Source organism: Sinohyriopsis cumingii, chromosome 15, assembly GCF_028554795.1.
Source record: "Sinohyriopsis cumingii isolate HCF-2022 chromosome 15, ASM2855479v2, whole genome shotgun sequence".
NCBI classification, from domain to species: domain Eukaryota; kingdom Metazoa; phylum Mollusca; class Bivalvia; order Unionida; family Unionidae; genus Sinohyriopsis; species Sinohyriopsis cumingii.
The window spans coordinates 23,544,207-23,688,385 of NC_142975.1; the positions used below are offsets into that span (position 1 = coordinate 23,544,207).

At 37.4% G+C, this 144,179-nt stretch overlaps 1 protein-coding gene across 1 annotated transcript; it reads left to right on the plus strand.

Annotated features, from left to right (window-relative positions):
• Window positions 1–20,687: 20,687 nt before the first annotated feature.
• LOC149781407 (cholecystokinin receptor type A-like) lies at window positions 20,688–114,462 on the plus strand. The gene is made up of 2 exons (XM_089934706.1): window positions 20,688–20,750; window positions 111,220–114,462. Exon 2 carries the CDS (start codon window positions 111,230–111,232, stop codon window positions 112,508–112,510), a length of 1,281 nt encoding a protein of 426 aa, XP_089790832.1. The 5' UTR covers window positions 20,688–20,750; window positions 111,220–111,229; the 3' UTR covers window positions 112,511–114,462.
• The last annotated feature ends 29,717 nt before the right edge of the window (window positions 114,463–144,179 follow it).

Below are 144,179 nucleotides of genomic sequence, written 5' to 3' on the forward strand. Positions count from 1 at the left end.
TGAATATGGGAACGAATTGATCAATCTTCACCACTGAATTCTGGGCAATCACTGAAGCGCTCAGATGGATAAAAGATAATAATATACCAAATACGGTCATAATATGCGACTCTCTTAGTGAATCACATCAATCAAAAATCGCCACACTTCGACCAGAGAGCATTTCCTTGACAGAGCCTTCGTAATGCTCAAAGAACTATTCACAGTAAATCAGATAGTTGACTTCATGTGGATACCATCGCATATAGGGATCCCTGGAAACGAACAACCCGACAAAATCGCAAAAACCAAATTAGGAGACCCCAGCCCTATCCCATTAAAATATAGCACAACCGAAGCACAGAGCTTCGCTGTGAACTATATAAACCAAAAATGGCAGGAACATTGGAATACCTCCACCAAAGGAAGGACACTATACACTCTCCTACCAGAAGTTGACCGATCAAATAGACCACCTAAGGGCTCCAGTGTAGACCAAAAACTCATTATGGCAGGAAAAACTAGGCTAGCAGGGAGCTTTGGCAAATATATCAGCCCCAAACCAGCAAACATAAACTGTCATAACTGTCATACTGTAGAAGATCTAAACCATATATGCAGTGATTGCACAAAATACAGGAAAGCAAGGAACAACTACCAGAAAGCTCAAAAGGAAATCAGATCCCCCTATAAATATCCAGACTTCCTACATTCATCTAATCCAAATAAGCATTTAACTACTCAAAATATAATAAGATTTCTAGGAATAACAGGACTAAAAAATAAGATATAATCAATAATCAACAACTTACTTAAATAATCACTCAAAACCCATATCAAACTCAGGTAAATAATTATGACGGCCAACTAGGTCTCGAGGGTTCACAAACCGATACAGCCGTTCACATCACATGGACACGGCTCTTCACATGGGTTCATTGAAGAGCACTCCACTTCACCTGGGTTCATTGAAATCGCCCACTCAAAACAATCTAGTAAAAACCCACCAAAAATAATATTCAAATTTAGGAATAAAAATAAAAATAAAAAATTAAAAATAATAATAATTTTTTTCTCTCTAATTCACACTCTCTTAACCCAATTATATATCTCTCCTTCTAATTATTAATATAAAAACAGCACAGGAGCTTAACCTTTTCATCTTTGGCAACAGTAAGTATCTAAATTCAAAATTCGGCGCAACCGTCAACCTCGATCCAGTGGACACCACCAAGGACAGCAGATGATAGCCTCCCTGCGCGTTTCCTCCCTTGCCACGCCAGGACACCAAAACTAAATTTTCCGATATAATAACATAAAACTGAGTGAGTGCAGCTAAATTCCCACTCAACCAAACAGGTAAACAGAAATATTTTATTAGTATCATGAGTGCGTGGGTCATGAATCAGCCCTTGAGGTCAAGCCGCAATGGGTCCAAAAAAAAAAGGTCCGGCGGCTGGAGGCTGAAATTATCAGTGCACCGTGTGCACATAAACGCCTGGGGGATGAGGCTCTCATTCCTTCTCCCATGATAAATTATCAGGTCGCCGTGCGATCAGAAACCAGTGGCACATGCACATATGTGAGAAAGCCACTTAAATCCAATCTAAATAAGTAAGAAATAGTCTAAAGTCCTACTTTAGCTTCCAAACTAATAGTACCAGCTGGAAAGAATAAACTACAGCAGCCGGATAGACCACCACTACCAGCAATTAACAGCAACAAGGGATAGGACTAAATCTAAGGCTGCCCAGGCGAAAAAGGACCACGCTCCAGCCCCGCAGAAAAGAAATAAAAATAAAATAAAATGAAAAGAGACATTTGCCAACATTGTCTCTAAGCCTCCACCACCACAACCACAACCACCTCCGCCAGTGAAGAGCATGACCACTCCTAGAACAAGCACAAAATCTAGCTGATATCAGAGAAATCATGCTATCATCACAGATCACATCACACCACCGGACAAAACCTTAAAAGTCACCGTACAGGAACCAGAGGTAGCAACAACACAGGATGAAAGCGACCCAAACATAAGGCGACTAAATGCACTGGGACTTCAAACGGCTCCAGCTAACATCAGGTTAGCGCACGATTTTATGAAAGCATCTATATTTATAGGCTGGAGGTCAATTAAGGACAGAAAACCCACGTCTAAGGGGACCAGTTTGGCTTGGTTTCCCAGTTCGATAAAACCACACAAAACTGACTTGATCGTTTCGGTTGCCTGCAACAAATTTAAACCTAATTACCCAACAGTGAATAAACTTTTATTTGTCGCTTAGACAATTAGAAAAGCAAAATTGTTAGGGAATCTCACTATGTACACTATGCACTAGTACTATCTCAATTGTTAGGAGTTAGGAACATTATCAGACTCATTTGAATTTGACTCAATTGCACAATTTCCACCCGCCTAAAATTGGTGTCCCAGTGTGACGTTATTGTCACCAACCAATTGCGACTGACGTTACAACTGCATTGGTCGACACCACAGTGATTGGTAAACAGAAAAATTATTTTAGTATCACGAGTGCGTGGGTCCATTCCCACTCATGAAACAGCTCTCCAATCAGACCGCAATGGGAACCAAAAGGACCCGCTGCTGAAGGCTATAATTACCAGTGTACCTTGTACACACAAACGCCTGGGGGATGAGGCTCTTTTTCCTTCCCCCAGGATCAATTAACCGGTCGCTGTGCGACCATTAACAGTGGTACATGCACAACGTGCGTACACCACTATAATCCTACTAATCAATCAACCAGCTGGTTACCGAACTCACCACCCAGACAAAATACAAAAACAAGAACATAGATTTCTTGTTTATACAAGACGAACTACATCTGCGGATAGAGATATCCGCCGTTGCACCTGTCTTCAGATGCATGTATTATGCATGTATCGAGTCTCTCAACAACCAAATAAATAATTTGATCAATTAAAAACCAACAATAACTGATTGATATCATATAAGGGGAGGTCGCTTAATGACATCCTAAGGGACCCCAGTATGAATTTATCCGCTATCCTTTCAACTCTCATTACAATAATGACATGATTTCAAATCCAAATTATTCACCACAAATCTAAAATAACTTTTCGCTATATATCATGAGCTAAATGACCACTTGTTATGGTTAAAAAACTCTAGTGGCGGGATTACATGTATGGGGAGGTCACCTTGTGACATCCGAAGGGACCTCAGCATGAACCTCTCCACTAACTTTATCCAACCTATTATTAAATTTTACCTTGTCTATCAATCAAATAGTGGCGGAGCAGGAAAAGGCAAACTCATACACTGACACCTACAGAGGACCCAAACCCTGCCTCTCCATTATGTAATAAATCCCTCTCCATTATGTAATAAATCTTTCTTAATACACAGAATCAAACATATGTATGGATACTAAGGTATCATACAGGCCTGAAAGCTATACACCTACCCACAAAAATTAACTTTCAACTTTTATTACTACAATTTGATAAAAATTACACACGTGTACATGATATCAGACATCTTCATCTGTTACTCCCACCCTCTGGCGGACAGAAGATATAATCCTGGTGTGGAGCCACCGATTTTCCTCCATGGACATATGCACCCCGTCACCGCCCAAATAAAGTTGTCGGAAACCCCTACAACGGCTTCCGAACTTTGGAAAACCCTGGCGAGTTCTCGGTTTATCCAGCGTGCCAACCTTGAATACTGTCCGGTGCTCAAACCACGTGGCTGAGTGCGGGGCAACATAGCACCCTCACAGATGCAGCTAACTCCAGCTTGTATTAGAAGGTCACGAAGTCTGATCAGAGCAACAATCTGGTTAGGGGGAACTAACCCAATTTCATTCTCCCCAATTTTCATGAAAGCCACACCAGGCACTGGGTTTCAATTTGGCAAATTCATGAGAAAATTATTTATATCGGCTCCTGATCTACCCCTTAATTGAACTGTCATGTCCGCAGGGACATATTGATGAATCAACCACGGCATCCGACTTAAACGTGTAACCAAAGCTATGTCTCAAGATGAGGAGGTACATTCTTCAAGAAGGCTCTAAAGCAATGAATGTAGAAGAAGAGAAAAAACTATATTAGATACACTCACCTAATTAGGATGTTTTCACGTCCGCGTGATAGAAAATTTCAATCCCTCTAGGTAGCAGCATGATGCTACAAATAGGTAAACCACACAGGTTACAAAATCAAAGGATGTTTTCCATCATGTCCGCGTGATGGAAGATTTCAATCCGTTTATTATACTAATGTCAATCAACCACATATTGTAACAACCAAAACCATAAAGTGGCACGTGCACAACTCAACAACAACAACCAAAACCTACAACCAATAAAAAACTAAGCCCTAACACAAATACATAAAGTGCTAAGGCACAACACAAACACTACATAAACACTTGTAATAATAACTCCATTATTATGGATACTCGCAAATAACAAGATCTTGGCGCCAAGGCACCAACATTCTAACAAACAAAATATCAACATCAACAATAATTTGATAAAGCTACCGTGTGCTGAGGCACAATCCAATAAAACCAAAACATTTGGATGTTCTCCACCTTATCTATAATGATGGAGATCTCCAATACCATGATTGTGAATACAATATGTGCTTTGGCACAGTCAACTTAAAACTTAAAACAAATAGGATGTTTTCAATCCCTTTTCCACAACATGAGTATCCAAAGCCCCTTCCCATATGCTAAGGCATATAATATCTACAGACACACAACACACACGCATATACAAAACAAGCATTATTTTAATAAAGGTATTCTTTTGATGAGGATAAAAAAAGGACTAAAACTTTACAAATTTGACCTAAAAGGCTGTCCAAACATAAACATATACAACAACAACAAAAGCACCAAATATTTACACACATGGACATATGACTCTGGCAAAGTCACTAAATACAACAACTACTAGGGAAAGAGAAGGAAATTATTCCATAGCCTTACCTAGCTCATGGTGTATAGTACAACCCTAAACCTAAGCTACTATGATGGAAATCAGGCTCAATGTAAGTACTGACATAGGGAAGTTAGTACACCAGATAGCTACTTACACACAAACGGGAGGAGATAGAAACAACTTTTTGAAAAACAGGATGTCACTTCTAAGTTCTAACCAGCCATATATGATGGGATGGTGCTAAGAGGTGTCAACAAAACCATTGCAGAGCCAACCGCCACTAGCACAGATACACAGAGCCGCTGTTCCCCAGATTGAAGATTATGATGAGAAGTTGAAGAGACAGCGGCAAGATTGGGAAACACATCGTCCCCAACATCTACAGACACGAAGAAGACTAAGGAGGGAGAGTCTTTAGAATCTCTCAAAAAGAAGATTGGAAGTATGAAGGTACTCAAGCTCCCTCAGTTCTCTCAACTTTAAGAGTTGATTGAAATAATAATTGGAGTCGAAGATGTGTAAGGTGCTTGGCATGGGCGGGGTGGGCATTAACCAGGTGCACAGGAACAAAAACAATATTTTTTTCAGGGCTAACCATATCTCTAGAAAAGAGAGACTGATAAAAATGCCACAAGAAGCGTGTAAGGATGTGATTGTGTGTGTGTGTGTGTGTGTGTGTGTGTTTATATGGGTGTTTGTAAAAACTTGAAAAGAGAGGGTATTTTATGTCCATGCTACTATATTTTGTGGTTGCTTGGTATGTAATACGTATAGTAGATGTGAGGGTATGTTTTCCTTCATGACCGCGCTTCAGACATGAAGTGGTGCTTTTGTCAGTCTGGCTACCCATCGCTGACATGTCAGCCAGAAAGAAATGAGTTGCACAGATGATTGGAGAGATGCTTGGGATGGTATGGTGGAGTAGTAGAGAAGATAGAAATTGATTGTAGATCTATGTTGTGAGAAAGAAAATAAGATAAAATGATTATTTCCCTATGAACACTGCACTGTAGGTGCATTGAAAAAAGACTTGGACTTGGACTTGAATGTGACGACTAAGGATTTCTTCTAGAAAATGTAGAGACCTGTGTGAATTGGCCTTATCCACCATTGATAATAATAATAATAATAATAATAATAATAATAATAATAATAATGACTTTGCATAGCGCCTAATCTTTAGAAGCTTTAAGCGCTTAACAACATTAGACAAGACCTGTAACATAAAAAACATATAATGATATGATTACAAAAAACAAACACATGAAATTAGAAAACATAAAAACATGCTGAAAATATTTAAGGTAGGGAACATTATTAGGTCCTTAAGTTTGTTCTTGCAGTCGAAATAAGTGAGCTTTAAGAGCACCCTTGAATGGGATCACTGTGTATTTGTGTCTAATTTCAGTGGACAACTCATTCCACGTTGATGGGCCTTGGTATGCAAAAGAACGTTGTCCATATGACTTCGTTTTCATAGTAGGAATAATGAGTATACGATTTGCCAGAAGAAGAGCTTAAGTATCTTGCTTATGTGTACACTTGGGTGAGGTCGGATAGGTATGTTGGAGTCCGTCAGTGAAATGTAGCACAGAGAACAAATTTTGTGTTTGATTCTGGATCGAATGGATAGCCAGTTTAGGGTATAGAGCAGCGGGGAGGTGTGCTCTGATCGTTGTACTCCCAGTATGATCCCAGCACCTGTGTTTTGAACTTTTTGAAGTTTCTGGAGTAGATATTGAGATGAACCAGATATAACTGAGTTACAATAGTCCAGTCTTGAAAGTACTAATGAACGCACAAGTGTTTTAGTGACATCAACTGAAAGATATTTGCGAATGGAGCTGATGCGTCTAAGTTACGCAAAATAGGGATCCACTGCCTTAACATATTCTGAGAGCCTACTAAGAAGTATCATGATGAAACAAGCGGAAAAGATCAAGACCAGGAAAGAAATAAGAAAGGAAATAGAAAGAAAAGCAGACTTAAGCTAGATGAAAATTGGATAAAGGTGCAGAAACCCTACTGAAGACCGTACTAACCTCTCCCATCCAATTTCTCTCGCTGAGTTAGTTGCTAATGTAACAGATTAAACAAGCAATAAACATAGGGATAGGCTATGAATAAATGCCTACATGGTAAGTCTGTTTCTCTCTCTCTCTGGACCATCGTAAAAGAATACTAGCGAAAATCCGCGGAATCCGGAGAAAAAACGAGTGTGGCTGATTTTAGCCTGCGTCATGTGATGGTGATGGCAAAATAAAGTCACAAATCAACGGCGTATAGTCCTATTCAAAGAAAGATAGAAGCTGTGAAATTCTCATTATAGGGAAAGGATCTTCTTGAAATTTCCATGTTCTTCGAATGTGCCACAGATGCTATTCGTTACCAAAATACTCAAACCTCCAAATGTATACGTGGATAAATACAGTCATTTGCATAAGAACATAAATCTCTGTTAAAAGTTACTTATGCGATTGATATGCAAAACTCTTTAGATGGGCCAATTCTGGTCTCAAGAAGATAGTTTAATCATTTTGAAGAGTTAAGATGCATAGTGAAATAGACAATCACATACATAAAAACATACAGACGTTTACGACTGAGAGAGAGAGAGAGAGAGAGAGAGGTGGTCTGCTTAGAGGCTCATGATTCTTAAGGGATCAACATTTTAATAAAACGATCGTTTTATTTCTGTGTTTTTAGATAAGCAATGAGAAGTAAAATTCGACTAATTCATGATTCGTATTTCGGTTTAGAGCTTTAGGTGACTTATATGCGATAGCTTTCTTTATGGAATAACTCATTCCTCAAGGAAAGTGTTTATTCATTTGAAAATCAACGGTGCGCACAAATAAAAATATACATGAAGGCTACTATGCATCAAATGGAAAGTAGCAACTGAAAACAACATCGCGTGACAACTTCAATTTGCTGTCTGGCACATATTTTTCATACGCAATCAAGAAATACTGTTCGCTTTGCGTGCAAAGATATAAAGTCAATGATAATGAACTTTTCATGTAACATATTTGCTATCTTATCATGATTGTAATATAATTTTGTCAAACGGCTATGATGCCACATTTGTGTGCTATAATTTTAGTTAATTAGGAAGAGAAAGGAATGAAGTGATAATAAACACGAAACTCGCTTTCTTTGAATATTAGTTCAGTTTCCCGCAGTACAAGTGGAAAAACATGAAAAAGATTGTTAAATTAATGATTTCTACCATGATGTTCATAATGTCCTCAACTACCTCTCAATCACATTTCATAATAGCTAGTGTGTACTGTTTGTTTATACCACCTAAAATTTTAAAACCTACATGTCTTTGGAAATGATATTTTAAGTACTGTAGATTTCTGTTCACTTTTAGAAGGCTGTGAGAAGAGTTAACTTTAAACTAGATGAAGATGACTAATAAAGACTAAACCCAAACCATGACCATTATTAGACAGCTTCGTTTAGTTGAATACTGCAAGTCATTATCCGTCCACTGTTCATAAGATATAATTATACGGCAAATCGTGTATTTGTATATGATTTCAAACCAGCTATTCCATATCTATCTATATATATATATATATATATATATATATATATATATATATATATATATATATATATATATATATATATATATATATATATATATATATATATATATATATATATATATATATATATATATATATATATATATATATATATATATATATATATATATATATATATATATATATATATATATATATATATATATATATATATATATATATATATATATATATATATATATATATATATGTGTGTGTGTGTGTGTGTGTGTGTGTGTAATTAATCACATCTCAGATCAGATAACTAAATTTTATAATTTGTATGTAAAAACATGTGCAGCGATGGACAGCCAATATTAATTCCCATTTCAATGTACAATTTCAGAAGTTAATATTATCTTCACTTGATACAATTATCTCTCTTTTACAATGAAAATATAATATCTTTCAATTAAAATAAGTACCAACAAAGTCGGATCACAGCCTCCTTTAAAAAAAATATTTTATGTATTAAACTTATAGCATACTAAAATTGCTTTCATCACAAAAAACAATTTAAACTAATACGACCAGAGTATTCTTTATATAGCTTATAAATATTTAAACCAATTCTCTTTTAGGACTAAAATCCACTCACAACGTCTAGTCCAGATTTTTTAACTTCTAGTATACCGGGATAGTGTGAATTAAAAAATATTATCATATACACTTAGTGACGTGGACAAAGCCTCGTTTGTAAAAATGCAGAGATTTTAGTCTATTGTGTTTCATTTGATTGGGTTTAATATACTTGTTGAGATAGATGCTTATTTAGACCGGACAAAATTCATCTGGTAGTGACATCAAGACGAGAGCACGGAGTATAGACTTTACTTACCTAACCTTCAGTTAATTACAGATGGGCATATTCAACGCTAACCATTTCGCAGGTTTGATTATATATTGTGATATGGGTGCAAAATAGACCACGTACAACAACCCATCCACTGTTATCAAATGTCATCTCGACTGCATGACGAGATCCATATTCGAGCCTCCATATTCCACCTAAGGTTTGCAGTACACATAATTGCGTACGTTTCCAAATTATCGGAACACGATCTTTGCATTTCCTGCTGCAACTTCAGTTTGTCCTTAATGGGCATCGGTAACTAACACGATATGTGATCATTTTCATATGATATCTATAAAGGCAAGATAGCGAGTTGATTTAAGTCATCAGTGTATGATTGTCCAGCGGAAATTAAAGTGGTGGAGCATTTATTGAAGTCCCTTGATATTGCTGTACCTTTTACCAAGATTTTGATTTTGCATTGGGAGAGCATGTTTCACATTTGATGATGAAAGGATTCGGAATAACATATCAAGGACTTTCATTCATAATCGCTTCCTGACGCAAATGGTCTCCATTATGGAAAATTACACACAGCACGTGATTGTAAGGTACCTTACAGAGTACTGACAGGCGAGGAACAAGTGACGTGTTATAGAGCAGTATCTTGAATAAAGTGAGAATCACACTTGCAAGCGCTCAGAAAGGCTTAAGAATGCTGACTTATCGGCTCATACATTATTTGTGTAACACTCTCATTTCATTGGGGAGATGAAGTAGTTCATCGCAGAGGCAGATCTGGTAAAGCACCTAACTTGGAAGATGAAATAAATTATCACCGGATCTGCCCCAATGTAACAAAGGAATTAAATTTTTATTCACCAAAAAGGTAAGTAACTTTCATGCCATCCAAATTTTCTGGTTTGATCTATTTAGAATAGGAAGAATGTTAAAGTTTAAAATTATATAAGACACGATATTTGGTATCAGTTAGTATATTACATTAATTCAGTCCAATATGTATTTCATAACTGTGTTATTGATGAGTATGTTCAAAATCTGTTGTTCAATTTAAGTGTCTTCTCGAAAATGTGTTGTTTCGTTTTTTCTGTTGTTTGTTCATTTGTTTTATTTCAAAATAAGCACAAGTTGTATTGATTAATGTGCATCATTTATAACGATGCCGCAAAAGCAGATTAAAAAAAACATTATTTTCAAACACTTCAACATCAACCATGTTGCTAACTGAAGTAAGCGATTTTGGAAAAAAACAAAGCAATTGCTTACATGCTTCACCTAAATCCATCTTCTCTCGCAAACCATGTTACAATAATATAGGAGCACAACCGAAGGACAATGCTGGAAAACGATTGCAATAAGAGTAGATGAAACATATATGCGTTGAACTTGTATTAATGTCATACAGGCTAATATGTACAATTAATGTGTAAGAGAATATAGGTAATCAATAACACATTCTGCAAAATGTGTTGGAGAATTATATAAGTATGTTAGTTTCATAACAGTTACTGAAATACCGTAGGAATAAAATCACGAAGAAAGCTGATGAAATAGTATATGTTGAAGCTGCGTCAATAGACATATATTTAATCCCAAATTTACTGAATATTAAATTGTTTACATGCACTTTAAAAATGTCTTAATTTCACCCATTTGTAAGCTGTGGTTTCCTTATGTAAGATGTTCGCAAAGTCAGATCGTTAGAAATAAAAATTGTCTTTTCTTAGATTTCAGCATATGTTTGACAATCAAGTAAGAAATGTTCAGTGCTCTATAATATTCATCAGGTGCACAAAGGAGAGTCTATCATATGTATGGTGAAATGATGTCCAAGCTAAATACACTGTGGTCTTAATAGCGGAAATCATTTGATCATTTTCTTTTCAATCCAGGAAATTAATAGAAACGGATGGCATAATTCTATTTCGGCATCCTTTGAAATTTTAAATCTAGCGATCGTTCCTAATATATCTTTCCAGTCTGTTATTATTGCTTAAGACATGATAATCTATATAGTTTTGTTTTACGCATTAGATATGGTGTGTTTACATTGTTGTGGAGAACATATTTATTAAGTTACCTCAGAGAACTGTCCCATTCAACTTCTTGAAGAAATACTGTTCTATTTTCACGTCTATTTTCAAGTTTGTACCAATCTTATTCCGTACATAACTGTTAGCTAACCTAACTTTTAACTGTTACTGTCACACTTTCTGCGGTCTAAGTTAACGTTTTCAATTTCTTGTCTTTCGTAAAGTACGCATTTACCCCAAACAACCTCTGCATATTTAAGAATTGCAGTTGGTTTTATCAGTAAAGTGACACTTCGTTTCCAATAGTGATCGTTTTATTTATTGTACAGTCTAGAAGTGAAATACATTTGTTAATTATAATTATCAAGAATGAATTGCAAAAATTATTAAGTTCCTTTTCAATGGGAATTAAGTGCTTTTTTATACCGAGCATTACAACAAGTATCTTCTTAAATGGTGATTGTTCTTTACAGAGGTTTGTTGAAATCCTATGGATTAGGTGATTGGTTTGCCACATTGACTGAAAACGTTTAGGTTTCGCACCTGGTAGTCGATACTTTAATTACCATGGGTGTGCACACAAATTTACGTAAAAACATTTATTACCCTGACGTACGGCATATGTTGGTAACTTTTAGCCCATCGTGGCTCACTAATATTCGGAAAATGTCGCTCACTAATGGTACAATTGGCCCAGTAATGCCCCAAGGTTCTTTAAGAAATGTAAAGTAAGAACAATAAAGCTGTAATCACATCATCAACCATGTGATAACATAACTGTGTACCTATCGTTTGGGCATATTTAAATTTTAAAACATTTCTACTTTTTATTTATGATATGCCCTAAAACACTTGTCTGATAAATTTCATTGACATAGATCCCAATCCGAACAGTAAAATATGCGTATTAATACAGAATCCCTCAATGGAAAAATGAAAAACTAAAACAATATTTTCTAGGTTGAATCCTCTCATTTTCTTTAGCAAACATCAATCAATATAATTTTCCGCAAAGTACTGAAATGTGCAGATTGTAACATCGTACATTAAAGCAAATGCAGTGACATATTTAGTGTGCAGAACGGTATAAAAAGTGCAAATATATATTCATAACAGAAATTGCTTTTATTCTGCTAAAATATATTTGTAATAATAATCCAATGTTCAGTAGCTAGCATTATTTAAATCTTGGTATAATCTTTTAATGATAATATTTTAAAGGAAGCTTTTTTTATCATTAGAAAAATTATTTCCTGAAATTCGGATAAATACTAATGCTATTAGGTGTATTTGTTCTTAAATTAAACTGGAACATGACCTGTTGCATCAGATATTAGTTTCTCAGATATATTCAATACAATAGACAATATTCAATATTAGAATTTTGTTGGTCGTCGTTTTGCTTTCTTCTCTCCTTTTTTTCTATGTACATGATTCCGTTTTGAAATAAACATACACACTGATGTGTACCCATCTCTCTCTCTCTTTGTCTCTCTCTCTGCGTGCATCAACCCTACTTAGCTTTTAAATACTCATCCAAGATTTTAAACATCTTAATAGCTGACCAGTTATATTTTAATACATACATACATACATACATACATACATACATACATACATACATACATACATACATACATACATACATACATACATACATACATACATACATACATACATACATATTAAAAGGATGACAGTTACTGAGACACCTGTAGATAGATCGTTTTGCTACAGAAATGAGTTATTCAGTGGTGTCTTACATACCACCACATTAGAGACCAGTTAGTTTTGCAATCTTAACTCAAGTTTACACGATTCACAGTAATAAGCTCAACAAAACTGATAAATCGAATCATATGTAAATTAAACCTTCTGCATCTTCAGAATTTAACAAGAATCACATATGTGTACGTATTTGTTTTACAAAATCCTTAGCATAGTACATGCATATGCGAGTATGTTCAGACGACTGATCAATATTAATGTGTCTCTCGGCTTATGAGCGGCTGCTCTGAGAAGTTGATAGCGCTGTGCGGTTTAATATTAATAAAACACGTTTCGAAGTCATTAATCTTCATTTCATGACCTACTTAAAAATTGTCAAGAAAAAGAAGCAAAGGAAAATAAGCAAAGAAGACTGGGAATCATCAACTGAATAAAATATACAGCATACTCGGAAAACACAAGTACTGGTTCGAACTGCAAGTATCAAGCAATTAAATGTCATATATTTGTATTTCTCATGAATGTATTATATAGTATGCCTAAACGAGTTTTACCTTTAATTCGGTTTGCATTGGCGTTACCTTCAGGGATAAGTATGTCGAAGTGCTTTATCATGGAAATAAGCAGCTCCCTACTGGACATAGAACACAACTAATTTTACTATATGTACTCTACTTTTGTTTCTCAGTACTGACCTTCCCACTGTGTGACAATCAATACAAATCATATGTTATTCTAAGATACCTTCAAAGATGACTTCACGGTGAAGTTATTGTCAATGGTTGACCTGCTCTTTTTTGAGATGCTGGACTGTCAACAGGTTAAATATCTTCTGTCTCACTCCATATATTTCCATGCATGTTTTCCTTATAAAGGGAGATATAATATGCAGCATATTAAAAGGTGAATATGGATATTATTTCATAATTTGATTTATTATTGACGGTAATTCATCTTTTTAGAAGGACATTGTAGAATCAACTGTATACACTGAGAACTATAACTATTAGGTTGCATGTTTTAGTTGTGGCGACCATAGCGCTTTATTCTTAAAAGGTTTTGAATCGGCTTCGTGCGGTCAGCGAATATTTTCCTTAGCTGATCTACATTACCAAGAATTGTATTCGCCGAGACACACTTCTGAGGAGATTATTGTCTCGGAGGCCAGTAGGTAATTACTGTGCACATCGTGGACTTCCTCTGCATGCTCTGGGTTTACCTCGAATATGTCAAGTCAGTTCTAGGCTATGTTTGTTGTCGTGAACAACCCAATGAAACTTGCTGGCTGCCAGACTCTGTATCATGATCTAATCATGTGGTCTGTTTGTTTAAGGTTACATAATCCAGCTGTTTGCTGTGGTCGTGGCCTGCACATTACAGATTGTTCGCCTATCGATAAACAAGTGTTGATTTATGTATGTAAGCAGATCTAATTTGATACATGTTGCGTCTCGACTCATGCATAGCGATCTGTATTAATCGGACGGTGTCCAAGCCATAGTTTGCATTTGAGGTGTCGCGGAAGACTTCACGTGCTCCTCTTCGAAACGATTCCAGCTAGAAAAGTACTCATATGGGTATACACCCATTTAGGTTAGAAGGTCGATTTCATGCTCAGCGTAACATCTTGTCGTTTGGAGGTTGGCGGCCAGCTTATCCGTGCTGCTTGAAGGAACTGAAGGCTGTCAATAAACTGTCAATAAACTGCAGATGTCACAGGGAAACGCCATGATATCCTCCATAATAGGGTGGCCGTTGTAGCCGGACAAGTTGTGGGGCACGACCGGTACCTTGGTTTTCTACGAGATCACATGAAGCCAGAGGTTGTGTATATTATGATCTGCTCCACGGTGCTTTCCTGTGATGTGTAAGTGTGTCCGCTCCCAGTCTTTCTCCAGGTGTTTCTCTGGGTGTTTGCTGCAGATATGACGATTCCAGCTTGACCAGGTACGGAAACCCTGTGCGAATGTTCCACATTTGTCTCACACGGCTAAGGCTAAGGATTTAGGTAGAGACCACCTCTTTGCCTCGGCACATTAATTGCTCTTTTGGTGGCCCCGTCTTAAAGAGCAATTGTGTAGCAAAAGCCGTACAAGGCCGCCACGTCACTTTTTCTGTGGTACCTTTGTCGGTGTTTCTTTTGTTGGGGCCTTCCATCTGGAAGTTCTGTTAGCATTTTTCCCTCTTGTCTGGGCAATGTTGACAGCAATGTTTGTATTTCTTTGTTATGGATATATTATTATTTGTTCCTTTCATTATAACATAAATATGTTTTATTTCATATATGGACTTGTGTGCTCCCCAATTGCATATGTATATTCTAACTGTAGGTTTCATGAATGTTCGGGTGGTTTGTTTGTGTGTGTTGGATTTTAAACGTAGCATTAATAAATTTTCAGTCATATCGCTACCATGTCTGCACTGTGGCAGTTGATAGCGATGTCTATCACTGGGCCATCATTGCACAGTCATATGTCATTATTTCCCACCAAGTCACATTATCCTGACACCAGGCTGATCAGTCCTAACAATGACCTCTTAATGCTGAGCGCAAAGGAAGGCAGATACTAGTACCAAGTTTATAAGTCTTTGGTATGGCTTGGCCTAGGCTCAAACCCGTGACCTCCCGCTTCCGATGCGGACGCTCTAACCACTTAGGCCACCGGAGCTGTCCATGGTGCTTTTTGTAATATATAATTATAACTGCATCAATTAACAAATGTATAAAAGATTTCCATCGGTCAGAGCATAACCATGTTGCGTTTATTTCTGTATAAAATGTACTGAGAACTACTTTATACTCCTTCTTTAAATCGAATCAGATGCAAAGTAACTAATGTAAACACTAAATCGGAAGGCACACACAATGTATGACTATAAAATCGTAATAAAAACGGTGGATTTATATTGTATTTAAAACATTTAATACATTAATTAGACAGAATCAAACAACAAATCTTTGTAATCTTTCTGAAGATAAATCACTCATTCTTTGATTAGATTTGAAAAAGCTGGAAAACTTAAAATCTGAAAAGAAGTACACAGGGTCTATGTAGTACATAATTTTTACGGTGGCTGTTTACATCTGAATTTAAGACCATAAGTAAATAGATAAAGAGATGGGTTTTGGTTGGTTGGTTTCAAAGACTAAAATTATAACAATTGGATTAAAAGACCTCCAATGTAAAAAGCTGGCCTTGATAGTTACGATGTGGAAGTGGGTGGGTAAAAATCTCGCAAAAATATCGTAACTGTCTTGGTTGATGTCTTGTACAGTTTGACCTTTGGACAACCAACATTATATCAATTTATCGATAGTCTTTTGTAAGTAGTCCCTGACGGTAGCATAAACTGTTAATTAATACGAAAATAGATTTAAAGGATCGAAAATTGGTCACTCGCATGTCTGGACAATAACGATTCTGCCAGGTCATAATGAACTCATGATATCATCAAATTCAAGAGTCATTCGTATGTAAAACTAAACGACACATCCTTTGCTTTGAATATTGAACTTCTACTCAGAACACGTATGCCAATTTAGATAAAAGATCAAGACCCTGCTGTGTAACCTTCAAAACGCGGGAGATTGCGGGTTCGAACCAAGTCAGAGCCATAACAAAGACCTAAAGATGGTACTAAAAACTGCCTTTCTAGGTGCTCAGCTTTAAGAGGTTAGATCGGCCTGTTGTCAGGATAATGTGACTGGGTGGGACATCATCCCACATGTCTGCGGCATGATGCGGCTAGACATCGCTATAAACTGCCACACCGCAGATATCGTAGCGATATGACTGAAACATTGTTAAAGCTATGTCAAAAATCCAAATCTCTCTCTCTCTCTCTCTCTCTCTCTCTCTCTCTCACACACACACACACACACACACATTGCATACCATTGCAAGAATTATTTGTTTCATGTTGACGTAACTATTACGTTGCAAATGAAGTATCCTCTGTTCTATAAATAGTTACGTAGCAGATGCCCTCAGCAAGAATTCATAAGCTTAAATAAGGCCCAAAACCTTATAGGAAATATCTTTAAAAATAACAATATATAATAAATAAAGTTACAAAGGATTGCCATTATAAGAGTTTAATGTTGTTTTCTTCTGAGTTTATCGTGGTATAAACTGTCAGTGGACGACTCATAGCTTACTATTCATTGCTGTGTACTAGGCAACTGAAAGTTTATACCATGATAAACGCAGAATAAACAACAGCAAACTTTTATATACACCTTTCTAATCACAACAAGTATCGGATATCATCATTTATTCACACCTTTGCATATGTATATGCCTTATATTTAAATTGTCAAAATATTGTGTTTCGGATTTATATCAAAACAATATCATCATACAGAAAATCAATAAACTTGCATTTACTCATCATACAGAAAATCAATAAACTTGCATTTACTCATCATACAGAAAATCAATAAACTTGCAACTACTCAGTATAAGATTATGCAGCTGAACTTACAGAAGTACGCCAATATGAAATCAGGATAGAAGGATTTTCTTTTTCAGTTTTCTGATTTGTGTTCGTTTTATTGTTTTATTACGCTTGGAAGGAAAGTATGATATAACCTATGGATAGTTATGTCTCATTTGTTTTTCCTAGGAGATCTGGTTGCATCGGGGGTAGATGTGGTAGATCAAGCTAAATTGTGCTTAACCTCGGGGTAGTTGAATTAACTCAGTACAAATAAATCACATATGTTACGCTGTTTGCTACTTAAAATAAGAAAAGCGCTTAATTTCCGTTCTCAGCTGAGTCGAAACAATCTGATTGCTAAACATTGTATCAAATGAATGTGCTCGCTTTTCAGAAAAAACAAGCAACTGACAAAACCAATTTACATTCTCATAGAAACTGCACCAACTACTCACACTAGAAAAAGCACGTAAATTTCGAATTTTCTTTCAAAGCAGCTACAATACTGTATTGTAAAAAAAAGCGTTCGATTCATTATATTCCCTTAATATATCTGTTAATAAATAAAAGTACTAACACAACTTTAATATAAGGTCAAAAAGTGAGAGATGGTATGGAGGCTCAATATGTCTTTCTTGGTTCGCATCGTTAGTTAGGCATACTAAAATAATAGTGCTTCCCGCCACAATGTGTACATCGCTGTCAGAATAACTATTCAAAGTCCCGTGCAATTTTCAGGCAGCCGCTTCCTAGGTAGTTTCTTTTTTAACGTATTATACACAAATTCATTGATAGGAAAACTTCCATTATAATTAATTAAAATAAAGCGATTATAAATATGATGTACCTTGGTCTTTGTTTTGTTTCACTAAACAATCATGGTAAGCGTCCTAGACGTTTTACAGCACTACTTTCTATAGCAGGGGGACTTTTTACATTTCACCTAATATATGACTTGTTCTGAAACGAGACACACTCCATTGGTGGTCTATTAGCGTCATTAGTTTACTTACCCAAAGTCCGATGGATTGCTGGTAATTCAGACATGGATGAGCCTTTTCAAATTTCTTTGTTTTATCTTGTTTCCAATGCGGAACATTGCTTTCAAATTCATCCCGTTCTTCAGGATTACTACACATTGCATAGGGTTATCACACATCCCTTAGTAGTCTTTATTTAGACCTTAAGCAAAGATAGGAAATGCATGATAACATCGCACGAATTTAAATGTGTAGAAATGGAAACGAAATAGAAACTTTACAGAAAACATAAATATACATGATGTTTGAACCTCTCTGTATGGATTTCGTACGTACAATCCTGATGAAGAAGTGCACCAAAGTCACGTGAACTTGATCCAATTCCAACATCATTCCTGCTTGAGTGCTTAGATCCAGTATTGCCTTCACTAACTGATGTTATTAATACCTCTTTCTCATCCGGGGAATTCCCATCATTTTTCAAAACTGTCATCATAAAGCCTCTGCTGAAGAAACCAACACTAGACCATAACGATTTAAAGAACTACCGCCCAGTTTCTAATCTCCCATTCATATAAAAAATCTTAGAAAAGGTTGTTCTATCCCAGCTTGTATCTCATTAATTCAAACAGTCTTTTTAGCAATGTACAATCTGCATATCGCCCTTGCCACAGTACTGAAACTACTTTTCTAAAAGTAGTTAATGACATTCTCTCTGCGTTGGATAGCGGAAAGATTACAGTCCTCACCCTCCTTGATTTGTCTGCAGCATTTGACACAATAGACCATGATATATTACTTCACTGTCTCCAGCATGTATTTGGCATTCATGATACAGCCTTACTGTGGTTCAAGTCCTACTTGGTCAACAGGACACAAATTGTATCTGCAAATGGAATACACTCCAGCCCAGTTGATTTATGTTGTGGTGTTCCACAGGGTTCAGGTCTTGGACCTGTTCTCTTCATTCTATACACTCAGTCGCTCTCAAGTGTCATAGATCATCATCCAGTGTCTTACCAGTTGTACGCTGATGACACCCAAATATACAAATCTAGCCACCCAAATGAAGTTGATGCTACCATCCAAGGTGTAGAGAGGTGCATTTATGATGTGAAATCATGGATAACATGTAACAAGCTGCAGATGAACGATGATAAACGGAGGCCAATCTGATCACAACAAAAAGACTTTCTCATTCACATCCTTTACCTCAAACAATAAATATCAGCAACACCAACATTAAATTCACACAATCAGTACAAAACCTACGTGTTACTCTGGACAGTAATCTCACATTGCACCAACATGTCATGAACATATGCAAGGCTGCATATCTTGAGCTGTGACGCATCAGCTCAGTTCGCAAATATCTTTCAGTTGATGCCACTAAAAGACTTGTGTGTTCATTAGTACTTTCAAGACTGGGCTATTGTAACTCAATTCTGTCTGGTTCATCTTAATATCTGCTCCAGAAACTTCAAAAATTCAAAACACAGCTGCTCGGATCATACTTAGAGTACGACGATCAGAGCACCCCCCCCCCCCCCGTTGCTCTGTACCCTATACTGGCTATCCGTTCGATCCAGAATCAAACACAAAATTTGTTCTCTGTGCTACGTTTCACTGTCGGACTCTAGTCCAACATACCTATCCGATCTCACCCATGTGTATATACCAGCAAGATACTTATGCTCCTCTTCTGACAATCGTATACTCATTATTCCCACTATGAAAACAAAGTGATATGGACAGCATTCTTTTGCATACCAGGGCCCAGCAACGTGGAATGAATTAATCACTGAACTTAGACACAAAGACACAGTGATCACATTCAAGAGGGCTCTCAAAACTCACTTATTTCGGCTGCAAGAACAAACATAAAGACCTAATAATGTTTCCTACCTTAAATATTTCTAGCATGTTTTTTTAATGTTTTCTAATTTCATGGTGTTTGCTTTTGTAATCATATCATTATATGTTTTTTATCTTATAGGTGTTGTCTAATGTTGTAAAGCGCTTAGAGCTTCTAAAGATTAGGCGCTATAGAAAGTCCTCAGTATTATTATTATTATTATTATTATTATTATTATTATTTATTCCAAAAAAAAACGGATACCTATTAGGAATCATCACATTCACAGCACTGCGTGTTTTTTTCTCTTTTCAGTTTAAGCATCCTCAGAGAAAAATCGATTTATTGGCTGAAAGTTCGCTGTACAAGACTTAAGCACAAGGTATGTTGTGATACTCTTCTGAAATTATTCACAATTGATTATTCGCCATGAGAAAACCTGAACTAAGATTATTTTTCTTTAAATCTCATATCTTTCCGTACGAGTGACATAAATTTCTCAGTGTATCTATATATTATATCAGTTGTTCTTTACATAATAATTTTGACAATTTTTAAAAAATGCACAGATTATAATTTTCTCGACGTATGCCAGTCCAGGATTAAAGCATGTTTTATTATTTTGATACGGGAGGATAACTAGTGAATCGTGATTTATTTTGTGACATCTTTTCGAATGCAAGTATTTGGACATCCTAAAAAAGTATTTTACTGCAGGTTTCTCTCAATTTTTTCTCTTAAAGTGCTGAAATCGATTTGAGGTATTCATTAAGATAAGTTAATATCTTAACATCGTTAGCCTACGTGTTGAAACAAAGAAAGAAATTCCTAACAAGATTGTGAGAATAAAAGCATGGTTTTCGAGTTACCTAACTTTAATGACCAAAAGATGGTGCAATGATAGTTACTTCTGAGACGTTTGGAAACAGACTTATGAGTAAAATATAATGCAGTTTAATATTCAGGGAATAAAATGGAAAATCCAATGGAGTTCTCAGCATGAAGAATAACAATATTTATTCTATGACTTTATAGATCATTAATACCTTTAATCTGCCGAATTAATCAAAAGGTACTAGACATAAAGTCCTTACGTTGCTGACACCAATATTGATATTATAATATAATTCTTTTGTGAAATATAACAGCATTTAATTTCTAAGATAATCATATACTTCATGTACATATGATTCAATCTCATCAGTATTATACCTTATTCAAAGTATTATTAATTGCGATTGTTTGTTCGTGTTGATATTAAATGTCGCAGGAATCTATACAGCCAATTGATAACATATGAAAGTGAGTAAAACGTTAGTAGGTTATGTTTGTTTGAAGAATGCAAGTCACCTATTTTGTTTTCCTATTTATTAATGCAGCTGAAGGTAAAAGTATTTGTCTAAATGTGCTCACAGTGTACATGGGATGGGTCCATTAACTAACACAGCCAAATTTGAACCTCGAAGAGATCTATAAATCTTGCATAATTTAATGTTTTCACTGGGATGGGACTTTGGGTGGCCAGTTGGTTGTTAATTCATTACAGATCATTTACAAATGACCTCCCCTCCGAATGGGTTTGAGCTTCGGCTATACCAAAGTGAGTATGTGAGAAAGTTTGCCGGTAGCTTCCTGTTGATCGGTGGCTATCCCCAGGGTCTTCGACAGGGACTGGCCCGGGCGTGTTTCGAACCCGCAACCTTGGATTTCGAATCTACCAGATGAGCTACTGCAGTTTCCTCTCCTCCTCCCTACCTTTAGCTATATATGTAAACATATATGTAAATACATACGTCTGCAAGCTTTCATGCATGATAACTAACATGTATGCACACATACGTTGCCGGTCATTTTTCAATGTTTTACATATCATTTGCCGTATGTAACAGAGTCTTGGATCTTCAGGCATAATATACCCAAAAATTTCCTATAGCATCAACGTTGTTTGAATCGTATCACTTAAGGCAAACAAGAAATGACACCTTCGTGTAATAACACACGACAGGAAAGCAATATCTTTCATACCGTAACTTTCCCTTTTTCTTGCATGCGCATTTTCAGTTAACTGTATCTTCTTTGTGCGCTGATGGGACAATAAACTATTGCAACATAGTGAGAAAATGAGCATGATCACTGTTCCTCTAGCAATGTACTATAGCTAATTAGCCACAAAACCTGTTGGATGGTCGTGTAAACGTCACGAATGTGTGATATAATGGCATGGACAATAGTGCACATAAGGGATGAAATAAACTGTAGTACTTAATGCACTAGTAGTGCTTAAATGTAATAATCATATTTGTTTTGAGAGCAGTAGAAATATGAGCCACTTGAGTGGTTTACGGGAAATTCTGTGTTAAAATTTTAGTTTAACATGTGCGAGATACTTTTGGAGTCTACGGATATTTAGTATTGATGATAGATTGTAACTGTTTTTAGTCGTTAACCTCAAACGTGATTATATCGTTCCAATGTTAGAAGCCATTGACTTATATGCTTGAACAGTTTTTATAGTTAATGTGGAATTAACGTCCTAGATTTAACATGTGGAAAAAGTTTCCAACACCGACTTTCTGAGTACTATCCAACACCCATCTTTCGATTATTATCCAATACCCACTTTTTGATTATTACTGAGCACCTCATACTATCCAGAACTGAAAACCCCACATATACTATCCAATTAAAAGGGTATGATGTAAATGAAAGGGGATGAAATCACACAAATATCCATTCACAAAGCAAACCAATTTTTTAAAAAAGGAAAACATCCCCCTGTTCTATAAGCGGATTTGAAAGAAAATATGATGATAGAAAGATTGACAGAGAAAATATGAAGGAAAATGTTTAAAAATAAAATTGAATACTAAACACAACGCAAGAAGATTTTTTTCTGAATCAACATTTGTTTTTCTCACAAGTAACATCAGCCACGAAATGAAGGTTAGGGTATAAATTCCTCTTTATATACAAAACACCAACAAAATAAAACTTTAAAAATGAACGTACTTGCACACCGTTTATGAATACCAAAAAAGATTTTCAATGTTCTAATACACTATCAATCTGACACCACTCCAGTGGCCAAATGGTTCGAGCGTCCGCCTTGGAAGTCAAATGTTGTGGATTCAATCCCTGGGCCGAATCATAACAAAGACTTACAGGACACACGGTACAAATGGTATGGAAGAATGGGTACCAGTCTGGAAATGGGTGAACGTAAAATAGAGTATATATGGGTTTGGCTGACCAGGATTGGTTAATAATGTAAGTTATGTTGTAGGACAAATAATCTTTTTTGAGAGCTTATCCTAGTTGTAAGTGAAAAAAAAATAGATACATTGTTTTATTGATGGAATTTCATGCCTTTAACAGTCTTGAGTTTGGAACACTCATTACTAAAATTAGCACCTTAATCTTTGGTGCGGAATTGAAAGCACATGTTTCAGACACATGCAGATCCAGAAAATGCCGCGGTTCATATCCTTTCCTCAACACAGAAGCTGACATCCAGGTTTCATCTAGGTTACTGAACTTTTAATATCATGGTGTTTGCATAGGTTTACTATGGGAACTAAATTAGTACCGCGAGTCCTACAAAATGGTACTGACAGCTGTCTTGCTAGGCGCTCAGCATTAAGAGGTTAATGTTTGGACTGGTCAGCCTGGTGTTAGGATAATGTGACCAGGTGGGACAATTGCTACATGTCTGATCCATGATGCCCCAGTGCTAGACATCACTATAAACTAACACACTGCAGACATCGTAGCGATATGAATGAAATATTTTAAAGCTCCTCATCACACACACGGACACACACACGCTATCATTTTGACCTAGCTTTACATTACATTTCTGAGCTAAAGAAAACAGTCGTATGTTTTCATTTTTTTTTTCTTTCTAGTATTCACCTACAGAGCAAGTCACTCAATGTTCTATATTGTTCCCACATAATGGAATCTAATAACTGGAATCATTCATTATTTAATTTTTCTTAGAAAGTCAGTGAGGTCATCTTCCAGATAAAGTAATCCATTAGAATAAAATATATTTCACACTTCTGTCGCTGGGAAAGTGGACGGCTATTAAATGTATTCCTTGTGGATGATTGTTGCCTGCGATGATAAAATAGGCTTGAACATTTCAAGGTTTTCCACTTGAATGTTCATCATTAGGATACATCAGTATTTCTGAGTCAGAGGGTAAGGAAGTTCCCATTTATCCCTGGTCCTTCCTCCACCAAATATACTAAATATACTGGCAACCTGTCATGGTGTGAAGATGTCTTTAAAACACACACACAAAAAAAGAAAAGAAAATATTAAACGGCAACAAACTGTAAACAAGATGACCGGGTAGGATTTTGGATTTACAAAGAACACTTTTGACAAATACAATGTTTGATGATGAATGACTTGAATGGGAAATGAATTATGATTAATACGTACGTTATAAGATCCAAAGATTGGACAAATTAACATAATCCGCACGAACCTAATAATGCAACAAATGAAAATACAAATAAACGACCTTACACGGTACAAGGACAAAGGTGGTTGATTCACAATGATTTCACACGACGAAAAGAATGATGTGTTTTACTCAAATAGCAAAATTGTGGTATTGACATCAATAGTAAAAAATAGAAAAAATGTGGTAGTGAAATGTATTCACTCAAATAGTGAATAATGAGTATTTTACTCAAATAGCAAAGTGGCGTTAAACCCCAAACAAATAGCAAAAGCACTATTTCGTTATTATTCCCATAAGTCGATGGTTTCACAGGTAATGATAATTAGCAGTTCACATTCGAGTTTTTCTTTAAAAATATATGTAATGTAAGTCGATGAATGGGCAATGTTAGCGCTCTGTTTCGTGTACAGAGAAGTCAAGAGAGATAAAGGATCATGACGCAAACCTTTCTGCCACTTTTTCTGAATCTTCTCTTGAGACTAGGACCCCTGTATCTTCCACGTACATTGTCTCTAACTTTGATGATTGATCCCACAATCATGACAATGCTCTTTGGCTAGGCATGTAATATTTGTAGCCAATTTAGAAGCAGAACAGGAGACTACAATTTTTTTCGTTCTGTCCATCCGTGCATCATGGTTGTATGCTTGTCTTTTTCCACGTGTATTCTGTTGCTGCTGAAGATTTAAACACAAACTTCGTTGTTTCTATTATTTAGTGTTCAACCTTTTTTTTTTTCGACTTCAGGATCACGTTTCTCAGATGATTTCTAGAATATTGTCAAATCATGCATGCAAGTTGACGTTCACTGTTTACTAGAACTTGAGCAAACTGTAGTTCCACACGAAGTTGGCCGATTTTATAGGATGGACATGTCCCTCGTCAGTAGTTAATTGAGGCGAAATAAGGACATACTATTGAAAAAAGTGATATTGAAAAGAGCGACAAGGATATTTTATAGGGACACACATTTTATAGGGACAGTGGGAAATTAACATGGTGGGATAGTATAGTTACAAGAGAAAATGAACAGGGTGACATCGCGGTAATGGACTTACGGGAAAAAATGGCAACAGGGTTGCATGTGGCTAACCTCAGTCAGGTAGGTAATTGAAGTATTTTTATAGGGACAAGCATACACATACATACATACATACATACATACATACATACATACATACATACATACATACATACATACAAAGATAAATAATACTAAAAATACATATACGAACAACCCACACTTATACAACATAAGTACACAAATATTTCGGTAATGGACTAAATCTTTTAGAGGCAGTGGAGAGGCGCAGAAAAGTTTTCATGTTTTATTTTCTCCACTTCTTTCACCACGTTCTTACTTTTTGAAGGAAATTCATCTTCTTCTTTTCTTCATCTCCTTGTGCCAGGTGGCCTTGATCTTTTTTGACATTCCTCACCGGTCTGTCAGCACTAATTAAAGGATATAATCCCCATCTTAACATGTTTAGGGTTGTGTAATAGCATTCGACAGGGGTATTGTTTTTAAAGAAATGACTCGTCCCTTCTATTCAATGTAGTCTTCACCAATTTTCCCAATCTACAATGTAGAAAATGAAACACCTCTTTCATCTTCATTTCTTCATCCACCCATACTTGCAAAAGTTGATTTGCTCTCTTCAGTGCTATTTACTACGTTTATAACAACTTAGGCGGGTGATGACACTGCGGGTATATTGCCATATATAGAGGGTTAACATGTTGAGATGTTGCGGACTAGAGCCTCTTTAAAAGGCTCAAAGAATGAGACCGCAGAAATAATGAATACATTAATTTTATGACTGACTTGTTCTTGGGTCGCATCATAATCAATTAGCGGGTGATAATATTCAATTACTTAATCCTCCAAGGAAAACTAGAAGGACACAGTGGCCGAGTGGTCTCAAGCACTCTCCGTTTTGGATCACTGCCATCTCATCTCTGTCTGCGTGGGTTCGAGTCCAGGATTCGGCCAATGTGGTTATGTGAGAAAGCTTGTCAGTAGTTTATCGTGGGTCGGTGGTTCTTCCCGGGGTTTTCCCGGGTTCTTCATCCACCATTAATACTGGCCGCCATGCATAGCCTATCGTGTGCTGACAAATGGTGTTACACCCAACAACAACAACGCCAGAATGACACATATGGAGAAGTGACGAATCATTGGTAATAGCTATAGAACTCGAGGCTTTGACAATGACTGCATTTGTCACAATGCCATTTGAGGCAATGTTTAATGTGTCAAAATTTGATTATGAATCTCTTATCCTATATAAGCCTCAAAACATTCTAAATTTTGTAAAACGTTTTAAAATAAGTTATATGGCAATACCATAGACTTCGGAATCAATAATCTATGGCTATTAAAGTCTGATTTATTATTTGCCGTTATAAGAATCACGAATACATATTATAATGATTTTATTTCAAAAACGGTAGGTTATTTATTTGCTAATCAAAAAATCTCTTTGAAAGATAATGCGACTTGACAGTCTAGTCTGTTTTATAGGCTTTAAGCTTCTCATCACTTGTAGCTTGCCGGAGGAAAATCTACATGATATGTAACGGTAAACTGGGAGTAAAACAGCATGAGAGAGTACCAGTACCATCTAACATTTGAAATCTAATTAATCTTCAGTATACTAAATTTTGAATTGCGTACACTTCTACATATTTTTTCCTCATATCAAAATGTCATCACTTCTTTCACACACACAGACAGATGTGTGTGTGTCTCTCTCTCTCTCTCTCTCTCTCTCTCTCTCTCTCTCTCTCTCTCTCTCTCTCTCTCTCTCTCTCTATATATATATATATATATATATATATATATATATATATATATATATATATATATATATATATATATATATATATATATATATATATATATATATATATATATATATATATATATATATATATATATATATATATATATATATATATATATATATATATATATATATATATATATATATATATATATATATATATATATATATATATATATATATATATATATATATATATATATATATATAACGCGTTCTGATTATTGGAAACTTTTGGAATCAGTAGAACATTTAGGACTTTCGGAGTCGTTAGTGTAAATCCTTTCACTTTATATTGTTAGGGAAATAAATTTTTCTTCTCAATTATAACAAAAATTTGATGGGTTTTCTCTATCAGGTCGCTTGTTTTATGACCATATAGTTTTAAATATATCCATCTATCTATCTATCTATCTATCTATCTATCTATCTATCTATCTCTGTCTGTTGTCTGTCTGTATGTCTGTCCGTCCGTCTGTATATCTTTATGTCTGTCCGTCCGTATGTCTCTGTCTCTCCATGTCTCTGCATAAATGTATATATTTACATAGATACATAGATAGATAATAGATAGATACATAGATAGATAGATAGATAGATAGATAAATACATAGATACATATATAGATACGATACATAGATATATATGCGCATACATACCTCCATGCATGTATATACATGGAGTATGATGCCAGTACATCAGAAAATGCTTGCTTATAAATCACATGCGTGAGTTCCAAATTTATTTCGTGTTGGTATAATGAGGACAGAATAAATGAAATATGATTGGTAATGATTGTATTGAACAATAAATGGAGATAAAAATAACAATACATTTATAATAATAATAATAATAATAATAATAATGATAAATAAATAAATAAATAAATAAATAAATAAATAAATAAATAAATAATAAATAACGAACTAATTAAAACATGTCATTTTGGTAATTTCTAAGTATCAGTCGTTAGTAGTGAAGTGGGGCACTATAGGGACAATGGGACTTACCATTAAAAACACCCCTGGGTCACTATAGGGACTATGTAAATTTAACATGGGGAAAATTGCTGGGTCACTATAGGGACAAGGGAATTTAACATGGGAATAGATTTTGGGTTTGTCTAGGGACAAGGGGAATTTAACATGGAAAAAAAAACTACTTTAGGGACAATGGGAATTGAACATGGGAGAAAAAAATAGCAATTCTAGGGACAAGGGGAATTTAACATGGGACTTTTTAAAATTTTTTTTAAAAATAAAAAATAAAAAAGGGGTAGGCAATTGAAAGTCTATCTCTTTTCGAGAGATGTGAGTGGCCCTGAAAAGGGCCTTTGGTTTTCTTCATCTTCTAATTTCTTCTATTTCTCCACCAGCTTCTTATTTTCTGTCCTACACTTTTTTCTTCTTTTCTTTCTTTTCTTCCTTCCTTTTTTCTTCTTTCTTCTTCTCCTCCTCTTCTTTCTTCCTCTTCTCATTTTCTTCTTCTTTTTCAATTTTTTCTTTCCATGCTCTCATCCTTATCCTTTCCTTTTCATCCTCCTTCTCCTCCTTTATTTCTTTCAACAGATCACTGATCATTTCCTTTACTTTTCGTAAGTTGTTAATCTCCATCTTCACTCGATGGGGGCTATAAGAATAGTGATCCTCGTTTAAGTTAACTAACATTTGCTCCATCATACCCAAATTGTCCAGCACGTCTTGCAATGTTTTCATTTTATCAAGCTGGTTCGAAGCCATCTTCTTTTTTATTCTTTGCAGAATGGTGTGAATGACGAACGTTGTGGGTTCTTATACGAAAAGCGCGTACGTGAAGGAAAACATCCCCCCAAGACACAAAATGTTAGTTAGTTAGTTAGTTGGATTATAGTGGTTTTCGTTCTTTTGAACATGTACCACTTTTTTATTCACGCACTGCGTGATTTTTAATTACTCCTGGGGGAAGGAAAAGGAGCCTCATCCCCCAGGCTTTTATGTACTCAAAGAGTACTTTTTAATTTAGCCACTCAGGTGTAGGACTAACTAGTCCTTAACAACCTGACTGAAAGGCTAATAGACATGAGTGGGAATAGTCACACCACACACTCGTGTTTCTTAGTTGGATTGAAATGCCCCAGGTGTCAAACCAAGCAGTATGTGACTCCCGCCACGATTGGTCGGCAGCGATGACGTCACATTAGGACACCCGGTCTTGTGGCATTGACGAAGTGGCCCGCTTTTTTGATATCATCAATTGCCTTTCCCAGTCCGATATTCCGGTAGACAGAGCCTTCCTTTTTTCCACTCTGTTTAGGTGGTGCAGGTTCATCATCTTCATCGCCGCTGGATGATGATACTTCCAGGGCCGCTGCCAGCGTGGAAGTTTCAAATTCTTCAGTGTCGTCTGCCAACATTGCCTGGATTTGGCTGAGTATGTTAGTAGAAATAGCTGTGGAAGCTTGATTTAAAAGTTCAGCCAGATGTTGTTTAAGAGACAAGGAGACGGTTAGGAGTATTTTTTTTTTTTTTTTTTTCTTTTTCTTTTTTTTTTTATTCATGAATTCCTTATTTATTTTGATTCCCTATCTTATTGGTTTGGAATGAAAACTTGTTTTATGGTTGTTTGTATGTTATTATGGAGTCCTGTTTTAATTAATTCCTATTTTCCTATTTTAATTTTTTGTGGCCTTAATTGGTTTTTATTATTCGGGGTATGAACGGCTGTGTCAGTTTGTGAACCTACGAGACCTAGCAGGCCGTCATAATTCCCAAACAGTGATTTTGTAATATTCGTCCTTAACTGGTTTTTATTATTCGGGCTATGAACGGCTGTGTCAGTCTGTGAACCCACGAGACCGAGCCGGCCGTCATAATTCCCAAACAGTGATTTGTTATATTTTTAACTGGTCTTTGATTTACTTTCTTAGATTTTTTTGAGTAGATTGGATTCGTGTATAAAACTTATGATATTTTTGAATGTTAGATTAATATTGGGGTTTGTGTTCATCAAGAATTCTGGGTATGTTGTAGGGGATCCAATTTTATGCTGTTTAACTTTAAACTTAGCCCTTTCTTTTTCAAGTGTATGGCAGTTGTTAAAAATATGCCCTATGTCTTCTGGGACCCTGCAGTGGTAGCAGTTAGGGTTATGTGGTTGTGGTCCTATGTACTGTCTGAAGCTGTTAGCCAGCTTGGTTTTGCCCGTGAGTATTCTATTTATGAATTTTTGTTCACTGCCTTTTGTTTTGGGTGGTTTCCTATTTCTACATACTTCTTTAATGATGGTTTTTAGTTTCCTGCCTTGAGTGCTTGTGTTCCATAATTCCTGCCATTTATTATCAATGAGGGTTTTAGATATGCTATTGAGTTCGCATATGCTATAATCTAGGTTGATGTGAGTGGTTTCGTTTAGTTTTTGTTTAGCTGTTATATCTGCCATATCGTTACCTGGTATGTTAATATGGGATGGTATCCACATAAATTCTACTTGTAAGTTATTATTGTTCAGTATTTTTAACAATAAATTGGTTTGCCTAAGATAGTTTTCTCTTGATTTGGTGTTGTTATTAAGTATTGAGTTTATGACGCTTAGCGAGTCACTTATTATTACCGCTTGGGGTATTTTGTTCTCTTTGATCCATTTGAGTGCTTCAAGTATGGCCCAGAATTCAGCTGTGTATATAGAGCAGAGGTTAGGTAGTCTTCGTCCTACTTTAATGTTAAGTTCGGGAATTACGTAAGCTGCTGCTGTTCTGGGTGGTTCTGTAATTTTGGATCCACCAGTGTAAATCTTAATGTAGTTGCAATATTTTGAGTTGATTTCTTCTGTACAGATTGTGTTTAGTTTGAGTTCCTGTTCGTTTTTATTGCCATATTTCGTAATGAGGGTGTTAACTGTGGGGTTGATATTTATCCATGGTTCTTTGTCATAGTGATTTGCAATTTCTGCTTGGAGTTTGTCTATAGGAAGTTGTTCAACTAATTGATGGACTAATTTCCCTGCTGGTATGTTTTGTGATAATTTAGTTCTAAAAGGTATGTTGCATTTATTTATAGCTAGCCGGGTGGGGTGTGTGTCGGGGTGTGTTGTTAGCCTGGCTGCATATCTGAGGGTGAGTTCTTGTCTTCTAAGGTGGAGCGGCAGTTCTCCAGTTAAGATTTGAAGTTCCACTAGTGATGTGGATGGTAGTGCACCAGTGCAAATAATTAGGGCCTTTCTTTGTATGCTATCTAGTTTTTTGAGGTTATTTTGCGGTGCCGAGTTGTAAATTTGGCATCCGTAATCTAGTTTAGATCTAATTAACGATTTATATAATGCTAGTAAGGTTTCTTGATTGGATCCCCAGGTGGTTCCTTTAAGGGTTGTAAGGAGATTAAGGTCTTTATTGCACCTTTTGACTAGTTCGTTTATGTGGTGTCCCCAGTTTAGCTTGGAGTCATAATGCATTCCTAAAAATCGTGCTACATTTACGAATTTAATTTCTTGATTTTGGATGGTGAGTTTGGGAAACTGATTTTGTAATTTACGTTTGGTGGTGAATAATACTGCTATAGTTTTTTCATGGGATAATTTGAAACCCCATTTATCAGCCCATTTCCCTATTTTGTTTAAACTTGTTAAACAAAATGTATATTACCTAGATCATGACCAAACAACGCGCGGACGTGAAGGAAAACATCCCCTACTTTTCTCATTTTATATTATCTACTATCCACATACGTGAAGGAGCAATAAACAAACCCCAAATCTACTATCTATACACGCAAAGCTTTAAAATGAAACCCAAATCTACTATCCACACAATCCAACTTAAACACTTACAAAAACCAATAATCTACTATCCACACAAACGTACGTGAGCGCTTACACTCACATACACATACACTCACACTAGGAAAAAAAAGAGTCAGTGTTTATATTCACACTACTCTACATACACACATTGGCAAATCTATTACTATTTCTTTTCTAGAGTATTGGGTAGCCCTGAAAAGGGCTGTTTGTTTTTTGAACTCCATGACACCTGGTTAATGATGGCACCTTCCAAGCCTGGTACCACACACACATCTTCTTCCCCAGTTTCCTTTCACTCTTTTTGGGGGGAGAGCAGAGGTGGGATAAGTGGCTTCAGAATCCCAATCTTCTGTCTCTGGGATTCTGAAATTTCCTCTCTCTTTTTCCTCCTCTTCTTTTTTCTTCTTTCCTCCTCTTTCATCCTTCCCTCTTCGACAATGGCCTCCGCGGCCAGTTCATTTAGTATGCGCCTGGCATATTCCATCTGCATCTGGAGTTCTAGAAGCTTTACAATTCTGGTATTCATTGTCTTGTTAACGAATGAACAGGGTAGCTAGACTTTTGTTGTTGTTGTTGAGTTGGATTATAGTGGTGTGCGCTCGCAATGAGCATGTACCACTGGTTTGTGGTGCCACAGGCACCTTTTTGATTGCTCCTGGGGGAAGGAATGGTGCCACTTCCTCCAGGCATTTATGTGTTCACAGAACACTTTTTGATTGGGCCGTCAGGTCGAAGTACTTTTGTGTACATATCAACCTGATTGTAAGGCCTATTATTTGTTTGTGTTTGTAAGAGTGGGATTGGACCCAGCACGCACTCTGTCATTCATTTGCATTGATGAGCGACCAGTGGGATTGGACCCGATCTAGTTCGCGTTTTAATTTATGATGCGTGCACTGCACGTATGGGTTTTGATGTCTGTCCGTGGTAAGGGGTGAAAGTGGTCGGGCTCGGGCGGAGTTGTCTTGCCACAGGTTAGCAGGGTTTTTCCGATCCAGGATATTTGTTCTAAATTTCCGTCTTTTGGAATTTGAATAAAAAACTGTGCTGTTTTTAAGAGAGGTAGAGTTTATCGAGGTAGATGTTAGCTAATAGGTGACAGCAATTTGATTGGTTTGTTTTGCAGCATTGTGCTGCTGGCCCTGGATGGAATTGGTGTTTTTTTCCATCTTATTGAGTAATTATTTAGGGTCCTATTTTCTAGTTATAAGTTTTGGTTGCAGCCTTGTGCTGCTGGCCCTGATAGTCATTGGGTTTTTTGACTACCTTATGCTTGTAATGTTTTGGGGTATTGTTCTATGTTATTGTTATATTTGCAGCATTGTGCCGCCGGCCCTGATAGTCGTTGGGTTTTTCGACTACCTCATATGTGTAAGTTTTGGGGTCTTAATAAGGGTATCCCTGATGGTCTATTCTTGCGACCACCTTATGCGTTCTATTTTTGGGATTACATAGTTATATCTAGGTTTATCTTGGCTGTCACCTATGTATAGAGAAAAGAGTTTTTGTAGCTGTTGGTTAGGATGTTAGGAGAAGGATAGGTAAGGAGGAGTGGAGTAGGATTTTATTTTCACCACCTACCCCCCTGTACTTTTCTTCCTGGTTTTTGTACTAGTTTTTTTTTTTTTTTAATGGTTGGTGTTTTTTATTTTATTCTTGTTATTTGTAAAGTTTTATCAGCCAGTGGATTTGTTTTGATTATAATTGTTTGGATTTGTCCTTAGTTTGTTTTAGTTTATCAGGTCCCTGAACGGTCGTGTTAGTCTGTGAACCCACCAGATCTATCCGACCGTCCCAGTTCCTAATTAATTGTATTTAAATTTTTGTATAAAGTTCGTTTTTTTTTAAAAAAATAATTCCTTAGTTTGTTTTAGTTTATCAGGTCCCTGAACGGTCGTGTTAGGCTGTGAACCCACCAGACCTATCCGGCCGTCCCAGTTCCTAATTAATTATATTTAAATTTTTGTATAAATTTCAGTTTTTTTAAGGAAAGTAATGATATTGTTGTATGTGGTGTTTAAGTTGGGGTTTGTGCTATTGAGGAATTCTGGATATGTACTCGTCGATCCTATTTTATTCTGTTCAGTTTTGAAAATTTCCCTTTCTTTCCGTAATTTATAACATATGTTAAAGATATGGTGCAGGTCTTCAGGCTCCCGACAGTAGTAACAATTTGGGTTGTGAGGTTTTGGTCCTATGTGTTTTCCGTAGCTGTTGGCCAACTTGGTTTTTCCTGTATAAATTCTATTTATTACTTTTTGATCTTTCCCTTTAAGTAAAGGCGGTTTTCTATTTCTAGTGGTTTCTTTGAGTGTGGTATGTAGTTTTTTGCCTGTCTTGCTATTGTCCCAATATTCCTGCCATTTCTGATTTATCATGACTGTGATTAGGCTGTAGATTTCACTAACACTGTAAGCCAGTGGTACGTGGTTTAGCTCGCTCAGTTTTAGTTTAGCTAAGTCATCTGCTAGATTGTTTCCTAGTATGTTTATGTGGGATGGGACCCATAGGAATTCTACTTGTTGTTTATTGCTTTTTAGTTTCTTTAGTATTAAGTTGGTTTTATTTAGGAAATTTTCTCTGCTGTTGGTGCTGTTATTTAGAATGGTTGTAAGGACGCTTAGTGAGTCGCTTATTATTACTGTTTGGGGTGGGTTGTTTTTCTCCACCCATTCTAGTGCTTGTAGTATTGCCCAGAATTCTGCTGTGTAGATTGAACAGTGGTCCGGTAGTCGGTGACCAACTTGTATTTTAAGTTTGGGGATTACGTATGCAGCTGCTGTTTTTGCGGGTTTAGTGGTTTTTGAACCATCTGTGTATATTTGTAGATGGTTTGCATATTTAGTTGCTAAAATTTCTGATGTTATAGTGTGCAGCTGCAGTTCTTGATTTAATTTATTACCATGTTTGGTGATAGAGGTATTGATGTTTGGATCTTCGTTATACCAAGGTTCAGGGTCGAAGTTATTGTATTTTTCTTTTTGGTTTATGTCTATGGGAAGTAGTTTTGCTAATTCGTGCACTATTTTTCCTGTTGGTACGTGGTGCTTTTGGGTGTTACTAAAGGAGATGTTGCATTTCTCTATTGCTAATAAGGTGGGGTGAGTGTTTGATTGTGTTCGTAATCGGGCTGCATATCTCAGTATTAATTCCTGTCTTCTGAGATGGAGCGGTAGCTCACCTGTTAGTACTTGGAGTTCTGCTAGTGAAGTTGATGGTAATGCTCCAGTTATTGTGATTAGGGCTTTTCGTTGTACTTGCTCTAATGTTTTTAGTTGTTTTGCTGGTGCTAGGTTGTAAACTTGGCACCCATAATCAAGTTTGGATCTTATTAGTGCCCGATATATTGCTAACAGTGTTTCCTGATTGGATCCCCAGTTCGATCCTTTAAGGCTTCTTATTAGATTGATGTCCTTATTGCATCTTTGTACTACTTCCTGTATGTGTTTTCCCCAATTTAGGTGTTCGTCGAAGTACATACCCAGGAACTTCTTAAATTTAACATATTTAATTACTTGATTGTTTATTGTAAAAGTCGGTTGTGGTTTATTTAGTTTACGTGTGGGTGAAAATATTATGACTTCTGTTTAATCCTGTGACAGTTTGAACCCCCATTTGTCAGCCCATTTTCCTATGTTATTTAGACTATCTTGTATAGTTTGTATGGTTTTTTGACTGCTGGGGTTGCCAGCTTTCCATATTCCGCTGTCGTCCGCGAATTGCGAAATTTCAATTTGTGTGGTTGCCAGATTTTTATCTAGGTCGTTGATCATTAAGTTGAAAAGAGTGGGACTGAGTACACTGCCTTGTGGAGTTCCATTTTCAAGGGGGTGTATTTCAGAGTGTGTGTCTCCGACTCTAGTTATTATTTTGCGGTCTGTTAAAAAGTTTTCGATGAAATTGAACATTTGACCAGTAATTCCATAGTGATTTAATTTGGCTAGTAAGCCTTTGGTCCATACTAGGTCAAATGCTTTTTCTAAGTCTAAGAATACCGCTATTAGATTCCTATCTGCTTTCCTTTTTGAGTTGAAGGCTAATTTGATCGCTGTTTCCAGTCTTATGAGTTGATCCGTAGTGGATCTTATATTTCTAAATCCGCATTGGTTTTCGGATATTAAATTATTTTGCTCTAGGTGGCATTTTAGGCGATTAGTTATTATTGTTTCCATGATCTTGCATATATTGTTTGTTAATGAGATAGGTCTGTATGAGCTGACGTGGTGGGGGTCCTTATTTTGTTTCAGTATAGGAATAACTATAGCAGTTTTCCATTTATCAGGTAGTATTCCTGTTTTCCAGATTTTGTTTAAGAAATTAATTATTGATTTTTTGATGTTAATTGGAATATTTTTATACATGATATATCCTATTTTATCCTCTCCAGGGGAAGTTTCTTTTTTGGTGCTTAGTGCCTTATCCCACTCAGCAGTTGTAATATCTTTGTTTAAGTAGGAATTTTTATTGCCAAGGTCAGTAAATAGTTTACTATGGGTTCCTTCTACCTTGTTTCTATGTTGTTGAAATGAGTTGGTGTGGTTTTTATTACTGCTCATTTTTGCAAAGTGCTTAGCTAGTGTTTCAGCCTTATCTTTGTTTGTGATTGCCCCTGGTAATTTTGGTGTGCTATTATATGTTTTTCCTCTAATGGCTCTAATTTTGTCCCAGACTTGTTTGGTACTGGTTTTGATATCTATACTTTTGCAGTATTTTTGCCAAGTAGTTTCTTTGGCTTGTTTAATGATTTTTTTGAGTTCCTGTTCTTTGTTTTTGTAAGTGGTGAAATCCAGTGAGTTTCCTGTGCGTCTAAATTTATTGAGTGCTTTTTTCTTATCTTTATGTGTTTGCTGGCATAGTTCGCTCCACCACGGGACTGGTTGTTTGTTGGGGCGGCCATTTGTTTTAGGTATGCTAGATGTTGCAGCTAGATTGATAGTATTAATCAGGTTATCATAGTATGTGTTTAAATTATCATTTTCTATATCCTTGTGGTCTATTGTGCTGAGTAAGGTTTTATACATTTTCCAATCTGCTTTTTCGTATTTCCACTTGGGTTGTGTTTGTTGTGAATTGAACTGAGTAGTCATTTGCAGGGTGGTTATCAATGGGAAGTGGTCACTGCCTATGGTGTCAGTTTGATCCACTCTCCATTCCGCCACCTGTGCTATTGATGTGGAGCATATGGTTAGATCGATGGCGGTGAGGGTACCATTTTCGGGGTTTAATCGAGTTCTGGTACCGTTGTTTAGTATGGTCAGGTTGGATTCTGCTATCCAAGTTTCAACCAACCTGCCTCTTTTGTCCGTTCGATCACTTCCCCATATCTCGTTATGCGCATTGAAATCTCCGCATATGACTACTCGGTCCACCTGTTTATTGTCATTAATTTGTCGGTATAAGTCTATGTTTGAATTTTTACTACTGCCTCCTGGATCGTATAAATTAAATATTTGGATGTTCTCTATTCCAGTGTTTATTATTAGTGATTGAATTTCCACTGACTGATTTTCGTCTACTTTAAGAGGTATGGGCACTGGTGTTACGTTGGGCATGTTATTTATAATGAAGATAGCTAACCCCCCTCCTTGCCCTTTGAGTCTATTTTGAAAGTACCCTGGGGCGTAACCTTGAATTTTTGGTAGGGCCCTTATTTTGTTGGTGATTTTTGTCTCTTGAATGCAGATTATGTCAGGTTTTATAGATAAGTTTTGTAGCTTTAGTCTTAGCTCATCTATATTGCCTGACAGTCCCCTCGCATTCCATTGCCATATTGTTATGTCCCTATTTGTTGTACTATACATGATGGTTATGTTCATTTATTGGTCTATGGGGTTGTGGATTTTTATATCCTACTTGTTCCAATATGAGTTTTAGTATAGTTTCTAGGTGTTTGATCCTACTTTCTAGTGCGTCTAGTTTGTTATTTGTAATATTTGTTGGATCCTTGATTTGAGTGGTGTTAATGATATGCGACCTTTGTGGGGAGGGTGGGTGTGGGATGGTAGGTCTACTAGGAGTTTTTGAAGTGACAGCTTTCAAGTTTGTTGTGCTGTTAGATACGATTTGCTTCGGCTTGTTTAATAATATTTCCTGTTTAGCTAGATGGTAGCTCATGTTTTTAGAGTTCATTAGTTGTATAATTTGTTCTTCTCTAATAGCATGGGGGCAGTTTGATGTGTCGGGGAGGTGGTTTCCCTTACAGTTTGTACATAGTGGGGTTTCCCTTTTGCATTGCCCTCTGTGGTTACCTCCGCACTGTTTACACGTGTGTTGGTATTTGCATTTAGTGCCATAGCGGCCCCAGCGTTGACAATTGTTACATAGTCTGGGTTTATTGATATATGCTTCAAGTTTATATCTGATTCCTGTGGGGTTTAGTTTAATTATTGTAGATAGGGGTAGGTTAGATTCTATTACTGCTGTGTTAGTTTCGAATCCATGGTGGTTCCTTAGTTTGAAGGCTCTATTGATTTTGGTTCCACCTTCCTTGATTTGAGCAGTGATTTGTTCATTGTTTAATTTTTGCAGATTCCTGGTTAACTTCAGGATTGATTTGAAAATTGTTTTTGGTGGCTCTGCCTTTTCCTGTGTTGGGTACCTAGGTTTGTTTGGAATTCTGATATTTGAGTTGAGAGTGGCTCCTGTGGTTGTTTGGTGGTGTTTTTCTACTTGGACTGGTATAGTGTTGATGTCCCTTATTTCTAAATATTTGGCCATTTGCCTTTGAGTGCCGCAGTGCACTATTATGTATCCTGTGTTAGGTCTAATTATTTTGAGCTGCCCTGAGTGATTTCTTTGTAGGGCTCCTATGATACTGTTTGTAGTCATGTTGGTAAATCTGGGGTTTCTACTTTTAATGTATAGTGTTAGTTCTAAAGGGTGGTACTTACATTTTGGTTTTTGATTTGCATGTTTTGTACAGTTTGTTTGGGGGTAGGTGGTTTTCTCTAATTTGGTAATTTCTTCTATTTGTGGTTTTTGGTTTGCTGGAGTCTGTTTTGTCTTAGTCATGTTAGTTGGTTCCAATTTTTGTTTCAAGGGTCCTTTTCCTTTTCCTAAATATCCCTTTTGTTTGATTGTTGTAAAAACGGGGATGGGGGTGGATTCTAAATCGGTTGGACTATAGAGTAAGTCTTTTTCCGTTAATGGTTTGGATGGCCCCGGGGTTTGACTATTATGGTATTTAATTGCACAGCTTTTGGTCGGATTTAAGGGTTTTGTTTGGGTTTTGCCCGTAGGCGTTATTGTTGAGTTTCCTTTGTTAGTCTGCTTAATCCCCTGCTGTGCTATCTCGCTATAACTTCCTGCCCCTGCTGTTTTTGTCTCAATTTGTATAGTTATAGGTAGCTTTCTAGGGGATAATGCCAATGTTTGGAAATTGGGGGTTGGTGTTCTAAAAGAAAGGTCTATCGTGTTGTTTTCCATGGCCAGGGTACTTTCCAAAACCTCCCCCCCCGGCAAGGTATCGTAAGTATTGAATATGATGGGAGAACTAGGGCTGAGTTTTACTGCCTGTGCTCTAATCAATTCAAAGTCCGGGGTTGAGGAAGTGAAGGATAATTCCGTGGCTTGTATTTGTTTGGAGTTTGGTGTAGTTTTAAAAGTTCCTATGTGTGTAGGAGTAGAATCTGTAGTGTGTTTTTTGGCATTTATTTTGTCCATTTTCCTTTTTTGTCTAACTTCCCTGTAATTTCTGGTGTTCCTATCGTGGATTGCCTGCTTTGTTAAATTTAGAGATGCCATAGTATTAGTTGGAGGTAAATTAGGTAGTATAGTAAAGAAAAGATGAGAGAGCTGTTTTTAATCCTTGTGACAGAAAGTCTCACAATAATACCGGTGCTTGTAGTAATGTAAGGATTCTGTCCAGGCGTATACTAGTATGGTTCCTAGTGCCTGTTTTTTGGATTGGTGCTTAACAGCTAGAGGAGATTAGGTTTGTTATATAGAAGGAGAGAGATTAATTTGCCGTTATTATTTTCTTTTGATTGAAAATCGCACTTCGTTATTGGAGCTATATCGTGTGCGGATTCAATCCAGGTATTTCTAGTATGATTCCTAGAACCTGTTTGGGAAAATAGGCGGCAAATTAGATGAAAAAGATTTAGATATAGTAATTAAAGTTTTGGATTTTAAAACAGCACAGAGTTTTTGTTGCTCGAAAGCTTAGTAATTTTCGTACCTTGTATTTAACAGTTAAATACTATGAGGTGTTCAAAAGGTAGCTGCTAGGCGGGCTGGTAGGCTGGATTCCTTTGTTCAGTCAGATAAAAATGGCTGCCGTTTTCAGCTAGGCGGGCTGCTAGGCGGGCTGATATCCAAGTTATTGTGGTCGTCCTCCCTCAGGTCCTTGCTGCACCCTGCACGTATTTGGTGGTCAAAAGATCACAACAGCTTTTCCAAAAACAAAAACTTCCGTTAAGGCCAGAGCTTGCCGAAACGGGAAACTATCGATTTTGTAGTCTTGTAGTACGTCTTTAAGCGATTTTCAATTTATACTAAAAGCGCGGACGTGAAGGAAAACATCCCCTAAGACAAAAGTTAGTTAGTTAGTTAGTTGGATTATAGTGGTTTTCGTTCTTTTGAACATGTACCACTTTTTTATTCACGCACTGCGTGATTTTTAATTACTCCTGGGGGAAGGAAAAGGAGCCTCATCCCCCAGGCTTTTATGTACTCAAAGAGTACTTTTTAATTTAGCCACTCAGGTGTAGGACTAACTAGTCCTTAACAACCTGACTGAAAGGCTAATAGACATGAGTGGGAATAGTCACACCACACACTCGTGTTTCTTAGTTGGATTGAAATGCCCCAGGTGTCAAACCAAGCAGTATGTGACTCCCGCCACGATTGGTCGGCAGCGATGACGTCACATTAGGACACCCGGTCTTGTGGCATTGACGAAGTGGCCCGCTTTTTTGATATCATCAATTGCCTTTCCCAGTCCGATATTCCGGTAGACAGAGCCTTCCTTTTTTCCACTCTGTTTAGGTGGTGCAGGTTCATCAGCTTCATCGCCGCTGGATGATGATACTTCCAGGGCCGCTGCCAGCGTGGAAGTTTCAAATTCTTCAGTGTCGTCTGCCAACATTGCCTGGATTTGGCTGAGTATGTTAATAGAAATAGCTGTGGAAGCTTGATTTAAAAGTTCAGCCAGATGTTGTTTAAGAGACAAGGAGACGGTTAGGAGTATTTTTTTTTTTTTTTTTTTTTTTTTTTCGTTTTCTTTTTTTTTTTTAATTCATGAATTCCTTATTTATTTTGATTCCCTATCTTATTGGTTTGGAATGAAAACTTGTTTTATGGTTGTTTGTATGTTATTATGGAGTCCTGTTTTAATTAATTCCTATTTTCCTATTTTAATTTTTTGTGGCCTTAATTGGTTTTTATTATTCGGGGTATGAACGGCTGTGTCAGTTTGTGAACCTACGAGACCTAGCAGGCCGTCATAATTCCCAAACAGTGATTTTGTAATATTCGTCCTTAACTGGTTTTTATTATTCGGGCTATGAACGGCTGTGTCAGTCTGTGAACCCACGAGACCGAGCCGGCCGTCATAATTCCCAAACAGTGATTTGTTATATTTTTAACTGGTCTTTGATTTACTTTCTTAGATTTTTTTGAGTAGATTGGATTCGTGTATAAAACTTATGATATTTTTGAATGTTAGATTAATATTGGGGTTTGTGTTCATCAAGAATTCTGGGTATGTTGTAGGGGATCCAATTTTATGCTGTTTAACTTTAAACTTAGCCCTTTCTTTTTCAAGTGTATGGCAGTTGTTAAAAATATGCTCTATGTCTTCTGGGACCCTGCAGTGGTAGCAGTTAGGGTTATGTGGTTGTGGTCCTATGTACTGTCCGAAGCTGTTAGCCAGCTTGGTTTTGCCCGTGAGTATTCTATTTATGAATTTTTGTTCACTGCCTTTTGTTTTGGGTGGTTTCCTATTTCTACATACTTCTTTAATGATGGTTTTTAGTTTCCTGCCTTGAGTGCTTGTGTTCCATAATTCCTGCCATTTATTATCAATGAGGGTTTTAGATATGCTATTGAGTTCGCATATGCTATAATCTAGGTTGATGTGAGTGGTTTCGTTTAGTTTTTGTTTAGCTGTTATATCTGCCATATCGTTACCTGGTATGTTAATATGGGATGGTATCCACATAAATTCTACTTGTAAGTTATTATTGTTCAGTATTTTTAACAATAAATTGGTTTGCCTAAGATAGTTTTCTCTTGATTTGGTGTTGTTATTAAGTATTGAGTTTATGACGCTTAGCGAGTCACTTATTATTACCGCTTGGGGTATTTTGTTCTCTTTGATCCATTTGAGTGCTTCAAGTATGGCCCAGAATTCAGCTGTGTATATAGAGCAGAGGTTAGGTAGTCTTCGTCCTACTTTAATGTTAAGTTCGGGGATTACGTAAGCTGCTGCTGTTCTGGGTGGTTCTGTAATTTTGGATCCATCAGTGTAAATCTTAATGTAGTTGCAATATTTTGAGTTGATTTCTTCTGTACAGATTGTGTTTAGTTTGAGTTCCTGTTCGTTTTTATTGCCATATTTCGTAATGAGGGTGTTAACTGTGGGGTTGATATTTATCCATGGTTCTTTGTCATAGTGATTTGCAATTTCTGCTTGGAGTTTGTCTATAGGAAGTTGTTCAACTAATTGATGGACTAATTTCCCTGCTGGTATGTTTTGTGATAATTTAGTTCTAAAAGGTATGTTGCATTTATTTATAGCTAGCCGGGTGGGGTGTGTGTCGGGGTGTGTTGTTAGCCTGGCTGCATATCTGAGGGTGAGTTCTTGTCTTCTAAGGTGGAGCGGCAGTTCTCCAGTTAAGATTTGAAGTTCCACTAGTGATGTGGATGGTAGTGCACCAGTGCAAATAATTAGGGCCTTTCTTTGTATGCTATCTAGTTTTTTGAGGTTATTTTGCGGTGCCGAGTTGTAAATTTGGCATCCATAATCTAGTTTAGATCTAATTAACGATTTATATAAAGCTAGTAAGGTTTCTTGATTGGATCCCCAGGTGGTTCCTTTAAGGGTTGTAAGGAGGTTAAGGTCTTTATTGCACCTTTTGACTAGTTCGTTTATGTGGTGTCCCCAGTTTAGCTTGGAGTCATAATGCATTCCTAAAAATCGTGCTACATTTACGAATTTAATTTCTTGATTTTGGATGGTGAGTTTGGGAAACTGATTTTGTAATTTACGTTTGGTGGTGAATAATACTGCTATGGTTTTTTCATGGGATATTTTGAAACCCCATTTATCAGCCCATTTCCCTATTTTGTTTAAACTTGTTTGAATATCGCTGATTACTTTGTGGTTGGAGGGGTTTCCTGCTCTCCATAATCCACTATCATCAGCAAATTGTGAGAGTTCAATTAGTTTTGATGTTAAGTTGGTGTCCAAGTCATTAATCATGATGTTGAAAAGGGTTGGGCTGAGTACGCTCCCTTGTGGTGTACCGTTTTCAAGTGTGTGTGGTTCAGAGTAGGTGTCGCCGACTCTGGTTGATATTTTACGGTCAGCGAGGAAGTTTTCAATGAATTTAAACATTCGACATGTGATGGCGTAGTGGTTGAGTTTGGCTAATAAGCCTTTGGTCCATACAAGGTCGAATGCCTTTTCGAGGTCAATAAATACTGCAATTAAATTCCTATCAGCTTTGCGTTTGGAGTTGAACGCCAATTTAATTGCGGTTTCTAATCGTATTAGTTGATCCGTGGTGGATCTTTTGTTTCTAAATCCGCATTGATTATCGGAGATTAAATTATTGCTCTCTAGGTGGTGTTTGAGTCGGTTGGTGACTATGGTTTCCATGATCTTACAAATGTTGTTTGTTAGGGAAATGGGTCTGTAGGAGCTAATATCGTTAGGGTCTTTTCCTTGCTTGGGTATTGGAATTACTATTGCGTGTTTCCATTTATCGGGTAGTTTGCCTGAGGTCCATATTTGGTTTAGTAATTTAATAATTGTTTGTTTAATGTTATTTGGGATATTTTTGTATATTGTGTATCCTATTTGATCTTCCCCTGGGCTAGTTTCGTTTTTGGTTTTCAATGCTAGGTCCCATTCGTAAGTTGTAATGTCTTTATTTAGGTTCGAGACTTTGGGACCGAGGTCTTTAAAGAGATTACTATGGGTTCTTTCTACTTTGTCCCTATGTAATTGAAATGCTGGGGTGTGGTTGGTGTTGCTACTCATATCTGAGAAATGCTGAGCTAGTCGGTCAGCCTTTTCTTTATTAGTAATGGCTCCAGCTATTTTTGGAGTGGTGTTAGTTGTCTTTCCTCTAATTGATCTAATCTTATCCCAGACTTGTTTGGTACTAGTTGTGATATTGATATTCGTGCAGTAATTATGCCAAGTTGATTCCTTTGCCTGTTTAATTATGTTTTTAAGGTTTTTCTCCTTTTGTTTATATATAGTGAAATCAATAGAGTTTTTAGTGCGTTTGAATTTATTGAGGGCTTTTTTCTTATCAGTGATGGCTTGTTTGCATTCATCATTCCACCATGGGACTCCTTGTTTATGTGGGTTACCACTGGTTTTGGGTATGTTAGTGGTGGCTGCCTTTAGTATGGTATCAATCAGGTCTTCGTAATATTTATTAATATTATCATTTTCTATGTTTTTGGTGTCTATTTTGCTTAGTGTTTCATTAAATGAGGTCCAATCTGCTTTTGAATATATCCATCTAGGGGTTCTTTTTAGCGAGTTGTATTGGACCGTCATCTGCAGGGTGACTATTACTGGAAAGTGGTCACTGCCCAAGGGGTCAGTTTGATCCACTCTCCAGTCCGCCACCTGGGTTATTGATGGCGAGCAAATGGTGAGGTCGATGGCGGACATGAGACCGTTTTCTGGGTTAAGGCGTGTTTTTGTACCGTCATTTAAAATGGCTAAGTTAGATTCTGCGGTCCATTCTTCAATCAATTTGCCTCTTTTGTCCGTCACACCGCCCCCCCCATAGCTCGTTATGGGCATTGAAATCTCCACAGATGACGATCTGATTTACTCGTTTGTGATCATTTATTTGTTTGTAAGTAATTAAGTTAGCTGTGCCTGATGTTCCCCCTGGGTCATAAATATTGAATATTTGTATTTGACCCTTGCCTGTATGAATTATGAGGGACTGAATTTCGAATGCTTCGTTGCTACCTGGGGTTGGTGTTATGGTTATTGTTGTTACATTCGGGATGTTATCTGCTATATAGATGGCTAAACCCCCACCTCCTTGTCCCGTGGTTCGATTTTTGAAGTGACCTGGGGCATATCCTGGGAGTTTGGGGATTTGTTTGGTTCTACTTGTTATTTTTGTTTCTTGAATGCATATAATATCTGGTTTGTGTTCTAAGCTTTGTAATTTGGCTTTGAGTTCACTGATATTACTTATTAAGCCTCTAGCATTCCATTGCCATATTATAATGTTCCGGTTTGTTGTATAATCCATTATTGGGGTGGTCATTTATTGATTGTTTTGTGTTGAGGGTTATTATGTTAACTTCAAATTTGATTCGATTTTGCTTATTATGCTTATTATCTGTGTTATTTTATCCACGATGTAGTGGTGGTTGTTGATAAGTTCGGCTTTGATCTCTGTGAGTAACTTTTCTATTGTCGGGTTTGACAGTGATTTGTTTTTGGTGTTAGTGTTATCTGATTCTTCAGGGTGGAGTTGTGAGTCTTTGTGGGATTTGATTAAGTATTAAGTTATATTACCTAGATCAGGACCAAACAACGCGCGGACCTAAAAGAAACACTCACTCACTTTTACTACCCATTACTAATTTAAAAATTTTCATTAATCACTTCAATATACTATCCACATACGCAAAGCAATCAAACCCCAAATCTACTCTCCACGCACGTTAAACACCAGAAAAAAACATGATCATTATCTACAATCACAAACACTCACACCACAAAAGAGTCAGTGTTTATATTCACACTACTCTACATACATTGGCAAATCGATTGTTATTTCTTTTCTAGAGTATTGGGTAGCCCTGAAAAGGGCTGTTTTTTTTTGTGTGCGAAGTTGAAGTTAGGGCGATCTTTTAGTTTCTAAGAATGCGACGTCCTCTGACGATAGACTTTCTGACGATAGGTATGCTTCTTCGGAAAGAGAAGAAGAACTCTTTGGTGTCGATACGACAATCGACAAAGCCTCTGTCAGGTTCAGGTTTCTGCTGCTGCTGTTGTTGCTGCTGTTGCTGCTCTCTCTGCTGTTTCTGAAGTCTGTACTTCTCTGTCCATTCTTCTTTCTCCCTGTTCACTTCTTCTCTGAAGAGCTCTTCTATCAGGTCTTCAGTGACTTTTAGCATTCTCACATTCTCTATCTCTTCTGGCTTCGGTATCAGACTGTGTCTGACCCTATGCAAGTTCACGTAGGCTTCGTTTAGCTTAGCTAGTTTGGAGCACATCTTCGTAGGAGGATGCGTCGACAATGGATGGTTAGACTGGAGGCTACCCCGGCTTTAAAGTCAAAGCGCGGACGTGAAGGAAAACATCCCTCCACGGTTTTCGAGCCGGAACGTTCAATGAGTGTCGTGAGAGGGATAGTAAGAAGTCAAAGAGCATGAATCAAATTTCTTATAGCCAAACAAAAGACAAAGGCATTTTTTGTTTCAAAATACAACATTTTTTATTCAAAATCACTTAACACTAACAAACAACTCTAAGATTTTTTAACAATAACTCAACAATATAACATCAAACATTTTTTCCAATCACAAACATTTTTTTCAAAACACAATATTTTTTATTCAAAATCACTTAACACTAACAAACAACTCTATGATTTTTTAACAATAACTCAACAATATAACATCAAACATTTTTTTCCAATCACAAACATTTTTTTTCAACTCACACATTATTTTGGACAAGGCTGACAACGTTGTGAATGAAATTGTGATTTCCACTGTTGGAAGTCATTAGGCCATTGATGGACACTACGTTTCCTAGCTTGAGACAAAGATAAGCATAAAGGTCACAAAACCATTGATCTACTTTCACATCGTTTCTAGAAGAAGAACGAGGATCAAAATGAGTCACTAAATGTTCTAAGGAATAGCCCAGGCTGCGATGATGCAGAAAATACACACAATATTGTCCACACACCAAGGAATCTGTGCCTTGTAATTTCACATTATTGAATCGGGTGGTCTGAGCATTTCTTCTCATAAAGTCGATGATATCGTCTTCCAAAGGAGGCAATCCGTACGAATCGAAATATTCCACACATCCTTCTTGAGGAAAGTAGATGGCTACCCAGTGGGTTCCTGGGAGATGACTGTCGTCCGTGTTGATCACATAAGCTAGATGGTCTTGAGGTTTGCGATGAGAGAGTTCATCTTTAGCACAGACGACAGGATTCCAAGAAGCCGTGTACGAACTGTGGTTCAAAAGGTAATAAAGTTCCCAGATATCCATGTTTTGTGTGTTTTTTTTTTCTTCTTCACAGGTAATAATAAGTCATCAATTCGATCCTGACTTTTTGCTTGAAAATGTCTGACAAATAACAGTTTCTTCGCTTCGTCTCCCCACTCTGATTCAGGAGAGCTTCGATACGATTGATCTCTTGAGTGGTTAATGGTGGACAAGAATGTTCATGCAAGTATTTATACCACTGATGTAACACGACTTCGTCCGAGATGAGACTCCAAGCTTCGTCCAGATACTCGTTCAATTGTTCTTCTTGACTCAGCATCAGGCATTTATCGTGTTGAATTTGACTGGGATGATCGTTTTGACATCCATAGCAATCTTTCTTGATCAATTCCGTCATTTGTTCGACCAAGTGTTTGGCAAAACAGGAGACTAAATGGGCTTCTTGTTCTGGCCATCTTGACTTCATCATGGTAACTTCGTCTTTGTCTTGAGATTCTTCTTCCCCGGTCCCACATTCCATCTTCAAAGTTTCTTCACTAGGTAAAGAGGGATAACAGTCTTCCATGGCTTCTAATAGTCTAGAATGACTTCTCTCAAACTGTTGATTTCTATGGTATTGTCAAATTCTGCATACAGGAGGACGTTCACTGTGTGATCTGGAGGTGGATTTGCAAACTGAAGTTCCACACGAATCTGACCCGATTTTATAGGGTGGAAATGTCCCTCGTCGCTGCCTTGGTCTGGAGTGAAATCAAAACCCCACAAAGCATAGCCTCCTGCATAATCGTCGTACGAAATACCGTGACTGGTGTTGGTTCCTAACTGTCCGGTGGCTTCGTACAGGGACAAGTACGATCTCAAATAATTCTTCGCGACACCAAAGTTAGGCTCAAAGGGATGGGTACACAAGGTCTTGCCGTCGCGACTGACTTCGATCTTGGACACATTGTAATGTTGAAACTTAAAAAGATTTTGATCGTGGGTTCCGTTGAAGGCTGAATTCCTGACGATACCAACAATCAAACGTTTGGGTAACTGTCCTTGGAACAGATGATCTTCGATCATAGATAGCTGTCCAGCGGGAATGGTGAACGTTTTCACTTCTACGCGTCGTATCGGATACTTGGCGGTCGTTCTACTACTCAACGTCTGACTGACGTCGTTTCCCACTTTAGGTAACACTTCCACACGACGCACGTAAAGTCGGGCTTCTTGAATGATAGTTTTGTATTCATTGGCATGGGCCATCAAATGGAAAGCGGCACTGCTACGATTCAGTCTCAGACGGATATCCACCCCGTTGAGCAAATACTTTTCTTGTAACCACATGTCCAAATGCAAACGATCCATTAGTTCTAAACTTCGCCCTTGCAGAATTTTCTTACGACGGTCGTTAAACCCCACATTGTGAGGATTGTCATCTTCTGTCAGGACTGTGTCGCCAAACGTGGCCACACCTGCCGTGTCAGGTTTCCATACCACGCAAGCATCCAGATGAGTATTCTTGGCTTCTTTTCCGTACGTCAAGAGATTTTCCAGGTAGGCACGATATGGGTAAGTATCCATGCTGCTGCTGACCAGTTTGTTATTCAAGTACAAGTCCACTTCGCTGAACAAGGAATGCATGAAATTGTTGACAGGAGCTACTCTACCATCGCCTCCTGGATTGGTGTTGTCCGTTTTGATCACTTTGACTTTCAAATACAGGTAACTGCTATTCAGATCGATGTAATCTTCGGGCTGACCTTTGATTTTAAACTCGATGGGAGCGGAATCCGTCAAAGAGGAGACGGGGTGAAATTCCACCCATTGTGATTCTTGCATGGTCATCATGGTGGGTGGCATGGCAAACAGATCCAGTTCCGACTTGGAACAAGCGCAAGACTCTCAGTGCATCATTTTTTTCTCTTTCTCAATAATCGAAAACGTCTAAGTCTCGAACGGTTCTTCTTTTCTTTGCGTTTCTAGCTTTCGACTTGTGAAGTCTGGTGAAAGGGTGTTTTCTTCGTCGTCCCTTTCTGCCTTGTCCTTGCTGAATGTCTGACTCGGTAGCGTGCAGGGCATTTATAGGTGTGTCTCGTCGGCCCAAAAGGTCTTTACCCGTTTGCAGCAAGACATTTTTGCCTGCCCTCATGAAGGCTTCTTTTGGGTTTTGTTTGTCGATGATGATATTTTGGAGAAATTCTTTGCCTTGTGTCAATGCCGCATCTTTCAAGGCGTGCAATCCGCGTGTCACCATCGGTTTCAACACCGGAGCCACCGAACGAAAGGCCGATTTTAACATATCTCCTAAACCGTGTCCTCGCTGTCGAGCAACCCCTCGGTACACTGGATACATGACTTACGAGTCGTGAGAGAACCGTTTTCGAAAATGGAGTTTCACCGTGACTTTTCCTTTGGTGAATGGAATATTTTGTCCCAGATCTCCTTTTATAGCAATGTTGACCGTGTCCAAATAAGACTTACTGACAGGCAAATAGTGAGGATGTACAAATTCGCGGTGAATGTGGTAAGTGTTTCCACCTTCCTCGTCAGCGATCGTGGCAGAATCCACTTTGAAAGGAATGACACGCAGTAACGGCACAGAGGTGTGTCCCACCACGTTGTACTCCACTACATCGGAGTACACAAACATCAAATTCAGTCCTTGGTTCAGTTCTACCGGGGCACGAAATAACTTGCTAAAAGACTCGTTGTCGTAAATGATTGGTAATTCGTTTTTCTTGAGCATGGTCATTCTCATGTCCATGTCTCCGCCCAACATGTCAAACAATTCAGGACAAAATAAAATGGACACGATTTTACTCCCGTCAAATTTCATCAAAAAGCGACGAGCTGCTTTGTGGTATTCCATGGTGACACTTTTTTTGACACTTTCCAAAGCTTTCAGAAACATGACATTAAACCTGGAGGTTATGGTGCTCACCAAATGTTGACCACTAAAATAATAGCCTGGGGGAACGAACAAGTGATAGGTGGTGTTCTTTTGATTTTTTGTGCCAGGGGTTTTCTTGTCATATTTGCCATAGGTATCCAAGTACTGTTGCAATTATTCGTCATGAACTTCCACATCAAAAAAATTTTGATTGGGAAGGACATTGAGGACTTGCGTCGGGTGAATGATTTTTACTAAAGCCACTTCCCAATGGGCTTCGTGATCTAATTGGATGGTCTGAGGTAATTTGGCCGTGTAACAGCACAACGTGTTCTTGGGAAACACCTCCATGGAACTGTCACTGGGTAAGGTTAAGTAAAATTGGTTTTGGTGACTCATAATTCCAGAGTTCTGTGGCTTTCCGAGGCGTTACTGGACGTCAGAGGCGTGTCTCCGCCCAAAATAGGGTTGTTGTTGTTATTGGAGTGGTGACTCACACTGGCACTGGACACAAGGTTCCCGTTGTTCCCGTTGGAAGAGAATTTCAGGGAGGGATTGGGAAGCAGGTAACCGATGCAACTGCTCAATAAAATGGTCCACAATTGTTTGTCTCCTTGTTGCAAACTCAAATTGGCGATGGCTGCACCGATGACACAATACACCACGAAGATTTGGCAGAAAAAGACGATTTGCGTTTTAGGCACACGTTCTCCACACCACACCCACAAGGGTTGTTTCTGTAAATCTTGCAGAGAAGAACTGGGTGAAGGAGTGGTCGACGTAGCTACGTCTGTGTGAAAGGGCATGATGGCCACTTCTTTTTATAGTCGATGACTTGCGAAGCGTCGATCCAAGAGTCAAAACTGGGTGGATATCCTTTCCAACGTACTTTGACTTCTTTGACACGTCGTTTACCCACTTTACGGGTTCTGCGTTCGAGAATGCTTTCGATGTCGTACACGTCGTCTTCTTTTTTGGTAACACGTTGTAACTCGGGCAAATAAAACGTTCCTTTGAGCGCTTCTCCGTTCATGTCTTCCAATTTATAGACGGCAGGATGACGGCCATGCACTCGTCCTGTGACACGAAACAATTCGGTAGTCCAGTTAGGTAAGTAACCTTTGTCGAAAGTGCGTTTGGTTTTGCCAATGCGTACCCAATCTCCTACGGCCAACACTCCACTTTTCTTGGGGACAGCCCTCGTCGGGGACGTACCAAACAGGCGCTCAAACACCAACACTTCGTTCTCAGGAGTCACTTCTTGCGGGGCACGTCCGATGCTTCGATGGTAAGATTGGTTGTACGCTTGCACCAGGTGCGGTAAGATGTCGATGTACTTCAGAGTGTGGTGATGCGTAAAATATTTCCACATGCGTTCTTTCAAAGTGCGTTGAAAACGTTCCACGATGCTGGCTTTGGTTTCAGGATTCTCGGTGGTAAAAAAAATGAATGTCACGTTTCTTTAATTCTTTTTGGAAAGCTTGGTTCAGAAATTCGGTACCTTTGTCCGTTTGCCATCGAAGAGGGTGACAACCACTTTGTTTCAACACTCGTTGCAGGGCTCGTACTAACTCGCTGCTCGATTTGGAAGTCAAGGGTACGACCCAGGCAAATTTGGAAAAGATGTCGATGACACAAAACAAATATTTGTAGCCACGATTGTAGCTGGCCAAATGAGAGACATCGGCTAAATCGGCTTGCCGTTGATGATCGATGCCTTCCACTCGGGTGCGACTTCTGGAAAACTTGCGTCGAATGGGTTTGTGTAAAGTGTAGGTAGCTTGCTCTTGTAACCATCGTTGCACTTGAGGTAAATGGAGACTTTTCAGTCGCGCTTTGGCAGCACGATACAAGTTTTGCACTCCTGCGTAACCTGCAGGATGGGAGGGATCGTAGTAAATGCTGGCTAAGACTTTTTCCATTTGTTGGTTTGTGTGTTAATAAGGCACCCACTCTTGGAAGGTGCTACTCTTCTTCTCTTGGGGTACTTTCTTGGATTGCAATGCTTTGCGTTTGCGACCAGCAATAGGTGTTGAAGAGGAGGATGTCTGAGCGGGGGATATCGGTTCTTGTTTCACTTCTGTCTTCTCTTCTGTCTTCACCTTCTTTTTCTCTTATGATGAAGAAGGGGTGGTCATCATCTTTTTAATCCATCCAATTCTGGAGGTAGGTGGTGTTGTTAACTTGCGTACTTTTTCTGGTGGAGTTTGAAACCCTTCTTCTTCTTCTCCTCCTTTTTCTGTCTTGGTCACTGGTAGTGGTGGTACTGGTGATGGTGCTGGACTTTTCATCAAGGTCTTAAAATCTTTCAGAGTGGGAAGAGCTGTTTCGTCTAAAGCTTTTTGGTGAAAGAGTTGCAGTCGTTGCAAGAGTTGACCGTACTTTTGCGATTTTTCTGTTTCGGAGAAATCTTGGCGATCCATCAAGGACTGTAATTCGTGTTGTAACTGGGACATCTCGCTCAAATGGGGATTGGGAGGTAAATGCGGGGTGCGTTGTTCTTGCCAACGATGGTATTCCATCCATCGTTTGTAAGGCACTAAAGCTAGTTTTCGTCCTTCCATGGGGTTGTCAGGGGTCGATTCTGAGATCTTGGGACTCCAGAGGGCTTTTTTGTCTTGCTCCCATCAGTCCTCCCAACATGGTTCCCAAGACTCCTTTCAGCAATGGGCCTAGCAAGAGGGGTAAAATTCCTCCACGTTGAACCAACATCTTCTTCTTTTGACGAATGGGAATTTTCTTTTGAACCATTTGGCGAAGGACGTGACGATGTTTGCCTAAGCATTGTTTCTGGTGTTTGGACAAAGGGATCGTGCCTTTCAACACGTTCAAACAACATTCGCACACGGTATCGATGACCTCTTTGGAGGCTGATTGAATGAGTTTTTTTCGTAGAGGTGGAGAAGCTTTGGACAGGACAGATAACATGTCCCCATGTTTGACTAAACGAGGAGGCAGCCCTTTCCTTTTCTTTCCTTGGGGTTGTTTAGAAGAGGGATGTTTTCTAGAGGGTGACATCTTCAGGAGCACCAAAACACTGATACCCCTACTCGGTCACAGGCTTTTTTTATACTGGAACGCGTCGCCACTGGTTGTCTTTACGGCGTATCAACTTCAGGACAGGCATGACACGGACTAAATCGAGCCAGTTCTTGCTTGGACAAATCCAGTAAACTTTGTAACATGCCCGATCTTTCTTGAACTTTGATTTTGGGAGAAGGTACTTTGTGAGCAGCGGCCACTGTCACTAAATTGGAGGGTCCTGCCACTGGGGAAGTTCTTGGGGTCATCAACGGAGAAGTTCTTGGTGTGATCAACGTCTCCAAGTACACTTCAGTTCTTGGTGTCATCAACGGGGAAGTGAATGAACCTGAGGCTACCAGAGACGCGGTCACCGCCTTTGCAGGTCGTGGTTTGCGAGTGTAAGGTTGCGTCCTGGCGGAAGTGCCTCTCTTGCGACTAGTTTTCTTCTGTGGGCTTTTCTTTTTTGGGGACTTTTTCTCTGCTTCTTTTTCTGGGGGCTTCTTTTCTTTTTCCGGGGTGGTGACTGGTAAGAGGAGGATCCCGCCACTGGAGAAGTTCTTGGAGACACGGGTCTCCTTGGGGACTTGGTCTTGACACCGTGGCTCTTTTTCTTCTTGGAGCTTCTTTTGACTTTTTTCTTGGGGAGAAGTTTGGGAGCATTAGGATCCCATCTTAAGAGGGAGCGAATGATGACCCCTCCTAGAGTACCGCTCCCTCCAGGTTTCAAAATGATTTGTTTTTTGGTTTGAGTGTCGATGCGAGGATCGGCCAGTTGGGTCAAAGCGACTTTGTTTCGATCAAAAAAGCGTTTGGTTTGATGAGGAATCTGAATGATCCCCTGTAGTAATTGACGTGCTGTCACCGTGAACCATCGTAAGACTTCTTTGAGACTAGCTTCTAAGACACGAGCTCGTGTTTGTGGATTTTTTTCTCGACTGATGCCATACAAGGCACGAATCAATTTGACAGGGATATGTGATTGAAGGGACGTCATGTTGACGCTGTGTGAGACAGACGAAAAGTGTCTGAGGTTTTTATAGATTTTTTTTGTGCAGTGGAGTTAAGCCGAGGACGGAGACGTGTACAGGACAGGCCCTCCGTCTTGGCCCCAGTGGTGAAACAAGTGGATACGAAATCGCAAATCATCGGGGTCGTAGGTTTCAAATCGACGAGTAAATAGGCGTGTGGAGTTTGAGTGGCATCGTCGTACGCCTGAGTCAGCCAAGGCGTTCCTAACTGTTTGGCTAAGACTTGCACTTGCGATTTATCTCGAGGGCTTTTAAACAAGACCACGTAATGCGCATTGAGACTGATGGTGCGATGGGCTTTACTTTGTTGAAACAAAGTTTGAGTGATGTAAACGACACTGGCACTACGGTGATGCCCTTTGCGCGTAAACCAAAGTTTAATTTCTTCTTCGTCTTCTCCTAACATGTCGTCGAAAATGACCAAATGGGTTTGACGGGAGTCAGAGACGATACCGTCGTCTTGTTGAGGAATGCCTTCCACAAACACGATGGAATCGCCTTGACTTTCTCGCAAGAGACTGTACGCCGATTGCCACTCTTTGTAACACCACACGATGCGTTGAGGTGGACGATCGATCAAATGATGTTTATGTTCGATCAAACGTTTGACGAATTCGGTTTTGCCTGAACCGCTAGGTCCAGCAATGAGCATGTTAAAAGGATGGCGAAGATACAAAGCCTCCCAACTGGCACGATCTAAGTGTTCGTCGATGACTTTGACAGTGGAGGAAGAGGGAGCAGAGACAGCAGAAGTAGCCATAGTGTCAGGAATGTCACCTGTGACACGAAAACAAACAACACAAGAGTTTATATACCTTTTTCAGGACACGTTTATTGAATGTTTTAAACATGAATACGAAAGACAAAAATACATAAAAGACAAAGACTTAAGTACAACGATAAAAGGCACATGAAAATCATTAACGTGGAATAAAAACAAGTGTCTGTACAACATGTTTTGGGTAAAGTTCTGACCAGTTCTATAGGGGGTAAGGTCACACAAGTGTCCTCCCGAAAGGGTCTTTTAGGCATGTCCACGACAGTCCTGTCCTGGGTGACGGCTTCTTCTGGCACCGTCACTAACACAGGTTGAAAAGTGACTTTTTTCCTTGAACAACTCTCGTGCATACTGGGCCTCTTCTTGGGTCCAAGCCTCAAAATCCCATTCTTTCTAGGCACGGACATCTGTCCAATGGGGCTGTAAGTCACAAGCTACACACACATCGTCATACACATCTTCGGTAGCTAAAAATTGACGAATCTTTTTTTCCCGTAGAGGTCGAGAAGTATCCAGATGAAAACGCAAGGTTTTGAGCAAAAGGAGTCTTTCGTGACCATTTAAGGCCATTGGGGTGGTAAGTACTGATCGTAAAGAGCCCACAAAGAATCGGGTGGTAAACGAAATCCCAGAAAACATGTCACTAAGACACACATCACATCTCGACCCAAATTGAATGGATACAGTTCTTGTAATAATCGATGGTAATGATCCACGGTTTGAATATGGTCATTGAGTTCCTTCCACGGAATCTGTTCAATTACATGTGACATAAGTTGTGGCATGGCAGCCTGTTTTTATAGTCTCTTTGTTTCGGAAACAATACACGTACTTTCTAGCCAGAGATCTTCGTTCTCCAGTAGGGAATCTAAATCTTGCATACTGTAACCGAAACGTCAGAGTTTGTTTAGAAGTTTCCTCTTCCGCTAAGTAGATTCCACGTAAAATATGTTGGTAATCCTTTAACTTGTCTTCCTCGAAGTAACCAAAATGATAAACACGTGGATCATCGGGGCCCTGGAAGTATTGAACAAGGTCTGACCACTGAAACAATTTCTGACGAATCAGTTCTCTTATACCATTCAGGTACCAGTGGTTAAAGATCTGGTGACGTAACGGATGCAACAGTTCTTTACGTTTGACTTGTATTTTGACCAGCTCTCGGTAAATGCGTTCTCTCAACTCCACAGGCAAAGCACGAATGTTCTCTTGTAAAGTATCCATAAACAGGTCATACTAAATCCTCTTTTGTCTGACAGAAGAAATGTACCGTTTGCACAGACATGGTTTTACTTCAGTGCCAAATTTAAATCACTAATTTACACATTACAGTTCGTTCAGAAGTTTCCTCTTTCACTAAGTTGACATTGTGTAAAAGATGTCGGTAATTCGATGCAGTAAGTTTACATTGTAGTAGATAGGATCATCAATATTAAACCAATCCTTTTTAAAACCAGGCGGTTGTTGATCAATGTCTGTCCAATGGAACACTTTCAACTGAATCAGTCCTTTTATAGCATTCAGGTACCAGTGATTAAACATCTGGTGACGTAACGGATGCAATTGTTCTTTACGTTTCACTTGTATTTTGAGCAGCTCTCGGTAAATCCTTTCTCTCAACTCCACAGGCAAAGCGCGAATGTTCTCTTGTAAAGTATCCATAAACAGATTATGGTAAGTTACTTCAATGTCTCGGTCCCACTAAGGGTAAGTAATGACAATTCGGTGACCATCGAGCATGTTCTACGTAGGCCGAATCTTGTGGTTCCCAGTGGTGAAGTGACACACCGCAACTGAAGCACTTGACTTTATCTCTTTCGCCCAAGTAGAACAATCCGGCTCTGGCTAATTCTTCAGGGGTCGGTCCTCCCAGATACTTAGGCCATTTTCCTTTGAACGATTGAAGACGATTTTCAAAGTCGCAGTATTCCGACAGACGCACAGGGAACGAATATTCGTCTTTCACAGGTTCGTTTCGATGAGGGTTGGGTGACATGGACAGGAGTTTGCTCAGGGCTGGATGACATCCGTAGGGGGGGGGTAGACGTGAAGGTGAACATTCACCTTTAAAACGAAACCCAGTAAAGTGTCCAAGAGGACGAGCGGCATGGCTTTCGCATCCCTCAGGTTTGGCACGCACAGCATCACTTTCCATGATGGGGCAGTGAAAACAAAGTTCCCATGATACTTTACGGTATCGCTAAGGTCACAGCGTACAGCATCGTTCCCATCGCAAGGCTCACAATCCCATTCTACTTCCGAAGCCCCACACTTGAATTGTGTCTGTCTGAACTTGTTGTGTGTTTCTCTGAAAGTATTCATCATGTTCGCTTGGTCTTGGTAGTCACAATGAACTATCGATCTTGACCATAGTCCCTTTTTATACTAGTCGCAATGCAGTCTCAAGCTTGTACATCGTTCCTTTTTTATGTTTTTATATCTAGTTTTGGAAGGTACCGTCTCTAAGGTGGCGTCATCATTGTACCGTAGTGTCATGGGTGGAAACGCCATAGAAAGGTAAGGACAGTGCGGACACCATCGATTATGTTCCAGAATAGCTGAATCTTTGTAGATACATAGATCCATTCGTAACTTCAGTGCGCAAGCGAAACACTGTACTTCGTATCCCAATCCTGACTCAGGTCCCAAGTAGACAAATCCTGTTCTAGCTAAAACATGCGAAGAATTACCTTCTTCTCCTTCCCTATCCGTAGGCCATTTCTGAAACGTGTCCAATCGACGGGCACAATCACAATAGTCAGGTAAGAAGACTGGAAAAGGGTAGGGTTTGAACTTGGAGTTCTCATCGGGTTTCTCACTCATTCTTGCTGTGGCGAAGTCATGTTTCTTGTGGGTGACTATCCTCTTACAACCAATGTTTTATACCGACGTGTCCATACGGTAAGGTGAAATGATTGGGAAGTCGCACTCGCTTCTGGTACACGATTTGATAGACTTTTTCCAAGGGTCGACTGACGATGTGGTGAGTGGGTAAACGTACAATCTTGTTGGGTTGATAGGTGGTCACTTTAAAGTGTTGATCTTTTCCAGACTGCAAGGCTTCTTTCAATACCCCAAAGTTGACCACACGACTGGTACGATAATTCAGAGTCAATCCTTTCACTTTACACGTCGTGTGCACTTCTCCTTGTTGGTCCCGGTATTCGTAGCCGTAATATTTAGGGCCACCACTGGCGAAACTTAGAATCTTGTCGTCGGGGTGCTCGTCTGTCCAGGCTCCTAAACGGTCTCCTTCGATGTCAGGGTGCTGTTGACTCGGGTGATGGATGTAAATACAACTGTCCGTGTCAAAGTACAGGACACGTTCCCCTAACAGTTCTAAAGCTTCGTACAATTTTAAGTGAGCATGAGCTGTCACGTAAGCCGCAATGATGACATTTCCAAAGGGGTCTTCTTGTACAAAGTCCAGATCTTCTTCGTAATTGACCAAGATCAAACCCTCGCGAACGACGTCCACGTGTTTCATGTATTTGGTTTTGTCGTGAATCATCTGAAAGTAGCGGGAAGGTTCTGTCAAATATTCCGTCTTGGGTAAACACGGGCGTTGTGCCATTTTACCCCACAAACAATTTAACATCACTTTGGCAAACGATCGCCTGCCTTCGTTTTTCTCGATGTGGTCTAAAGAGATGCCTTCTTGTGCCCAGTATTTCTCTTTGAATGTCTTTTGGTCTTCGGGAGTGTGACACCAGGACGGATAGCCACTGGCTTCTTGCTTCAGTTTCAAAAAGGCATTCACGTAGTCGGCGTAAATGCCTTTCTGAGTGGGGTCACCCTTGTGATATTGTTGTGTCTTGGGAAAGTGACAAATTTCGTACACTTCTGGCAGTTGATATCCCATGTCCAGAGCTTTGAACAATTCTACGCTGACCCACGTCCCCGTCAAGGCCCGTTCTTCCTGGGTGTGATGGCAAGGTTGATCTTGGTTGCACGTTTCTGCACAAGTACGGCACAAAGGAAACATCAGTTTGCCTTGGCAATGGTGAGGTAACACGGGATGGTACAAGTCCGTGGGAGGCAAAACTTTACACTTCATCAGACCTTCGTATTGTCGAATGTTTTTCAGGTCGATGTGTTCTATCAACAATTGTGGGTGCCCTACAGGAAAGCGACAATATTTGCACACATAGGGATACAGCGAACACACGTCCAAGTATTTCATTTCTTCTCCTTTCTCTTCGTCGGCTTGGTACAGCAAACAGGTGGCATTGGTCCTTCCTCCGTACAAACTATCCCTTGGGTTCAGCGCGTCCATGAACTGGTAACTTTCCACGAGGCGTTTAAACTCGTGATCTGTTTTCAAACGGTGATCGTACTCGTGTTCCCACATTTCCACCACTTGGTATCCTTGCTGTTCTAACTTTAGGCGTCGCTGACAAGTAGCCTGGTACAAGTCTTCCATGGTTCGTTGTAAAAACTGATTTTTAGTGTCGCGGTTAGGGTAACAGATAGGACATCCGTGAAATAAGCAACCGTTAAACTCGTACACGATCTTGGGGTTTTCTAAGTCTCAGCCATCGACCGAATGCGTTCCGATGGTCTTTTCACCTCCTCCGTTGCGGGCATGCTGACTCCATTTGTCTTCCTTGTCGCACAAATAATGTAACCAGCGTAGGGCTTTGATCGAGTATTGACGTTTGACATAGTTGGTCGTTTGAGGACTGATGACAGCCACGGTGTTTTCAGGCATGAATCGTTGCCGGTACACTAAGGAACACGCCTTGGCAATGGTGCAAGCTTCTTTCAAAGGATCGACCCCTCCGTGTTCCATGAACAGTTCTCGAAATTTTCCACAGCATTGCCGTAAAATGTCCACGTCGGAACGACAATACTTTAGCATTTCTTCCTGAAAGTCGAAAGGGTCGGAGGCGTGAGCCTGGTACCAAGCGTAGAAAGCTTCTAGTTGTTCGGTACGCATGTTGTCGGGGTCGTAATAGTGAGCCTCAGGCAAACGGGTAGAACGGCGTGTTGATTGGCTTCCGTATTGAAAAAGTGTGGAAAGTACCCTTTAGCCATTTCTGTCATTTCAAACGTTTTAGGCATTCGACTCAAAGGCATGGCTAAGTAACTCATCGAATCTTTAAACTGCACTTGTCCCACTTGCATGAAAATGATTTTGGCTCCGTTCAAAGTGACTTTAGGACGTTCGGTGCCATGTTCCGTATAGTATCTCAAAAGAAACTGTCCATCGTATCCGGAGAAATTGTGAGCCATCACTGTGGCATGACGATGACATTCGATGTCCTCTTGGCTCCACGTCTTGTCGATGGGGTCTAAGACCCATTGTGCAAAATCGGCTAGCGTGTTCGGTCCTCGAAAGATTTTTTCACGCCCTCCAGGAATCTTGCTGCAGTGAGGGCAATGACTGAAGATAGGTTCTTGAATGCACTTTTCGCACGCTCGATGAGCCACGCAGAAATTAGGAATGTGAATGCCGGTCTCTTGCATGCATTCGAAATCGAAAAAGATGAAATTACCTTTCTTCTTCTTGTGACCGTCCTCTTTCTCTGGTTGGGGTTGGTATTTTTGCACGTAGCATTCGTGTTCCAAGTCCACGATGTGGTGACAAATGCGACATTTTTTCTTTCCTGAACATACGTGTGCCTTGACATTATTGGTACGTATGCCTTGTCCACACGTAGGGCACAATCTCAGGAGTTGACAAGCACATTTCTTCTGTGAACCTTGCGTCTTCAGATGTTGTTGGTAACAGGCAGGGCTGACAAACGTGCGCAGACAAGTTGAACAATGCACTGGTTCTTGTCCTTCGCTCAGACAGGGTGGAGAGGCCAAACATCCTGAGCATTTCGATCCACAATGCTTGTGTTGCTCTCGATTGTTATAACCATAGTCACATTTCTCACAATAATAAACATAACCCAGGAATCAAGTGATACTGGTAATGGTATAAAAATGGTCATCGTGATGATAGATGTGAATGTATTTTCCATCCTTAAAATCTTGGTCTCGAAACAACAGAGGCCCGCGTACTTCTTGAGGGTACACTTTCAAGGTGTAGCGTGGAGCTAGGATATCTTGCAATTTTTGCATCCCAGGAATGCCACAGGGTGTGTCTTTGGGCAAGTCGGCTTGTTGCAACAGGAGTTCTGCTTCACTTCGTTGTTTGGCTCGGTCCGATTTTCGAATATTCTCCCAGGCTCTTTTCCATTCTACCGTGTCGTTCTTGTTCGCATAGGTTCGTCCCACCACAATGGCACGGGCTAAACACATCTGGTCTTGAGGGTTGTTAATTCGGACGAGGCTCTTTTTGGTGGTGCGAAGGTCGTTCACCAATAAGACCTTTTTGCGGCCAGTCCCTTGAGGAGGAGAGACGTGGGTCATGTCCAGTATGGCTTTTCCATCGGTGATGTCAAACTGGTCATTGGATTGTTGCACGTGTTGAATCTTGTCCATGACTTTGGAAGCGGTCAATTCTGCAGGGCTGCTAAACTCGATCCAAACAGGGGATTTCAAACCGTCGTGTTGTATGGAAAGTCTCAAGCGATCGTCTTCTTTGGGTTGACATTGTCGCTTGAGTGTGGCAAGCAAAGAATCCCACATCTCGGTGATGAACACTTCTGCTTTCTCTAACGGTACTTCGGACTTGAAATCTTTAAACTTCACCGTGTATTTGTAAGCCGTGGTTCTAAATTTTCTTGAGGGACGCTTTTCCGACTCTCGAATGTCATAGTACTTTTCAGGGTTGACTAAGGGTGGTGAACTTTGTTTAGAGGGTTCAGATTCTGGTTCACTCATGTCCTCTTCAAAATCACTGGTATGAATTTGTGCTAAGACTTCAGCCCTGGTACGAGGCGATAGATCATGTTTCTGCCTCTTACTTTCTTCTTCTTTCTTCTCGAATGAATTGGATCGTTTCATCTTGATAGCAAAACGTCAAATGACTAAAGTTTAAACACCATGGACTAATTTATAGTCATGGCAGACCAGCGTATATAAAAGGGCGTGTGTCTTGTCCTTTCACTATTCATTTCACTCTCAAACCGAGCACAACGATGGAAGAGACTACACAAATCGAACATTTCATCAGAGCTTTGCGAGGGGTCATTAGAAAATTCTCTTCAGACCAGCCGACAGACTACTCTTCTTCCTTGCGAGATAAAATCAAGATACTTGCTATATCTGTCAGAAGAAAGGGCATTGGTCTTCAGAGTGTCCAGAGCGTCAAAATAGAAAAAAAGGGGTTAGAAAAGACAAAAGTCAAGATACCTGTTATTATTGTCAAGAAAAAGGACATGGGTCTCCAGATTGCCCAAAAAAGAAACAAGAAGAGTCAGAAGAAGAGAGGGATTCCTTAGAGGAAGAAAGCAGCCAGGTAAAGAAAAAGAAAGAGGAGAAGAAAAGAAGAAGGGAAGAAAGTGAGGAGGAAGAGGAGGAACAGACTGTCACGGTGAAGAAATTGAAAAAAACAGAGACTAAACAATGAGACAGAAGAAGTCTATGAACTTTATAAAGTGTTATGTTGAGAATTGTGAATTGTGAATTGTGAATTGGATTGTAAATATTTATAAAAGAATAAATTAGGTATAAAAAGGTAAGTGTCTTTGAGTTCTGATTTTAAATAAGAAGCTACACTCACGCACTCATATACACAGACACGTACTATAGGGATATAATGTTTTTTTTTGAGTTATTGGCAATTGAAAGTCTATCTCTTTTCGAGAGACGTGGGTGGCCCTGAAAAGGGCCTTTTTCTTGGTGTAGGGGTGAGTTTAAGCAATCAACTTTAACTGCCTTAAGCCTTTGCCACGGCCAAGGCCTACTTCTGGACTGCGTACTGTTGATGATGATTTGGTTGAAATCACTAAGGGTGGTACGGTAGGCTTAGTCACAGGGTTGGAGTGTTTAGCTCGGGAAGGTCGTATTCTCTTCGGTCGTAATAAAGAAGTCTGATACATTTGTTTCAGACTTCTTAACTCCGCTAAAATGTCTAACAGTACCGTGACCGTTTGATTTTCACACCCTTGTTTCTTTGCTAGTGCTACTTCTTCTTCTTGTTTTTTTCATACCTCTTCTTCTTGCTGCTGTTGCTGTAGGAGAAAAGCTTGTTCCGCTTCCTTTTGTCGTTGTATAAATTTCTCCAATTCTTCTTTCTGTCTCTGTCTAAAATTCTCCACGTGCGGTAATGAAGAAGGTGACGAAGGTTCCGGAACAAATTCTTGCGAGGTAAGAAAATCCACAAAATCCCAATTTACCTCTTCTGAAAGTAAGTCCGGGTTCCCTTGGGTGGTCTCCACTGCTGGTGCACCCCAATTGATCGTTTTCTGAGTTTCCGTCATGTTGAATAACTGTTGCATGAATTGACTGCACACAGGCGCTAGCGAATCTATATAGACCACGTGACGTCACAGACTGCTCTCTTCGGATTGGATGCGGGCTGACTGAATTATGTAACGCGTGTTTGGATTGGTCAATGAACTCAATCCGTTTCAATCCTTCTTCTACCTATAAATAAGCGCAGTTCACTGCATTCATTCACCTGTTCTCGGCGCCTCAGCATGTGGACCGACGTTGAATCTTCCACCCTTGTGTCAACAATGATGTTCAGGACGGACATACCGATGTATGTCCGATCCGAATGGACAGTTGTCCATAGGACCGCCACCAGCCTGTGGATACGTAGGATTTACGTGGAGAGGCAAGGATGCCTCAAAAGAGTGTTAGTGTATGGTCCTACCATTAGACGAAGCCTAAGGACAAGAAGAAGTCACAGATGCCCTTTATGTTAAGGGCATATATAAAACCAAAGGCCCTTTTCAGGGCCACCCACGTCTTTCGAAAAGAGATAGACTTTCAATTGCCTACCCCTTTTTTTATTTTTTTATTTTTAAAAAGAAAACAAAAAAAAAATCCCATGTTAAATTCCCCTTGTCCCTAGAATTGCTATTTTTTTCTCCCATGTTCAATTCCCCTTGTCCCTAAAGTAGTTTTTTTTCTCCCATGTTAAATTCCCCTTGTCCCTAGACAAACCCAAAATCTATTCCCATGTTAAATTCCCTTGTGACCCAGCAATTTTCTCCATGTTAAATTTACATAGTCCCTATAGTGACCCAGGGGTGTTTTTAATGGTAAGTCCCATTGTCCCTATAGTGCCCCACTTCACTACTGTCGTTGTAGTAATTTAATTAATGTTCTGTGAATAACATTTACCAGATTTCTGACTTAGAAAGATTTTGTGAATGTTAGTATTTTCATAAAGATTAGTATAACCTGGCTCTTTCATAAATTAGAGTTTATATGCTTCTTACTTAGTGGCAGATAACATTGGCATTCCAATACAAAACTACACTCCTCGTCCAGTAATTTGAAAAAAAATACAAGTCCTTTGATTTAGTGGGATCCATTGTGGTATTATTCTGCTCCCTGACCGGGTATGTAACGCTTGGATAGACATCCCTATTTTTTAAAATAATTTTCACTGGTCTTATATCCAAATATTTCTTATGGCCAAACTGTGATGACATAATTCTATATAATCTGGCTCCCGAAGATTTCGTGATTCTAGATTGCCGAATTTGGATAAACTGGTCAGTTAGTCTTTGTTTGAGCAAATATAAGAAAGCACTTATGTACCCGACAGTTTCATTTATCCAGACCCCCCCCCCCGACGACCAGGGTACTGTTTCTTTGTTTAAAATGTACGACAATCGTATTGTTGCGTAGTGAAACGAGACCCGGAACTGTTTAATAAATCTCTTACAAACGATGACCATTTTTTCCTTCTAGAACTACTTTCTGTGTCATTAAGCATAAAGATATATATGACAGATAAACGTTTTCTATTATATAAAGAGAAAGGTTATGTACCCTATTTAAGAATGCGGTTGTAGATTTTGGTCTCTAAGGGTGTCCTCCCCAGTAAACTATAAACGTATTACCTTGTAACAGTGCTTCCTTCAATAAATCTCGATACATATAATCCATAATTAGGAATTGGTGAAATTATTGTGTCATAAATTTGACATTGTACATTTGGAGACACATTTCGAAACTTGTGTAAATATCTATCCACTGCAGATATTGATTTTTGAAGTCTCAATTTGTTTAGTCAAGTGTGAAAGGAACTCCTTAACAGAAGAATAAAATATCATCTGCTATTCTGCATTGCTTACGGAAAAACATAGTTTTATTATGTTTGTATTAATTTTAACTTTAACTTGCCACTATATGTATTCAGAGCACTTTTGCAGACCCAGCTTCGACTAGATAATATGTGTATAAGATCATAAACAGTTGTTGCATGCCTATGTCAATACCTTAATACCACCTAATAAATTCTTATATTATAAGCAGAGATATATTTCTTTCTGGTTCAATGTAATCAGTGCTGGATTGTGTTATGTATATTTGATTTACTTGTATCTGATTTAATATATATTTATTTCAATTTAATTGTTTGTCAGTTTTAATTTTTTATTTTTATTTACAGGTTATTGTAATGTAAATTTATTATCTAGAGATGATACTTTTTCAGAAAATATTTTGACCTTGGCTGTTAGTTTATGAACACCAGGTGTTGATCTAAATCCTGACCTTGTTTCAAAATTTGTAGCAACCATCGTAAACAAATTCTATCTTTATTTTAAAATGATTGGTTATTGTCGAGGTCATGTTGGGACTTCATGCTTAAGATGTAAACAATTTTTATTTACTTTTTATTTCTTAGAGTAAAATTGTTTTCGTCATGGTCACACCGAGTGTACGTGACCTTTAACAAGTAGGTAGTTTCTATAACATTCGAGACGACGATCACGTGACCCCTTGTTTACATTTTTGAAGACCATATAGCCTCTATTTTGGAAAGTTATTCTCAGTTGCAGCTGGGCTTTTTCTTACACTAGAAGTTGTATGCTGTGCATTTTGGAGTTATTTCAAATTACTTGGATTCAAAAGGATAAATTCTTTTATTTTTCTGGAAAATACGTGTGCTCATGTAACAGTGTGAAACAAGGACAGTTTTTTTTTAAATAAAAATTTATTCAACTATCAGAAACCGGAGTGATAATTCTTGTTTCTCTAAGGAACTGTTGAATTCAACACTACAGCTTTCACCATAGGTCATTGTCTTCCATCTTGGATTCTTCGTCGGGATTCGAACTTGAAATCAGTAGAATGTTTTATTATTAGGACTACTAAAATTGTATTCTTGGATTATTTTTGGAAGTGGTTCTTTAAGTTCATATTTTTTCGTTTTTACATTTTTCCAGGGAAAGAAATTATTGTATTTTTTCAAAGCTTGTTGTTTTCACTCTTTTTTTGTGTTACTATTTATTCGAGACTAAACACGTAACATAATATTTGAGTGATACATGGCTCAAAGGCATAATCTCATAAAAAAACGAAAGGTGTCCCACTTTCATAATGATTCAAATTTCTAATAGACAAAGCTACTAGAACTACTAGAATAAAAGTAGGTAAAGTCATAACGCTTTTGTTTTCACCAATATTAAGATAAGACTTGTTTTCTTTCTATTTTTTGATGATCGAGAAATTAAGGTCGATACGAGTTTTTCATTACATTTACAAGCTTAAATATTAGGTATAAAGCTACTCCTGCAATCATGTCCGCATTGGTTTCAATCTCGGCTCAACCGACGTGGATATGTGAGAAAAGTTGCTCTTGTTCACGTGTTATTCCTGGGGTTTTCCTCCACCAAATGTACCATCGCCACGAATAGCCGTACTAAAAATGGCGTTAAGCCCATAAAATGGTAGCCGCTTTCCCCTCACAAAACAAGATAATGGCCTTTCAATTTAAACTTGTAATATCGGAAAACTTTATACAAGTCGATCTTTATAAATATCAGATAATACCTTATCAGCGCCCGGGTTTTACCATTTGCATTTAGCACAGGGGCAAATTTTGTCTTCCTCTGATGTTTTACTTCTTCAATACACGTCATTTCCTTTTATATTATGGCGAAATTGAAAGTGACAATGCAAAGATACAGTATAGTATGTATTAAGTAAGCACATAACTGTTTTAGTTAGTATATAATTGAATTCAGTTAGCATTTAAATTTCAAGGTATAAGCAACAGTTTGCACTCAGGGAATAATATAAATCCATTCCATGCTGGAAGAATGCACATGTATATAGTTCAGAAAAGAAATATGCATGAAAGTCAAAGGATATGTCATTGTAGTATAACCTTCTACTTCAATAACCACTGTTAATAGCTATCGCAAGGCATGCCTTTCAGTAATGCAGGTGTGTAAATCTCCTAACTCTTTCAGACACACGCGATAATGTTATCTCTTTTATGCATACACACTTAACATAAATTTGATGTCAATATATGTACGAAAACTACCAATATTTTCTAAAGACATAAGTAGTTTAGTTTGCACAGTCGCTAGCTTTAAATGTTGTGCATTCGCTTAATTGTAATTGATACTCATAGTTTTGGTAATAGTGCCCTACGCTTCAGTGCTATTTACCATTGTGCCAGTAAACACAGGCCCGGACCAAGCAAAAAAGGTGTATTGCGGAGTTGATTTCCTGTAAACCCATTTTGTTTCCGATATTTATAACATCCGAGTTTTCGAAAACTTAGCGCTCAGTTGTTTTTGCTGAATAATTCATAAACATCAATCATAAGCCAATATTTGAGATCACGCACTTAATCTCGACCTTAACGGTCCTAGTATTGAGCACTGTTGTTTTACTTTTCTGGTTAATTCAAAAATCCTGTCGAAAGATATTTAAGTCTAAGACGGATTTTGAATTATATTTGAAGAAGGCGAATGTAGTCTTTACATTTGTTCTTCTAATGTCCTTACAAAAGTAAACATCAATCCCTAATCATACTGGACAAGTGAAGATACTGAAAGCAATATATACATATACATATATATGTGCCAGTAAAGGTCGATTTGTTTATTTCAGTGTTCTTATATCCCAAATATGTGATATATGGTGTTGCGTTGATATGCCTACTGGGCTATAAGTGTCAGTTTACTTATTTTTAGAGTATCCCGCTCAGTCAGAATCTAACGTGACTTTGGGGGATATTTAGTAGTGTCGTAATAGGTGTTATGGACAGAACTTATAAAGATTTGTCATATCACTTCAGTGCCCCATGTTGTTACTACTTTTACCCTGATCGTCACACGAGAAAGTAATTGGAACAGCTAAAATTTAGGTAGCAACAAATAATTCTAACGCTAACGTAAAACTACATTGATCAATATACACTAAGAAATCGTTACGTGATTCATTTTTATAAATACAAATATTAATTTGGTGAAAATACAATTACTGAACCCGTTGGCCGTGTAAACGATTATCCATACCAAAATCTCCACGTGCATACCAATACATTGGCAAACATGCTGGGAGATTGATCAATATACACTAAGAAATCGTTACGTGATTTTTACTGTCTGTAAGTTATATATATATATATATATATATATATATATATATATATATATATATATATATATATATATATATATATATATATATATATATATATATATATATATATATATATATATATATATATATATATATATATATATATATATATAAGAAAAGGGTGAAAGAAAAAGCTTTATACAATTCACCAGATACATTTATTTCCCTAGAATGCAAAGTGAAAATGAGAAAAATATAATCCAAGAATTACAGATAAAAGTCCTAAATAATTTAGAGTCCGGAATAAAACTCAGTACACGTCCCAAAGAAATCCAAAACTGAAAGCCATGACGTGCCTGTTACAGCTTAACAAGTGCTGATGTGTCAAAAATCTTTTGTTGAATCACATTAATATAATTTCATGTTTGAATTCAGTATAAATTCCAGTGAATGTGTTCATCCAAGAATTTCATCATAGCACTTTTGTATTTTCAGAGAAAATTAAATACTTGAATTCAACAAAACTCCTGATCACAACATATAAGACGACTTAAAGTCTTTGATGTTAAAGCAATAATGACCAAATCCTCACAATCTCAAGATTATATAATTTAATACTTGACCTCAGGTCACAATTAGCATTTTCTAAAATAAATAAAAAAACTACCTGATGGAAAATAAACTTATAGAACAATCCTGATATTTACAAAATCAAAAACATAACCTGTGAAATTCACTATGGAAAGTCTAAAAAACGTTTGATACGTTTAGGCTCTTACAGAGCACAAGAAAAGAGCGAAGACAGCACGCTTTGAAACATTTAACAAATAATTTATTTCCCTAGACAAACAAGGTAAAAATAAGAAAAAGAACTTAGGGTTTTACGAATCAAATCCCAAAATAATCCAAGAAGATTCCAAGAATTAAAAAGTAGAAGTTCTAGTAATAAAAAATCCTAATTAAACTGATTTCGAAACCCGTTGAAATCCAAAAGGGAAAGACGTATGGTTATGCTATTTGGAGCTGTAAGAACTGGTGCACTCTAAGTATGGCTTTTAAATTATCAAAAGCCTCCTGACACTTTTCAGTGCAACGAAACTTGTTTTTCTTGCTCAATACATTTGTCAGGGGTTCAGCAATTATGATAATATTAGAACAAAATATCCGATAGTATCCAACCATATCTAACAATCGCATCAGCTGCTTTTCACTAACATGCAAAGGGAATTAATTCAGAGATAGCCTTGACCTTGGCATCTTTATGTTTAACCTGTCCATGTTCCACGAGATATCCTAGAAATGTTACGCTATCACGGTAGAACTCACGTTTATATAAATTAATTTTCAAACTAGCATCAGTGAGACCGTCAAAGAATTTCCGAATTGTGGCTAAATGTTCTTTCCATGTGTCACTGTGGATGATGACATGACCGATGTAAACATCACAATTATCTAGATAAAAGATGATCGTATTAATTAGACGTTGAAAATACTTGGCAAACACTTCATCCCATACCGCATTATATCACATTATATTGATAAAGTCCATCTGGGGTCACGAATGCCGAAATTTCCTTTGCTCTTTCCGTTAGTGGAATTTGCCAAATTCCCTTCAAAAGGTCAAATTTGGTAACAAACTTGACATTTCCGATATTATCAATTCAGTCATCGATTCCTGGTAATGGAAATGAATCTGCTTTAGTCACACTGTTCACCTGTCTGTAATCAGTGCATATGCGGAAAGTATTGTCCGGTTTTGGATCAAGTGTACATGGTGAACTACCGTCACTTTTACTGGGCTCTATGAAATCATTATTCAGCAGATAACTTAACTTCTTTATTCAAGTATTCCTGTTCATCATGTACGGGTGCTGTTTCACCGTTGTGGAATTTACAACTTCAACGTCAAGGAAATATTTGTTTGTTGTTGTAGAAATATGGAAATAAATGCTCATATTAAAATAATAACTATACACGTTCATTCCTTTCTTGCTGTAGCAAATGTGAATGCTTATCAGGAGAATTCGATGGTATTCCTTCACTTAAATATTCACTAAGTGGGAGAGGTACAACTAAATTAATTGCATGACTAACCTTCCTATCTCTCTCAATATACTTGTACTCCTTTAATTTATTTACATCCCAAGAGTACTCTTATTATACTTTAAGTAATTTATTTTCTTCTTAGCTTTGTAAGGGCCGTAATATATAATCTGAAGAAAATTTTAAAGAATGAGCAAGAGAGACAGAACTCCAAAAGTTCCCGCCATTGTAGTTCTGTCAAATGATAATTTCACTTTTGACTTGAATTGTTGGATGCCAAATTCAAGCATAATTATCTGGAAAATTTCGCACATAAAATTAGACCCGTGACCAGATTTGACAGATCTGGGAAGGGCCAATTGATTAAAGAATCTGTATCAAGGCTTTTACTATTGTTTTCGATTTAATATTCCTCAAAGGAATTGCCTCTGGAAACCTTGTTAACACTAAGATTATGTTCAACAAGTAATGGTTACCTGACTTGGTCTTTGGTAAGGGACAAACACAGTCTACCATTAATTCTGTTAAATGGTTGGTCAAATGCAAGAATAGGTTGCAGATAACTTCTGATTAGGTTTTCTTACCATTTGACAAGTATGACAAGATTTATAGCATTTACAAACATCATTTTTAATATTTGGCCAATAAAAGTAAGTCAAGATCGTGTGGTAGGTCTTAATAATCCCTAAATGGCCAGCCAAAGGAGTTTCATGGACCAGACTAAGTATTTCCTCTCTGTAAGATTTTGGAACTACAATTCGATAGTTCACTGACCACTCGTCACCAGCAGGTACCTCAGGAGATCTTCATTTTTTCACAAGAATCCCATTTTTAATGAAATCACAGACAGGTACTTCAGTGGCTTCAGTTTCCAATGGATCTTTGAAGCAAACAGATCTCCGGATCTTTTTCCTGTTCGACGACAAGTGATTTTCGTTTATCACCCTGATTAGAATAATGAGAACGAGTAGTTAAAAGAGGATCACTGGAATCAATACTTTTCGATTGATCCAAACAAGGAGTGTAAGTGACCTAATCAAAAGCCTGACCAATACAGGTGTCAATTTAAGAAATTCTTTCCTGATCAACATCATTCTCAAGAGTTTTCCTTGCCAAAGCCCTGGTAACTGCACAAGTTGTGTATAAATCAGGAATTCTTTTCAATAGGGCTTGTCAGTTACAAGTGGATTAACCACGACATTATCTCTAGCTAGATCGTTGACTAGTAATAAATAAATGCACTCAACGGGTAAAGCAACACTATTCTGACTGTCACGGCACCTGAGGCCAAGTCTGATGACAAATTTACACAATGTAGAGGAACATTAACAAAGCCACACTCAACTCCCTAAATAAGAACACTCAAGTTAGAAGAATACTTCTCATAAAAAGGCAAAATTTCTGACAACAAAGACTTTGAGAAGTGTCCCTTAAAATTTTAATAGGGATGGGATTGGCTAAATCACCAAAGAGTAATATAGAACCATTCGACATGAATGGTTCATAATTCTCCAAAATAAAATCAGACTGGGGGTTATTATACCTCATTTCTAAAAGTTGTGCCAGATTGAGATTTAGATGGGCTTGTATTAGGTTGAAATACTATTCTGCCACAAGTCACCTGAGTTGAAGATTTGCTTATAAAAGAATACTCGTTAGCAGCACAAACAGCTTTTTCCTTGGTTTCGACTTTATGCTCATCAAGATAAGTTTTAAAGTCAGTATGGACACAGTTCTTGAACTTTTCAAGTAATACAAGTTGTCTAAGACTTTCATAATCTTGATCAACTTTCTTGGCTAAGCACCATCTATCTAATTGTCGTGCTTCTTCCGATGTACATTCGACATAGGTCTGATCACTTTGATTTGCTGGAATTCGTCAAACCTTGCAAATAAGCCACAAGGACTAACTAATAATCATTCAAGATATATGATGTATTTTAATTTTAATTCCTTTACTTTTTATGTCAGAGTCTGATACAGACTTACTGATCGCATCCAAAGCACTTTTATCCAAAACACTCTTTTCTACCAAATACTGAACCAAATTAGTTTTTATTTCTTGCTTCTTAATTCTTTTTGAAAAGGTCTATTTGTTTCTGGGCATGATTTGAAAGAAAGATTTCCACCCACTTTTGATGACATTGTATAAAAGCTGTCCGATTTCACTAAAGATTTCTAAAATATAAAATAATACTTGATATTTAAAATATTTCAAGCACAATAGGAATTCAACTTTCAAAAAACAATGTTTTCTGAAATATTTTAGCCAAAACCAAAAGGACGAGCGCCCAATATATTTTTTTTTACGTTTAGGCTCTTACAGAACGCAACAAAAATAGAGTAAAGACAACAAACTTTGTAAAATTTAACAAATAATTTATTTCCAAGAAAAACAAGGTAAAACTGAGAAAAAGAACTTACGGTCTTCCGACTCAAATCCAAAAATAATCCAAAAATTATCGAAGAGTTAAAGAAATAATGTCCTAGTAATAAAAAGTCATATTGAAACTGAGTTCGAATCCCGATGATATCCAAAATGGAAGGAGATGATGAATGTTGTGGTCAGCGTCGTAATTACGTATCAACAGTTCTTTGTTGAATCACATACAATAATATTTCAGTGTTTGAATTCTTTGGAAATTTCGACAACGGTACATGTCCAAGAATTAGTTTAGAGCACAAATATTTCCAGAGAAAAATAATTCTCTTTGGATCCAAATAAGTTGAAGAAAACAAAATATTTAGCCCAATTCTGGTCACAATATATAACACTTGGACGTCTCCAGTGTTAAGGCACATATAAACTATTGTTTCTCATAATATCGTTAATATATCTGGCTACGAAGCAAAACAGATGCCCGCATGTGGGTCAGTCTTCCGGAAAAACCTAGTTGATAAATGTTATTTGTCACGTATTCCAATTATGGCCTCGATTTTACTTTATGAATCTTACTCTAAGAAAGAATAAAACAAAAATAAAAAAGTTGTTTACTTCAGCTCTCACTGATTTCTGAATCAAGGCCAGGAACTAGGACAGAATTATATACACATTTTCTATTATTAGTGTTTACGAAAAACAGTCAGGTCAGAATGAACGTAATTTTTGGAACGTGTCAAATCCAGTAAATAGAGTTACATTACAATAGCATGTAATTGAATGAAAAATTAAAACTAACAAATAAACAATTAAATCTAATATAAATTAAATCAAATACATATAACACCTGACCCAATTAAACATATTTACTTCTTCTAATATTCTGATATTCAACTCATTAATAAAGAGAATATTTTATTAGTTTTTGACATAAAATGAAATAATTTTTTTTTTTTAAAAAAAAGGCCAGTCAGGTCAAGCAGATATAAGCTCAGTTTGGACAAGGTCAAGTGTAGCAAATACTGTTACATTACAATAACATGTAATGAAATAAAATTATTTTTGTTAAAAAACTAACAAAAAATCCAAATTTAATTAAGTATACATAGCAATATGCACACCATATATATGTATATGGACGAAAACTTGTGTCAATTCATGAATCTAGCTTGTGGAGTGATATTCGTACCTGGCTACGAGTGGAAAATTGACTTTTGTGTGTTGCTAATGTTGTGCAATGATGTAACTGTACAATATAGAGCTGAATAACTGGACTCGATTCAGTTTATATTAATCTCATTTTATATAATATTTTATTATCATGACTAGAGGGAGTGTTCGTGGGAATGTGTGATTGTTATATCTCAATACATGTATTATTTATTGTTCGTGTATTGTTCGTTGTTTGTGTTTTTTTCTTTGAGTGACTGTCGCCTGTCCCAAACCTTCCCCTATATTAAGTATCTATGTGCACAGGCATTGGAAATAATTCGGAACCACAGCAAAATCTGTGCTTAAAATCCACTACTTATCTGGTACGAATACACAGGAAATATGCATAAACTGACATGTTATATGCCACGTTGGTATTGAAGTTCGATGCTGGAAAACGCCAGTGCCTGGTTCCCTCAATCGCAGCAGAGTCTTTGACTAGTATCATCTAAGACTCTCTAGTAAGAATGGTCAGAGACTCGCATCGCTCACAGTCGCGACATTGAACACCATTGGAGACGACAATGCTTATGATAAGTTCTGGGACAGTTACTGCGAAACTTGAAACGTGGATGCCAACGAGCTTACTTTCTTGTGCCGTTGAAACATTTTGAGTCTGGAGACGCGTCTAATGAATACCACACAGCGGAGAAAAACCTGTACAGGCAAAAATACTTTGAGGCGATTGATCCAACTTAATTGTGAGAAAGACATATTTGGCCTTGTTCGTTAAAAGTGAAGTTGAGGATGTAAACAAACCCAATGAAATGATAATATAGATGAAAACAGCATCTTGCCAACTCTTCTGAGAAGTTGTGACTGTACTAAGTTGATCTTAGTAATGCCAGCTACATATGAAAAAAGTGAAAGATCGTTTTCCGCGTTATTATGAACTAAAACGTATCTTCGCATTAAGGACAATATACCTTCACAGACAGGTTACGCACAGCATGAAAATAGGTGCTATCGCAAATGTCTTTGTCAAATAATAAACACGCCAGGCAATTCGGGGAAGTTTTGAATCGGAAGTGAAGTGATAATATTTTAATGTTAACGTATAATTTCATATAAACTTTTAATCATTATTTTTATGGCTGTATATATTATATGAAACAAAGCAAAAGAACCATTAAGTTTTACTTTGAATAGGTTCAAAATGATCTAAAATGCTCCAATTCCCGTGTTAATTAAAGACAAAACAAAAGCTGTGAATGATCCTCGGACCCACCAGCAGGAGTGGGAATCCCGTCCCGTACCCTCTGCTCCGGCGCCCCTAATGTGTAAGGGATTTTGTGACAAACAGTTTCCGAAAAAAATAGTTCTCTTCTTAGCCAAAAAACTTGATAAACAGAGATGTGCGTCTTTTTCGAATAACAGTGGAAATTATTCTCATCCGGTTGAGTCCATTTTGGTGCAACATAATTAGCGACGAATGCAACCACAATGGATTTGTTGGTGAACTCCTCTGTAGAAACAATCCCTGAATCTTATGGTGCCTGGCTGTATATTCTGCGACCGGGTGTTTTCGCGTGCTAATGAGTCGGTAGTGTTATAACTGTTTATTTCTATATTGTCCTCGGTTAGACTATATTTGAATGTATACGTTGGCACTGTAGTATAATAAATGCGCGACGACGTAAGTGCAATATCATTTGTGAGGAATTACCTCGCGTTGATTTGTGCAGAGAAAATCACAGCAAATTTGGGTTTTGTTGATGAAATTGTAGTTATTGAGGTTACGAAAACACGCTGCAACGTAGCATTGATTTTCAGTAAATTAGGAAGTGTATCAAAACGCATAATCAGTGTGGTGATATACGTGATCGATGTCTCCAATAACTTCGTGCATCAACAAGCGAAACACGTCCTCGGACCCATTATGTAATTGATAAACAATTGCTCACAGATCAATGCGGCCTCATTAACGACATCTGCTCGTTGTTGCCATAATCGGAAGAGAGCGAAAAGCAAGTTTTGTAAATTTCAACAAGCAATTTTTTTCCCTAGAATACAAATCGAAAATGTAAGACGAATTTACAGTACTGTGAATTAAATCCCAAATACTCCTAAAAATTCTATCAAACATCCAAACTTCAGAGTGTTCCGTTTCAGTTCCAATCTTGAAAGTGCTTATGTACCAACAGTCTTCATAATATCACCATAATATAAGCGAAAATGTATTTTAATGAATACACAATAGTCCCAAAATAGTATTAATCAGGTCAATGTGAAAATTAAATGATGATTTAAATAATGATTCCTCACAAAGTATATCTCAACAAAACTAAAAAAATCACACACACTGAACGTAAAGTAGGAATCAGTTATTACTGTTTAACTTTGCCACACACAAAAACCTAAGACACAATAAGATGACCAGGACGTGGGTCATAAGTTTTCATCCTTAACATTCTAAGGTCAAAACGCCATGTCATCTTGTTTGCAAAGTACCATTATCTTCAAAATATATACAATCATGTACAAAAGTTAGCTATTCCAAGATATTGTTTGCAAATGAGTATTAATTTATATTGCAACACACAATTATGGATAAAAGTTAAGCGCACTATTTAGATAGAAATAATACCCCACCCCCATAAAGAAAAGAAACGCTCATGTAACAAAGATTTTTGAACATATTATACAGACATGATACTATAATAACTAAAATAACAGGAATACGTCTTATAAATGACACAAAATACATATAATATAAAGCAATAAAGTACTTATATACACGTGAGAGTGGACCATTTAACAATTTGTCATTTCCCTTGATGTCAATGTTGTATTTACGCAATATGAAACTCCACATCAACACTCGTTTATTTTGTTTTTTTACATTTAGTTGATGAAAGTATCGTGGTTGTGGTCACTGAACAGAATAATCGGAGAAGGAGCGGAACTAATATACACTTCAAAGTGTAAAAATCCAATAACAATTCCTTCTCGTTTGTGAAATTGTAGGTTACGTTCATGGTTTCCTAAGACCCAAACTAGTTTTTTCTTGTACTCCTCAAATTTCTCTTTATGTTGTCCCTTATGCATATGTGTGTCTGTGTGTTTGTGTGTATGTGTGTATGTGTGAAGGAGAGAGAGAGAGTGGGAGAGAGATTAAACAGAAAACATTGGAGACTTCAATGAAATTGTGTACCGCGTTTAATCCATTTAGAAATCGGGTATTATTAAGATTTTTTCTCTCTCGTTATTTCCATACATAGCTAGTTATTAATGAGAGGAAATCCATGACTGATTTAGAGAGTATAGAAGTAATAGCCTACTGCTGAAACAATGTTTACATATGCATATTAATGGACGTATTACAATTTGATATATCAACAAATTGCTTTATAGACACACCGCGGTCATTGTTTGACATACTATTCTGACACAATATGGTCCACATCCAAAGATGTAGTAACTGTATGTAAAACAAACATTAATAATTGTATTACCCAAATATTAAAAATGGCTATACGGAGGTCAATTTTTCTCTTTAAAAAAATCATTCACGCTAGCGTTGGAATTATTTTCAATACCTAAATTTTAACCATACCGCATTAGTGTGAACTGCGAAAATGAGAAATGCCTATTATTACACTACTTCTTAGCAGAGTGAAAGTCTATACAAATAACTGTAACGCTCAAAATGAGGTTACCATCAGTCCGATAAAGTCGATTATATAGTATAATGATATGTTATTCATAATGGCCAATTTCACTTCAGAGAATGGTTCAATTAAGTGCATACGTCATGCTCCATATCAACGAATAAACCCGCTTGATACATGCATTAACACCAACCATTCTGCATTGGTCTGATCGTACACTTTAAATACAAATATCATAACTTTTATTAACAGGGACTCGGGTTGCGAACAAAATGTAAAGACAATATCTCACTCAAATAAGCACAACACAGTTGACTCTACGAGTCGTTCGTGCGCGATTATTCGGTCCCCGAGTTTTATATACGTAGTACTTAAAATTGTCAAGTAGTGGTGGATTAATATTTGTCCAGTTGACATCCTCTTCAGCATCGTCTTCGCATATTTATTTGTATATAGAACCCATATGCTCAGCAAAATTATATTACCTGTACTATTCGAGTGAACTAAGGCTTTACGAGAATTTCACTGTGAGACATCAGGGTCATTTTGGTTGTGCAGAAACCTGCAGGATGTTTTCATTTTCATTTGTTTTATTGACTCAGTAGATAAAACTTATAAAGTTAGTACACAGTTTACGCCAGAACCAGTTGCTTTAGAGAAAATACTCAAATTACTAAGATATTTGAAATCTCACCTGTCGCCTGGTGAAAAGTCCATCTTGTATGAAGACTTGCAATGTACGGGAAACGTTTTCTTCCAGTTTTTATAAGCTTTTTTAACATAGTTTTAAATATAGTTCTTGTTACTGTAACCAGGTTATAATTGTTGATTAAACCGATATATGAAAATAAAGCTCATAAATCAGATCCTCCCAAGTTGTTCTAGGAAGGGATTCATTGCTGTTCTTAGCAATAGCAGTTCGCTTTTTCTAAAAGGAAACAATTTGCTGTCTGATGCCTAGGCAGGGTATCGAAAAGGATACCCCAAACCTGATAGTTTTATCTTGTATTCCTTAATAGATCTTTTAAACAGAAGACATAAACAACTGATTTGTGCGTTTGCGAAATTTTCCCAGACCTTCGACACCGTGTGGAGAGTTGGCATATTGAGAAAACTGATTAGCAATGGTATAAAACGGAAAACACTCAAGGTGATAATGAATATGTATATGAATATAAAGTCTTGCAGATTCCACAATGGAAAGAAATCAAGGCTATTAAACTGTAGTCATTGAGTTAGACAGGGCAAGAACCTTCCTACTGTATTATTTGCTCTATATCGAAATGACATTGGGCTCGAATTGTAATGGCATTACAGTTGATTTACTGGATATTGTGGGATATTTAGAACTATTTGTTTTACTCTATGTAATACCTTTATATTTTCAGATAAACAGGGGATATGCAAATTAATCTTGACAAAGATTTTAAGTAATACCAAAAATATAAACTTCAACTTAAATGAAAATTATGAATTTTGGGAATGTAGAAACAGCAAAAATGTAAAGTTTAAATTAGGAGATTCGGAACTCAATTTTTTTCCAGAAATTACCAATTATTAGAGGTGAGCCTAGTGGAGAATGCTAGATATTTGTTGGGAATTAAGAACAAGCCAGGAAAGCTATGTACCTTCTTAAGAAAAGAATACTGAATCTGAACTTGCCTATTGACTGTCAGAATGAACTTTTTGATATGACGGAATTCCAAATTTTATCTCCTCTTACACTATCAGATAACACACGTTGTTGTGGATAGTGTGTATGGAATGTTGGATGATATAGGTGGTTTGTTATTCTATGTTTCTGTGATCTTGCACTCTAAGCTAACATTATGCGTTTTGATAGGGTGTGTTGGGTGCAATAGGTGTATCATGGATAATATATTTTGTGGCGTGCAGGATAGTATCTTTGTTGGATTTCATTTCCTTTTATCACATACTAAGCTACCATAAGAAGCAGCAGAGGGGGTGAACAGACCGAAACTAACTTTTTAAACAAAAACCCTTTATGAAACTATTCTTCGATTTTGACGAAATAAACCCTTCTATTCAGAATACAAAACAAAAAAAAAATGTCCCCCGAAAACTCGAAGAGTTTCCAGGGACAAACTCGTTGAATTTGCACTGGCAACTTGGTTTACTTCAATAAATCTGAAACAGTTTCCGTGGCGGGGTCGTCATTGAAAAATCCATGATCGCCCCCCCCCCCCCCCTCTGCTGCTCTGGGAAATGAGTTTCCAAGGAAAAACATTTTTATGTTAGCGGAATTAAATCATTGACAAATAAATAATGGCAAATATCGGAGAAGCACATACGACTAGATTAGCTCGAGAACGTCTCGAAGCAATTCAGAAATTTCTTCCTGTCCGTGATAGTGTCAGACAAAAATTACAACTAAGACAGCAAGCACGGGAAGGCTTTGCAGAGACTACGGAGGAATTATTTAAACCCGTGACCAAAGCTACTGAAAAATCCGCAGCTGTTACCAAAGAGGCTTTAATAGAGCAAAGGAAAATTTTACAGGATATTTCAGCTGGACTTAAACCCGGGCCTCCACCCGATGAAGTTGTTGTGTCAGTACCTGTTGGTAAGCGAGCAACAGAGAGAATTACTGACCCCGCCGAAAGATTTACGCCGGATTATATTAAACTTCTTAAAAGTGTACCAGAAGAGAAATTACCTGAGACAATACTGTTAGGATTGATTCAAAGAGATGTGTCTTTAAAACCAAAACACGGTTCTATGACAGATGATAATTTTATCAAATATTCGTATCGTATACGCGAAAATAAAAAACAAATCAACAGAGATGATACAAAATACGATAGACTTGTAGATGCTATACGTAAACTTGAAATTCCACCATCGCAACCTCAAGAAGAAAAATCACCGTTGCAACACACACAACGACAACAATATCCTTCACGGCGAAGAGCAATAGATCCTGACCTAACTCCGTTAGGTGAATACGAGGCTGCATCTGAAGGAAGTCCACGCGGCCAAAAATCCAAACAAACTAGGTCGCCGATAATTGACCTAACAACGTCTCCTGAAAGTTTGCCGCAAGACATTTTATCCCCAAGAATTGTGCCACCAACGACGACAGGAAAGGGTTTAGGATCCGGTTTTATTGCTTGCCCTGATAATATCGTCAATGACGTATCACGGTTGGAAGTTCTCATCGGAGGAAGACGTGCCGGAAACAACTCTCCGGAAATAATCAATGAAGCAGCTGATATTTGTCAGCGATTATTTCAGCGTGGTATCATGGATATCGGCATTTACCGGGGACTCATTGATGAACTCGCAGATGGTTATTACAGCGACTAGCAAATTTAGTTAGAGAAACAATAATTAAATAAAATGATCGTGCACAATTCTCAACCTAGACACGCTAGCGTGTTACCAGTCCGCGTAGTGAACTCGCGATTACCAGTCTACAGAGCAACCTACGGAGATGGTCTCGGTGATACAGTTACTGGTTTGTTTTCAAGAATAGCCCCTAAGATGTTACCGATTGCAAAACAATTGTCGATGAAAGCTATTGATGTTGTCAAGGATAAAGCCCTTGGATCTGTTGGTGATCTCGCCGGGAAGGCATTCGCGTCAATCAAGGATAGACTGTTACGGTTAACTCGTAGATTAAAAAAACCGCCACCGGTGAAACTGGCCAGTACTGAACTTATGCCCGCGGACGTCAGTAAAGTAATAAATCAGGCTGCCAATCAAAAACTTGCAGAGCTTGTAACCCAAACACCCGAACAAATAAATACAAGCCTGATATCAGGAAGCGGATTTCGTTTTAGAAGACAATAATTTTATATAAAATGTTTAAACCTATATCTGATCCAGCGTTCGACATGGATGCACCAACACTAAAAGATGAGTCCGTGCGCGATTATCAGTATTATTCTTATGAGGCAACAGTACCTAATCAACGCGGACGAATTGAATTACGAGTCCAGGATACAAGTAGATATTTCCTGCCCGCTGAAGCATTTCTTGAAGTCACGGGTGAACTTGTAACAGATGTTGCCGCTAATACAGCATACGAAGCTAATGTTCGAGTTGGTTTTGTTAACAACGGTATCATGGCGCTGTTCAAAAGTGCTTCATACAGCATTGACGGAAGAGAAATTGAAATAATTCAGGATAATGTTGACGTTGCTACAACAATCCTGGGATTAGCGAGATACTCAGATGATTACACTAGATCAGCTGGTCCGACTATGATGTTCGCTAAGGATAATTCTGATCATCCTGAACACAGATCTGCTATTCAAGTACAAACAGCACGAGGCACTGCTATGGACCCACAACCGGCTGGATTTGCGGCCAGGCCAGGTGCTGATTTTTCAATATTAAGACCTAGTCCAGATTACAATTTAGGTTTTGCTACACGTAAATTAATGTTATCAGGTGACCGTAGGAGATTTTCATGCGCAATTCCACTGTCTCACATCTTTGGATTTTGCAGACATGTCAGAAAGGTTATTTTTGGAGCCAATCATACAGTTGTACTTAACCGAAAAAGTGATGACGTTGACGCCATCTGGCGAGAAGACGGTGTTGCTGGCGGTAAAGTAATATTATTCAAGCTTGCTTTGTGGATGCCAGTGATGTCCCCATCGATCACTGAAGAGCAACGATTACTCTCTTTCATGGACACAGGCGGTAAATCACTGATATCGTGGTTAACAACAACAACAGATTCCATTCAAGGTGCCGGTCTCGGGCAGTTTACGTGGCACATAGCATCACAACAGGGAATATCAGCGCCGCGACATATTTTTGTTGCACTCCAGCAAAATGCGAGGTTGACTTCCCAACTACAGAGTAATATGATATTTGACAAACTTAATGTCTCTGAGGTTTCGCTGCGAATAAACGGGCATCAAGAACCATCTGAGGACATACTGATAGATTATACAAACAATCAGGTCGCGCGTGCGTATCATCGTTTGATGACATTTATGGGACGTGATCAAAATATTGATACCGGGTTGCAGATATCACAACTGGATTTTACAACGCTGTATCCGATTTATTACTTTTCGCTGGAACATTTGGATCTAACCAAACAATCTGTCGTTGATATACACTTCAAAGCTCATGTAGGTGAGTTTCCCGCCGGCCCGCCTGCTGGTTTTAGAGCTGTCGCGGTTATACTCTCCGATAAAGCAATGCTGCTTGAAGGTGTTGGCGGACGAATGAGAGTTATTGACGCTCCCGTAGAAAACATGTGATGTTTTCCAAAAACATGCAACAATTAGATTAGTTTCTGAAATATAATGTCATACAGTCACGTTAACGTCACCTTGACTTCCGGTCAGACAAAGAAATTGCAATCGAAGAACGCAAGCACGTGCGGGACATCAATAACACTAAAACGAGATCAACTTGTTGGTGGTCCAGACAAGCTGTCGTTGACTAATACTCAGATTAAACATTTTAATAAGGCACTAACAGCAAAAACCGGTGTCCGACTTAATTTCTCTGCTGCAGCTATCAAGGACATGACTAAAACCGGTGGAATATTTCCTCTTCTCGCAGCAATACCGGCGTTGATTGCCGCGGCAGCACCAGCCGTAGCAAAGGCAGCAGCACTTGGTGCAGTTGGAACCGCAGCTGGAATGGCACTAAAGAAAGCAACCGGACACGGGTACAAAAAAAAGGGGAGATCCGCGAGCGGATCAGGGCTAAGACTACCGGGAACTCCCGCATCCTGGTATCCAAAAAATCTCTAGCACGGAACCACTCTGTGTCCCCGATGTTGAAGCTTCCAGCTTCTAATTTTGATTTACTCGATGCTGTTAAAAAATTGCGCATAAAACATTTCAGAGGAGTATTTATGCGAGATCAATTACCGCAACAACCGAATAATCCAGAAACTGGCATTATCAATCTCGACAACAAAGACGGTCCTGGAACTCACTGGGTTGCTTACGCGATCGATCCACGCGGAATTATTTATTTCGATTCGTACGGTTTAGCACCGCCAACTGAGTTTCTCAGGTATGTCCGCGGAGTGCCTCACACTCTCAACAGCAGATTTTTTAATGTTCCAGTGTGGCAGTCGACGTTACCAACACAAACATTAGTTGATCCGCCCATTTGTGGGAACGAGGTTTTAAATGTTCTTGATGCAATCTCAAGAAATCCAGCAACTCCTCCTCATAAAGTAGTGTATGAATATACCGCATCGAGAAATGCTAGCATTTGAAAAACAGCAATAAGAATAATGGTGGATATTTACGGAAGACCTTTCACACGAAGAGGTAAACCAAGCACAGATGTTGATCTCTCAAAATATGCGACCCGAGATGAAGTCGATAATCTTTTGAATCTAGCCGGAGTTGACCCAGATGAAGTTGCTGTTTTTCAGGACAAGCAAGGAAAACTAAAAACTAGCAACATCAAGTGGAATGATTTAATCCGTAATGTTCGTACAGCTGTCCCTGGTAACTTTCCCGTTTTTACTGACCGTGGTAGCATCAGGGATTCAAGTATATCGAACAAAATCATCAAAGACATCAACGATGAAATTAAAAATTGTGTGAAAAAAACCGGTGACACAATGACAGGAGAACTCAGCATGAGCGGCAACAAAATAACCATTCTAAAAAATCCGGAAGGTCTCGAAGATGCCGCAAATAAACAATACGTCGACACGCAGTACCAACTCGTTGCTGGCCTAATCATCGACAGAGTAATAAAATCCGGCGACGTAATGACCGGTGAACTCAGCATGAGCGGCAACAAAATAACCGCGTTAGCGAATCCCGAATCCAACCAGGATGCGTCAAACAAACAATATGTGGACATCGTCAACGGTAAACTAAATACGCTGCGGTCAGAGTATGATGTTCACGTGAACGGGTTTAAAAGACTCCAAAGAAACCTTCAAAAAACCAGTGAAACCGTGGATAAGTTCTTTGGGCCTCCTCCAGTCGTCGATGTGAAACTCGCTGATGTAAAGACCGACATTAACACGATCAAACAAACACAGCAGGATATCGTATCGGGTATTCCTGATATCGTTAACAAAACCAGTTTGATTAAAGTTCCCACTGGAGTTACTCCCGGGCATATCACCAACATCGTATTCACGGTATCATCGGGATTCGCAACATGGTCACGACAAAATAACACTATCAAATATACAGCAACAGCCACCGGTGTTTACAGGTTGTCTGTGTTTTCAGCCGCTAAATTTGAAATCTTCACAACATATCCTTGGAGACATTCCACCGATAAGTATTCCGGGGTTTGCACTGTAATACTAAACAGCGGAACCGAGGAAACATTTATGCTTGAAGCCGAGGACGATAGTTTAACAGCAACATCTTACTGGTTTTGTTTGGAATTCGTCGCTGCAACGCCTCAATTGGTTACCGCGTAATTGAAAATCGGCAGCGATTTTTAAATAAATGTCAACGTTGAAATCCGAAGGATTTCCAGATGCTCAACAATATCGATATAATCAAGTCCATGAGTGGCAATCTGAGTTAAAAACTGTCATCGAAGTAACCAGTCGAAAGGTAAAAAAATACCGCAGACGCATAACAGTGTTAGACATTATGGTTTATTCAGTATCCGCCGTTGTTGCATCCGCGGGAGTAATACTATCAGCGGTCACTCCGGTAATTGCAGTCGCGGCCACGATCTCTATTTGTACGACCACTACCGCGGCAGGAGTTTTCGGCATCATAGCAAAAAAAATATCCTCGTGTGCTAACACGAAATTACACGATTACACGACAAAATTAAATACAGCCACGACCGCATATCAGAAATTATCATCACTGATATCATCATCGTTAGACGTGCAGGGTAGCGACGCCGCGTCGATATCAGATTCTGAATTTAAACTAATGTCAGATGCGTACAATGACTATTTGAAAACTAAACAAATAAATAATGTCACAAGAACTGCTTCAACAAATAGTCACAAACACAACACCGGTAAGGACCACAATGATCTCAGTGTCCTCGACTAAACCAGAATTTGGTATTAATTTTCGAACTCCAATTCCAGTGAGTGAAATCGCGTTGGCAAAGCTCAGTGTGTATCACAGCTGGCCCAATGTTAGGTCGAAATCATTTGGCGGTCAGCAGCCAAATAATTCGTTCGTGTTCGGGAAAAGCAAAGCGGACTCGGTCGACTCGGTCGACTCCCGCGAACCCGACTGGGATACAATTACACTTCCCACTGGGAGTTATCAGATCGAAGAAATCAATAATGAGATACAACGCCAAATAAAACGAATCACCGGCAAGGAAGCCAAAATATCTATAACAGCTCATGAACCAACGCTGTCTGCGGTCATTGAAATCTCAACACCGGGATACGCCGTGGATATTTATAACAGCTCAATCCGAACAGTATTAGGATGGCCACGAGAACGACCCGAGGTTAAACCGCATCCACATCTACCATCGAAATCGGATTTTATGACCAACAAAGAAGTACTACACGACCTCAAGTACAGCAATTATTTTTCCCTTGCAGATAAATTATTAGCAAACAAAGGAACTTTTATGGCACCAGATAGTACATTCAAGAATTGGAGTGTAGCAGTTGCACGTGATGATGGAAGTATAGTGCTAAAAGTTTACAATTTTGATAATATAGAATCTGAATTATTTATTCCGATCAGTCAAGAACATAAACAACAGCTACAACTGTTGCGAGTATATTTCCAAGATTATATTTCTGATTTAACAAGTCCGCGTGCGGATGTCCGAAATAATATTATCACAACCATAGAAAAACTAAACAAACTCGTATCCGCCATGGAAATCATAAATCTAAAAATAATTCAGTCTTTGTTGGATGCCGGGGATCCGGATGCCATAAAGGAGGATCCTCTGAATGTCTTTGGGGATCGTGGACAGGAAATTAGATTAGAATTTGCAACTAAATATGGTATTCAAGTGAAGGATATTCCAAATTTTAAATTTCCGGGATATAACGCGCCCACGCTGAGAAAATCAGTCTCTGATCTCATCGCGGAATCTTTCGAAGATATTCTTGCCACGTACGAACGAATAAAACCACAACCTGTTATTCTCAAGCACGACAACAGTACAGCATCCGATGGCAGACACATCTCACCGGGGATCGTAAATATCACAGATGTTATTGCGGTCAATCTTGTATGTGACGTCATCGATGGCAGTTACAGCGCAGGCAGCGCTAGCGCTGACACAACGACGGCACAACAGGGGTTTATCCTGTATACGTTCACACCAAGAGACCCCCCTGGTTTTCTGATTGTGCAAGAACCAATCAATCCGGTCTATCTACGGTGTCAAAACCCGTGGTTGTCAACGATAAATTTCAAACTCACCGACCAGAGGGGGAATTTGTTGGACCTGCGTGGCGAGACTGTCTCCGTGAACTTACTGGTGAAATCCTAAAATGCTCTCCCCGGTGGTTCGGCATAAGTTATCGTTGGAAACTCAAAGAGTTTCTCCTCGAAGAGTTTCTCGTGCTAGCGCGCATTTAAAAAAAACGGTTGTATATAATGTATCAATGTGAATACATTCACGCACGAGTTCATATTCATGATAAGCAAATTCTTCACGAGGCAATAAAAACCGCATTCGGACAGACATTCCCAGAACAGTATTTCCCCGTTAAAATAATCGTTGACGTGTATGGTGACGAAGACTTCTTGTTAACTCCGTCACAATTGACTTTGTTACAGCAAAATCATATGATCATAGTTTGGTGTCAACGAGAACAGATTATGAACTATTCTCATTGTTGTATTGATGCTGAAGCGCTTAAGCAAATCCTGAAAATCTGAAAACGCCCCGAGAAACTCTTTGAGTTTCCAAAGGCAAAAAAAATAATACACTTTTTTTTTACCCGGAATTCATTCCCGAATGTGCTTTACATTTCCACGCTGGCGAGGAAATTCATTCCCTGGTTCAGGTTCTACTTTCACCTGGTGTGAGTCACACGCGGTGGTATTTATACTTCTTCGGCGTCACAAATACTAGTATTTGTAGGCATTTCCGCGTCTAGATTCTTTATATAACCTTTTAACAGTCTCACCCTGGTGTTAATTAATTTTCGAGTCTCATACTCTTGTGACAATCCAAGACGAATCTTCTCAACTGCATGGCACAGTGGAATAAATTCAGATACCTGATTTTCAGTTATCCCGGCAAGTGATCTGTAAACACGATCCTGTACATTTTTAATGAACCTATATCTGGCAGGGAGATTGTTCTTCCCCAACCGTGATAGCTCATTCAGGGATTCAAAATCTGACATAATTGTTTCAGTGTCTAGTAAAATATTAAAACCTCGCTGTTGTAATTCTTTAATTTCAACAAGTATGGTATTTATGTTTTCGTGATTCATATTATTATATATTTTCATATTTTTAAATGCATGAGAAGTCCCTTGGACTTCCAGAGAAATGCTTTACTGAGCGATGCTAGCATCGCCAAACAAACACACATAGATAGATGAGCGGTTATCACTTACCGGGTACTCTTCACCGGGTTACTGTTCTTTGTTAGGATTTTTTTTTGTGATTGCATTTACAGGTCTTATATTGAGTTATCGTTGTTTGTGTCAATGATATAACAGAATGAAATCTTCTGTTTGAGCTTCTTGGAAAATGCTGTTTTGTAGATCCCATCTGCGACATGCTGTACAGCAGGTGGACAAATACCGAAATACCTACCGGCGGCGTTTATTGACTGGAATACAATTTCTTCACCTGTAATTGCGTTTATAGATTTAATAGCTCTTCTTGCAACTGTTTTACAACGCCCTGTGTTACCCAGTAGGCAGTTCTTGCTCTGAGTGACCACGCGAAGATTGTTTATAGAGTTATCAAGTATATTACCGTTAATGTGATCAATGACAAAACCCTTAGGGATCACTCCAAAGAAACATTCGTAAATAAAACGATGACATAAATACCTCTTTCCGCACGTGGCAGTAAATCTTGAATAACCACCATTATCAACTCCACCAACTGGTCGTCTTCGCGTGCAGTGTCTCACTATGCCATCTCGGTTTGCCTCATAATTTGGAATAGTTGGATGTGGGACGAATTCTTGATTCATTATACTATAAGCAAATCATTTGTCTAATTTGTCTGAAAACTTATTTATGTAATCACGCTCCGAGAGAGTGTTATCACAGTCTGGATTTTTTTTATCATAATACCGTTTTAGTTCTCGATAGCGTTTTCCACCACACGCTGAACATAATTGCGTTTTTCCTCGTACTCCAATGCCGCATCTGATACACGGTATCGGTCCTAGACTCCCACCGCGGACCTGTTGAGCATGTTGTCCACAGTATTCGTGTCTGCATGGTTTGCTACACGGCGCTGATGAATTTAGTTTAATCCACTTGCATCGGTTCATTATATATAATATTTTTGTCTATTTAAATACTTGTCTTAATTATAATATGGAGGAATTTGAAAGACTATCCAGAATAAAACCCGTATCAGGTTCTCGATTCGATCTTGACCGGTTAACCGCTGATCCACGACGAAGAGAGTTAGCAACGGTAATTGGTGTTATCAAGAACGCCAAAGAAGAGTTTCGTCGTGATGGTGCCGCACACACGTGGTCTTCGTATAAAATTATCCCCGACGCGGGCATTTCTCGTGGCCGTATCATTGATGCTACCATGAACGATACAATCGCGCGTAACATAATTGGGTATCTCGACGATAGAAGATATTTCATACAGATAAAATTTATTGTTGGAGTCGACGACGGAAAGTGGATTATCAGAGACAAACTAGACCCTGTTCTTGATGCCAAGGGGGTTCGTGGAAAAACCGTTCTGTTAAGTAAAGACTCAAACCCGGGAGTACTTGTTGGGATTGATATACCATATTATGCCAGAGCGTATCCTGTGACCGCAGTCATTTATGGAATTTATCCGATGAAGAAACCAAGCGTTGATAAACTCAACCCGATGAAGGTGTCGCCGTTGACAGAGTCAAAGATGAATTGTGTAGCTGAGCGAGTAATGGAACATTTTAAAAATGCAATGCGAGGAAACGGCCTAACACCGCTAAGACAAACTAAAATAACAGCGTGGGCGACACGAGTAGCGGATAAAGGAGCGTCAATAAATGATGTTGCTGAGCTAGAGCGATTACTAAAATTTCCTATAACGGTTTCAATTCCCGTGGAACACCAATAACTGTTATCGATCATAACAGTCACGCCTGGACTGACTCGGTTAGGATCTTCCCGCGAGACCGTGTTGTGAAGTATTATCCGGAATTGCAAAGCAATTCTGGGAGCATGTTTGATTTTATTTATCAGATAAGTAAAACCGATCCAGTGTCTGTGTGGTTATTCAGAAGTAGCGAAGATGGAGAATATGATCAGTTTGTGAGACCCGACGGGGAAATATACAGAACAATGGCGTTACAGCAGGAAATGAAAAAACTCGCAGAAAAATATCATGCGGGCAACACTGATACATTACTGACACACTGTTTTACTGTCCCGGGTGTTGCCGCACATGTAGCCCGGGAACGAAATTCATGGAGACCAACTCCGAAAAGTTTTCTTGCGGATATCCAACAGAGCTGTGTTGAATACGGACACGGCGGTTTGTGGAATACTCGATATGATCACCGCGGTATGATATCCGTGGACATGACGGAAGTTTCCTTGGGCGTGGAGAATGCAGCGAATATTTTAAACGGTTTGGCCACGTTACAAACTCGATGACAAGAGTTGCTGTAAACGGACCATTGCCTGATTTTGACTTGACCGGATTTGCTTGTGTGTCGTCGTTTAAATTCGCTAAGGATTTACATCCTGTGTGTTATGTTTGGTTTGGCAGACATTTCGTTGAGAAGCGATGGGCACCGATAGTGTTATTGCGATACATGCTTGACAGTCGAATACTGTTGTCGCTGACGGTCAGCGAAGCGATTATATGTTATTGTCGTCAAACCGAAGTTTGGTTGCCAACTCCAACGCCGGTTACGTTAGAAGAAGTCATCGAAGATTGGTCACGAGAACATCCGGAAACTTCTATCGACGCTATCATCAAGAAAGCTCCTGAAGTACTTAAAAACAAACTCAGAAATGACGAAAGCACAGCAAAAGATCTAGGACGAAGAATAATAGGGAAATTCACTCAAGGTGGAGCGTATGATCATAAACAACATCACAGTCGATTAATCATGGACAAGACTGAATTGGATCTTGTTGTCGCTGATGCAGCCACGAACAACATGTTCTGTAACCGCGAAGATGTGTTTCTGTCAAACGGGGAAAAACTAGGGACTGTTTTTAGTTATATCGACGGAGAATCATCTCAGTACACACATTTGAGATCTTCGATGCTAGCTTATGTATCCATAAATTTGTTGTCGATGATTAATAGATTCCCTGTTGTCGCAGTGAGAGTTGCAACGGATTCATTTTATATTAATAAAAAACACTCAGCGCTGTTGGATAATGTTATATCGGATGATCCATCGTGGGGCTCGTGGAGAATAAAGAATGAAATGTTACAAGGATATTGTGAATCAGCTGACGTTGAAATCGTGGATGAGTATCGCAGCGCAGAAATGTCTTCGACGGTTTCGTCGGGGGCAACTTCGTTGTTGCCGCCGGTGCACGATCCTGTTACAAGACACAAAACAGTTTATCTGAACGGTCCTGGTGGTTCTGGTAAAACAACTCGAGCGATTGAATTATTTAGAAACTCTGACATGATTGTGCTAACACCCACACACAGACTTGCCAGGGAGATGAGACAACGGGATGTTAACGCGTGCACGTATCACAGTTTTTTCAAATACAGCGGCGGCACGTGGACACCTGAACGAATGGGAACGAAATATATTCCCGAGAAAATCATCTGGGATGAGATAGACACTGTGCCGTTGGATACATTAAAACAGTTTCTGGATTGGCTGCTAAAGAAAAATACCGCAGTGGTGATGTGCGGCGATCATGGTCAACCACCCCCATTTACAGGTGAATCTCCACACGAGTGGCTGAAAACTTTTGTAGATTATTATGAGGAAATAACTAACGATGTTAGAGCACTCGATGAAACGCTGAAAGAGTTTAAGGCACTGATCAGGCTACAAACCAATAAAGTCCAGTGTGAGATAATGCGTGAAATAATTCCAGAGACTTCGCTGAGCGACTTTTGGGAAACGTGGAAACCAGGTGATTTAATTGTGGCAAGTAGAAAGATAGTCAGGGACACACTTCAGCAGCGGTTATTTCAGTTACATCAGAAGAAATTTCCCATGTTGCCAGTGCCGTTGTGTTATAGACCAGCTGATACGCGATTGCAGAATATTGATGTTGATATTCCAGGGCGCCTGACTGCGTCGGGTCCGGAGAAACAGAATTTAGTATTAAATGATATTGTCACAGTTGATGTTGATGCTGTTGAACAGGCACTGAAAATGAGCAAATCCCCGTGGACGCTAGGATACGCTATGACCATCCACAGTTCGCAGGGACTAACTATTTCAGATACAACAGTTTGGATTGTTGATGATCGCATCGAGTGGTCAAATTTAGTTTATTTAGCCGTGTCAAGAGTAAGAAGGATAGCTCAGTTACGAAGAATTGTATTAGATGATGTTGTCAACGACAGCTCAATCGCTGATGACACAATAAGAAAGAAATTAGCCGGTTACAAACAGAGCGACAAAAAAAATGGTAGAGAGTTTGATCCCAAACAAAGTTTGGATGTTGAATTTGTAATACAATTACAACAACAGCAGAATAATCACTGTGCGAGTTGTAATTGTTTATTGCTGTGGCAGTATTCGAAAAACGACCCAAGGCAATTCACCGTAGATAGAATAGATAGCAGTCGCGGTCATACACGTGAAAATGTGATGTTGACCTGTCTTGAGTGTAACCGACGCAGAGGTGTTGCTGCAGTTATTTAAATGATTGAATCACTTCAGTGCGGATCACTTTAGTGATCGGGGTGGTAATTGTGTATCCTCGGGAATCACCTGAAGTTGCTCGCGTTTAAATCCGCGTTGAGGAGCAGTCGAATCTAATCTGTAGATTGCGTTTCTCCCAGTTGATCTGGTTATGCTGGATATCTTATGTGTAGTAACACTCCATGTGGGATCGGTTGCTCTTTTTTTTCCTCCTTCTAGTTCGCCTGGTTCGTATAAATACCTAACGGTGACATTACCCAGCAGTGGGGACGCTAGCGTCCCTGGCTGCGTTGAAACATGTCCGCGTTCACTGACGCGGGGTATATATTTTTTTGTGATTGCATTTACAGGTCTCATGTTTGTTGTTCTGGTAATTTCATTATTCAGTGCGGCTATCACGTTTGGCAGTCTTGCAACCCATTCACGAGATCTCGTATCGTAAATGAATTCCCTCGCGTACTGGTATCCGAATAATCTCTCAGCGAGTGTTCTATTAAATCGCTCAGCAATTGCCTGATCCCGATGAATTTCAGTATGTCCTCGTCGTATGGTAACGTTATGCTGCTTTGTCAGTGATGACACCGCGCCCTGAAATTCCTTGCCAGGATCAACTTGTAATAATCGTGGCCAGTTTAGAGGTCCTCGTTGATAAATTCGTTTAAACGCAGAGGCGACTTCGGACGCTGTTTTAGTCGCTAACGGTTCTGCTTCTTTGTATCTACTGGCAACATCAACTACTGTTAGCGCGTATTTGTATATTTTTCTACGGACAGTATCATGAGGCAGGAATAGTATGTCAGCCTGATGAACTTCATTGGGCACACTAACATCAAAATGTGCAAAGTTGATTTGTCGAGGTGGTGGTAAGTAGATTTGCCATATTGCTTGTTTTGATAGCCAATTTTTGGCAACCTCGCGTGTTACTGATGCCGCGTTGGCGAGTTTATTAATTGCTGAGTTACCTCTCCAGTATCCGATTGGGGAATAATAAATCGCTCGCATTTTTATTTAATTATCCAGCGCCTAATACTAATTTAGATTTCATCGCTGATCTTACTAACCAATTAGCGAGTGACTCCTTAAATGATTTATTTTTTATGGCGCTTAGTGCATGAATTAATTTCACATCCGCGATATGCCTGTCTTGTAGATCTTTACTTCGATAAGCAACATCATGTATGTGACACGCTGCGTCGATAGCGTTTATCGGATACTCTCCCGGTTTTGGTTTAGATTGTTCATCAAGTCTGATATCTAGTCGGGTCCCTGGACCGCAGTAATTGTATCCTGGGAGATGTTTTTCTCCGGGATACTTTGCCCAGGGAGTTCCGGGGAGCTTTCCAAGTTTGGCTGCAATGTCACCTCCGCTAAATTCTCGCTTTTTTTTTGAAATCTAAATTTTTTTTGTGCCACATCGCGCACACTTACCAGAAAGTGCTTGTCTGTTATTTTTTGTTGTAATGGTTGTTATGTCGTTTGTAGGGGTTCGTGCCTTACACTTCACACAATATAGATCCATAATTATTATTCCTTATATACAAATGGAAATTACAGATTTTTCTGCGACGCGAAGAAAGGAGCCAGTTAAGCATAATTCAGTGCTACCAAACTCTATCAGAATGATCATCATAGGACCGTCAGGATCGGGTAAAACGCAACTGCTGTTGAACATGATAATGAAGTGGATGAAGTGGGATAAGCTGTATTTGGTAGCACCATCTGTAGATGATCAGCGATGCTATGATGTTATAAAAGATTTTAATAAGACTGCAAAAGAGATTAGTGAAGACGGCGAAGATGTTGTTGAAATTATAACTGACATCGAAGAAGCCCCATCCGTTGAGGATCTTGACGGGGATAAAAATAATTTAGTAGTGTATGATGATGTGATGCTGGACAAGCAAAAAAATCCTGCAAGAATATTTTCCCGGGGTCGTCATAAAAACACCGATGTCATTTATGTTACTCAACGTTACACACAAATACCAAAAGTAATCAGGGATAACTGTAATCTTCTTGCTGTGTTTAATGGAGTTGATGTTCATACGCTGAGAAATATTCATCAAACCTGGTGTAGCGGCGATATGGATATTAATAAGTTTAAGAATTTCTTTAGTCACGCTCAAAGAAACCAGCACGGATTTGTGACAATAAATTTACACGACCCGCGGACACGATACCGTATCGGACTTGATACATTGTATGGTTAACATAAAAATGTTTTCCCAGAGCAGCAGAGGGGGGGGGGGGGCGATCATGGATTTTTCAATGACGACCCCGCCACGGAAACTGTTTCAGATTTATTGAAGTAAACCAAGTTGCCAGTGCAAATTCAACGAGTTTGTCCCTGGAAACTCTTCGAGTTTTCGGGGGACATTTTTTTTTTGTTTTGTATTCTGAATAGAAGGGTTTATTTCGTCAAAATCGAAGAATAGTTTCATAAAGGGTTTTTGTTTAAAAAGTTAGTTTCGGTCTGTTCACCCCCTCTGCTGCTTAAGATGTTTTGATAGTGGGGTCGGTGTTGAATGATATTGGTGGTGTGTGAGTATGTTTTTGAGATTTCATCTTCTTCTCTTACTTTCTAAGTTAAACCAATGCGTTTTCGATATGTTGGGTGTATGGGTTCTTGGATAGAATAAGTGGTGTGTGAGAGTACTTTTTGCTGGATCTTTTCATACACAAGCAATTATGGATAATGCGTGTACGGGCTGTTGGACATTAGAGGTGGTGTGTGGGAGTATGTTTATTGGGTTTTACACTCTTCTCGAACACTACAAGGGAGTTTACCACTCCCAAGGGTAAGAGGTATTGGCAAGTAGTCGTTTCCCAGAGATACAGATCTCATGTACTTAGGGTGGCACATGAGTCTAGTATGCCAGGACGCCTGGGTAAGGCGAAGACCGCCAGCAGAGTAGTCGCTGAATTCTACTGGCCTGGTGTTAATGGCGACGTCACACGGTTCTGTCGGTCTTGTGATGATTGCCAGAAAACCGTATGTAAGGGAAGGGTCACAAGAGTGCCATAAGGACAGATGTCATTAATAGATACGGTGTTTACAAGAGTGGTGGTGGTTATTGTTGGACCAATACAACCCGTTACCGAAAGAAAGAACATGTATATTACGCAAAAGAATACCACGAAGCCGTAGCGTTACCAACTATTGAAACGGAACGAGTGGCTGAAGCATTGGTTGACATCTTTAGTAGGTTTGGGTGCCAGAAGAAATCCTTACGGATTATTTTTTGACACTCTTAAGCTCCATCCTAGCATATATAGCTGGTTAGAATTTTAGAGTGACACCCTGTTTTTCTAAAAGTGTGTTTTGGTGTGGGTTTCCCCTGTCTGTAGGTCTGTAAGTGTTATTGTTCAGAAAACAATAACGCGATATAGAATTGTGCAGGGTTGATTTCTTTTTTATCCATCGAGTTCTTAGATTTTTTTCATTTATCCCATAAGGAAGCATTATTGGTATACTTTCTTCCCTTTGTTCGGGCTGACAGTGGGCCTGATTTATACCAATTTAGCTTCGGATTTTAGGGTTGTACTATTACCCCCAAAGGCTATTTAGCCCTGGGCTAATTTCCTTCCCTTACTCTTGTGTTATTTATTATTTTTTGAAGTGACTTTGCTAGAGTCATATGTCCGTTTTTGTTGAGAGATGTGTCTTGTATGTTTGATGTCGGACAGCATAAATATTTCAAATTTACAAGTTTTGTTTATATCTAATGTATCCCAAGAATAATAAATGTTTGAGTTTGTATTCTTGTTTTTTGAGTGTATATGGTGCGTCTGTATATGCCTTAGCATATCAAGGGTTGAAAGGTATTCTGTTGTTTTAGTTTTAATTGATTGTGCCTCAGCACTTGATGTTTGTCAAATGAGGATAGAAATCCTTCATTATGAAAGCATAGATGAAGAATTCCATGTTTATTAGGTTTCAATTGGTTATGACGTAGCATATGGTTGAAATAATTATGTTTGAATTCTTTTTTGCATGGATGTGATTCTTTTTGGCATGGATGTGATGATAACATCATAAACTTTTTTGGGTTTGGATTTATAAAATCGGAGCTTACGGTGGAGATTCCAAAGGCAGATCCCTTCTTCCGCTTGCAATCCCCACCATATTCTGATTATTGGGTAGTCATTTGTCAATAATGGAGCTTGATAAGAAAAACGGATTGAAATCATCGTGAGCGAGAACGTGATTGAAAACATTCAACCACGCGTTTTTTCTTTTTGTATTCTTTATTCATTTTAAGCATTTTTGGCATAGTTTCGGCAAAATGAAAGCTATACCATGTAATTTTCCATAAATACACTTGTAAGTTGTTAATAGACATGGTTGTGTCTTAGTATCTTACAATATGATTTGGGTTCGTTATATGATTATTGTTATTTTGCGCCATAGCGCTATACCGACCATGGGATGTTTCCTTGTTTTGGATTGGTGGATTTGAATCTATTGTCTTTACATTCAAATTGCGATTGTTTGAAGGCAAGATGTACATTCATATTGCTGGATAAAATATGTCAAGTGGCTTTGTTTGAAATTTTGAAATTAAATATTGAATTTTGAGTATTTATACTAAGATGAAATTTCCAAGAACAGAATCTTTAATAATACTCTCTACTTGAAATCTCCATCATATTTTTAATAGTTCTTATTTCTTGCTCTGTGTTTCTTAATAGCCAAAGGAATTTTTTTTCCATATATTAAAACTTTTCTATACTTTATCATTTTTGTTGTTTTGGATTTCATTGCCGAAAGTTTCCTGTGAAGGTGGGGTTGCCACCCTCACAGATTGTGGTGCCCACCTCACCTCTGACTTCAGTGGTGAAATAAGTAGGCTGTTGTCCATCAAACAGCTGAACACTACACCATACCATCCGATGTGCAATGGACTGGTAGAGAAGTATTATGAAACATGCTACGAAAAATGTGCTCAGAAACGACCGCAAGACTGGGACCACTATTTGAACACGGTTCTGTTCGCTTACCGTGAAGTACTGCTAGAAAGTTAGGGCTTTCACCCTTCGAATTGCTGTACGGAAAAACAGTTCTAGGCCCGATACGGATACTACGCGAACTTTGGACAGGTGATGTCGCGAACGATGAAATAAAATCTACCTACCAGTGTTAGATCTGCGAGAAAAACTAGATAGTACATGCCAGATGGCACGTGATGAACTAATGAAATCGGGATGCAGATATGCCAAGTATTATAAACGCAGAGCGCAAAATAGGAAATTCGCTGTAGGAGATCAGGTGCTACTGATTCTTCCTACTAGCACAAACAAGTTACCAGTTCAGTGGAAAGGTCCCTACGAAGTTAAAGAGGTCAAGGGTGATATGGACTATAAAATTGACATGAACGGTAATATAAGGACATTCCATGCTAACATGCTTAAGTTGTACACCAAGAGACAGAGCGACAATGCAGAAAAAGGGGTCTTAAATGTAGTTTGTACGGCAGTCATCGACGACGTAGAAGACTCAAAAATCGAGCTTTCCGTTGAGTGTCGCTTGGGTGTTGCGAGGGAAGGGGTAAATCAAGTCATTGTGAGTGCGGAGTTGACCAAAACCAGCGTCAACAAATTAACGCGGTCTTGGATAAATGCTCGAAGGTATTCACCGACAAACCATGTTTTACATCCTTAGTAAACCCCACAATTCAACGGAACACGTCTGACCCCATTAGAATCAAAAGTTATCCGGTATAATACAACGCACGAGAAGCTGTGGACGAATAGGTGAGTAAAATGTTAGATTTAGAGATGATTGAAACCTCTAACTCTCCATATTCTTATCCCGTAGTGCTAGTCAGAAAAAAGACGGGACGAACAGATCTTTATCGACATCCGACAGTTAAATTAACGGTGTTCTAAGCAGAACCAATGCCAGATATGGAGGATCTATTTGGGAAGTTGTCGGGCAAACGATGGATTTCCCAGTTGGATCTGTCCAAGGGATATTGGCAGATTCCCATTGTTCAACAGTCCCATGCATTGACAGCATTTGCGACCCAGAAAGGACTGTTTCAATTCAAGGTAATGCCACGTGTTGTCACTTGATGCGCAAGTTGCTAAAGGGTTTAGCAAGCGTTGATAGCTTTGTGGATAACATTTTCGTCTACACGGATACTTGGAGTGAGCACGTGTCCGTCTTGACGGAACTCTTCGATAGACTCCGCAGAGCGAACATCACAGCGAGACCCACTAAATAAAGTATTATATTTACAGATTTAGACTGTTTGTGTCATATGGTCAGTGGTTCGGGACATTTGAGATCTCAACCTAATCGAGCAGAAGCGATTAGAAACGCACCAAAACAAACAACAAGACGCAAGTTCGTTCGTTTCTATGTCCAGTAGGATTTTATAGAAAATTTGTTCCAAACTTTGCAGCCATTGCCAGTCCACTGTCTGATCTAGCAAAGAAGCGGCAGCCAAACATAATGGAGTGGGGACCGCCACAAGCTAGAGGGTTTTGTGCGCTGAAAGGGAAACCAATCAGTGCACCTATATTAAAATTGCCAGATGTTAGCAAACTCTTTTTTAAAGAAAAGATGCCTCTGATATTGGGATGGGAGCAGTTTTACTGTAGGAAATTGCTACCTAGGGAGAAAAACTATTTCGTCACTGAGAAAGAGTGTTTGGACGTAGTGTGGGGAATTGGGAAATATCGTGCGAATCTTTTAGGGAGAGATTTCGTTCTCGAGACTGATCACCAACCCCTATTGTATTTAAACTAGGCCAAGGTCGCTAACGCTCGATTGATGCGCTGGGTGCTGACACTACAACCTTATCGCTTCCGTCTAGAGGCAATAAGAGGAGTTGAAAATATAGGGGCAGACTACTTGAGTAGGATATGATTGGAAATTTAGATAAATTTGTACCCAGTCTAGCAAATCAATATTAGTAACGATTATTTTCTTTTACTCATATTCCGTAATTGCACAAAATGTGTCCATTTCATTTTTAGGGGGGTGGTATTGTCACGGAATAAAGCAAGAAAATAATTCGGTTTTGCATTAAACGACGACAATGTATATTTGACTTTGTCGGCGAGCACAGCGTTAACTAGAGTATCTTGTTTTTATTACATTGACATATATTTTCTGAATGAGTACATCTCGCTGTAGGTAGCTTGTAGCGTGATGCCCATGTTTCTCGACATGCACGGCTACTTTACCCTTGGGTCTTGAACGTCTTGTATTTTTATATAGTATAAATAAGGCTTTGTTACAAGCGGTATTTCATCGCTTGAATCTTGTCACGGAGTGTCGGTTTGGAACCACAAAACCACAGCCATAGGGCTGAAACTGGAGATGGGGGAGGTGTAGGTGAACCAGACTGGAACTGGTGGGTGGTGTTTTTACGCCAGACTAAAAATGGTGGGAGGCGTTGTTGCGTCAGACTGAAACTGCTGGAGGGGAGGTGTAGGTGAACCAGACTGGAATTGGTGGGAGGTGTTTTGCGCCAGACTGAAACCGGTAGAGAGTGTAGCTGAGCCAGACTGAAACTGGTGGAGGGTGTAGTTGAGCCAGATTGAATCTGGGAAGTTGAGCGAAATTAGAACTGAGATATTTTGTGGGTTTTTTTTGTGTAAAAAATGCAGTGGGAAATTGAACCAGAGTGTACCCGGTGTTTATCGGAACTATGATATTTTGTTTTCTTTCATTTTATATAGCATATCGGTTATATGAACCGTCGTCATCATTATCATCTGTAGTTTCAGTACTTTGTCGTCATCATCTCAGTCCTAGTCATTATCATTAGATACATATATAGATATTTCTTTCTTTTGTGAATGTGTGTAGGGTGCGTGCGAGAGTAGGGTATTGCATAGAATGTTTCATTTATTTTTGTGCCATCATCTTATCGTACAATACACAAGTCTCGTCATTCACACACACTGTGTTTGTGCAATTACTTTAGTCCAAAGCCCACCCGGTTTTAATTCTGTTACAATGGTGTCAGAAGTGGGATATTATATAAGATATGTTGATATAAATGATATAGATGTTGTGTGATTTTATGTTGGATAGTATTTTTGTGAGATTTCATCTCTTTCTCTTGCACTCTAGTCTAACAAAAGGCACTTTGGATAGCGTGTATATGGATTGTTGGATTGTGTGGATGATGTGGCGGAGAGCATATTTGTGCGTTTGCATTTCCTTTTGTATGTATGGCTCTTCACAAGGCATTATTGATTGTGTGTAAAGTGTGTTTGATAGTATAAATGTTGTACTGGATGGTATATAAGATGTGTTGGATTTTAATCGAAAGATGGTGCTGAATTGTATTTAAAATGTTGGTGTTGGATTGTATATCTAGTGGACTTGGACAGGCATTAAAGAGTGGGTTCTGGATTCGAAACGTAGTTTTACTTTTTGTCTCCAACTTATATTATTTTTGGTATGGACAATTTTTCCGTTTCCACTAAAGTCGGTATGATTAATTTCAGTTCTACATTTAGGGTTTATAATTTACTGCTATTCTTGTCTTGGTCATTTCTGACAATACAAATTGGCTAGTTATCAGTTTACGTTCGAATAAGATAGATTTATGTAATTTTAGTGTAGGTTTTTAAGTGAAGGCGATTTGAATGAAAAGTCATATTGTAAATTCATTTAAATTGAAATTCGGTATAAATTCGAAGACAATTTCGCAGCTGTAGCATTAGTTCTCAATCACATCGTTATTTAGTGTTGGTTATTCTTGGTTATAGCTATTTATATCATCATTACAATAATGCAAATTTACAAACACCGCCAATATAATTTGAGGTCTAGGTAATGCTTTATATATAAATCTCGGATACTAGCATATAGTCATAATGCATCAGGTACCTGGTACACACGGAGTGTTAGATAGCATGTGTGCCACTTCTAAAATTTTGCTATATAGCCCAAACTGAGATCAACTAATTGCAACAATGTTATCACTTGGCCCCCCCCCCGTGTTCCTCTCATGTTAATTTTCCCTTGTCTTCCAATCATCATTCCCATGTTAAATTCCCTTTAGTCCCACAAGTAGCTTTCGCAAATTGGCCAATGGAAAACCTCGTGTCTCCCAAGTTCCATTCCCAAGCTGAATTCCTATCATTCCCCAAGTACCATTCCCATGTTAAATTCCCATTGTCCCCAAAATGCTCCTCGCACCATCAGAAATCCCATGGTCTGAAAGGTAGCCCATGCCACTACTTGGGGGCTATCGTCAAAATATGGAGGAATACATTTCTAACTGAAAATGTCATCATATTTCAGTCCAGAAACTCGTTAGAAAAGAAATTAGGGAAGCTAATGTGAAGACCACACTAGCATTAAGAGTATTTTTCCAACAAAGAGGTATCTTTGCAGTCAAGCTGTCATATACCTTATTACTTACACAATGAGTGTCGAAACATAGTTGAACTGATAATGATTTATGCAGATGAAACGTAAAAAAGCCTGAAAACATTGATTATTTAAAATAATAATAATAATAATAATAATAATTGCGAGATTCTACGTGACTCATTGTTATGTGTTGGGGTGGGGTGCTCCCAATATTTATTTGAATTACTGAGGAATTCCCACCCTGGCTCGTTTTTCTAGGAAGTGAAATTAGTGATAGAGAGAGGTAAAGTTCCGAGCCCCCAGTCAGCAATACCGACAATTAAATCATTAAGAACACAAAGGTGAAATCTTAAAGAATAACAATTTAATACAAATTAAACGATATTAATTTCTCAACCAATCTACTTCCTCTCGACCATGTGACAACCTATTTCATCACGCGATTTTAGTGTGAGATGGCTTCCCCTGTACTTGGTTTCTACTCATCTGTGTTTACTACGCCAATTGCTTTCCTCCTTCCGGCGTTCTCCGATTCTTCCTGTCCTCTTCCCCTTTTGTCTTCTTTCTCCTCCTCCTTTTCTTTCTCTCTTTCTCCTTCAACGAGGCTTGTTCCCCGCCTACTTCTATTTTCTATTTCTCCTTCAACGAGGCTTGTTCCCCGCCTATTTCTATTCTGTCTCTCTGAGACTCGGGACTTGACTACTCTGTCCCCAAAAGCTTCCTACCAAAACACAAGGACGTTAGCATTTGTGTTAGCCATCTCGCTCACACTAAATCAACAATCAATCAATCATCAGATCAAGGTTATCTACATCTTTGGTCACGCATTCGTGCACATCGAAAAACACACACGTTCTAAACAACGTTGCAATAAGAGCGGTATCCTACTTATCATACAGAAATCACTAAATTGCGTCACATCAATATATATATTTCCTTAATCTCATTATTCTCGACAATATCACAATAATCCGACGCATTTCTGTACATTACACTCCCACAAGTGTACACAAATATTCAAATATTCATATTATTTAAATTTACACACTGCAGCCATTTTACAAGCTACCATTTAATTCACAATGGCAAAATCTAGAATATCACATGAATAAATACACTAGTTTACTAGGAAGTAACTAAATAGCGAAATACAATATTAATTCTGACGAGCGAGCAATCTACATAATCATAGCTCATTTCTCAAGTACGCATGTAAATTAAACAATACAAGGGTAATTCAACGTGCTAACGATTCTAGTAAGTAAATATACATACTGCACTTAATTACAATTACAATGCCGTAACATTCTGCACCAATCGAGCAAATAACTCACTGACCTTTACGAAACTTTCTGTCCTTAGAATGTGCTAAGAGTTTTCCCGCCAAATCACGAGTGGCTCCCTCGGAGTGAATTATATTCTGCTTTACCAGTACGACGGCTTACAAATCACTAATTCGTTATCAGTCGACTGACTGTTAAGTTCTGGTTCGAATTGATGGCCCCACTCTTCCTCAGTTATGACTGGATATCAATTCTACCCCCAGTCGGTCCAGTTTAACAGACAAGCCTCAGACCATCTGTCAAAGCGGGGAGATTAACAATAGCGTTGAGGGTCCTTTGTTCTTAGAACAAAGCTTCTAACATCTATATGCGAGGGTTAACACCTAACGGGGGGTTCTTGTACAAACAAAATCGCCGTAACAGTGCAGGGTCGACATACTCATTGCGCTAACCCATTCCTTTCTTCCTGACTTACGTAATCGCGGGCAGGCAAACGTGACAATAATAATAATAATAATAATAATAATGTAACTAATTCGATGCAAAATACAGCTTCAGAAATGGTGATTTCCTCTGAGACTTTTAAAACCGTTCAGGAGGCTCTATAGGGTCACATAGATTAAATATGTGAAATATTAAGTACATTAAACAGAACTCAGGCTTGAAAAATACAAAAGGCTGAGGATAATTATTTGACATGCATAGCACAGATCTCTATCAGATCCATTGAATAAATCGGTGAGGTCATTATATAGTTGACATATTCTTCCAGCCACATTTTATATGTAAATATATGCCTTACTAAGTGCATTTAAATACTCCTTTCTCTCGAAACATGAATTATTTTTTCAGCAATAATTATTCATATTTATTAACTGTGGTTGAATAATATGCATTTTAAAATATAATATAAAAGGAAAACTAATCTACAACGTTATTTCATAAACCTATATAAAGTAGATTAGTCTTAATGATTTGTCCTGTAATCTAATTGTCTCTTTCTCATACGGGAAATCAATGCAGTTCCGAATCCTCTCCTACAAACCTCTGTTTTAGTCTTCATTCGATGAAGTGGCAACATTATAGTTTTACAGGTCGATACCAGTTTTGCTTACTGATAAAAAAGATAACATTTGAAGGGTCTCACTTGCACAATAAGGCTTCTTCTAGACAACTGTATAGCAACTATTTCTTACTTAAACATGACAGAAAATTTTCTTTATGTTTTTCTATTTACGCCATACAATAATTTACTGCGAATAAGTACAACACCAACACCAACTACAAAAGCAGCAACAACAACATAAATTACTACTATCACTACCACTAATATGTGACTAAAACAAAGTAGATAACAGTTAAATACATTTTGTTCTCCATATTTACTAATGTGAACCACATACCATTTGAGCAAAATTGAAAAAGTTAATAATACTGTCATCTAAAGGTGGAACATTATCTCTTTATTATTATTATTATTATTATTATTATTATTATTTCTGCACATCATTCTAGAAATAAATCCCTTTTGAACAGGAAAAACTATAAGCAGGTAACCATGGTTGGTTATAAAGTGAAAACAAAAGAAAGCACACAAAAACAAAAAGTTATTGGCATTGTTTCTTTACTCATTATTATTATTGTCGTCAACTAAATAATCATCGAAATGCTTTCTGTTACATTTGAAGATTACGGGGCGTTTTTACAGATATATCTGAACTTACAAATGTCAGAATATTGACAGCTTCTTCACTTGGAAAACTGCAAATTATTTCTTATGCACATTACGAGTTTAGTTTCAGCCAGATTAAATAGGTACAAACATGCTGGTATTTGACTAACACAAACGTTTAACTATACAATGGTAATATAAAGATTTTCACGAACGCGGCAAATAACTCCGAATTAATGAGTCCTTTAGTGACTTTGTGTTTATTTCTTTGCAAAATGCATCATACATAGACTTGATATGTGTAAATAAAGAGAAAGCAAACCATAACACTTGAAATTCGAATCTTCTCTTAGTAAACCTGCATTTTTTTCTCAGAAAACTAAACCATCCCCTCCACGCTCCCACTCATCTCAGTTTTAGTACTCATTCCCGGGCGCTTAGCCGAGAATATCACCGAGTCAAAAATTTGAACTGAGTCTCAGAGTACAAAATTTGTATTTTCTATAACTTCGTTACAACAGATGTTAGAGTTACAAACATATCGGTATTACTAATGTTGTTTATCTATACGCCGAAACAGTATTCACTAGAGACTTCAGCATTGACGTATTGGCCGAAACCTTCTCACAGTGGGTAAGATAATACCACTGCTGTAATAGTGTACATAAGGTGGTAAAATGTCATCCAGCAAAAACCGTTTGGTTTGATGATTGTTACACATTCAATTTAGACTGCGTTTGCTGTAATCTTTTCTAAATAATAGTTTTTGTGCATTATGAGAATACATTACAAGCTATCATGCGGCAGTCTTTACACTATACTAAATACGCCATAATTAAATATATCTCATCCGCACTGCACATACAGTCTGAATCTTTATCCTTCATTTTCATATGATTTCATTCTGTGATAGAGAAAAAAAGGAGGATTCAGAAATGTTGTATTGTGCTACTAACGCCTACCGTGAATAAAGATTTACATGATGCAGAGGAATAAACAGCCTCCTAACATTGATATATTCTGATAGAGAATTTGCATGTTAGGAGCCTGTGCCCGAAAGCGGGTGAATTTGTAACTTTTTAGCCAGAGAGACAGGGTTAATACGTTTAAACAAGTATAATGATCACGGCGCCAAGTTACTTAGCTCTGAACAGCTGCGTGACCTATATTTTGTTTTCAACAGTGACGGAAGACTCGTATAGAGCTTTTTTAAAAGTTTTTTCTTCTTTCAAAATAAATCAAAAAAATTATTTAACCTTTAAAAAAATAATGATCGTGGGCCATTTTGTTTTCGTAGACGTTTGCCGGAGCAATCTTGGACGACCTTAAACCAGCATTTATCATCCTCAGGTCACGATGCAAATAAGGATCGCAGGGGGTCTTCAGTATGGACGCTAAGGGTCATCAAAAGACTTCGTTTACATTATATAATTAGCCTGAGATTGAGAGGTCCTGTTGGTGGTCAGTACAGGGTCGTAGAAAAGAACGGTTGTGAACCACTACTTTAAACCTATGAGTCTTCCCTTCATGCTTGGCGTACATTTGTATACAGCACACTGATTGAGCTTTGTATTTATGTATTATTATGTCCTGTATTTTTACATCTTAAGTATAATCATGAAGTTTTAATTCTGTTTGCATGTTCCAAAAATATTTTTCTTACCTTGTCTGTATCGTTGCCGTTGCTGCTGTCGGTATATTTCAACGAGGAATCGTAACGGTGATAACCAAATACAGTTGCTAAATAAATTGATCCATAATAATTTATAGTCTTTGTTACGTTTTACGTTATGTCAGATGCAAAATGGAACAAAGTAAAGTAAAACAAAGAATGATGTACTAAACAAAAAGGCAATATACAGATTTAAGACTGTAATATCCTAAATTAAAAACTAGATTTCTCTGATAAAGCTCTGTTTGCAAGATTTTCCTTGTGTTTATATAATGTTTTCATATATAAATATTACATTGTACAATGATCAATTTTTTACGTGATATGCCATGAAAAAGCTACTGTACACTTAAATGTAAACTTGTGCTTCAACGCTTTTATTAGCAAGTCTAGCTTTAATGTATTTATTAGCATAATTGATTTAATGCTTTAATCAGCATTTTGGAAAAAAAGATCGAGGCTTGTTAACCATGCGCTATACGGTCAGGATAATCACTAATCATTGATAATTAGTACACGAACACACTACCCCCTTCCCGCTATGAAATCCCCAGGGTACAAAACTATCAATTATTAGTAAATGTCCGGTTAACTTTCGAGCTAGGCTGGAGGCTCCCACTCAAATAACTACAGCTTAAACCCGCCAGCAATATGCCGATTACGGGACTCGAACCCACGGAGTATAACAGCAATGGTTTTGAAATCCAACGACATTGCCACTATACTACCGCAGATATCTGTTAAAATGTAACAAATTCATGCTGAAGATAAACAAGAACGTTTCAGATAATTTTTAATTATTCCTTGTTGTAGAATATTCAACTGAAATAAAATAGTGTTATTTACAAAAACAAACCATAATATATTTAAATTCGTACTACGAATTTTCATGTATAGTATCTTAGCCGGTGACATACCAATGTGGTGTTCAACATTACAAACACAAACAACAACGGATCCACCAATATGCGGTCCAGAAGCACTTGCTGTACTTAATCCTGCGTCAGGGTCATCAGCACCGCCTCATAAAGCACATAATGTACCGCTCTGGTGACCTAGTGATTAGAGCGTTCACCTCGAAAGCGGGAGTTTGTGGGTTCGAACCCCGGCCGAGTCATATAAAAAACTTACAAAAACGGTACTAAGAGCTGACTCGCTAGGCACTCAACATTAAGAGGTTAGTGTTAGGACTGGTCAGCCTGGTGTTAGGATCATGTGACTGGGTGGGACATGATCCTATATGTCTGCGGCATTATGCCCCAGTACTAGACATCACTATAAGCTGCCACACTGCAGACATCGTAGCGATATGACTGAAAAATTGTTAAAACTACGTTAAAAATCCTAATCACACGCACACAAACACACGCCTCATAAAGTTGTGCATGACCATACCACCAGACGTCATATTTACGGAAGATCTGCTACGGCAAGCCCTAAAGTGACATTGATTTATTAAAATATGCAATACGAGATGAACCAACTGATCTTGTACGTCTCGCCGATGCTGACACAAATGAGGTTGTTATTTATCCAGGATCACCATAAAAGGTTAAACACGAACAATATCACATTGCCATCTATTACTCTGCGAGTTCCAGGTGCGACCCAATATAACTTAGTGGTGTTTACTAAAACCGGTAAGATTAAAGAGTAGGGGATTCAATGTTAACTATCCTTGGAGAGATTATTCGACGTATTATAGGAATTGGAGACATAATGTATAGCGATCTCCGACATAACAGCGTTTCACAGGTGGTAGTGATCATGTATCGCCGAGCATTATCAATATCACGTTGACGATTTCTTTATGTGACGCAGTCGACGGTAGCCATACCGCCTCTGGGCAAGCTTTACAAGGACAGGCCCATCAGTGATTGATTCTTGAAACATTTTTTCCGATGTCTCGCCGGTCATGTGATCGTGTTGGTTCCCGTTAATCCTGTTTATTTATGATGCCATAATCCATCGCTGTTACAAATTTCTAACCGACCAAGACGGCAATTATTTTGGACATGCGTGGTGAAGAACCAACATTTTGCATGTACGTGACAAACCCTGAAGCCTCTCTTGGCTAATGAAAAAAATAATTTAGTCGATAATTTTTGTTATCGTTAATTTGTTTTGTGTTGTTTGGGCTATTCTTCTCATTCTATGGGAATCTGAATAGATTTCAATATACGTTTTTTAGCTGTCTCGCACGTGCAACTACAGCCAGCCGCTCCATTTTCATATTATCGAGACGAATCTGATCGTTTTTGTTTTCAATGGCTCTTGCCAACGACAATTACATTTCGTGTTGGAGTAATTTGATAAATCTTATCCACGTTCGTCTTTCTTTATCCCTAGTCAGGTAAATGATACATATAAGAACATATTTTACCATTGTAGAGTTTGTACGGGTAAAGGTATCACTTTGGCATCTACCATGGTCGGGTTTACGCTCTCTGTGTTTCTCTCTGTTTATTTAGAGTGGCTACTCCCGAAGATAATACTATATAATCAAGCGAGTTTACATAAAACCCACAACGGCTGCAAACAAATATCGGTGACGGACATCCACTAGATTGAGTGGATTTCCACTTTAATGGTGGAAAATCTACCGGAATGAGTGGACTTCCAACATTCATAGTGGGCACTGAATCCCCTGCTTCGCTGTCCACGTCCACCGGATCGAGCTGTGTAATCCGTAAAACATGATGCGTTTACTGTATATGGTCTTAAATATTTATAGGTTACTGCATTTGTATGGGAAAATATTAACGAGTTTTTTGGATGGAATACTGCACGAACTTGTGAGTGCAGTATATCCTTCCGACAAAACGAGTTCATATTTTCCCATGCAAATGCAGTAACCTTTTTATTATATGCTCATTTTTTTTATTCTACCTAAGGTTTAATTATATAACAAAATACACTACAAGAAACAACGTAAATCAATGAATGCCGTATTCCAAACTAAATACACACAGATGTGTCATTACACAATGACGTCATTATTTATGCGCACATAACTCCGCCCAGATAAATTTGAACTTAGTCGCGCGCTCGACATAACTTTCGAAAGAAAATGGCGTGTCTAGTTAAAATTGAAATTTGCAATCATACTGTGAATGAATGCGCATTGCAACAACTGTTCCATTTGATCTGAAATGAATATATTTTGGTATTTTGTTTCGATTCGATGAAAGTTTGTGATTTTGGACTGGATTCATCTGTGCAAATTATACATGAAATACATCGGATTGAAGTGGCGCGGGAGAAGCGTGTTTACGTCTGCAAATGTGTTTCTGTTTCTGTCATAGAATGTTTGAAATCATAATGTGGGAAAAATAGTCTTTCAAATGCAATTATCAAAAAGACGCTATGTAATTTAATGCTTATTTCATTTTGAGTGCAATAAGGAGGATGCAGTTGCACTTATCATCGAAATTACAGAACAATTTCGAAATGTGTAATCCAGATTGAAAACTGATGACATGGCTCATGTAATTCGGATTTGCAGAATTAAGAAAATACATTTTGAGGAAATTCAGGTTGTAAAACTGTAAGTAAATTTTATTTTGCCATTCTGATTACCAGCTAAAGAAAACAGTATATGCCTTGTCACTTGTATGTTATTTGTAAGGACCTAATCTTCCGTCATTTATATAATATTGCTAGCCTAAATCCGAAACATAGCATCAACGCGGAATGTGACAAAACAGCTGGGGTTTTGTTTTGCAGTCCACGAAACATGTTTTAGTTCATTCAGAAACAAATTTAAACAACCACAACGTAAAGAGCCTCTTACGCGAGTATACATGATTTGTTTACAACTCAAAAGTGTTGGCGTCTGAGTCCATTGTTTGTTTACAATAGAAAGTAGTTCCTTTATTCACGTGAATGCTATATGTGTATTGTCGCGCGCGTTCAGTATCGGGGAATATTGAACGATTCCGAGAATGTAAAGTTAACGGGGAAAAAAATGAGCATATAATAATGTCGATTTATTTTACTGTTTACAATATTATGATCGTATACCATCCAGTGCAATATAATCTGATCAAGTGCCTCATGATGTTCGACACCAATATATATATATTTATTATTTTATTTTCCAGACAATGAGTGATGTGGTCATCTAACGTGACGGGTGACGTTCGAATCTCTCCTGACGACAGCAGTGTCGTTCAGGATGAGAATCCAGCGCTCTTTCATGCTGCAATGGGTATACTTGCCTTTTTATCGGTGGGTGGTATTGTTGGTAATGCCTTAGTTATATATGTATTCTCCAGACAGAAGCAGATGCCCACGTCAACCATTTTTATTCTGACATTAGCGGCGACGGATTTCGTATCCTCTCTCATCACGATGCCATTTACCATAACTGTAGAATTACTGAAGTTCCAAGTTGAATGGGATATGATTTGCAAATTATATCATTTCTTAATAACATCAACTATACCTTTCTCAGCCTTTGTGATGGTGGCTATTGCCTTAGACCGGTATTTGTGTATTGTTCATCCATTCAAACATACTATGACGCTCGTAAGAGCCAAACTCATAGTGTTTGTGCTGGCTATGATTGCTGTATGTATAGGTCTTTTCTGCTGCCTAGTGTATGGAGTCTACAATGATGATGATGATGATGCAGTGTCCTTAGCGTTTAAAGGCAACGGAACTGAGGAACGAAATAAGTTTCTTAATGCAAATGAAACCCTTGTTCCTAATGATACGTATTCTTATAATATGCGTACCAGAAAGGGTATAGTATACAATGGTACCTGCTCCCGAAACACGATTCTGATAAGTGACTTCACATTTAAGGGGATTCAGATGTTCTACTCATCGCTTTTCGGAGTTTGTGCTGTAATTGTCATATTTCTGTACATATCTATCTACCAACGAGTTTCAAGTAGACGACAAAGATTGAGAATCGTAGGAAATCGTTACTGTACCTGTTGCATTTCATCATCGACAGTCGAGCATGAACAAACCGAGTTTACCATGCTGCACAACGAAGGTAATAAGGTGGTTGAAATAGGTGAAGAAACAAAAAGCGTAGAAAATTCTCTACGTATAAAAAAGGCAAGCACTGAAATTCAAGGGAACAACGGATCCCAGTCTGATGCAGACAGAGATGCCCTTGTACGTCCCAGCGGCGTTTCTAAAGCAAAGTTGGAAAAACTACGAATTGCAAATATCAAGACTGCCTTAATGTTGTCTGTTGTTGCTTTGGTGTTTATTTTTGCATTTCTACCAGCCTGGTTGATGGCTTTGAAGGTTGTACCAATGAATGTCATAGTCTTTTACATGTATTTTCTATACAACGTCGCAAACCCTGTTATATATGCCTTCATGAATCCCAATTTTCGAAACCAGTTGAAGGATATATTCGAGTGCTGTCGATGAAGGAAGGACCCTGATGTTGTCGTTTCAGTAAGTCGTTGCTGGATTTTTGCAGGGCAGCAGAGATAAAATATACTTAAACACACCTCTTGTTCAAAGGGTTGTATGTTAAGGTAGTACTATCAAGAGCTTTCGTTATAAGGCAAATAACATCATCTAACTATGATATGAAATTTGATTTCAATTTACTAGGAAGCCGAAATGTAACTACGTGCTGAAACTGATTATTTCGTGATTATCATTGTTTCTCGTGTGAGCAGTTTGTTGAAGAATACCGTTCAAATTTTTCAACGCACTTATCTCCTACCAAAATATATACGTTTACACCCGAACGACTCTCCTGTCAGCATATGTTTACGCAAAGTTCAACAGCTGCTGAAATTTCATATCTCAACGGATGCCCTACGAATCGTTTTAATTTCTTTTGTTAAGAATTTAGAGTACAAATCATCAGCTTTAAAATCAGATATTACGCCCATAAAATTTCAAGAAAATGAGGTATTTTTAGAACTATTTTAGTGAAACAATTATATATTCATTTGGAGGATAACCAGGATAAAATGGATAGAAATGAAAAGGTAAGAAAGATAGTTGAAATAAAGTAGTACTAGCATAACACAACACTTCGCATGAAGTTCGAATATTTAAATAAAATTGCAATCTGCAAGGCTGTGTATTTAATTGCAACCAATCGGAATGGACTTCTTTCTTAAATAGATTCTCCTAGCGATGGATATACCTACCACATACTTTCCTAAAGCGAAGATAATAGTTCTCTTATTCGTAACATATAAAAAATAACGGAAATGCATGTGACAGTGAAATTGCACGTCTTATGTTGCTTTATGATATCCTGGTGTCTGGATGGCTGAGTGTTGCAGGGTGCTTGCCTTGATAGATGACTAATCTGGCCGATTGGGTACTAGTCTCAGCCAACGTTGGGAACTTTGCCTTTTCATATGTGGGCACTCCATCGCTCTTTAGCTATGGCATCTATTGGCCTCGCATGTGTCCCCACAATGGCTCTTTCCCGAAACACTGAAAGGCCTTTATTTGTTCATGTCTTTTGTGTGTTGCTTTCAAAGTAAAAATAACAAAAAGAATTTTGATATAAAAATTTATTTCCATAGTTTTTTTTTGTTGCATGGGTTTTTCTATGTATCTCTATTTTTATCGTTTGAATAGGTCGTACTCCAGGGTCCCTGTCTACGCGGATTCCCATATTTTCTTCCCTATGCCGGAAAGTGACAAGTTATTTATATGACATGTACCCATGGACATTTTTGTCTTTGGAGGGTTTCCGTGACATAGTCCCTATTTCTGTGTGATCTTGGCCAATGATCTCGCAAATAAGCTAAGTGTGTTATATGCATATGCCATATTGCTGTGTTTGCAATACAGTTTTTCGTGTGGACCGGCCTTTGTTCAATCAAATTCATTTATATTTGTTTGGTGCTTATATATTCCTACAAAAACTGTTCGAACGGAACCTTGCCAGTAGATTCCATTGGGTCGGCGGTTCTTCTTGGGTTTTCTCACGTTCTTCTTCCACCAAATATACTGGCCGTTATCTATAGTCTATCGAATGCAGAAAAAACAGTTAAATCCCCAGCAACAATCCAGTCAATGACATCACTCTTTGTAGGTCGTTGAAGCCATTGGATTTCAGTTGGATTCATGCTCAATAAACTTGAGAATTCGATCATCACTTATATATGTTAAGCTATTGGAGTCAGTGTGGGTAGGAGGTGAATCGTGTAATAATAAATGTCATATTTGGTTTCCCTTTTGAAAGGTATCTTAATGCAAATTGACTGCATTAACATCGAGCACGATTACATAATTGTTTTGTTTTTCTCAAGAATTTAATTTTAACTCTGCGATCGCAGCTATATAAATGCAATTAATGTCACTCATTCATTTGCTATTCAACTAATTGATTTTTGTGAAAAGGTAAAGGGGAAACTAATAAAGATAAAAGATATTCTATGAAATATAATAATCATGTTTAAGAATATAATTGTTAGTAGGTTAAATTACTCGATATATATATATATATATATATATATATATATATATATATATATATATATATATATATATATATATATATATATATATATATATCCTCATATAATGAAATAGTACATCAGTTCCATCGACATGTTCGGAGAAAGGTGAAAAATAAACATTACTTCTGAGGTGGACTTTTTCATGTTTAGTTGAAAAGATATCATACACTATGATAAACAAATACTAAGGAGACAGATACGACAGAAAAACGACATGAAGAAGAAATAAACGAACAATCTAAAAAGGATGCAGTCGGGATTTTTGGCACATTCTATTCTTTTTTACGTGACAAATTCAGTTTGTTGAGTTCTGGAGTGTTGATTTATTAAATCATGCAATAAAATTGATATTACATTGTTTTTGGGTTTATGACGTGCTGACTATGATACGTGGTTAGTTAGGTTTGTGAAGTATTGTTAGCTGTTGAATTAGTTGTTTAAGTGTTAAACATTTCATGCTCGTATCAAATATTGCCATTCTTTCATATCGACATGTAAGTAAATATTGAATTTAGAAGTATGTGGCTGTTTTTGATTAACTTCTAATTTAGAAAATAAAATTATCTCAATAATTTTCCGTGTCAGTTTATTTTCCGATCTGAAGCTCATAACAATTAAATACTGGGATGTAATCAGTGAGATATAAATTAAAACTGGTATCAAAACCTAAATAAAAGTAAAATGAAACAGTGCATACCATTTCACAATGTGTCCGAAATGCTCATTAGTGTATGGAGTTAAGAAATAAGAGCTATTGTTCCTGCATACTTTATTGTAAGTCTTGCTTTCATGCAAAAGTTCAGAACGTGTTGATTTATTTAACCATTTCGAAATATTTTGTTTTAAAAATAGATACAGTAAGGAAACGAGCGATAAGCACAGAGAACCAATGAGTTCCCTGCCTTTTATGAGACAATAAATATTGAGCTTAGTGAGATCATGTGCATGTTTGACTTCGGGTCATTACTGTCTAGGCTGCACCTTATTTCATATTATCTATTTAATTAGAACAAAAATCATACAGCTTTATATGAATTATGAAAACTTATCTAAACTAGTATTCAATAAAGAATCAAATTTGTGCATGACTGCACCTGAATGGATGTTGTTTTATAAGTCTTCATTATTCGGTGTTGATTCTTAGACCATTAGCCGCATGTCGCTCTGAAAATTCGAAAAGAGCAAGTAATCTTAAACAGCTCATAAATGATATACCTTCTGACGTGAAACGAAACGCCTTGACGATAGATTCGACATCTTTGATTACAGTTGAACTAATTAAGTGAAGACAAAGACGCACAACAACTTTTTACAAGAAAACGTGAATTTCCTCAGTAAATCAATGTTAAGTCTAGAAGCAAACCTTTTTTGACTAGGAAGAATAAGCTTGAAAAAAAAGCCAAATTAAGCAGAGACAGCCTATTCTTTTATGGCATCCAGACTACCAGAATATGAAGTGGAACACACAGCCAGATAATATAAAAGGCAAACATTGCCTATAGACTAATCGAAAATTGATGTAGCCCGAGGACATCCCGAAACAAAGCACATGTGCGAAGAGACAATGAGAACGTGGAGTGATTGGAACTGACAATGAATATTAAAATGTTTCAACACTTGATATGGTAAAGGAACCTTATTGAAATATGACAGGTGATCATAAATAGAACTGAAAGTGTGTTTAATGATTCCACCAAATATACTGGCCGTTATCTATAGTCTATCGAATGCAGAAAAAACAGTTAAATCCCCAGCAACAATCCAGTCAATGACATCACTGCAGGATATTGTACGTATAAACGAAAATTAAGGAAATAGGGGTCTGAAAGTGGCCTTTTATAGCACGGTGTGCGGAGGTTTAGAGAAATGAAGTTCTGTATCTAGAATATTTCAGTCTAATACGGGTTGAAGTGATTTGGTCAATGGTATGATTGATTTTGATATTTTTGCACTGGTCCAGAGATGGAAACATGATAAAATTGGTATAAATGGTTTTTCTGCGTAAGTTAGGGAAATAAAGAGTCTAGTGCATACGTTATTCAGGAGATATTGCTGTTAATGTAGATGAACATATAAGGCACAATTTCAATATTTATCACCGTGAAAGAAAAAAAAATAACTTGTCTGGCTGAAATTGTCTCCTTATGAACAAACAATTCAAAAGGACCTGATTTTTGGTGTAGTATATTATCAGCTGAACACTCGTCAACACATACAGAAAATACATGTTTACGAAATATAAAAAAAAAACAACGAATCAGCACGTTATAAATTTGTGAAGATTTCAATAGCTTTTCTTCCACGAAACTCTATTTTAAAGTATACAATAGTAAAACCATTGATAAAAATTTAGCATATGTCGTGAATGTAGATTCAGGGCAAAGGTTTGCAATGATAAAAAGGAGGTTAGTCACTATAATGCGAATTGTGAAGTTTTGTCAGCTACCATGAATGAGGATTGTAAATGGAAGATGTTGAGATAAAAAGAAGTACTAGAAACTCTACATGCATACAAGATAATTCTGCTACAACCATAGACTATTCACGTTTAGATCAATCCGTATTTGCACGGATAAATGGTAATAGGATTGAATCTTTTCATCAATCAATAACATTTCATTTGGCTCTAGCTGATTTTATTACCCTCGCAGCTAAATTAATGGGAGAGATATGTAAATGGAATAAAACAAACAATATATTTATCAAAGACATCATCCTTCAATATAGGAAAAATCTATTTCTCTACTCAAAGTAATAGGGCATAATCTACTTGACACTTGTTTCAATTCTTATTTGGAGAGTATTTGTGAATCAGCACATACGATGAAAGAAGATCAAAATTATATATATAATTGAGTGATCGGGTTTAAGTCAATAATTAAGCCTCGTATGAAGCAGACTGTAAAGCAGAAAAAACATTGCGCAGTTATTGCCTTTAGAAACTTCAGAACTAATAATAGGACAGATAACTTGGCCACAGCAGCATAGAAATATGTATTAAGCAAACACAATCAAGCATAAACACAACCAAAATAAAAAAGGTAAATTCAGTTCTCGATAAGAACAAACACAATTAGAAAAAGATTCCAAACTTTTCAAGAGACTTTTAGGATGTTCAAATACCACGTTTAAAAGAAAATTAAACGGCGCCAGATGTCAGTACGTTTTCAAAATTATTTAATGCACATTACGAGATCAAGCCAAAACTTAATATTCTCCATGAACTGACTGCAAAATAACTGAACAATGAAGTAAAATATACGAAAAAAATTTGATTTCCGGAAAATCTACTAATATTAACGACTTTTTTAGATTTTTACCCAGGCAACTAGTGTCTATTCTGAAAAAATATTTTGATCTCGGATACTTCTCAAAATGATGGAGGACGGCTGTAATTGCATCATTTCACAAAATAGTGAATATAAATGTATCTGAGTTATAGAGGGGTGATCGTTGTACCAATCCTCAGCAAAATGTTTACTTCAATTTTAATGAAAGACTAGCTAACTGCGTCAAAACACAATAAGTTAGGGAAATAATAAAACTGTAGATAATATATTTACTCTAAACACATTGATATGCAAATTCATGAGAAAACAAGGAAGCCGGTTCTATGCTTTTTATTGTTGATTATAAACTATTATTTGACCATATTGATAGGAACTTTCTTTGTCACAAATAAGTAAATGAAAATACTACCAGTAAGATGCTTACGATACTAAAGGTAATTTCTGTAATTAACAAAACTTGTTTTAAAACAATGGCTGGACAGAAAAATTTAACTGCCCACTGGGGCAAGGCAAATTTGTTTCTTATAGCCCATATTACGAGTCTATATTTTTAAAATAAGTAACAGAAAAGGGTGACAAGCAACAAGCTTTGTAACATTAAAGAAATAATTTATTTTGCTATAATACAAAGTGAATATGAGAAACAAAGAACATACAGTATTACAAATTCAATCCCAAAATAATTCTATAATTAGATACAAGTCTTAATAAATTAAAGTTCTGAATAAACTTTATACAAAATTAAGTTTAACGCTAAAGGTATCGATATGCAAGTAGCAGTCTGTTATGTGTTGTTATACCAACAGTCTTTTTTTCGAAACACAGTCATATAATTCCAGGTGTGAATTCACTATAAATCCCAGTGAATGTCTCTGTCCAAGACAATATTACAAAATTGATTGTGCTAGATCTTAAAGCTCGAATGAATAACTTTTCCAGGTCACAATTAACATCTTCTAATAAATTTTTAACTATAATTAGAAAGTCTGCTATTAAAATTGTAATATATAAATTAGTAGGATGATTCTAACATACTGGACAGAGACCCAAATAAACTTTTTAATTATAATAATAATAATCATAATATTAAACCAATTGACATAGAAACTAATTTATTTGTTGACAGAATTGAAAATAATCAACAATTCAGGTCAAGTAGAACATAAAGATGATTTAGACAAAGTTACGTCCAACAGACAATGTTACATTAAAATAGCATATTACGAAATTTAAAAAAAAAACAACGAAAAAACCTAACAAACAATGCTAATTAAATATGCACATCACGCATGTGACTTCCGTTTTTTTTCAGTGACTTTAAAAGATACATTCTGGCCATAATGTTGGTGACATTATGTTTTGTTTATTTGATTTAATTTATATTTGATTTAATTTACTTGTTTGTTTGTAAGTTTGATCTTTATTATTCCATTGCTTGCCATTGTAATGTAACTTTTTTTTACTGGAATAGAAGTCAGGTAGGACTGATTTGTTTATTTTTGACGTAAACAGTTTCATAGAAACGTTGTCTCTAATGCTGACCTAGTTCCTGACCGTGATTCAGAGCCAGTTATAGTTTGTAGTAAACAACGTTGTGTAAATAAGTTTCTTTCTCAGAGTACGATTCATCAAGATGAATCGAGGTCCTACTTGGAGTACGTTACAAATAACATGTAGCAATTGTTACAAACTCTGGTTTTTCTAGAGGATTAACCCACATCCGGGCGTCTGTTTTGCACTGTAGTTAGATTTATTGCTGAATGTTTTGAGAAAAAGTTGTCATCCTTGCCACAAAACTTGAGAAGTTAAAATGTTTTATGTTGTGACCAGATTTGGGTTGATTATTTTGATTTCTTCACTTTATTTGGATTTAAAGTTTGTTTTCTATGGAAACACTAAAGCTCTAAAATATTTCGTGGACATTTATCGAAATTTATATATAATTAAAAAACTGGAATATGTCTTCTGTGAATCAACAAAGAACTGTTGACACATCAGTACGACGCTGACCAAAGCATACATCATCGCCTTCCATTTCGGATTTCATCGGGATTGGAACTTAGTTTGATTAGGACATTTTATTACTAGGACTTCTATCTTTCAATTCTTGTATTATTATTGGGTTTGATTCGTAAAACCGTAAGTTCTTTTACTCATTTTTCCCTTGTTGTTCTAGGGAAATGTGTTATTTGTTAAATTTTACAAAGCTTGCTGTCTTCATTGTTTTTTTGTTTCGTTTTATAAGAGCCTAAATACGTAACAAATAAAATTGTATGCTCGTCTTTGGGATATATGCATTTTGGCTAAAATATTTCAGAAAACTTAGTGTTTTGAAATTTAAATTACCATGTGTTTTGAAAATGTTTAAATCCCAATCATTATTTTACATGTTTGAAATCTTTAATGAAATCAGCAAGCTTCGTTTTACAATGTCATCAAAAGGGGAAATCTTTCTTTCAAATCTTACCCAGAAACAGTTGGACTGTTTGAAAAAAGATGAATTGATTCAAGTTGCCAGAAAATATTATCTTTGTGATGCAAAAGTTTCCTTAACGGAGCAAGAAATAAAAAGTATTTTGGTTCAGTATTATGATAGAAAAGGTAGAAAATTAAAACTAACAAATAAACAATTAAATTTGATCCAATATAAATTAAATCCAATATATATTGTACGCTGATGACACCCAAATATGCAAATCTAGCCACCCAGCTGAAGTTGATGTTATCATCCAAGGTGTAGAGAGGTGCATTTCTGATGTGAAGTCACGGATGAAATGTAACAAGCTGCAGATGAATGATGATAAAACTGATGCCATTCTGATCACAACACAAAGACTTTCTCATTCACATCCTTTACCTCAAACAATAAATATCAGCAACACCAACATTGAATTCACACAATCAGTACGAAACCTAGGTGTTACTCTGGACAGTACTCTCACATTGCACCAACATGTCATGAACATATGCAAGGCTACATATCTTGAGCTGAGACGCATCAGCTCAATTCGCAAATATCTTTCAGTTGATACCACTAAAACACTCGTGTGTTCATCAGTACTTTCAAGACTGGACTATTGTAACTCAATTATGTCTGGTTCATCTCAATATCTGCTCACGAAACTTCAGAAAGTTCAAAACACAGCTGTTCGGATCATACTTAGAGTACCACGATCAGAGCACACCTCCCCGCTGCTCTGTACTCTACACTTTCTATCCATTCGATCCAGAATCAAACACAGAATTTGTTCTCTGTGCTACGTTTCACTGTCGGACTCTAGTCCAACATACCTATCCGACCTCACCCATGTGTACACACCAGCAAGATACTTACGCTCCTCTTCTGATAATCGTATACTCATTATTCCCACTATGAAAACAAAGTCGGATGGACAGCATTCGTTTGCATACCAGGGCCCAGCAACGTGGAATGAATTACCCACTGAACTTAGGCACAAAGACACACAGTGATCACATTCAAGAGGGCTCTCAAAACTCACTTATTTCGACTGCAAGAACAAACTTAAAGACCTAAGAATATTTCCTACCTTAAATATTCTCAGCATGTTTTTTTTTTAATGTTTTCTAGTTTCATGGTGTTTGTTTTTATAATCATAACATTATTTGTTTTTTATCTTATAGGGGTTGACTAATGTTGTACAGAGCTTAGAGCTTCTAAAGATTAGGCGTTATACAAAGTGCTCATTATTATTAATATATATATATATATATATATATATATATATATATATATATATATATATATATATATATATATATATATATATATATATATATATATATATATATATATATATATATATATATATATATAATGGGAAATTGTGAAGAAAAATAGAATTACCTTTTTATCAATGCTTCAATTGTCACAACAGTTAGTTTTGCAAAAGAAAGTTTAATTCAGGAATGAATCAAATTATAAGTGTATTGAAAGAGAAAAAAAAATGAAGTTATATATAATTAAAGAGAATGGGTCAATAGAAATGACCATCAGAAATGAATAATCTTTGGGAATCTGACAGATACAATTGCTCCAGTTATCAATACAAATCAGAAAAAGTTCTAATAAACTTGATAATTTATAGAGTATGTGCATATGAAAGATACAGTAGAATATATATTACAATGTAGGTGGCTAAAAAAAGAAAGTAAGAAATCATTGTAATAAGGCCTGAAATAATCAAGTGTGTGTGTGATTAGGATTTTTAACGTAGCTTTAACTATTTTTCAGTCATATCGCCACGATGTCTTTAGTGTGGCTTTATATAGTGATGTCTAGCACTCGGGCAACATGCAGCAAATATGGAGCATGATGTCCCACCCAGTCACATTATCCTAATACCAGGCCAACCAGTCCTAACACTAACCTAGCGAGGCAGCTGTTAGTACCATTTTTGTAAGTCATTGGTATAACTCGGCCGGGGTTTGAACCCATGACCTCCCGCTCTAATAACTATGCCACCTGAGCGGTCGAAATAATCGTCAGTAATCACTGTAACAAGGCCTGGAAGAATATTGTATGGGGGATTGAGGAGGTAGAGAGAGATCACACACTGTACTATTATAACTATTGAATTTTTTCAGTGATTTCATGTTATGTCTATTTAATTTTTATTGTGTGATTGAACCTTCTCCAATTACTGAGGGTAGGTGTTTGAGACTATCTTGACTGATGTCTTTTTATAAGCGACATTTTACATCGGTAATTATTGCTATGGTTGTAAATTACATTTTAATATTAATATTACTATTTGTGTGTAAAGATGTAAACTTGCTTTTGAGTGATAGACACAAGCTTCATCCTGACAGAAAATTTTAAATTATGTTTACAGTTTGATTGAAATTTTCATTAAGATGACCCTCATCTTGGTCCTCATATCTTGTCTTATGTTATTTTTTGTGCAAGGAAGAAACAAATATAAATTACCAATTCCTATCTTTAACTTCGCTTGCATTCTGTCTTAAATTAAAGAGGATTTTTTTAAAAAAAAAACAATAAATATTCACTGGTATTACAAAGTGCTCAAGATTGGAATTCATTCATAACACCACTGGAATTCATTTTAACTTGTGATATAACATTTCGGAACATTTGGGATTTAGTTCACAATATTATGTTCTTTTTAAAATTTTGCATTGTATTCTAGGGAAATATTGTTTTGTGAACATTACAATGCCATTGGTTTCAACCTGTTCTGCTAATGATTTTAAGACCATAGAGTTTTGTCAGTACATCATGGCATGTATTTGGATCTATACTGAATTCAGTACTTGGACACCTTATTTAACCTTCTCACTTTTGACAAAATAATTTAAAGTAGCATTTATTGCTTCACCAGCTTTAAAACTGATATGCATATTAGAAGATTTTGAAGACATCTACCATCTTGAGGCTGAGGTCATCATTCAGGACAGTTGCCAACACAGAATTATTTTCTAATATTTGTATTTCATGTCTGTTCGATAATTATAACAATGTAAAAAGAGCATCAATAAACATCTTTAAATCATCCAATAGTTGTTTTATAATTTGTATCACATATTAAATGACAATACCTTTAATACAACATAAGACTTTCTAACAATGGGTGCCATAATTTATTTTTACTACCTTGAAGATGTTATACTCATTTGTTGTAATATCATGTAAGAAAGATATCTAAAAAGAAAATAAAATTTCTTTTTCAAAGCCTTGTTATAATTACATTATTTGTAATTTGTTATGTTCCTTAAATAAAATTAAGATGTCCACTTTTTACAATTATATAAGAACATTTTTATATTATTCTAATTTACACAACATCATCATCATTGGCGGCTCAGTCTCGAGAGACCATACAAATAGCGCGCATGGAGTGTCGTCTGTCTCTGGGGAGTTATCATCGTCTGCTGTGGCTGTGCAGACCTATGCGCGAGTGACAGTCCCTATTGCAGGTGGTGCAGACATACTGGAAAGACTGAGTTTATGGGATTGCTGCCGCGCTCTTCTTTCTCTCATGTTTCCCTGCCCCCAACTGGCATCTCCTCGCATCAGCGAAGGCTATGCCCTTGCTTAACGTCAGTCTCCAGGTGCATATGTCTCCAGGTGCTTCACGCCGCTTTTGATTGGGAAGGAGGCTGAGGAGAATCCATCATATTGGACTGTTTCCTTCATATCGGCATGGAAAGAGATTATCATGCTGCGAATTTTTTTATTTTTTTTATTTTTTTATTTTTTTTATTTGGGGGTGGGGTGGCAACAGATCTTACTGAAAAGTTCAGAAAGGCCCTTTATGCAGACCAGGTCAAAGGCCTTGGTGAGGTCGATGATCATTATGTAGAGTGGTTGACCTTGCTTTCTGATCTTCTTTTGGAGTTGTCGTAGGGAGAAGATTATGTCGGTCGCCAACCTTCCTGCTCTGAAGCCGCTTTGGGATTCCGGGTACACACGGTCCGTCAGCAGCTTAAGCCTGTTGAGCATAACGCAGGCATACACTTTGCCAACGATGCTCATGAGCGAGATCCCTCTGTAATTATTACAGTCACTGCGGTCGCCCTTGTTTTTGTAAATGGTCACAATCGTGGCGTCACGCATGTCTAGGGGGACTGCTCCTTCCTTGCAGCAGAGGAAAGGTAGCTCATGTAGCGGGTGAAGCCATGTTGGTTTCGCACGTTTGATAGCTTCGGGTTGGAGCAGTCACTACCTGGTTCTTTGTCGTTTGGGAGGGAGACAATTGCTTTATGAGCTTCTCTAAGGAGGGCACTTTGGAGAGCTCCTCCATGGTGGGTAGTTTCTTTATGCTGCTAAGGGTCGCATCGGTGACTGCCGTTTCTCGGGAGTAAATCTCTGAGTAGTGCTCTTCCCATCTGGTCATCTGTTGCACACGCTCAGTGATCTCTCCCGTCAGAGATATCCGGGGGGGGGGGGCTTTCACTGTAGGGCCTAGTGCTTTGACTTGGTGGGTTTGGAATCAGAGTTTCCTTTCCTTCTCCTAGACGAACTGCCTGACAAGGCTAACGAGCTCCATCTGCCCGGGTTTGGAGTCAGAGTTTTCATTCTCTTAGACTGGCTGCCTGCCAAGGCTAACGAGCCCAGTCTGTCCACCCAGTTATACCGTCAGGCACTCGGTCGCGCCACACAGTATGCTCTGTGGAAACAGGGGCCATCGCGTGTAGATGCTGCTGTGGACACAATAGTGTAGGAGAGGCTATATGCAAGTAACCTTCTGCCCAGCAGAGCCCGACAGTGGTTATGCGGCGATCAATACACATGGAAAGGAGTGACAGTCGCTTCACTTTCCTTTGGTGAGCTGGACGTCAGGCCCAGGCCTCTCACACAGGCCTTATACATTAGCTTAAATAGTTAAGGTATAAACTAATATCATTAAAATGTTTACTAATTCATTTGAAAAGAAGACACATTATGAAATGAGATTTCAATATAATATCATTAATTATTTATAGAATACTTATTTATTTGTATTATTATAAGTATTATGTAGATCATAGAAAATATTCTAGAATCGAGAAGGAATGTTTGGCTTTGATATTGGGATTACAGCATTTTAAAATTTACATTAGTTCAGCTCCTTCTTTGATTAATGTGTTTAGCGACCACAACCCCATTACTTTTATCGACAAGATGAAGAAAAAAATCAAAGACTACAAAGGTGAAGTTTGTTGTTACAGAAGTATGATATTTACATCTGGCACATACATTGAAAAGATAGTTTAATATCAGATGCACTTTCCCTTGTATAGGAATGTATTATTTCATGTACACTGTGAATAATTTCTAAGAGTTCTTCTTATACTTTTTAACCTCATGTATAATTATTATATAACCAAAAAACGCTTTGTCATATAAATCTTCCTTTTGATGGGAGAGTGTTATGTATATTTGATTTAATTTATATTTGATTTAATTTAATTATCTGTTTGGAAGTTTTTATTTATTTTCTATGTTTAATTACATGTTATGATAATGTAATTTTCTTTACTGGAATTTGATATTTTCCAGAAATTAGTTTGACCTGACCGTTTAATCGTAAACACCTAATGCTGACCTAATCCTGACCTTGATTCAAAATTAGTAACAGCTGAGTAAAAAAACTTCTTATTTATTGTGGGAATAATAGAATGATATCGAGGCTGTACTGGAATACGTGACCTTAGACATGTAAATAGCTTCTACCTTGTTCTGGAAACTGATCACGTGACCCTCATACGGGTATCTTTCTGCATCTTACTAAGACTGTATAACCTTTTCCTATGGAGAATTTAGTTAGTTTGGTGTTCTACTTTGATCATTGAAAAGTGTGTGTTGTGACCAGTTGAGTTGCTTTATGGAATTATTAATTCTTTTTCCTGAAAATATTTGAGTGCTCATACAGAATTCTTGGACAAAGACATTTATTGAAATGTGATTACGAATTCAAGACTGGAATAATATATATTGTGGTTTACAAAGAACTGTAGACATATCAGTATATAAAGGCTATATCATTCGTCAGCGCCTTCCATTTTGGATTTTCTTCGGGACTCAAACTTAGAACATTTTATTACTAGGACAAATAATCTATAATTCTTGAATTATTTTTGAATTATTTTTGGATTTGATTCTTAAGACCGTAAATTCTTCTTTTCCATTTTTAACTTGTCTTTTTAGGGAAATAAATTATTATTATATTTTTTTACAAAGCTTGCTGTCTTTACTTTTTATTTCTTACTGATTATAAGAACCTAAAAACGCAACATAAGGAGCAAATAAAAGCAAAATTAATGATTTAGCTCATGCATTACGAAAACTTGTCTTAATGCAATGAAGGGTAGGGATGGGAAGGGTATTTTAATTCTAATTCCTTCATTTTGGTGTCATATTCTGATACAGACTTACTGACTGAAATCAAGCATGTTTATCCAAAACATTCTATTCTACCCAATACTGAACCAAAATATTTCTTATTTCCTGTTTCGTTAAGGAAGCCTTTACTTCAGAAAGATCGTATTTTCTGTCCAGTTAAATCAAGTCATCTTTTTTGGAAAGATTTAATTGTTCCGGGTAGGATATGAAAGAAAGATTTCTACTTTTGGTGACATTTTAGAAAAAGCTAGCCGATTTCACTAATATTTAAAAACCATGGGGAATTCAAATTTAAAAAACACAAAGTTTTCTCAAATATTCTATCCAAATTTCAAAATTATCCGTAGGACGAACGCCCAATTTCATATGTCACTTATTTAGGCTCGAGTAAACAGTAACACAAGAAAGAGTGAAAACAACAAACTTTTAAAAATACAATAATTTATTTATCTGGAAAAATTCTGTAAAAATAAAAAAGTATTAACTTACGGTTTTATAGAATCAAATCCAAAAAATGATCAAAAAATAATCCGAGAACAAAATTTTAGAAGTCCTACTAACAAAATGTTCTACTGATTTGAAGTCTACAGTTCCTTGTAGAAACAAAAATTATCACTCCGGTTTCTGAAAGCTGAATAAAGTTTAATAAAACACTTCCTTGTTCCACAATATTACATGAGCACACGTATTTTCCATAAAAATACCAGAATTAATGCTTTTGAATCCGAGTAATTTGAAATAACTCCAAACAGCACAATATACAATTAACAGTTTAACAGTCCAACTTCTACTGGGATTAATTCTCCGAAACATGGGTTATATGGGCTATCTAAAACGTAAACAAGGGTCACGTGATCATCTTCTGGAAGTTTATAGAAGCAACTACTTGTTACAAATCACGTCTACCCAGTGTGACTCTGACAAAAACCAATCATTTTTACTCCAAGAAATAAAAAAATAATTGTTTATATCTTAAAGACAAAGTCCCATCATGACCTTGGAAACAACCAATCATTTAAAAATAAAATAGAACTTGTTTACGAAGGTTGCTACAAATTATGAAATAAGGTCAGAATCTAGATCAACACTTAGTGTTTCTAAACTAACAGTCAAGGTCGAACATTTTTAACAAAATTATCATCTCTAGTGAATAAATTTACATTACAATATCATGTAATGAAAAATAAAAATTTTAAAACTGTCAAACAGTTAAATTGAAATAATTATATATTAAATCAGATATAATTAAATCAAATATACATAACGCTTCCCCATAAAGAAAAAGAAAGATTTGCACAAAAATGCTTCCGTTTTACCACAGACTAATTATACATGAGGTTTAAAAGAACTCATATAAATTACACAGTGTACATGAAATAACATCTTGTTAAACACGGGAAAGTGCGTCCGCTATTAAATTATCTTTTCCCTTGATGTGCCTGATGTCAAGATTATATTCTTGTAACAACAAACTCCACCTCAGTAGTCTTTGATTTTTATTTTTCATCTTGCTAATGAAAATAAGGGGGTTGTGGTCACTAAATACAATAATCGAAGAAGGAGGTGAACTAAGTTAAACTTTAAAATGTTGTAATGCCAATATCAAAGCCAAACATTCCTTTTCAATTGTTGAATAATTTTCTTTGGTGCTTATTTAATTTCTTAGAAAAATAGCAGACTGGATGATCAAAACCACTTTCATCTTCTTGAATCAAAACTGATCCAACTCCAACAGCACCTGCATCAGCAGACAGTATAAAACATTGTCTGAAATTTGGAGCTGTAAGTACTAGCCCGCTTTTAAGTATTTCTTTTAACTTGTCAAAAGCCTCCTGAATAAATTTGTCAGAAGTTCAGCAATTAAATCAAAACTGGAACAAAATGTTCGATAGTATCCAGCCATACCTAAAATTCTCATCAGATCCTTTTCATTAACAGGTACGGGACATTCAGAGATAGCTTTGACCTTAGCATCTATATGTTTAACTTCTCCATGTCCCACGATGTGTCCAAGGAAAGTTACGCTAGCACGGCAGAACTCACTTTTAGATAAATTAATTGTCAAACATGCATCTGTGAGTCTGTCAATGAATTTACGAATTGTTGCTAAATGTTATTTACATGTGTCGTTGTAGATGATGACATCATCGATGTAAGCATCACAATTGTCTAGACCAGAGGTAATCATATTCATGAGGCGTTGAAATGTACTCGGCGACCCTTTCATCCCAAACGGCATTACTTTATATTGGTAAAGTCCATCTGGAGTCACGAATGCCGAAATTTCCTTTGCTCATTCCGTTAGTGGAATCTGTCAAGATCCTTTCAGAAGGTAAAATTTGGTGACATACGTGGCATCCCAATCTTATCGATACAGTCGTCGATTCTTGGTAATGGGAATGAATCTGTTTCTTTCCCACACTATTCACCTTCCTATAATCAGTAAACATACGGAAAGTTTTATCTGGTTTTGGAACAAATATGCATGGTGAACTCCAGTCACTTTTACTGGTTTTTATAAAATCATTCTCCATCAAATATTGAATTTCCTTTTTCAAGTATTCATGTTTGAGACGGTTCATCCTTTACGGGTGTTGTTAGACAGGTTTGGAATTTATAATTTCAACGACATGGAAAAGTTTGTTTGTCCTTGTAGGAACGTCTGAAAATAAGTGCTCATATTAAAAAATAACTGTTTTTTCTTGGTCTTGCAAATGTGAATGTTTCTGGTGACGATCTTTCATAATTTCTGAATTCCGAAGATTTGTCACTCGAATGTTAGTATAATCCGATGATATTCCTTCACTTATATCTTCACTGAGTGGGATAGGTACAACTAAATTAATTCCATGTTTAACCTGGCTATCCCTTTCAATATACTGGCACTCCTATAATTTATATAGATCCCAGGAGCAATACTATTATAATTTAACTCATTCATTTTCTTCTTAACCTTGTAAGGGCCGTACTATCTTCTGTCAAACCATAGTTTCACTGTGGACGTGAATTGCTGAATGCCAAATTGAAGCAAAGTAGACTGGAAAGTTCCGGACCTAAAATTTGACTTTTGATCCAATTGCTTAGAGTTAGAAAGGCCACATTGAATAAAAGTTTTATCAAAACTTTTACTATTGTTTTAGAGTTTATATTCCTCAAGGGATTTGCCTCTGGAAACCTTGTTGACGCACACGTAATGGTCAAAAGATACTGGTTACCTGACTTGGTGGTAGGTAAGGGACCAATACAATCTACCATAATTCTACTAAATGGTTCGTCAAAGGCAGGAATAGGTTTTAGATGAGCCTTGGGAATTTTCTGATTTGGTTTTCCTACCATTTGACAGGTATGACAAGATCTATAATATTTACCAACATCACTTTTGATTTTTGGCCAATAAAAATGAGTTAAGATAGGTTTAATTGATCCATAAATAACAAGCCAATGGAGTTCCATGGACCTGACTAAGTATTTACTGTCTATAAGGTTTTGGAACTACAGTTTGTCAGTTCACTGACCATTCTTTATCAGCAGGTCTCCATTTTCTCATAAGAATTCAATTTTTAATGAAATAACAGACAAGAACTTCAGTAGCTTCAGTTTCACTAACGGCCTTCTGAAACAAACATGAGATCTCAGGATCTTTTTCCTGTTCCAAGACAAGTGATTGTCGTTTATCACCCTGATTAGAATAAAAAGAATGAGTCGTTAAAAGAGGATCACTGTGATCAATAACTTCTGATTGATCCAAACAAGGAGATAACGTGATCTCATCAAAAGCCTGACCAATACATGTGTCAACTAAAGGAATAATTTCCTTATCAACATCATTTTCAAGAGCTTTCTTTGCCATAGCTCTGGTAACTGCGCAAGCTGTAAATACATCAGGGAATTCTTTTTCAATTGGATCGACGTTCTGATCCAAGCACGGCTTGTCAGTTACAAGTGGAATAACCACAACCTTGTCTCCAGCTAGGTCGATGCCTAGTAATAAATGAATGCCTTCAACAGGTAAAACAGAGACCATTCCTATTGTCATGGGTCCTGAAACTAAGTCTGATGACAAACATACACGATGGAGAAGAACATTAACAAAGATGCACTCTATTCCCTGAATAAGAACACTCTTATTAGAAGAAGACTTCTCAGAAAAAGACAAATACCCGGCAATAAAAGACTGAGAAGCTCCTGTGTCCCTTAAAATTTTAATAGGGATATAATTTGCCGAATAACCCAAGAGTGATATAGAACCCTTCAATATGAATGGTTTATAATTCTACATAATCAAATCAGACTTGGGTTTGTTAGACCCAACAAATGTATTGCATTCAATACATGACAGTGACATTGACCTCTTAGAAATAAGAGCATCTGGAATAGGTCTATCTTGATTCTAATGCCTATTTTTCAGTTTGTAGCAATCAGAAATAACGTGTCTTTTTTTCTTGCAGTAGGAACACGTAGGAAGAGACAAGGATCTTGAATCAAGCTTCTCCGAAGTTTGATTTTTAGAAGTTGTGCCAATTTGAGTTTTAGAAGGGCTTGTATTAGGCTGAAATACTTTTCTGCCAAAAGACTGTTGAGTAGAAGTCTTATTTACAAAGGGAACTTTATGAGTTAAAGAATACTCATCAGCAGCACAAGCAGCATTTTCGAAGGTTTCAATCTGATGCTCATCAAGATAAGACTTGATGTCACTATAGACATATTTTTTGAAATCTTCAAGTAATACAAGTTGTTTGAGACTTTCATAATCTCGCTCAACTTTCTTGGCTAAGCACCATCTATTAAATAATTGCTCTTTTTCTCTAGCAAATTCGACATGATTTTGTCCAGCTTCTTTTCTGTAGTTTCTGAATTTTTGCTGATAAACTTCAGGGACTAACTCATAACCCCTTAGGATCCATTCTTTAACCACATCATAGTCACCACTTTTGTGAAGTAACAGTGAATTATAAATATCACTAGCCTTACCAGTGAGTACACATTGTAATAATTGAGTCCAATGCTCCCTTGGTCATTTCAAATTTTCAGCAATTTTTTCAAAACGAATAAAATATTTGTCCACTTCTCTTTCTTTGAAAGGGAGCACTAACCTAATGTTCTTTGCAAGATCAAAACTTAAATTTGAATTTGAAGTACGAATCTTTTTCATTTGCCAGTTTCATTTCTTTCATTTTACATTGATATTCCATTTCTTCCTTCTCTCTCTCTTATCTATTTGTTTTTCTTGTAACTGTATTTGCATCTGTTCTTTTTGTAATTCCATTTGTCTTTCGTTCTCTCTTTCATGTCGCTCTCTCTCCTCTTGCTCATATTGTAACTGCATCTGCTTTTCTTGTAACTGCATTTGTCTTTATTTCTCTTTTTCTTCTGCTTGTAATTGCATTTGCTCTTTTTGTTTTCCATCTGCAACTTCATTTGCATGTGTTTTTCTTCTTTATCTTTCTGAAGCTTCAGCTTCCTCAACTCCAATTCCATTTTAATTCTAATTCCTTCACTTTTGTGTCAGAGTCTGATCCAGACTTACTGACTGAAACCAAAGCACTTTTATCCAAAACATTCTTTTCTAACAAATACTGAACCAAAATATTTCTTATTTCCTGTTTCGTTAAGGAAGCCTTTACCTCAGAAAGATCGTATTGTCTGGCAAGTTAGATCAAAAAACCTTTTTTTGAAAAGATCTAATTGTTCCTGGGTAGGATATGAAAGAAAGATTTCCGGTTTTGATGCCATTTTAGAAAAAGCTTGTCGATCTCACTAAAGATTTCAAAAACTAGGGCATATCAAATTTAAAAAAACAAACAAAGTTTCTGAAATATTTTAGCCAAAATACAAAAATTCATCATTTCGCTTAGTTTCTATCCCATATTAATTTCCATGCGACAGTACGCGAATGGCTGAACGTTCATGTTAATGGCGTAGCTAACCGTGCGTTTGTAGTGCTCTATTTTCTTCATGAAAACAGTCTTTCATGTTTAAACCATAAGTGTGTATTACATTGATTTAATCAATGTGAAGAAAAATAGAAACTAAAAAAGAAAATAATCAACTTATCAATAAAAAAGTGATCGTGAATAGCCATAAAATGAATAGAACTCCATTTATTAGCGGACACACTTCCCAGCGATGTGAGGAGTTCATTGACTCGGTCAATACACAGTTGCCAGTAATAAATCTGAACACTGCTTAGAGGGCAAATATGAGTATTTGTATTAATTTGAATAATTTTTATTCAAGAGTATGGAAAAATAGAACAAGATAACTTATTGTATCTCAGAATTACGAGAAACTATATAATATATAGTAATTAATTTAACATATAGTTAAATGTATGGACACAAACTCAGAAGGATTAAAAAAATCCTGACACTAAAGGTATAGGTGTGTATCTATATGATAACTGAGTAAAAACGACCACAATTATAACAAACCAAAACTAAAGATAAAGACACAACCAAACAACTATCGACAATAAATGGACCAATCGTGGACAATTTCAAAATTAAAGACAATCGTAGAAACCAAATTTTAAAATAAACTGTTATACCTTTAATTTCATTTTATATTAGTAAATCGATTTACTGTAAAGAATATCTACTATATCTCAATAACATAAAACATGTTATAGTGCTTAAAAAATTAACATATTAGATTCTTAAATAAAAGATAACAATTCAAGAAAGCTTAAAAAGCAACGAGGTATAAGATAAAAACGAAAAACGTACAAGCGCAAATAAATGTTATCTGTGATTTTAATTTGGATTTGAATAGAGTGCCACTATAGACTGATCACTTCCACTAGAGGACTGGTACCTTTAACGACCCAACGTGCAAACTAATTATTTCTGAACTATACTACCGCCTACTTTTCACATTAAACGCATTTTAAAAAAGGAAAAAAAATCATCAAGTTTATATTCCTCTATTTAAAACTTTATTTTTATTTTTTCCCCAAATTAATGAAACGATAGAAATTAAAATGAACCAAACAAATTAGAACATAAAGGAGGGTCCATAAATAAAAAAAAAAATATAGGTTAAAGGCAAGAAACAGAACAATACAACACCAGTCTCTGTGCCAACAAAAATGGACACATATACCTATGCCTGACAAGTATCACAAAATCAAACAGGCAAGGGAACCAGTGCTTATGAAAAATATTGTAGACGAGAAGGCTGAACCAATGGAAACCTAGGTAAGGGGAACCGTACGAATACGTCCTCATCGAAAATAAAAAGATAACTATATATTCAAAATAATACAAAAGCATTAAAAACATTATGTAAATCAATATTTGTCTTTAATTTCCGGAAAATCCAGACAGATCGGAAGAGTGGGACGGACACTTCAAAGGCAAATCAGTTTATCAGAGCTGAAGGTCTCTGAGGTATCCGCAAAGAATGATTCATTCAACTTTGCAAGCCCAGTGTCCCGTTTTGTTTTTGGAACTGAGAAAAGCGGAAAACATTTGGTCTATTTTACTTCAAAACTGTATGAGGAGGCACAATAAACAATGGAATACGAGGCACTGGGTGAAATAAGTATTGTATAGGTCTAATTTTAGACCGGAGTGTAAGATGCATTCTGAAAATAGTACAAATGCATTCACCGATTACATATTTTGAAGCTAGGACCGTCTTTAGAAAAACTGCATAGATCTGCACTCAGAAAGTGATACAGTGTTCATTGAAACTGACAACAACCGAGACAAAGACGTTTTAGAAAGACGTTTTAATAAACAAACAAGCCGATCATATCCCTTCCTAATCATACTTACTAATAGGTTTCCTTCAATCACATCTACTGGCAACACCTCATTTCGCATAACACGGCCAGCTACAAACAAATCGTTTTTAAGCAATCGACCAGAGAGAGAGAGAGAGAGAGAGAGAGAGAGAGAGAATTAGAATGAACTCATCTACGACGGCTGGTCCATCTGTCTTTGTTACATATCCAAAATCGCTTCCACTGACAGTACGTCCACCTAATACTTCTAACTCCCAAACATAGGACGAACTTGACAAAAATTTAATATGTACCCGAAATCCTGTTTCGACAAACGTGGAATCGTATACCAGACCCTCCAACATGGAGGACGCACTCGAAATGCGCACAGGAAATACAATGACTGGTCCCTACCTAAGTTTTATAAAGAGGTGGTACAATTTGCATTTCAAATTTAACAAATAATCGGCAAAGACAAATGTCAATTCGTGAACGATAAGATAAAATCTTTTCATGGTATAAAGATACGACAACTGACACCTTTCGCTAAGAGGTCTGAGCCGCATACAATGGTCGACAATGTAAATGAAGACAATGGAATTAACGATAGGCAAAAGGTGCTCAGACTATCAATTCGAAAACTTAAGGCTGCTTAGCCTAAAAGGATATTTTTCTAGGCAAATATATTCTTTAAATCAGTGAATTGCTATCAGAATGTGAACTTTAATGAAGACAGGGCCTTAGGCATGTTATATTCTTTTCTCTCCCATGACTTTTTTATCTTATTTTTGAACTAGAAGACTTCAAGTTCCTTATATGGTCTGACAACATACATTTGATAGAAAAGACTGCGGCCACAAATAATGAACACTGGTCCACATTTTTATTGGTTTGCAATCCTTACTCGGACCTTCAGTGGTAAATCAAACGTTAGGTTCTGGCTTAAGTAGAGCAAGGTTTGCTTTCAATGGTCTAAATTTTATACCGACAAATTAAACTCTTCCAACGTTGAATAATGATATACAGATTTGGTAAACGTTTGTCAATAAAAGTTGATTTTACCTATGTGGCAAACTCAAAGACGAAGTAAGCAGTCCAACTGAGTCCAAATTCAAAGACTAATCCAGTTGTGAATCTGTTTAGTTACCGGAGAATGTGCAGAATTACGTTGCCAAATACATCCGCAAAAAAATCTTTGGTAATAAAGAAGGCGGATAAGGAAAATGCCACTCTTGTCATGGACTCCGAATTAATATATTTTGATAGTAGACCGATAATTAGATGATTTGGAATATTATCAACCTCTTTCAAAACCAATTAATAATGAAAGTCAGACGTGAACGTAGAAAGTTAGGTGAAGGCTGTGTTAAATTTAAATAGAAATCGACTACTTAATTCTAATTCAATCAAGACCAAAATATTTTGTATATTCTTTTAAAATTCAAAAACCGTTTAAAAACTGGATGATGCCAAATAAGTTCTGAAAGGTTGATCCATTGTACAAATTGTTCAAGTGAGACCGAGCGTATTGCTAAATGGATAGATTTATATTTAAGCCCTTTGGTTGAGGAAAAACTTCATATGTTAAAGATACAAATATTTTTCTGAAATTACTAAGTCAAATGGAACATCTTAAGACTGTATTCAAGCTACAGAAGTTATTGATAGACTTTATGCTAACATCGAACTTAATTATGGTTTGGCTGTTTTTAGAAAGGTGATTCTTGATAATTCATATCCAAATGGACTTGAAGATAAAATGTAATATTACTGAATATTGTTCGAATAAGAAGGATTTTATTTTTAACGAAACTAATTATGTAAAATAAGAAAAAGAAAAGTTACAGATGTGTGAGTTTTGTTCCATCGTAAACAAGCAATAAATTAGCTGAATGGGAGACAAAGTATTTGCTAAGGTCTCAAAAGTTACTGATTTTCTGTTTGATCTTTTAATAACGTTTTCTTCAACGGAAATAGAAAAGGAAAGTGGAGTCTGTAAAATATATCAAAATACAAAGAAAATAATCTGGATGCAAGGAAACTAACACTCATCAATTGCGAAATTAAAATAGTTTTCATGTACGGCATACGTTCAGAAGCATTGTCAAATCTCATACTGATGTTCCTCCGGATCCGCAACAATTAACAAGACTTTCGTGACGCTTGTTCATCCATTTTTGAAGGACTATAACAAAGTTGGTCCTTAATCAAGGAACCCAAGAAAATGGTATTTAAGGCATTACAAAATAAATATTCACAACAAAAGGCAAGAATAATTTCGTTCATGATACAAGTCAATAAAGGTTCAGCCTCTGCATCAAGCATTATGGAATTTTTTTCAAATTGCAACATAAATTTCCTAAAGCATTTGGAACTTGAAAATTTGCAACTTTGCAAACGTAATAAGAATATAAGGGATATTTAGCGAGATCAAAACTAGAGTATCGTCAAACCTGGATGTTTTGTGAGCATTAAATGTTTGTAAACTGTGTGAGTATCTAATTGATTGTGACACAGTAAAAAGTCTTAAAATAGCTAGCAACTGCAATAAGCAAAAATGATTTATGTAGTGAGTAAAGTGTACAAAGCAGTATATAGCGGAAAACTACTGAAATTTACGCGTTACGTAGATGTCAAAGTGGAGTTTAGACACTCACACCAGCCACCAACAAGTTCCACCCAACAACAATCACCCTATGTTACTCCACACACTCTCGTCCATCAATAATGGTCCAAGTAGTTGGGGCAATAAGAAAAATAATGCCAGCACATTGGTTTTTACCAGGCTGGACGAACCGACCTCTGGGTATGGACCAAACCCGTCGGTGGTTTATCGATTAGGTTCGGATATGAAGATTTACGTCGAATAGAAAGCGTTTGCATCAAACCAAGGACCACTGAGCTGTGAGGGAAAAACTAAGCAACTAACTACTGTGGTATCTATGCGTCACAGATTATGCGGGGAAGTACAGTTCAACAATGTTTAAAATGTGGAGTAGAGTGGAGAGCCGAGAACCAGAACTCTACGCGTTGTAGTGTTAATAGCATGACACTTGAGAATAAAGAACAGGGGGTAGAGACAGTTTAACAGGATCGTTGACGAGCTCCGGGCCACACAAGAAACACAATTAGAGATTGTGGATAGACTGGTAAAATCTCTGTCACGCAACATTATATATATTATCACACTTTTGAATGAACTGTTTCGTTGAGGGTAAATGACACCAAGGAAATATGATGATGAGCTGGACGCACTACTGGAGAGTACATTTTTTTATTATAGCTAATTATAAATCAACATGCAATTCTATCCCCTGTGTGCAAAGTTGAGCCCTATGACCAGTTCCACTTTCTGGAACACGGCTGGAACTCCTTTTACAATCCCACGACCACTTCCAGCTCTAAGCTTAGGGTTAAGATTTTGCAGGACAATGTTCTAACCGATGAATGCAAATGTCTGCCTTTGAGGACAAAAAAAGTTCAAAAAGCTGAACTAGTAGATAGCATCATAGCGACAGACAATAAAATCGCTACGCTGCCAGTTGTTTCAGAGCGCTAGCATCGACGAAATTTACGGAGTTAACCTTCACGGAAGTCCTTGTAACAGAAAGTGGGCAATTCTTTAAATCCGTGTAACGTGTCGTACGGAAACATAATCACATCAGAACCAATCATTCGATTACGTCTCACAGGAAAGCATTATTATTAGCTTTACGTCCATGTTTGCCACTGAAGACACCATCCGGTAGGAGTGCTTCATCGTCGATGCACAAGCTTCGCGATTTTTAGCAAATTTGGCGGCTGAAAATAGAACGCTATACTAGTTAAAACAAAACCATGGAAGAGCAACGAGACACAGACAAGGAACACAAATCATTGGTGCCGCCTGTAGATCCTGCCATCGATGAGACAGACAAAGATATTAGTACAGCTGGCACCTACTTAAATATGGAGGGAAGGAAAACGCTGATCGATACCATTTATCCTGAAATAATATCCCATGGCTACACTTTCAGTGATATAGCACTATTGCTCAAACCCGCAACTGGAGTTTCTAAACCGGGAAACAAAAAATATCTTACCGGATACGCAGCCTTAGAACACTGAAACCAAGCAGATTAAATCAAGAAGACGATGACGAAGAATAGAAATCTCTTTGGGGTTGAGACATACCGGTTTAGATTAGGGTAGAACGACGATATAAAGCAGAGAGACATCGAGTACTCAGGGCACTCAAATTCACCCCGCGAGCAGCTAGGGTTAGTTAAGATTTATTGGTTATCGTGTGACTGTAAAGAAAATTTAGAGAATTATTGAAAATAAAATGTGCAGGTTGCAAACAATATTATTCCATTTATGCGTAATTGTCCATTTCCCGTCTTCTTTTTCTCTCTCTCTTATATATACAACATAAATTAAAAATGAGATGGCTTTTAAAGTGATGGTATAAATAATTTGATAAACCAGTACCATTGGTACATACAATTGTGAAATACCCATATATGAATATTCTTGCATTGGCGCCCTTGAAACTGTGCGCTGTCCACTCATTGAGCATTACTGACGTATGAAAATAACGATAACATGTATTAATAATACACGTTTGGAAATGAATTTATTATGGTACACAATTTCATCGCAATCGTTTCTGCCTTCCGCTCCCCCTCCCCTCTCATGAAAAAGGGCAAAATATGCTGCAATCTGGAGTGAGAGAGAAAAAATGCGCTCGATGAAAACCCTTGAATTTGAACTCAGACCAAGTAATCGACAAGAATATGGTTCGTCGTAAGGTAGTGTTTACACATTCCTTGGGATGTATCTAAAGTGTTTATATAATCGAAGATGCAAAGTTGCAAACCTGTCGACATTACACGGTAAATTTCTTGGTTACATACTGTGATGTATTTCATGTTTAGATGTTGCAGCTGTTGTTTCCTAATCCTATTAGAGTTCTAAAACTCAATTATTATTAATCAAATATAAAAATGTCCAAAGGCGGCCCCATATATATATATATATATGAACCATCGTTGCAATGTCTCTGAAATTTTGAATGTAGGCGAAACCGACCAAAGGATGAGAGAGAGTTCGAGAGAGTTCTATGGTGGACAGTACTATTATTAAAGCAGAACAATTACCTAGATGAGATGTTAATATATCAAAATATTATAATTACCTCTTACTGGTTGATCATTTCGCTTAAGTTCTATTCCACACAAATTTCTATGCTCTGATGCATGACTGGCCGCTCGTTCTTGTGAATGATGGAGATAACCATTTGTTTGTAATGCTCTGCTTTCTTCATTAAAACCAGCTTTCATGTTTAAACCATAAGAGTGTCTTATATTGATTTAATCATTGTGAATAAAATAGAAACTCAAAACAGGAAACAATCAGCTTCTCAATATGCAAAGGTGATTGTATATAGCAATAAAGGGCACACAACTACGTTCTGTAGCTGACATACTCAGAAGAAATGTGAGGAGTTCATTCACTCGGTCAATGTACAGTTGCCTGAGGTCAATCCCAAAGGGCTAATATATGTAAGTGTATGTGATATAAATAATATATTTATATATATTGCAATAGATTCGGGGTGGGTTTGGGTTAACTTGTGTAAAGGTAATAATACATTAAAGAAATGCTCTCAGTCAGGACCTTTTTAGTTTTGACTATGAAATTGTAATAAGATGCTAATAAAAGAAATATAACTAAAATATGAATGTATGTATTTGATTAGGTGTAACATTAGCAAAACACAAATGCAATAATATGCTGACCTTGATAACCTCAACGTAATTATTCAGAAAGAAAAGAATGACCCACGGAGCAAGTATTTTGAAAATAAGCCCAGAATTCTTAGTGTGGCAGGAGATAGCTGCTTTTTATTATGACTCAATATTACTTATATATTAAGCCTGAATCATTAGCAGTGATTTTAATTCATTCATATTGTTGTACTATATATATATATATATATATATATATATATATATATATATATATATATATATAATTCCACTCTATATTGGAGAATAGAGAAATTAAAAGTAGTTGACTTGTCTTATTTTTATAAGTATCTATGAGCTTCTTAATGTCTTTCAATAAATTTATAATTATAACTACCTCAATAGAGTGTTCATTTTTATGTGATGTTGTGATATGTAGATAGAAGCACATATGTTGACAGCTATCTGCCGAATTTCGAATTTCGCTCCTATTTTTACTCTTCGGGCAATAGTCATGTGACGTACTTTGAACCAATCATTGCTTGTCCGCGAGGCCAAACAAGTCTGATGATGCCGAAAAGATAATCTACAACCTGCGACGCAAACTGAGGGTTAATATACAATTTAACTATAATCACTTGTCCGTTTACACTATGACATTAGCAAATATATAAACATTAGCTATTATGTCGTGTCCGTCAAACGTCAACGTACTTGAAGTCGTAACCAAGACAGTTAAGCTTGGGTGAGGAGAACTACCGATGAATGCTGATAACATTAGAAATATATTGACCAGCATAAAAATGAAGAATACACTATTAAATATTCAAAACATACTTATACTTGTATAAAAGAAGACCAGCATTTACAATCAACAAGTGAAATTTAATAAAAACTGTAAACTTGACAAATTTACTGTCTGGAACCGGTCATGTAATTTCGTGTCGGCCATTTTGCCTGCAGACATATTTTTTGTGATGTCAGTTGTTGGAGTTATGAGGCTTAGTGCTTTTGAAATGATGATTTGGATGGGAATTTAAGTGTCATAAACATATTTCTGGGTGTGACAAATTTTTATAAAATAAGATTCCAGAAGATGTCGTTAGTATTTAACGATGTGAAAAGATTCACTCGATGACATTTGTTGCCACATGACCGGCGATCACACTTGACATACAACATGCACCATTTAATAGAGATATCAAGTCGCAACCACCCTCCTTATCCATCATATTAAAGCTGTTAGAACCCCCAGGTCTATAACACACACACACACACACACATTTTAATGCCATGCGATAACCGAGTCAGCTGCTAGTACCAGTTTTATAAGTCTTTGGTATGACTCGGCCGGGGCTGGAACCCGCAATCTCCCGCATCCGAGGCGGACGCTCAAACCACTTCGGCCATTATGTATTTTATTTTATCACACTATTAAAAAAGGAGTTATCAGAAGAGATTGTAAATCGAATGTTAGAATGTGTACAGTTAAATAAAATGTTGACTCTTTTTCTTATATTTCTCGTTTACTTGCAAGTCTCTTCCAATTTTCATCCAGTCTTTTGGTGCTCATGGCGGAAACATTTTAGACAACAGTCTTTCTTCTGATGAAACATTTGGATGATTTTAAACATTTGACTGTCCAGTGGGATCAGCCTTATGTTTGAATTCCTTTGCGAACAAATATGTCTACCTTCCAGTCGTGTGGATTTGTATAGAAAGCTTCCTTTGTTTTGGACGTATACAATTATAATTTGATGTTCGGATGGGGTACACATTTCTACCTGTAAATTTGTAGTTGCTTTCAGGCAAAGTATGTATTTTCATGATGTTTGAACTATTTCAGCTCGAACAATTGCAGAAGCATTTGAATCAATAGAAGTTGTTACACTGAGATCTCCTTCATGCACTCACTTATTCATAGACGTATATCACCTTTCGTTCTCTTTTATATGTCTTTTTTTCCCCGCAACATCATAAAGTGTCTCATACCTTTATTGTTTTGTTTTTTCTTGCACAAGAAATTTGTTCAGCATGTCATAGTATACTCAGATCTTTTTGTAATCACATACTGGGTCGATGGCTCAAGACAGACCCCATTTGTAACGGCAGAAAACTAAAGTCTGAATTCCACAAAGAATTGATTTTCACCTCTTAAGTCATAATAATGAATCTGTTTTGTTGTACTTCAGATGATAGTTCTTTCAAAAAATAAAAAAGCATCAATAATAAATTATAGTTTCCTCTAGACTCAGCAATTTTATCTCTCATATCCTTGAATGACATACGGTAATGTAAATGTTCCAAAACATCATTCATTAAGCGGTTACCATCTGGACTAATTGTCCTTCAGTCATATTACTTGCTAATCGCCTCTTGAAGTGACTGGTGTGATATTTTCTGCAAGCCATATATAGCTTTCATTTCCTTCTTTCTCTGGTTTATTGCATTAAATTTATCTCTTGTAAAATATCAGAAGTTTCCTTTCTTGTTGGCGATATTTTGATTTGCATTGTTTTAAAATTAAGGTATCGACCGTATTCGATGTTTCTTCCGGTCATTCACTGAGAGCGTTATCAAAAGGAAAATCGTTTTTAACTCATAATTGGTCACTTCCGTTGATATATTGTTTCTGCTGCAATAATGTCAATCGGTTAAATATCTGACTAAATAGCTATCTAGATTAAGGTCACAACAAAATGCTTTAACGTAATGGTAGACCAGGAAAAGGAAGTGTTGATGACTAATTATGAACTGCATGCTAAAACAAGCAATAAGAACAGCAGAAAAATATGCTCATTGTTATAACTTCATGCGCATTTCAAATTATTATATATTTGCTGCAAGGTAATAGCAATTGCAACAAAAGAATTTAAAAAGTGATGAAAGTATCACAAGTGACTAGCTACGTAAAAGTAAGCAAACTATGGTTAAAGTCAAAATTTGTGCAAATATTAAACGACCATACTTGCAGAAAAAGTATGGACTTTTGTCTTTGTTAACATCAAATAATGTCACTTCTTTTTTTTTAATTTAATTTTTTTATGCTATTTTACCTAAGTAATTCGATATTGAAACTATTTATTTCAATCCCAAAATAATGACCCTATTAACAACTCCCTGATAATTAGCAGAGAAGAGTACATTGGTTGCAGATATATACTTAATATTGAATTGATAGATTCCAACCATGACACTTACTCATTTTTCGTAAAAAAATGCAGATATGACCTTTTACCGTTCAGCCATCTAATGTCTAGTGTATACAATCTTAAGGACTCTTGATCTAAGCGGAAAGCTTCTCTCCTACTGAGAATATTGATCAAAACCCGTAACGGCGTTCTAACACGATGTACAGAGATGCTTCATAACGATCAATAAAGCGCTACTAGAAACAACCATACTAAGCTCAGTGTATTGCCAGGTGGAAACCTATGCCACTTCAACCATTATTGATTCTCTTAGAACTGCCATTATTTTCTTAAAGTTAGTGGAATCAAGACAAGAGCATGTGTCAAACTCATACAATTTTATCGCAACGAACGCTCGGTAAAAGAGGATGCTGTCTATGCCAGTGATATAAGTTACTGAGGCGTGTGAATTACATATGGCATTCCTTTTCCGTTACGGTTTTGTAGAAGCCTTATAAATAAATTAAAAGTACTATATTTCAGTGATTAGATAACATATGATTGCAATCAGTTCAAGTCTAGAATCTACAAATCAATGAAAACAACCCACGACATCACGAAACGTCTAATAAAACCTAAGGTTTTGGTGGTTTACAACGGAGAACTATAAGACACGTCTGTCCATGCCACTGCACGCGCCACGAATGAATGGAATGAATGCACTATAACGTAATAAGATCATGGGTATGTGATTCTTGTTTTGAGGTGTCCGTTTGTAGCTTTGCTCGATTTTAGTAATTGTTATTTGTTGATTATTGGGAAGTCTTGTTTCTCAAACCGAGCAATTAGCTAATTTAATTC

Coding starts and splice junctions, on each gene's coding strand:
- LOC149781407 (XM_089934706.1), top strand. CDS start 111,230: ATGTGGTCATCTAACGTGACGGGTGACGTTCGAATCTCTCCTGACGAC.